The sequence below is a fragment of the Podarcis pityusensis genome (assembly GCF_964106645.2).
Source record: "Podarcis pityusensis genome assembly, chromosome: 6".
NCBI lineage: Eukaryota > Metazoa > Chordata > Lepidosauria > Squamata > Lacertidae > Podarcis > Podarcis pityusensis.
Window position 1 is genome coordinate 4,269,852 of NC_138030.1, and position 141,147 is coordinate 4,410,998.

General features: G+C 46.2%; 5 protein-coding genes across 12 annotated transcripts; 3 read left to right on the forward strand and 2 right to left on the reverse strand.

The window, feature by feature from the left end:
* The first annotated feature begins 1,273 nt into the window (after positions 1–1,273).
* Positions 1,274–44,682, forward strand: CSNK2A1 (casein kinase 2 alpha 1). 2 transcript variants are annotated; one of them, XM_081011455.1, is made up of 14 exons: positions 1,289–1,402; positions 9,622–9,663; positions 24,173–24,383; positions 24,982–25,093; positions 28,392–28,493; positions 30,180–30,230; positions 31,399–31,458; positions 33,563–33,646; positions 34,928–35,038; positions 36,582–36,683; positions 38,608–38,708; positions 39,187–39,335; positions 40,661–40,747; positions 41,672–44,682. In XM_081011455.1, exons 3-14 carry the CDS (start codon positions 24,283–24,285, stop codon positions 41,785–41,787), a joined length of 1,176 nt encoding a protein of 391 aa, XP_080867581.1. In that variant the 5' UTR covers positions 1,289–1,402; positions 9,622–9,663; positions 24,173–24,282; the 3' UTR covers positions 41,788–44,682. The 2 variants fall into 2 exon arrangements, with proteins under 2 accessions (XP_080867580.1, XP_080867581.1); XM_081011454.1 differs by lacking the exon at positions 9,622–9,663 and having other exon boundaries at positions 1,274–1,402.
* Positions 44,683–47,644: 2,962 nt separating this feature from the next.
* LOC308480038 (tigger transposable element-derived protein 1-like) lies at positions 47,645–56,510 on the forward strand. 4 transcript variants are annotated; one of them, XM_081011274.1, is made up of 5 exons: positions 47,645–47,786; positions 50,239–50,349; positions 51,671–51,920; positions 52,023–52,132; positions 53,176–56,510. In XM_081011274.1, exon 5 carries the CDS (start codon positions 54,020–54,022, stop codon positions 55,643–55,645), a length of 1,626 nt encoding a protein of 541 aa, XP_080867400.1. In that variant the 5' UTR covers positions 47,645–47,786; positions 50,239–50,349; positions 51,671–51,920; positions 52,023–52,132; positions 53,176–54,019; the 3' UTR covers positions 55,646–56,510. The 4 variants fall into 4 exon arrangements, with proteins under 4 accessions (XP_080867400.1, XP_080867398.1, XP_080867399.1 ...); XM_081011272.1 differs by lacking the exon at positions 47,645–47,786 and adding an exon at positions 47,971–48,103; XM_081011273.1 differs by lacking the exon at positions 47,645–47,786 and adding an exon at positions 47,971–48,103 and having other exon boundaries at positions 52,023–52,121.
* Positions 56,511–56,946: 436 nt separating this feature from the next.
* On the reverse strand, positions 56,947–71,406 carry LOC308480156 (immunoglobulin kappa light chain-like). 3 transcript variants are annotated; one of them, XM_081011555.1, is made up of 5 exons: positions 71,296–71,406; positions 70,422–70,600; positions 66,976–67,332; positions 65,753–66,076; positions 56,947–59,099 (listed from the first exon to the last, which is right to left on the reverse strand). In XM_081011555.1, exons 2-5 carry the CDS (start codon positions 70,492–70,494, stop codon positions 58,978–58,980), a joined length of 876 nt encoding a protein of 291 aa, XP_080867681.1. In that variant the 5' UTR covers positions 70,495–70,600; positions 71,296–71,406; the 3' UTR covers positions 56,947–58,977. The 3 variants fall into 3 exon arrangements, with proteins under 3 accessions (XP_080867681.1, XP_080867683.1, XP_080867682.1); XM_081011557.1 differs by lacking the exon at positions 71,296–71,406 and having other exon boundaries at positions 66,976–67,278; positions 70,422–70,680; XM_081011556.1 differs by lacking the exons at positions 56,947–59,099; positions 71,296–71,406 and having other exon boundaries at positions 65,548–66,076; positions 70,422–70,766.
* Positions 71,407–84,253: 12,847 nt separating this feature from the next.
* Positions 84,254–109,976, reverse strand: LOC308479501 (signal-regulatory protein beta-1-like). The gene is made up of 8 exons (XM_081010214.1): positions 109,812–109,976; positions 105,821–106,162; positions 103,511–103,583; positions 95,571–95,737; positions 92,341–92,679; positions 90,657–90,971; positions 87,102–87,446; positions 84,254–85,115 (listed from the first exon to the last, which is right to left on the reverse strand). The coding sequence occupies exons 1-8, from the start codon at positions 109,924–109,926 to the stop codon at positions 84,970–84,972; spliced, it is 1,842 nt and encodes a 613-aa protein (XP_080866340.1). The 5' UTR covers positions 109,927–109,976; the 3' UTR covers positions 84,254–84,969.
* A 1,681-nt stretch (positions 109,977–111,657) lies between these two features.
* Positions 111,658–133,965, forward strand: LOC308480182 (tyrosine-protein phosphatase non-receptor type substrate 1-like). Of its 2 annotated transcripts, XM_081011611.1 has the most exons (6): positions 111,658–111,895; positions 122,169–122,513; positions 123,118–123,222; positions 125,645–125,666; positions 128,977–129,019; positions 132,398–133,964. In XM_081011611.1, the coding sequence occupies exons 1-6, from the start codon at positions 111,823–111,825 to the stop codon at positions 132,512–132,514; spliced, it is 705 nt and encodes a 234-aa protein (XP_080867737.1). In that variant the 5' UTR covers positions 111,658–111,822; the 3' UTR covers positions 132,515–133,964. The 2 variants fall into 2 exon arrangements, with proteins under 2 accessions (XP_080867737.1, XP_080867738.1); XM_081011612.1 differs by lacking the exon at positions 123,118–123,222 and having other exon boundaries at positions 132,398–133,965.
* The last annotated feature ends 7,182 nt before the right edge of the window (positions 133,966–141,147 follow it).

Genomic DNA, 141,147 nt, shown 5'->3' on the forward strand with positions numbered 1-141,147 from the left:
GTTGCAGACATGATCCGTTCTGGGGTGCTATTTGCACCCCGAAAAGTCCGCAACTAGAACGGCACTTCTGCACATATGCAAAACTTGCCGAACACTCCTGCGTGTGCGTGCGCAGTGAAACCCGGAAGTATACAGTGAAACCCGAAAAGCTGCAACGTGAAGCAAATGCAACACTGGCATTAGTTCTCCTGTCTTTCCAAGTGATGTGTAAAAATTTTCGGAGACACCACTGATGGAAGTTGGTTTCGAGGAGTTGGAGATGGCCTTTATAAGTAGTCCATGTTTTCACAAGCATACAGTAAGGTTGGTAGTACAATAGCTTTGTAAACAAGCATTTTTGTTTCCCTGCGAACATCCCGGTCCTCAAACACCCTGCACTTTATATACCCAATTTATCACTGTGCTCTGCAAGTGAGGGAGTCCTGCAGATACCATCTTATACCAGGAGGTCTGTCTCATGCAGTATAGGAATCATAGAATTGTAGAGTTGGAAGGGATCCTAAGGGTTATCTAGTCCAACCCCTTGCAATGCAGGAGTCACGTCTACTAATCAAGGGGAGCGAACTTTCTCTGCTGTCTTTGCACAGCCTACTGAAGATCTTTCTCTTCCAAAACGCCTTTCCACTTCTCTCTCAGTCTACATCTGTACTGGACTTATTTTTAAGATATTCTGAATATGTTTTCATCACTTTCTGTTTACTGCCCGGGGCTCCTTTGGGAGGAAGGATGGAAAATAATAATAATAATAATAATAATAATAATAATAATTATAATAATGCTCTTGGAGCACCTAGGAAAAACACTTTTGAGTTTTTGGGTGACTAATTAGCAGGAACACTCAGACTAATGGGTAGTTAGGGAACAGACAAAAGAGGATTAACATTCCTTAGGTCATTAAGGAATCAGAGAGTTTTCCTTAATGGCCTGAGCAAATTCTCCTGCCTTTGGAATGTGAGAGGGACCACAACTCATTGCAAGTTTCCAGCTAAATAGGTAAAATAATAATAATAATGATGATGATGATAATAATAATAATAATAATAATAATGATAATAACAATAATAATAATGATAATAATAATAATAATAATACTCTCCCACCTCTGAACAGTTGCTAGTCAGACTCCCCCAGCTCGGTCCCCAATCCTGCCTCTCAGAGAACTACACCTCTCAGAAGGCAATGCCTGGAAAGCGTCCTGCGCATGCGTCCCCGGCAGTCAGCGCACAGAGAAGCCTCCCGAGTTCTAGAGAGGCCCGAGCGCGCGGCGCGGCAGCGACTTCCGCTTCCGGCCAGCCTCGCTCTGGGCCCTGCGGCTGGCGGCCGAGCCTTGTGCCTCCGCCATATTGTCTGTGTGAGGCCGGCGAGGGAGGCGCGGTGGTGGCTGCTGCCGCCTCCTCCTCAGGTGGGTGGCCGTAGGGGCGCGGGGCGCCTTCCCCGTCCCGAATGGACCCGGTGGGGGGAGGGGGAAGGGCCCAGAGGCGGGAGAAGGGGGAGGGCGGGGCTTCCTCGACTCCCCCTCCCCCCCATTTGGAGCCTCAAGGGAGGGGAGGGGGCGGCGCAGTGGGGGGGGCATATATATAAAATGAGAAAATGAGGGGTCTCTGGTTCGAGAAGTGCGGGTTTTGCTTCGCCCCCCCCTCATGAGGCAGCTGCATAGTATGGCAGCCTCTTGGGGGGGGGGAAGGGGAGGCTCCCCATCCTGGGTGAGGCTGCCAGTGGAGACACCCCTGGCCGTGAAGGGAGCAGACCCCGCCCACCGAACCCCCCCCCCGTGCACCAGTTGATCACTGGGACGTTTCCTTTTGTTGGGGGAGGGGAAAGAAAGATCCCCCCCATCCCCAATTATGTGAGTCTGGGAACGAAGCAGGACAGTCCTTTGAAAGGTGCCCCCCCTCCAATGTGGCCCTTCTTGCACTCTAGCAAAAAAAAAGGTTATCTTCCCTCGCCCCCCCCCCCATGTGTGTTCTGGCATATTCTTTTGCATATGATGTTGGGTGGGGAGGAAGGAGGGGTCCTGCTGAGGGTCTGCAGTGATTCTTTTGGGGGCAGAACGGAGAGGATGTCTCCCTCAAGGGGGGCAGGAAGGGTAGATCATGTTGGATTTGTGTGTGTGAAAGGTTGCTCTTACCAAGGATCTTTTGCCCCTTTCCAAGGCTGCATAGGGGATCTCTTTCTGTGCCAGAGGCTGAAGGGTACCTGTAAATCTCTTTATATGTGAGGTCCGCAAGTGCTTGAGTCTGAGCATCTTTCAGGAGGGGCTGTTGGGCTTGTGGTTCTGGGAGCCTGTTGGACTTGTGGTTCTGGGAGCTTGTTGGATGGTTGAGGATAGCCTAGGGTGGGGTCATTAATACATGCTAATCTGCATTTCAAAAACAGAAACAAAGGTATTATCATTTCCTCGGATTGTTTTCTCTTTGAGTAATTGTGGTAGGGCAGTTTAGAAATCTAGGGTAAATTTGTGAAAATTGCTGGTTCCTTTGCCCTATCATTATGGGGGATATAAGAATTACCTGGTTGGATCAGACCAAGGTCTGTCTAATTTAGCATCCTGTTTCCAGCAGTGGACAACTGGAAGCCTCTAGGCACTACTGAGTAGAGTCATCCCTAGGGAACTTGTAGAGTCCTGACTGAGGTGCTCTTCTCCCAGCTAATTCCCAAGACAAGCCTCTCTGTCTTCTTAGGACTATGGTGGGATGGGAGGTTCTGATTGCCTTGTTCCAGCTAAATGTAGGAACATTTTCTGCACAGTTGAAGAGTGCTCTCCCCAATTACTGTGGTGCTGATACTGTGGGGATTTCTCCCCATCCTGCAACCATCTGTATACAAAGATCAGACTAGATAGTATAGGACAGATATGTGTACCTGAAAACAGTAAGGTGTGGTATTTTAAAATTGACTCTTGATCCTACAAACTTGATTTTTTGCTGTCTGGGCTTCTGAAGTGCTTTCTGCCCTTGCTTTTTGTTTTATTTTAATGATTTGTTGTCTCTCCTTTTCATGGATCATGCCCAAGAAAGCTGTTCCTTCCTTGATACGTGCAGTTGGTGTAAAGAGATGTCTTTTTCCACAGTGATAGACAAAAGGTATTAACTCCACACTAGGAAGTCGAGAAGCTGTACGTAAGTTAATGGGGTTAGAAATAAGAGAATGTGAGGAGCCAAAGAAACATTTCCAGTGAAAGTTTCAGAGCTTCTTACAGTGTTCTAGATTCCAGTCCTCATAGCAGTTGGGGGGATGAATAAAAAATATTAGATGCAGAATATTTTCCCCATTGTTGGGTATGAATATATTTAGCAAGTGCCCATTTTAGTTCTGTTCATCTTCAGCTGAATTGGTTTCCTCCTTATCCCCATGAGAATGTAATATTGCTAGGTAAGAAACACTCTTTCCCCATTACCTGACAAGTTGCATCATCTCAGTTTGGCTATATATTGGAACACTTTCATTTATTCTTGTAGGAATAGCGGGTTGGGAAGTGAGGGATAGCCTGAGAATGTTGCATGCTGCATACTGGAGCTTTTAAATCTTGGGTCTTTAGGGAGGACTTCTCCTTTCTTTACCACTAGAATAGGGAGAGATTCCTTCCCAGATTTTATTGTCAGCCCTTGCAGGAGTATGATCCCACTACCAAGTGTACATCTGCCCTGGCTAAGTGGGCATGAGGGATGCTTCCTCAACCAGCAGCATATGCAAATGTCTGCCTGTAATTTGGTGATGGTGGTCAGGAAACTCCTGGTTCCAATAAGCTGTGGTAGCTGATCTCTTATCTTCTACTGTTTTTCTTCCCCTTGTGAGAAGTTGATCTCTGTTGTTGGCTTGTTAGAGCAACAGGATTCTCTGCACATGCTTACCTGGTAGTTGAGTAGCATTGAACTCAATGAAACTTACTGATCAGTAGACGTGTATAGGATTGCACTGCTAATTGTTAATCAACTAACAATTTTGCTGGTTGATTGCGGAGACACACTTTTAACTGATAAAGGCAAATTTTAATTTGAGGTTGAGGGGCATCCCTGTTAGTGTAAGTCTTTAGGCTAGTTCGAGTTTGTGTTACTGTATGTCAAGAAAAATAAAGATGGCCTTGTTATCAATGAATGGTATTTCACGAGGCTTCCTATATTAAGGATTTAGTGACATACAGACTTATTTAAAATTATAAGCAATACAATGACAGGCTCATCCCCAATACTTCGGCTGGATCTCCATCCTGAAGCTGGTGGCTACTATTTTATTTATTAAAATTGTGTACTGCCGTGGTGGGAAAGGCAGGGTATCAATAAATTCATAATTTAAAAAAATGTATACTGCCTTTTATCCGAAGATCGCAGGGCAGTTCACAACATAAAAGTACAAAGAGAACACAAAATACATCATAAAAAAACAAACCAATAATCCCCTTCCCACAAACACATTTAAAAGGCCATAGAATGTTAATCAGGCAAAGGCCTGCTTGTAGAGAAACATTTTTGCCTGATGCCTAAATATCTATAATAATGGTGCCAGGTGAGCCTCCCTGGAGAGGCTGTCCCACAAACAGGGAACCATCACAGAGAAGACCTTGCGTAGAATCATAGAATCGTAGAGTTGGAAGGTACCATGAGGGTCATCTAGTCCAACCCCCTGCAATGCAGGGGTTTTTTGCCCAGTGTGGGGCTTGAACACACAACCCTGAGATGTAGATCCTTTGAAAACATCTCCATGTAAGTCTTCAGCACCCTAGCTATGGTTAGGAGAAGCAGAATAAATTATGCAAAATAAGCTGATTCAAATGCACTTGGTTCACAGAATTTGGACAACAGAACACTGCAAATCACAAAGTAGTGAGATCTGCAAGTGGTACAGTCAGGGGTTCCTCATCTCTCTTTTTTACCATTTTGATAAGAATGTACCTTTTGGCCTGTGCAACCATGCAAGAAAAAGCTGATTGCCCTGGGGAAAGTATCCTAAGCTGTTTGTACAGTAGAGGTTTATGCCCCGAGGAACACTTTCTTTCTTGCTGCTGATGGAAGCTAGCTTTCAAATTCTTGATTAGAATCATTAGTCGCCGCCAGAATGGAGTTTCACAAAACAATCTCAGCTTTTAAAATCCTCCTGTGCAGACCAAATCAAGCTTGAGCTCCACATAAAGATTGCAGTGCGTTACACCCTGTGTGTGTAATGTAATGGATGACCTGCTAATAAACATGGGAAGCTTTCGTGTTGACCCCGCTCTAAAGTAGTGTTTGGGTGAACATTTCTGTGGCCATTGGGCTGTCGTAGAAGTACACAGAATAGAGCCAGCAGGGCTTGGAAATGTTGCCAGCTCCATATTTTTGCTCCACCCACTTTTCTCAAAAGCCCCACCCTCTGATCCTGGCCAGACTTGGGAGATTTTTTTGTCATTCAGTGCTTGGATCGATGTGTGATACCATGGCATGCACACTGGCTAGAGCTTGTTATCAAAATGTGGGTGTGCCTTTCTTAAATTATTCCAAATGAGAATTGCTCCTTTTGATGAGATGTGGTGCAGATATAGCCCGGCTGACGCTTTGAAATTCAATATGCTTGCCTACCTACCCAATGGAAGAGTGACTTTGCATAAGGGTCTGCCTTTGCTCCCCATCTTTAACATAGTTACACCCTTTTCTTCAACTTAAATGCTCAGGTGTCCTTGCAGAAACACAAATTCATTCTTCCCCACAGAGAGGACCCAGGTGTTTTTCTTTTCTTTTTTTATTATGCTGCCCTTCAGAATACATTTTTCCAGCTTACAAAAACAGAATAAATAAATAAATATGGTAACTTAATGCAAAAATAAAAACTCCAGGCAAGCGTTAAAAGGCCTATTGTGAAAGTTAACCTTTTTGAGTTAGTCACCTGGAAAGAATGGCTAGTCATCCATTACTGGCGAGTAGCTAACTGCAAGGTTACTTGGGTCCATGTGATCTCTGCTCTCAAACTCCAATCTTGCACTTTATGAGTCTGAATTATGTTGCTCAATAAATCATGCAGATTATCTTTGTGCTCACTTAGCTGTGCTTTCTGTCAATATTTAGCATTTCAGCATTGAGGCAGTGGTGGTATTGCAATAGAGGATTGAGGTGGCTGAATGTTGGAAGGCTCTAAAGAGAGAAGGCTAGGACTGGGGATGGGTGTTGCGGATGGGATGGAGACGGAAGGATGCTGGAAAGGTTCATGGAGGTTCTGCAGCTTGCTAAAGCTCAGGTTAGTCAAACCCTGACTGGAACCATTGCCCGTCCTTTCTGAGCTCTGTATTTTCTTCATATGCTGAGATTTGCAAACCCAAATCTGCTGCAAAACCAAAGACTCCTTGCGAAAAGCACACATTAGACTTTGAGACTGGCGGCTGTTTGTCTCATTTCTGTTTTGCTCTGTTCGTGTGATGTTAGTTCTTGCATTTAATTGCAGAAGTGGCATGCTGGGCTCTCAGCAAGTGTGTTTAAATTATTTGCCACTGTGGATCATAAAGTGTGAAAAATAGGGCGAGTGAGAAAATGCCCCATTGAGATGAGTCAGGACAGTTTGCATTCCTCTTAGAGGCACAGTTCACACTCTCTGGGGAGGTGGGTACATGACACCACATCGTCTTTGCATCTGCTTATGGTACAAATTCAGAAGTCCATTCTTGAAGCTATTATGGTAAGCGATGCACTTTCTAAATAAAAATTGTGGTTGAGGTTTTTATTTTTAGTTGGGGTTCTTGCCTCTTCCATCCCAAAGGCAGATAGCTGTACAGACAAATGCCAAATCAGATATTTTAATATTTGAATACTGTTGTTGGAACTTGGTGTGGAAGGAAGGAAGGTGATCTTAAAAGAGTTTATTTTAAGGTAATCCTAATTTTCTGAGCTTCCACTAGTGGGTCAGGACTAATGAGTGGACCACATGAGCAATGCTTACCACCATTAATAAAACAACTTTTGTAAGAAAGGGGGGAGACATCAAAAGATGCAGCAGAATGCACCTTTGCACATTTTACTCCGACTTGCTTCAACTATGAACACTGTTAATAGTTACAAAAAAGAGAGAAACTCATCAGTTATGACTTCTCAGCTTTGCCTGTTAAGATGCAGGGACCACTTCCTTGCTTTTCATCTGGTCATATTAGGTCTTAAGAATGAGGTTATATGTGGTAAGTTAGAAAGTAAGTCCTATTTTGTAGTAAGTGGGGGTTAAGACTGTGTTCTGATTCTGAAAGACATGAGCACTGGATTGAGTTGGTATCTTGCCCTTTGATGCTTAGGAAATACATTGGTTCTCAACCATAGTGGCAGCTGGGAAAGATAGCCTTATCAGCTGGGTGGGGGTAGGCTGTATGCCTGAGCTCCCTTCTACTTCCTGCATGGATCCAACACGGATCCTGGAATAGCGGAAGTAGCTTCCTGGTGAGGTAATGGCCCTTTGTGTATGGGCCATTAAAGTAACAAAGGAAGTGTCTCTGTGCCAGATACCAAATGGGTGGGCTCCCTCCCTCAATGGCTGGTAGTAAGAAAGACGGACGCCAGAGTTGGGAGTTGAGTTATGTGAGCTAGAAGCAAGGCTGCTGGCTGGGCAACTGGGAGACAGAACCATGCTTGATTTCTGCTGGGATCCAAGGCTATGGCTATGGGAGAAGCAATACGTTCTTGGATGTTCATGCTGCAAGCTCAAGTTGTGTGTGTGTGTGTGTGTGTGTGTGTGTGTAAATAAACCATCTATCACAGGGGTCAGCAAACTTTTTCAGCAGGGGGCTGGTCCACTGTCCCTCAGACCTTGTGGGGGAGCCAGACTATATTTCTTTGGGGGGGGGTGAACAAATTCCTATGCCCCACAAATAACCCAGAGATGCATTTTAAATAAAAGGACACATTCTACTCATGTAAAAACACGCCGATTCCCGGACCGTCCGCTGGCCGGATTTAGAACACTGAGGTCCAGCGCCGAGGGCCTTCTGGCGGTTCCCTCACTGTGAGAAGCAAAGTTAAAGGGAACCAGGCAGAGGGCCTTCTTGGTAGTGGCACCCGCCCTACGGAACGCCCTCCCACCAGATGTCAAAGAAAAGAACAACTACCAGACTTTTAGAAGACATCTGAAGGCAGCCCTGTTTAGGGAAGCTTTTAATGTTTAACAGACTACTGTATTTTAATACTTTGTTGGAAGCCGCCCAGAGTGGCTGGGGAAACGCAGCCAGATGGGCGGGGTGTGAATAAATTATTATTATTAAAGGCGATTAGGCTGGATCCGGCCCCCGGGCCTTTGTTTGCCTACCCATGATCTATCATAAAGACACCACAGTCTCTGCTGTCCCTCATTCTGATGAAATCAATTCTTGGGTAAGCACATGGAACCTTCTGGAATCTCACTTGAAGATTGGGGTGGCTCACAACCGTGTGGTCTGAGGGGCACATACCTGGAAATGTGGTTTACGTTCCTAAAAATATGATCTGGCTTGCATGAAATAGTAAGTAACACCCAAGAATGACTATTTAGTTATAGTCGAAAGCAGAAGCATTTTTGGCATTTGGAGTCTTGTCAAGAAAGTACAGAGCACATTTCTCTTAGTAGTAGCTAAGATTTGTACATTGAAAGTAGGGAAATTGGCAGCTGTCCCAGATATTATTCTGTGGTTGAAGAAAAAAGAAAGTATGAGACCTTGGAGCAATCGAGAAATTAAGCATTAGTCAGATAATGAGACAGAAGATTGCATTTGGACAAATGCATTGCAGTGGTTGCACAGTTTTGTCTTCAGGAAACATTGTAAGCATGAACATGGGTTTGTAAAAATAGCCTCAGAGTGTGAGATGTTTGTGTTGGTATTTGAATTTTCAATAATTGGGATATTTTGAGTATTTCAGATTCGTTAGGAGGTTGTGATCTACGTATATATTTGTGTTGCATATCATATTTGACTTTTCCACATTGTTCAGCATTTTATAAGTTAACTGTGTGTGTGTGTGTGTGTGTGTGTGTGTGTGTCTCCATTTCCCCCCCTTTCGGTGTGCAGTTGTGCATGGGAGCTGTGGCTTTCTCCCTGCACCCAAAGTGCTTTCACACCTGTGGGACCCAGACATGCCTTTGCTTTCCCTTCAGGTCTGAACTGTTGTGGTTTAGTTGTGTGTCAAATGAGTGTGCACTGCACCTGGCAGAGGCAGAGCAACTCTCTGCCTTCCCTCTCCAGCTCTAAGCTACTGGGGGAGGAGTGAGGGCTTATTGTCTTCCCCCCTTCATAACTCGAAGCTTGGAAACAGAAAGATGAGCATATATCTCTCTTCCCTCCGCCATATCCCTTCCCATGCTGTGCTTGAGACATAGCACCCTGCCCCTTGGGAAAAGGAGGTTCTGATGCCAAAACCTGTTGAGCTGTGATCCTCAGGGTTTGCGCGACTGCCTTCTACATCACTGCTTTATACATGGTTTGAGACCTGGTTGTCTTGAAGGATCACCCAGTCCAACATAAATTTGCTTGTTGGTTTGAGATGGTCTTTTCAGGCCCTTCTCCTGGCGCCTTGCTGTTTAAAGGCCAGGGCTGTTCATCCCTCCATTCTCCAAGGCTTTTAATGTTCCATAGTCAGTTCTGCTGCTTTAAGATCTTATTAACGATTTTGCTGCCGTTTTTCACAATGCTCTCTCTTGTTCACCTAGGTTTTGTTTGTGAGCCATCCTGAAAATGCCTTAAATTATAAGGTAGGGGAAATTGTTCTTTAAAAAACGAACTTTAGAGTATAGTAGTATTTAGGAACTAGAACTTCTGTGAATCACCTTTGCAATGAGCCATTGAAGAGTTTGACAGACCAGTTGATCCAGCTTAAGTTGTGGGTGGGCTAGTTAGAAGCAGATACAGTGGTGCCCCGCAAGACGAATGCCTCGCAAGACGAAAAACTCGCTAGACGAAAGAGTTTTCCGTTTTTTGAGTCGTTCCGCAAGACGAATTTCCCTATGGGCTTGCTTCGCAAGACGAAACGTCTTGCGAGTTCTTGCAAGTTTGTTTCCTTTTTCTTAAAGCCGCTAAGCCATTAATAGCCGCTAAGCCGTTAATAGCCGCTAAGCTGCTAATAGCCGTTCTTCGCAAGACGAAAAAACTGCAAGATGAAGAAACTCGCGGAACGGATTGATTTCGTCTTGCGAGGCACCACTGTATGTTTTTCAGAGGAATGGGAAGCAGGATTCCAATGCCAGCCAAGGCAATGGATCAGGCTGTTTCTCAACTGATGGAAAGTGAGAAGATTTTTTCCCTTCTCGGATAATACTTTGATCTCTGGGCCTTCCAGTGAAGCTGAATGTTGGACAGAAAATAAAAGACAGATAAAGTAGCGCATAAACTGTGGAATTAGCATCCACAGAAAGTAGCAGTGGCCACCAACCAGTGATAGAAATTGATATATAAACTGGGCACCAAATGGCTCCTTTAACCAGGGTTACAGTCGCCAAAAAGGAATGCCTAGTTGCCATTTGGGGGCCAGAAAGCTTTAGAGTCGTATTTTTCAATATGATTATTTGGTTCCTGAAATTCATTCTGATGTTGCAGATAAAATACTGCATTTACTCGAGTCTAATGCGCCATCAAATTGAATGCACACCTCAATCTTCAGAACCTTGAAACCAAAAAAAGTATTTGCTGGCGAATGTCAAAGTGCCATTGATTCTAATGCACACCTTAATTTTCGCAACGTAATTTGGCCAAAAAAGGTGCACATTAGATTTGAGTAAATATGGTATAACAGAATTCTACGGGATGTGTTGATAGGGTGTGAAAACAGTCAAGATCCAAGGATCCCCAAGCATGCACCTCCAGATGGTAGAGATGTTAGGTGCCATCCTGTAACCCAGGCATCTTCACTTGATCACAAGTGGCCAATAGCCAGGTGCAAAATGCGCCCGCTGATATCCTCCCCTTAGCTGGGTCGTGCCTTTTCTTTTCTATAAAACTTATACGATGCAGTCCACTCATTTCTAGTTCCTGCCAGTGTACCTTGGGGCTTGCCTTTCCAGGCCAGACACAAGAATCAATTCATCGGGTGAGTTTGGGGAGAAAACCCTGCTTTACTGTGCTGCAGGAAGCTTTCCTCAAGTCAGGGCAAAGCCTTGTGTTTAAGCATTAGTCTCACAGCCATGGGCAACAAGGAATTGCATGCATGTTGAGTGAAGGAAAAGCAGGGATCAAGTACTCTGTCCCTCCCCTTAGAAGCACGTGAACTATTAGAGGAGAGAAACTCCCTTGTTTGCAACTGTGTAGGAACGCTGAAGGTTGTTGCAGGAGAATCAGAGCTCTCTGTTTTTGCCTCTGCCAGCCCCCAGCAGGCTAGCACAGATGCTGGCAGGTTAGTAAGTTTTGTGGACTTTTTTTTAAAAAACCAAGGATGCTTTTAGATGGAGCTGTGAGGGAGCGATATTAGGATATCTTCCCAAGGAACAACTTTTCTCTCTTCTCTGTTTGGGAGCACAGCCTTTCTGGGATGTTCCAGGGTCACTTCAGAGCTCAGCAGGTGCTTTCAAATATGGCAATGTTCTACTCTCCAGAGGTTATCCAATTTCTTCAGCACCACCCAGCTCCCAGGCTTCCTGGCAATTGCGGCCTCCCAGGGATCCTACTTGCCAATATGCTAATACTCTGACTTTGTTTCAGGCCTTGGGCTTGTTTGCACTAGCACGGCAGAGAGAGGAGGTTTCCAGATTGTACATTTCACTCTGTTTCTAGCACCAGGCTGCTAAAGCGGTTGTGCTTAATTTTGAAAATGAGCTGATTGAGCACCAGTTTCGCTTTTAAGGACTGGAAAAATCCTGTTTGTTTGGGTGACTAAAACTTTGGTGCTGTTACCTAGGAATTCTGAATAGTTCTTCAGCCTTGGTTTCCTGCTCAGGATATTGGCTCACTCAGGGTAATGCTACAAGATTTAGAATAAAAGGTTCAATGAAGAAATTGCTATATTGCTGGGAAATCACGGGAGAGTTATTTCATCAGCTGAATTTTCCAGCTTAGTACCGTTAGAGCCAAGCCCCTGGCACTGGCTACCAAGGCTGGCACAGTATTTACCAGGAGACTTGTTTTTTTCCTTTCTCCGAGCCAACTTGGGGTTGGGACAAGAGGGTCAAACATAGCATTAAAAGGAACCCCCTGGAGTTCATTCTGAGCCAGAGGGACAAGGAAATTGTTCTTCTTCCGCCCTTCCAATCTGCTTTGGCAGTTGCATGTTAAGGCTGAGGGGAGGAAAAGACCAGGTGTCTGACTGGAAGGAGGAAGATATGGGGATGAGGAGCAGCACAGCAGTGGCTCAGGGCGGAGTTTGAGGAAAGAGAAGCTGTGAAGCCTTGGGTTGCAGTGTTGGCTGCCTTGCTCAGGGCTTGGAGCCGTCTCAGTAAGAGCTCGGCTTGAAAGGCAAATCCTACACAAAAGGACTTAAGAGAACTGGTGATGGTGTATAAAGGAAGGGAAGGATTGGTCAATAGAGAGCTGGAAAGCAAGATAGTCATTCACTGTGATCTCTTAGGGCAGGGGTCAGCAAGGCTTACCAGGCATGGGCTGGATCACTCCCACGGAGATCCTCCGTGGGCTGGGCCAGTGCACCACGACGCTGGAAATCACGCCTGCTCATGTCTGCGGCACTGGAAATCGCTTCTGCACATGCCAAGACACCGGAAATCATGCCTGCGCAGAAGTGATTTTAGGCACTGCGGACATGCGCAGACGCGATTTTCGGCATTTGGGCATGCACAGAAGCGATTTCTGGAACTGCAGAAGAGAGTCCCCGCACTGCGCCGGTTTAGCACAGCGCACGGGGACTCGCCGGGCGGGCAGCTCGGTTCAGGGGTGGCTCATGGGCCAGTTAAGCGACCCTCATGGGCTACTTCCAGCCCATGGGCCTTAGGTTGCCGACCTCTGTCTTAGGAGAATCCTTGTTTTGATTTGGGGGTGCTTGGATATCGTGCTGCACCTCTCCCATAAAACTCCGACTCCACAAATATTAGGCTGGAGGAAACAAGCCTAACAGCTGTATGTTCTAAGAGGAGAAGCTGAAAGGCGAAGATTCTTTTCTGGCTTGAACAGGAGCGGACAGATTCATGGAGGAGAGGGCTATTGAAGGCGGCTAGGCATCATGGCTCTGCTGTGCGTCCACAGTTGGACGCAGCAATACTTCTGAATACCAGTTGCTGGAACCTGCAGGAGGGCTGAGAGCTATTGTGTTCGAATTCTTCTTGTAAGCATCCTGCAGGCATCTGGTTCGTCCACTGTGAGAACAGGATCCTGGACTGGGTGGGCCATTGGCCTGATCCAGCAGGCTTTTATGTTCCCTCCTCCCCTGGCTCAGCTAGAGAAGCCTCATTGACAGCAGTCAGTGAGTAAAAGACTGGCTACGAGGCACAACTCTTCAAGTGCTGTGATGGCGTCAGGAGAGTTGCTAACGGGGCCCAGAAGAGTTTCTTCACTGGGAATGCTTTACTGTGCAGTTTATACAGTCTTATCTCCAGCTATCTCCCTCCTGCAGAGTTTGCCCTGTGTGAGAAGGACCACATTCTCCCTCCCCAACCCCTGCTGTTTCCATGGGTGTAAATATTCAGTATGGATCTGTCCCAAGGTCAGGTGGGGGGGGGATAGCACTTAACTGTTGTCACCATGTAGATACTCCTCAAAAGCTAAGGCAAGCTGTGGCGCATGATGTGCCCTAGCTAGAGTTAATCTGCAAACAAATGGGGAAGGTGTGGTTAGGGTGGGGAACACAGTGAGATCTCCTGGTCCAGAGGATTTCAAGATTTGCCAGTAGCTGTTCTGTCATGAGTGCTTCAGATATGGAGTGGGAGCTGTGAATGCCTCCCTTCTCTTCAGTTTTATGATTTTGCTCCCTTGAAATTAAAAAAAGTAAGGTGGTGGACAAGAAAGGGAATAAACACTTAATTTCTAAATTTGTGGCCAGAGTAAAAAGGAGTAAAAAGGAGGCAATGGGATAATAATAATAAAAAAATAATAATTTATTACTTATACCCTGCCCATCTGGCTGGGTTTCCCCAGCCACTCTGGGCGGCTTCCAACAAAAGATTAAAAATGCATTAAAACATCAGTCATTAAAAACTTCCCTAAACAGGGCTGCCTTCAGTTGTCTTCTAAATGTCAGATAGTTGTTTATTTCCTTGACATCTGATGGGAGGGCGTTCCACAGGGCGGGTACCACCACTGAGAAGGCCCTCTGCCTGGTTCCCTGTAGCTTCACTTCTCACAGTGAGGGAACCGCCAGAAGGCCCTCGGCGCTGGACCTCAGTGTCTTGAACGATGGGCGTGGAGACGCTCCTTCAGGGATGCTTCTCTGTGTGATGACTGTTCTGAGTTTGCAAGACCAGTACGAGTGCTCCATACTGAAAGCTGTGTGAGGTTTGGAAATGGCTAAGCCCCCAGGGCCAACTCTCTTAGCAAAGAATGTGAAGAAACATGGGGAAGGGGTTTTCTTTTCACAAAGGGGGAAGCCCAGCAAATGGCAGGTTGAGGGCGATGACAGCAAAGGAAGAGGCAATTGTTTGCGTTTCAGTGTAACTGAGGCACACTTACCCTTGGCAGCAGGGGAACTTTGGCATTCTGATCTCTCGTTTTAGTCTCCTGTTCTGCACATCACAAAAGTTCTCGGTCTAATAGTTTCGGAACTGGCCTTGACAGCGTGTGGGCAAAGCCTCTGAGCAGGATTTCCATAGAATCAGGGAATTGTAGACTTAGAAGGGACCCCAAGGGCTCAGCACTTCAGTTGCTTGCATTGTTGTTCCCGCCCAGCCTACCTCACAGGGTTATTGGGAAGATAAAAGGGAGGAAGAACCAGCTTTGACCCCCCTTTTAGGCGAAATCTTGACTCATTTATATGTCTGGGCTTTTGGGGCTTAATTGGGCTTAGGCTCCAGAGTGGCATTATTAGCTACTGCTTTTTTAATATTGAGTCAGCATTTTAAATGCTTTTATGAAAACTATTGTTTTATGTTGTCAGCTGCCCTTTGATCCCTTATGGAAGGAAATGGGGGATTTGAAGAAGATGTAATAGATGTGCCCTGACATGAGCAGCTTGGAGGAAGGCGGGGAAGGAGGGATATAATGCAATAAGGATAAATTTTGCAAAATAATCAAACAATTGCAAAATTGCTGAACTTATACTGGTCATAGAATTTGGTTTATCTTGGTTCAGAAGTCATTATTATTTTAGAGAGATGTAGAAGCAGTGCCGAGTGGAATTGGAGTAAATTATATCCAAATGGTGTTGGTGTCAGAAAATTGGGGTTCCCGAGCACTGGAAGGTTTTGACAACCTTTTCAGTCTCTCAGCCATTTTAATATTTACGGAACGTGAGTATTTCATTTCAGCTGCTTAAGTGGAAGCTATTGGGTCCAAAGTTCAGATGGAGTTGGACTGGATTGGAGAGTGTCATGATCTAGAAATGTTTTGATTGCAACTGTAACTTGACGCAGCCCGGGAACTTTTAAGAGAAGATGTGCAGAACAGTTTCTTTCCTTGTTGTATTACAATTTAAATTTTAGCATCTGAAAATACATGGATTGGGTTGTGTCTTTCGTTTTTTGTGTAGTGACTTTTATTGGCCCCAAACTGAAATATATAAGCCTTTCAAGGTTTGCTTTGAATTGATATTATAATATGTTTTGATACATGCTGGAAGCCGCCCAGAGTGGCTGGCAAAACCCAGCCAAATGGGCAGGGTATAAATAATAAAATTATTATTATTATTCATATTATATTCTTTACAGAAAAGGTTTCTGTGCTTCATCTATTCAAAGCCATCCTTTGACAAACATAATGGATTGATTTAAATAAAGGACAGTTTTAAGTCAAGCTCGTACTTGCAGATGCTCAATAAGAAAAGGACATATTTATTGCATGATATCCTTAAAACATTCTTATCGTACCTAGAAGGGCATTAACTATATCATTCAATAAAACACAATATTTTTACTAATTTAAAAAATGGTGCGCAGCACGCTTACTATTGGATAACATAACATTCACTTGCCCATGATTTATGTGAAGCTGTATTAGTGTATCTGATTTGCAGGGGCCTAACTTTGGGCAATGACCTAAGCCAGTGTTTCCAAAACTTTGAGTCTCCAGCTGTTTTTGGACTACAACTCCCACCATCCCTAGCTAGCATGAGTGGCCAGGGATGATGGGAGTTGTAGTCCAGCAACAGTTGGAGACCTAAGTTTGGGAAATCCCTCTAAGCCCTTTGGACTCTTCCCCAGCTGCACTCACTTCTGGGCCCTGTTTTGCATCCTCCTGGTGTGTTTTCATCTACCTGCAATGTGTGCTTGAGCTGCGGTATTGCCTCTTGCTTCCTCGGATGGAGGGCAGAGAGGATACATGTGTCGAAATTGGTCCAGTGTACAAAGGCAAAATTTGCCTTCTTTGCTCCTCCCAGTTTTGCCTCTGGCCCCAGCCTCTGAATGTTGTCCTTCAAGCTGAAAGAGGTTCCCCATCGCTAATCCAACTAGAGAGGTTAATTGCACAAAAAGAGAGAGGGACCTGGTTCACACATTACATTCAAACACAGTGGGCACTATCCAACTAACTTGTTCCACCAGCCCAAATATTTCTACTTGCACTATGGAATGCCCCCCACTTTGCTCCGGAGGGTTTGGAAAACCTGCTCCTTCCCTCAAAACAGATTTTGGGGGCTTACAGGGGGAGGAAGTTCTGTTGCACAAGTGGAAATCCTTACTCTGATGAAACGTGTTAGTTGGGGTACCACCCAGCGAAAACAAACTATGGTTTAGTGTGCATGAGCAGTGTGCTTGTGCAGAAACGGCGGGTTCTTCATTCCTCACTGCCTCACACTTGCGGGGAACAAGTCTGATCCGAACCTGAGCTTATGGTTTGTTTCCTCCAAACAGGCAATAAGCCAAGAACACACTTTGCTTCTGCTCATGCTTTAAACAGTGATGAACAAACCATAAGCCCAGCTTAAGCCAGACAGTGCCTGGTTTCCCTGAAGCAGGAACGGGGAAGAACGAAGAGCCTTTAGTTGCAGCAACCTGCTACTCATTCACATTAAAGCAGGGTTAATAAGCTACAGTTTAATGTGACATTCCAAGCAGGCTGCGCGCACACACACGTATATTGTACCTTTATTTCAAAACATGGATTTCTATTCATCCCTCTCTGGCTATTTACAGAAGCAGAGAAAGGCAATTTGCCGGCCGGCTGAAATGCCCAGGTTCTTGTAGAAACAAGTAGTTAGTAAGCAGAGCAGCGTTTCCCCCATTAAACGGGAAATAAATGTTCATGTTTGGTCATAAATATTTATTATCTGAGTGCTGAACAAATTTCCAAGCTTTTGGTAGAGTCTGCTGCTAATACAAAGAGAGTACATGACTGCAGATGAGCTCAGTGATTCTGGAGAAATAGGTGGTGGCCTCTCCCAAGGCCAGTGATAATTAGTGATTGCAAACTCCATTTGGCCTGACTTGGAATTGGGCTTGGCAAAATATTAGATGGGAAATTACATAGTGGTCTCTCCCCCCGCCCCAACTCAGTTCTACGATCCAGGCCCTGTTGGAGTTCTGATGATACAACCACCCCCTTCCCTTTCCACTCTTGCTAGCAAGGATTGGGATGGAGAGCAGAAATTAACATATATGAGTACAGTTGTGCTGGTAGAGCAATTAATTCAGAGAGAGAGCAAAGGTTCCATGTTCTGTGGAGCTGCTGAGTCATCCAGATGTTTTCCTTGCTGGCAAGAGATGCTCTGCAGGTGTTTCTTAGCTCTTGTGCTGTCTTCAAAGGATGGTCTAAATGCAGCTCCATAACAATCTAGGTTACCCTTGTATTGAGCATAGAGGACAATAATTACAACTCTAGACTATATCCAGTCAAAAAATAGAGGCAGGGCCCTTACCCAGCTGTGTTTGCTGAAACCTTGCAAGTCCTAGACAGATGCCTGGATCATCTTCTTCGGCGATCACTCATAGCTGAGTAAGATTGTCTTCCATAAACACAGCTTTAACAATGAGTCCGTAAGTGACTGTGGAGGCCAATTCTGGATCCATGCATCCTTCCACAGTGGGGACATTGGTTTCTGGGCGGGAGTTGATCACGGTGTGGATTTGTCAAGTGTGCCTTCCTCTTAGCACATTTCTCCCTTGCGCCCTGAGTTTGAGTGTCTTCAAAGCGCATGACACCTTTGGTAAAGGTTGTTCTACAACTGGAGCGCTCACAGGCCATTGTTCCCCAGATATAGTGGTGGGCTGGATGAGGGCCAATAAGTTGAATTAATTCTGATAAGATACAGGTCCTCTGGATGACCACACTGATTGGCGGAATTGGCCGATCTACCATTCTGCATTTGCAAGAACTCGACAGTTCAGTGTGGCAGCGCCTGCACTTTGGAACTCCCTGCCTATGGATATCAGGCAGGGGCCTTCACTGTACTTTTTTTAGCGCTTGCTGGAAACATTCTTGTTTAGACAAGCCTACCCAGATGCTTTGAAAGTTGAGGCAATATTTATCTGTTTCAGTATTTTAACTTTTGTATGTTTTAAAGTATGGCTGTCATGTTTCTTGATTTCCTTGTGTGTGTTTTTTTGTAAACCACTTTGAGGTGGTTTGTTTGTTTGCTTGTTTTGTAATAGAGTGGTGTATAATAATTATGGAACAAATAAATACATGAGTAGTTGCCAGCTGAGAACTGAGTAAATTGCTTATTCTGGGGCTTGGGGGATTGCACTCACTATTAAAGAACAGGTGTATAGTCTGGTGGTGCTCCTAAAACCAGCACTCACCTTGGAGGCTTAAGAGGCTTCTGCTACTAAAAATTTCTTTTATCGGCTGCGAATATTTCTGAGTAATAAGAGCTTTGCCGCTGTGGTGCAAGCACTGGTAACCTGGAATCAGCGTTCAAAATTTGCCAGGCACATTTTGCACCTGACTTATTGGCCACTTGCGACCAAGCGAAGATGCCCAGGTGCCAGGATGGTACCTAACGTCTCCACCATTTGGAGGTGTGTGCCTGGGGATCCTGGATCTTGACTGTTTTCACACATTAGCAACACATCCTGTAGAATTCTAGCCGTTGTATTTTATCTGCACCGTCAGAATGAATTTCAGGAAGCAAAAAGTTGTGTTGAAGAATACGATCTTCGAGCCGTCTGGCACCAAAATGGCAACTAGGTATTTTGTTTTGGCGACTGTAACCTTGGTTTAAGGAGCCATTTGGTGCCTAGCTTATAGTATATATCTGAGTTTCTAACACTGCCTTGAATTGGATTGCTGTAATGCGCTTTATGTGGGGCTGCCCGTGAAACTGGCTTGGAAACCTCAGCTAGCGCAAAACTCTGTAGCTAGGCTGTAGTCAAGAGTGGCCTCATACAAGTATGTAACACCAGTCCTGAAAGAAAAACATTGCCAACAAGCCATCAAAAGCATCCTTCAAAGTACTTGTGTTGGTTTGTAAATCCATATGCAGCTTAAAATTTACAAAATTATATCGAGAAATGAGTTTAGGGTGCTATTTTCTGTTATCATCATTGCAGATTTAAACGATGACTGCGACTCTCTCGCTTTTGGCAAGGAGAAACATTTTCCAATTTATTGGCCTTAATTGGGCGCCCAGGCCATGTTGCTTCTGGAGCTGGGAATTTGTTAAACTTTTAATCATGTTTGGCCTGTTTGTTTTGCTAGAGTAAATAGCAGATGTTTGTCCGCAGGGTTGGTTTGGGATCAAATTGCCCTCAGCCTTTGAGAGAGAGAGAGAGAGAAAGAAAGAAAGAAAGAAAGTAGGAGATAAAGGGCAGAAAATCAAAACAAACACATTACCTCCAGGGGAACACCAGTTAACCTGACACTGGCAGGGAGTCTCGCTGGAGTCGTCTTACTGAGGTTGCTCTCCCTCCTTGGCATCTTGAACATTGCGAGGGAACCCTGAGACGTGTACTGTCCAGGGAGTCTGTTATCCAAACTAACAAACAGGGCACCCTTGGGAGGCAGGGAATGCATTTCTCAGCATTACTGTATGTTCCTGCTTTTGCCAAGTTCAGAGTGCTGGAATGAATTACGATCTGAACCAGGGGAGAACTTTGGAGATGAACGGTGCTCAGATCCTTCCAGGCAGCAATATCTCCCATCCGCAACCACCCTAAAACTGACCCAACTTGCTGTGTTGCTATCAGAATGACAATATAATGCACATGAGGCACACTGAATGATGAAAAGTGTATAAATGCTGCTATTACGCATTTCTTGATTTAGATTGCATCAGCAATTAGAGAAGTTGTTGCTGTTTGTGTGGAGTGTGGCTCTTAATATTGTAATTACAATGGAGAAGTGGGAGGTTCAGATCACGTGTAGCAAACCTAGTGTGATGCTATATTTACAACTTCTAAGGGCAGTTAGGGGTTCCATACTTCAGATTTGTAGTTCAGAGCCAAATGATACATTAAATGTGTATTTGTATGTATGTGCCTTTTGAAAAATTGCCACGGTGGTCTCTAACACAAATCAGGACCACAGGTGTGAGGGGGGAAATTAAAATCACCCGTTCTCTAAAGTGGCTATTTTCCCCTGGAGGGAAGCTGCAATTGCAGTTTTTTGAAGAAGAAAAAACCACACCATGCAAATGCTCATTTAACATAATGTGTAGTTTGGCTCTCAGTCCCATTGCCATTATGCTACATTAACTCTCATAAGGACCATGCAAGAAGAGGATACCACCCCTCAGCTTAAAAGGGGAACGTTGCCTGGGATCATGTGGGGTCAAACCTTTGCAGAATTACATGCTGTCTCCATATGCCTGTGCTAGTGGTTAAATGTGTGTCTTTATCCTCGCATGGGGTAGGGAGTGTTATACTTGGGTGGTTGCCATCGCTGGGAGATACAAAGGAAGGAATGCTCAGCAAACATCTTTGCTTGTGTACCATCTGTCTGCTTTCAGCCACATGACATGACGAAAAAGATTCCACGGTAGAGCTTTCGTTTCTTTCAGTAGCGTGATTCACCCACTTTCTTCCACAGACCAAAATTCTCTCCTCTTTGTAGCCAATATGGATGGAGCTTTAGAATTCTTCTCTGATAGTTAAATATTTTGAGTGTTCATAGTTGAAAAAGAAATCAATATGTCTTTCTCCTCTCCCCACCCCTTCCAGCAAGTCTGTCAGGTGTATCTGGGTATTGTTTTTGTTGGATATTATGGTGTGGTATTTTTAAGTTTTTATATTGTAAACTGCCCTGGGATTTCTGGATGAAGGATGGTATATAAAGTGAAATAATAATTAAAAAAAATACAATAATTTAATGTGGCAATTTCTGGAGTTAAGACCTCGAGTCTAGGAATTTCCTGAAACTTTCACAAGACTTACACTGCAACCCCTTGTGTGTTTGTTTCAGAAGTGGATCTTTACCCTAAGAAACCAGGGGGGAGATTTTTTTTAATGGCAAGGGCTGCCTTTGAATCCATTGAAACGAATGCGTAGGTTTGAAAAGCTGGCCACCAAGCTTCCTTTGGTGACTATGAGTTATGTGCTCACAACCTGCTGCCTGATGAAAGCATGATGTGTGAGATCCCCTCTCCTGAGTTTGTTGTGTGTTGTAGAAATCTCAGAGGGGAAACTTGCTTTTGTCTAGACGGGAGAGTGAACAGCCCTTCTGCTTTCCTGAGTTCCAGAGGTCTTTGGGCAGGATTGGGGTCATCTTCCCTCTGTGCACCAGGATTCGCTACGACTGTTGCAGCAGCAGTTGTCCTTTCGAGCACATTCAGCGTTACCGCTTGAGCCATGCTGTGCTTTGGAGATGCTGAAAAGCGAAGGACACAATACGAATTCTTGCTGCTTTTAAGTGTCTACAGATCCCAGTGCAAAGTGGCCTCCCTTCTCCTTGGGAAGAATTGAGCAAAGTAATTTCACCTGTGCCATGGAAAGAGAAGACCACATGCTGCTGCTTCTAATTCCCTCTAGTAGGATGTGGATCATTAGTAGAGTACCCATCCCAATATGCTAATATTTGGGGGCGGGATTGGTGATGGCACACCAGAAGAGGGATGCTAAGGTCATGGCACATTATTCAGTTTAAGAGGCTGACCCAGTTTTGAAAAAGGCAATTCCATGCTAGGAATCATCAGAAAAAGGAATCGAAAATAAAATTGCCAGCATTGAAGCAGGTTTCTGCAAATCTGTCGGGCACCACACTTTGAATACTCTGTACAGTTCTGGTTGCTGCTAGAAGGATATTGTAGAACTAAGAAAATGGCAGCCCAATGATCACGTGGCTGAAACAACTCCTCTGTTTGGAGCTATTTAGTTTGGGGGGGGGGGGGAGGAGATAAGGGGGACATGCTAGAGTTGTATACAATTAATGCTTGATGTGCAGAAAGTGAACAAGGGAGAAGCTTTTCTCTCACACATATTTCTGGATCCCAGGGCCATCCAGCGAATCTGAATGGTAAGAGATTCAGGGCTGCTGCACCGTGCTGAACACGTGGAAACTCCTTTGCCTCTCTTGGGAGGGATACTTTTGTGTGTTTGGGGAAACATGAAAAGCAGCGTTTGTATGAAATGCTCCAGACACAGTGAACATGTAAATTGCCAGCAGACCGATGTCCATGTAGAATGATCCGCTACCTCTAGAAAACCGATTTGAATGCCATAAATAGTTGTTGTGGAAGGAAGGCTTGGACATTCAGCTAATGCTTATTGCAAGGCTTCCATGGAAGTGTGTCATGTCTGTGAGCAACGTATGTATTATAATCACATTTTTTAGGGTGTTGTTTTTAGGTATGACTCTCTAGACCAGGGGTCGGCAACGTGCGGCCCACGAAGACTGCTTTACCGGCCCACAATCTGCCACTGAACCGAGCCGCCTGCTCGGCTAGTCCCCCGTGCCTTGCATTAAACTGGCACGGCACGGGGACTCACCGAGTGGCGCCGGAAATTGCATCTGTGCACGCGCAGATACTGGAAATCGCGTCTGTGCATGTCCAGACACCAAAAATCGCTTCTGCACAGCCACGATTTTCGGCATCTGGGCATGCGCAGAAGCAATTTCCGGCATCACGCTGCGCCAGTCCGGCCCACAGACGGTCTCCGTGGGAGTGATCCAGCCTATGGCGGGTAAACCTTGCCGACTCCTGTTCTAGACTATGCTTCTATCCAGATACAATATGAAGAGTTGGCATTAGGCTCACCTAAATCGTATTTTATTCTTCCATTAGAACATGTACATGTTATAGGACAAGTCAAAAAATATAATTGGCACGTTAAGGTTTGAAACAAGTAAATTCAGTAATAGGCTTTAATAGCTCTGACACTGAATAACTGTTTTGGTGACTAAAACACAGCTTGATAAATAAAATTATATGCATACATATAAAAAAGAAGCCATTAACATTAAATTTATTATCATTATATGATATTATATTTCAGTATGTCAACCTCTGGTAAGTGGCATCTTGTACCATTGAATGGCACTGTAAAAACCAGTTACTGGCACTAAATAAAGATATAGAAACGTCAACTGTTTAAATCAAAGGCACCTCATGTGCTGTTACACATAATTGTATAGGCCTAGGTACTTTAAAGTGTGTAAAGCATTAAAGCGATTTTTGTAAAAACAACAACACTGTATGGCCAAGGGTATAGAATTGCTTAGAATAAGATTACACAAAAATAGAAAAAAGGCTATTACATACAGTTGAAATACATATGAATTCAAGTGTTCATCAAACTGAATGAATAGCATTTTTAAAGCTTTTAAAAAATATGTTTTCTGTAGCTAACATTTCAGAACTGTCTATGGTGAATGACACAATACCCAGTAATGTAGCTGGATAAAAAAAAAAAACCCCAACAACATTATTCATTACTTACAGTGGCAATATCACAGCTTGACTTATTGTTTACTAGATTTTTTAATGTGGGTCGTAAAACTGGTTCTTACATTAGAATTTACAGTTTGCGGAGAATATTCTCCGGAGAATTTTCTAGCAGAGAATATTCTCATTCTCGAGAATGCTCTCCGGAGAATATTCTCACCTCACATCACTAGTGATAGCATTGATCTCACCCTGAAAAAGAGAAGCGGTTGAGATGCTTGCTGCCAACCAGTTAAAGTGTTACTTGGCATTTGGACCGAATTCACACCTGGGAGAAGCAGCCCAGGGATCCCTGCAAACTACCTTATTAACCGTCTCAATGTGTTGCCTCATTTTAACAATAGTTTGCTTTGTGTCCACAGTTGGAAAATTCTGAGTTCTGCCTGAGGCCCACCACCACGATTTGCACTGAAATTGGAAGCGGCGTGAACACCAGATCCTTAAGCTAGCTCGGCCTGCCAATCTGCCCACAATGTCGGGACCTGTGCCAAGCAGGGCCAGAGTCTACACAGATGTAAATACACACAGACCACGAGAATACTGGGATTACGAGTCGCACGTTGTTGAATGGGGGTAAGTGCCCACATTAGTTTACTGGCCGTGTGCGGCCCATGTTGGGTTTGGGGGATTGGCCCTGGTTCCTTCTGTATTCGCAAAGTGCTGTTTGTTTCAGTAGATGTAACCTAGTGCTATTCCCCACATTTTGTTGTGGGGAGGAGAACTTGGGAATTCTCTTGTTAGGGGAAAAAGGAAATCTGTAGAGAGAGGGGCTACTTAGCTCTTCAAAGGAGAGTCTGTTGCTCAGTGGTGGGGTACAAACTTATCACATTAAGTTCCTGGCATTTTTGTTAAAAGGATAATTGGAGATGAACATCTGCCTGAGACTTTGGAGAATTGTTGAGCAGCTGGTACTGGTCTAGGTTGGCCAGTGCTGTGACTCTGTTCCAAGTTGCTTTGTTGTTAAAATAGCATTTTATTATTCTTGCACCATCAATCTGTATGGAGCAGTGCAGAGTAATATATTCAAATTTGTCCTTACAGGGGAGTGAGGGGGGCGGACCTCTAGAAACATTCTCTAATGTGTCCACCTTTGTGAATAATCTGGCGACACGTTTTGAAATAGTGATTTTGGAGTGGTGCATAATGTCCTTTGTTGGCTTTGTCTTTACAGTAATCAAGATGACTACCAACTAGTCCGGAAATTGGGCCGGGGCAAATACAGTGAAGTCTTCGAAGCCATCAACATCACAAATAATGAAAAAGTAGTTGTTAAAATCCTGAAGGTGAGCCTCTAATGTTTTGGCGGCTGCTGCTGCAAGCAGAAATATTTTTGTGCATTATGTCCAAGTTGGTTCTTGATAATGGGTAGGGGTAAAGGGGACCCCTGACCATTAGGTCCAGTCGTGGCCGACTCTGGGGTTGCGCGCTCATCTCACTTTATTGGCCGAGGGAGCCGGCGTACAGCTTCCGGGTCATGTGGCCAGCATGACTAAGCCGCTTCTGGCGAAACCAGAGCAGCGCACGGAAACACCGTTTACCTTCCCGCCGGAGCGGTACCTATTTATCTACTTGCACTTTGACGTGCTTTCGAACTGCTAGGTTGGCAGGAGCAGGGACCGAGCAACAGGAGCTCAGCCCGTCGCGGGGATTCGAACCACCGACCTTCTGATCGGCAAGCCCTAGGCTCTGTGGTTTAACCCACAGTGCTACCCGCGTCACACATGATAACGAGTAGCCACTTGTAAAGGACGTAGAGTTCATATTTTTGAGGGACGTGTTACAGCCAGTTTGCAAGACCTTGAGTCATTTGACTGTTGAGGGCAGGTTTCTAAATGTTGTATTGTGATGGGTGGGGTGGCACTTTAATGACTGGCCTCTGCCCTGACACATTAGTGTGGGTCGCCATTGGCAGCCCCATATTCCCCAACATTTTCTGCAACTGTCATTTGGATGTACACTGGGTATATGGTGGAATGATTGATGTGATTTTATACTGTAAACCAGCCTGTGATCCTCAGATGAAGGGCAGCATATAAATTTAATAAATAAATTGAAGTGAAGTGATGGGAAAAACCCCTTGCCCAATTGATAAGCTTTTAAAGCTGCTCTACATTTATAGGATATATGAAAGGCATACAGAATTAAGAATATACACATGATATAGAGCATAAAACACTACAACGTACAAGCCAGCAAGAATTAGAATAGCCTAATTCGAGAAGGCATGGGGGAAAGGAATGAAGTACTCCCATGCTTAGGGGTGCAAGCTTTCAAAACTAAGTGGGTGGTTGTGAGAGATTTAAGGGAAATAAGGGGAAGTTGGAATTAATTTGGAAAATGTTCCGAAAATGCTCAGAATAGTTGAGAGAACATAAGCAGCAGATGGGCTTCTGGCAAAGCAAATGTTTCAACTGGACTGAAAATACAACAACACTCTAGTATTTTCAACAGTAGTTGAAAACCCCTCTATCTCCCTTTGGAGAATAACAAGTTGTTAAAGTCTCCGCTCCTTAGGTTGACACCAAATGGCCGTTTAGAGCTGCTTGCATGAAGCCCAGCTTTCTCTTAGAGTAGAGGCAGTAATGAGCTTGCTGAATGTTAATGATTCCCTGGCCTTACTTGTCCTCTGCAAATGTTCACCATCTGGTTTTGAGTGGCTTTCTTAGCAGCAGATGTTGGCTTTCTGTCGCCATTGTTCTCTTTGGCTAGTAGAACTTCGCTGGCAACTTCACACTGGAATTTCCCTACAGTTGGTGGTTTCCAGCGTCTCAGAGAAGTTTTAGACATGATCTGGAAGCTGCTTGAAACATAATCTGGCAAACGGCACAACATCGCCCGCGGTGCAGCTGAATCCTAAAATTCCTCTCCCTGCTCGCAGATTTCAAGTGCTTTCTAGGGTTCCACCTGGAAGGCGGTGTGTTTGTGTGTGTGCTAAATGACTGCGAAGGAGTGGGGAGGGGGAGATGCTGCTCACTGTGTGTGCTGAGAATGGGATAAAAAGCAACAGATTTAAACCTTTAGGAGATGCACGTTAAACCTTAGGATAAAGCAGAGCAGGAAATCTCCTTTTAGATTGCTGGCAATTTATATCCCTATTTGTGTGAGCTTGGTCAATAAAATTGGAGTAGGTAGCGCAAGCTGACTCAAAATAGGCACACAAGCCTAAAATCGCAAAACATTTCAAGCAGCAGCAAATTTTTTGGGGGGGGGGGCTTGAGCCTGGGCAGCCCTGATTGCAGGCAGCCAGTAACCACAATGATGGCTTAGCACAAGAATGGAATAAAGTCGCCTTGCGTATCTCTGATGAAGCTTAGGCTTTGACCAAGGTTAAGGCAGATGGTGAAGCAGGTGGCCTGGCTTAGCTTCTCCCAGACATGACAGCTGCCTCGGCAAGAGGTTCGACGTTCACCACTTGGTGGTCCAAGCCGCTACAAGCACTTATGGTTTACTTGCAGTATCTTGTAAGTGGCTGAGAGGCCTGTTTTAGTGGGAAGGACAGAGCAGAGCTAGACATGAGCAAACAGGGCAGGCAGGTGAGTACCCCATGTTCTTATGCAGAAAGCTTCATGCAAGCTTTCAGTGAACTCTGGACTTTCCAGATGTTTGGGACTCCAAACCCAATGGCTGCGCTGGCTGGGGCTAATGGGAGTTCCTGTCCAAAACATCTGGAGGGCACCAGGCTGGGGAAGCCTTGAACTATTTGGGCTCCTGAGTATTTATTACACGGTTTGTTAATTACAAGTTGGAGGGTAGCAATTAAGTCTTATTCACCAAGATCCAAAGAGTCTCTTTAGATGTTCTCAAGGGCTTGGGGCTTAGTATGTTTTTCTTCATAACCTCAGCTTTCCACACAATATTCCAAACTGTTTTTTAGTTTCCCCTTTATTTAAGAAGTGTTTTGTCATGCAACAGGTGTGTGTGTGTGTGTGTTTTGCAGTTTTGAGAGAAACAAGCCCAAATCCCCTAAGACGTGGTTCTTTGTGGCCCAGCCATTGAAATTAACGGTGGCATTTCTTCTTCACATGCTGCCCAGCTTAGTATATGTGTTCATGCGATGTTGCAATGGCTGCTGGGCCATTCAGAAAGCGTTGGGCAAATACGTGAAAGGTGGCCTTATTTAGGGCTACTAGCTGTGAGAGGTGGAAATGATGGTAATCTCAATACTGAACTTCTGGTGTTGAATGAGATGGTCATCTTATGCTGCTTGTGAACTCCCTGGCTTGCCTCATTCATTCCATTCGGATCAGATGCTAGGAGCTGATTGAAGTATTCATCTGGCCTGGTATAGGGATCCATGGTGTGTGTGCATAAGATAAACACACACACACACACACACACACACACACTTTAACCCACTTTTTCAGGTGTGACACAGGCTTCCAAGTTGCAGTCAACAGTTTAAAATGAAAATTGGGTAGGAACTCACAGCTAGATTGTTCTTTGTAAAATTAAAAAGATCTAATAATAAAAACCAGGTGCAGCAGTACTTTCAAAGCTGCAGTGGGATTCTTTCCTGCACTCTGACTGGCTTCACTTGGGCTTTAAACGTTGCCTTGGGTAAACGGGCATTTCTCTCACCAGCCTGTGAAAAAGAAGAAAATCAAGCGTGAAATCAAAATCTTGGAGAACTTGCGAGGCGGCCCCAACATCATCACCCTTGCAGATATAGTGAAAGACCCTGTGGTGAGTAGCTCTGAGGTTCTGGAGCAGCTCCAGGACTGCGCGGTAAGCGGAGGGGAGAGAGAAAGCTGTGACAGTTGGTTTGTAAAAGGACTGGACAAACTCCGGGGAGAGAGAGCCATCAGTGTTTAGGAGTCATCATAGCAGCCCTGCTCCTGCAGAGAGAGCCTGCCTTTGAGTGTCAGGTGCTGGAGACGAAAAAGAGGTAGCTGCCATTTGTTGGAAAATGAATGCTAGACTGGACTGGGCCTTTGGACGAGAACTAAATTCAAAGTGCTGCTTTTGAGCTATAAAGCCTTAAGCGGCTCAGGACCGCAGTAACTCAGGGACTGCCTCTTATCATATGAGCCTGCCCAGACCCTGCAATGATCATCGGAGGCCTTCCTTTGTGTGCCCCCTCCTCAAGAGGTGTGGAGGGTGGCAACACAAGAACAGGGCTTCTCTGCAGTGGCTCCCCATCTGTGGAATGCTCTCCCTAGGGAAGTTCGCCTGGCGCCTTCATTATACACCTTTAGGCACCAGACAAAAATGTTCTTCTTTAACCAGGGATTTGGTTGTTACATCCTATGCCCTTAAAAAAAAAATGAGGGGGAAGGGGGTTATTAGGTTGTTTTTGCTCTTATTTTTATTATTATTTATTTTGTGTGTTTTTTTACCTTCTATTTTTATGTTGTGAACCGCCCTGAGACCCTTTGTTGTGAACCTTTGGCCCTCCAGAGGTCCATTGGACCTCAACTGTTGAGTCCTAACCAGTTGGGCTAATAGGCAGGGATGATGGAACGTGAGGGCCAGCAGCAATTGGAAGCACCACAAGTTCCTCGCCTCCTTTCCGGCGGGATGCCGAGAAAGGTGTTCATCTTCAGATGCCAGTAGGACAAGGCAGATTGTCAAAGAACAGCTTCTTTGCTTGTGTCTCTGACACCGATGACTTTCTGTGTGTGTGTGTGTCTGGTGCTCAGTGTTGGGAATGCAAGTGTGCAGTCAAGCTGTATATCTCAGCATTTCCGGTTACGCGGTCCTTTTGTGGAAGGGAGGAGAGGTAATGCGCCCCTGCTTGAATAATCTGTCTGCACTCACAGGAAATGTGGGCTGTGAAAGAGCTCTGGGGGGCTGTGCTTTTAGTGGGTAAAAAGCCTGCCGAGTGGGCCAGCTTGTGAATTACAAACCCCCCTCTCCCCGTTTATCCATCTGACTGTGAGAAAGAGGTAGCAAATGCTTCACTCGAATGGGGTAGCAGGTTAAAAAGAGCACAGAATTGTGTACACGTATGAGCTGCTTTTGTCGTCCCAGGTAATGACACAGCAGGAGAACTCCTAGCACTTTATTAAATATAAAACATGTTGGCATTTCAGGCATCTATTGATCATAAGATGCAGCATTACTTCCGCACAGCCCCGCTCCCTGTTTGCTCTCTGGTTTTCCTCTAATCCTATTTTCGAATTGCTTAATCAGATCAGGCCTTTTAATCAGATTAGCTTCTCTCAGAGGAAGCTCCCCCTCCCTGCAGTTCCTTCTAGATTTTGTGGAAATGTGGGCTATTGCATTTGGTGTAACTACAACTAGTCAGATGCTTGAAACCTTCTGCAGAGGATGGCGGAGAAGTGAGGTCATGTATGTGTTGATAAGTATTAGGCCTATAAAGCAAAGAAGGTCCCAACATGACTGACTGTTTTGGTTTCCTCCTCCTAGTCTCGGACCCCAGCCTTGGTTTTCGAACATGTAAACAACACAGACTTTAAGGTATGGTTTGTCACTCAGCCTTTGGGGTTTTAGAATATTTAAGGATGGATGCATGCCTGGTTTTGGGGATGCTGCAATAGTGAATGTCCTATATTGGCAGAGGGTTCAACCCAAATGACCTTTTGAGGTCCCTCCCAATTCTGATTTCAATGAAAAGGAAATTAAAAATGTAAGTCATTTTTGGTAAAGTGCGATGAAGTTACCCAAGGCCAGTTACTTCCACCAGATAAAAGTTTGTTTATTCCAGCAAATAACAGTAGCACCCCCATGTTCAGTCTACAAAAGGCACTTTGAACTTGGCATTTCATTCATTTATTTTATTGTGTGTCTGTCTCTCCCTTCCTGCCAGGTAGCTCAGGGCAGCACAGGTAGTTCTCTCCCTCCTTTCCTCCATTTTTATATTCCCAGCAACCCTGTGAGGTAGGTTAGGAACTCTGTTGTTCATCTAGAGCAGGGATGTCTAACAGGTCGATCACAATCTACTGGTAGATTTCCTTAGCGTTGGTAAAATAGAATTCCCCCACCCCTGCTCCATTGTTGGTCAATCTCCAGCTAAAAAGCTAAACAACTTTGACCTGAACCTCTAAAAAAACAAAACAAAACAGGATTTTCCTCCCTAAAAAAGCTCAACAGTTTTGCCCTGACCCTCCCAAAGGGGTAGATCACTGCCAGTTTTTTATTCTGTGAGTAGATCACAGTCTCTTAGGAGTTGGCCGTCCCTGATCTATAACCAAGAGATGAACACAGCAAGCAGGTAGTTAGTGTGCATGCATGGAGGTACGCATGTGTTACTTACAGGTCCCCTCATTAGGGAGTCACGATTGGCTGCAGCCTTGTCCTGAGTGTACACTTGGTAGCTATCCAGGTTGGTCTCCACCAGTGCCTTTTTTCTAGAATAATAGGTGCCGGTACTCACCATGAAGTTGTTACAGTAAGTGCCACACCTTTTAACAACAACGAAAAGGGGTGCCGGTACTGCGCACCCTTGAATACCCCTTTGAAAAAAAGCACTGGTCTCTGCATAATGTGTGACAGAGCCTCAATAATGTCCCCAAATACCGAATTACCTTCCTCATCACATGCCCCATAATGGATGACAAAAAACAAACCCCTAACCCCCATAATTTGTTGCTTGAAAACTTAATTTTTTAACATTGATGTCTTACAGCAATTATACCAAACGTTAACAGACTACGACATCCGGTTCTACATGTATGAAATCTTGAAGGTGAGTTTGCCTTTCCCCTTCCTGTTTGAGATGGGAGGTAAAGCATGAGGTTGGCTGAGAAATGGCAACCAGCCACCCTGAGGAGTTGAAGGAGTTCTCTCTTCCATTGGTTATTCTGAGGAATCTTTGTGTTCCAGACATAACCTAACATTGCCCAGGCAAATCCTGCTTGCCTCGGAGCCGTCACTTGTTCCATCGATCCATTACCATGATTACCAGAAGTGCTAGTAATGTTTAGCATGGATATTGGCGCCTGTTCTTGATGGCTGTCAGTACTTCGCTCCGAGTGCCATGTGGACTGTCCATGTGATTTATTAGAGCAGGGCTGCAGAGCTTAAGCCCAGGAGCCTTATCAGGCCCTTTGAGGTCTTTGGTGCAGCCTGTGGCATCCTCTTACCATGCACATGGTTGAAATCAGTGTTCGAAATCAGCTAGGCATGTTTTCGACTGGCGTGGGTCCATTTGCGATGACATGGAGATTTCTAGATGCCAGTTTGTTCAGCGGACATCTCCATCTGCCTCTGGCCCTTCCACATTTCTTACGCAGGCAAGCAGAAGAGCTTATTCATTGCATTGACCTCCTACCTTTTCCTCCAAGGAGTGCAAGGTTTACCCCTCCTCCTCAGTTAATCTCTACAACGACCCTGTGAGGTAGGCGAAGAGGCTTCGGCTGACTCCAAGGTCATCCAGTGAGCTTCATGACGGAGTGAGGATTTGAACCCTGATCTCCCAGGTCCTAGTCTGACACTCTTAACCTCTACACCACACTGCCTTCCTAGAGTACTTCTGCTATGGTGCAGCAATATAAATTAAGTAGGCAGATCAATACGGGGAAAGCAAAATGCCACTTAGAGAAGGGTCTGAAATATAATCCTTGAAGGTTGAATTTGTTTTATTCTGGACTGTCTTGATGTTTTAATGTGTGGTAAACCACTTTGAGATTTTTTTCAAGATATAAAGCGGTATAGAAATGAAATTGATGATGATGATAATAATAAACCCCACTGCAGTAAAATAATGCTGCCTAGACATTCCGTTGTGGCGAACATAACCTAGGTTTAAGGTGCCATTTGGCGATGAACTTAAATATCTGGGGTTCTAACGCTGATTGAAATCCCTTCCACTTTTTTCAGGCCCAAGACTCACTTTTAACTCAAGCATGCATTTGAGGACCCAGTTCTTAATCTTCTACCATATATTTGCAGGGTGGTGGTTCTCCTGTAGGCAAAACCTGCCTTGGATCAGGCCATGACCCACTAGCAGGTCCCAATCCCCAGCAGTTGAAGACCAGTGCCTTGGAGCTAGGAAGTTGATGCCTTGCATATAGGGCAATGGGGCAGGCTTGGCAATAGATGCTGCTGAAGCTTTTGGCCTCTCCCAACATTCCCAGTTAATCATGCGTGGGGAACCTGTGCTCATTGACATGTTGTTGGACTCCAACTCCCATAATCCCTGACCATTGCCCATGCATGGTGACTGGGGCTTCCGGCGGTTGTAATTTAACAGTGCTTGGAGGACCACATGTTCCCCACTTCCCCACTCCTGCTTCACAACACAGCTACCTACTGTAGCTTCAAGTAACGTGGCAATCTGAGAGCCTTTCGATAGGAAGGAGGGCTAACTTTCAATGGATCCTGCCTGCCTGCTCCAGTCAGCCTCTGCAGCCTTATTTAGCTTCCCACCTGCATCACAAGCATTTTTGGTTGGAACTTGAGACCTTTTCTGTTTTGTTGTGTTGTAAGTTGTGCAACTCCCTCTTGAGGGAGGTTTAAATAGCTTCCTTCCTTTTCGACCAGCTATTGGGAACTCTTCATCTGACATTCCCTTGTGTGTCTCCCCACTCAACTGGCACTCTTGTCCTTTGATTCCGCTCCTGCGTTTTTGCATTGGGGCGACCTTTGGGAAGGCTCTGTTTAGGGCTGCAAAGCACCATGCGGATTTTCATACAGATAAAGTTAAAACGAGCGAGGTGGGGATCTGATCTCTGATGTCCGCGGGCATCTGGTTGGCCACTGTGAGAGCGGGATTCTGGACTAGGTGGGCCGCTGGCCTGTTCTGATGTTCTTAGGCTCTTGTTCGTGATCAACATGCCTCTTTTCCCCAGGCCCTGGACTATTGCCACAGTATGGGGATAATGCACAGAGACGTCAAACCCCACAACGTCATGATTGACCATGAACACAGAAAGGTAAGGCTTGGGGGTCTTTGTCCTCTGTTTCTAGTCGGGATTTAATTGTGGCGGAAGCAAAATTCCTCTGGTGCACTGCTGCTCTTGCTGCTGCTGCTGCTGTGTGTGTTTGTGGCCTGTTAGTAGCAGGAGTGGAAAAGAGATTTCCAAAAAGAGATTAGTATGGAAGGTAGGAGTGAAATCTTGCACATTTAGCTTCTGCAAAACTCCTGTTGGCATTCAGACGTTTTACCTTCATTGAGTACTTTACCTACCAAAGCTGCTCTGGGTATGTGCTGCAGAACCCTGTCGTGTTGCAAGCGTTCTGGAGCATGTCCCAGAACAGAGTTGGTTCATACAGGATACTGGTCAAGCCTATTGGACTTCACCCCCATTCTTTGTGAACTAAGAGTAAGTTATAAGGTATGTTCCTTGTGGCTACACCTCACAAGGGGAAGCTGGTGATGGTGGTTGGTTTGTCATTCGGGGGGAAACATGACCACTCATTTCAAGGTACAGTGTAAAATGTTAAAGATACTGTTATTTTTATTATTCTCGCTATTTATTAAATTGGCACACTATTCATCTGTAGATCTCAGTTCACAATATATCGGTAAGGAGCACAGATGTTGAACAGCAGGATTCCCCAACGTGGTTCCTCCTGGACATTTTGGACTACAGCTCCCATAGCCTCTGAGAATTGGCTGTCCTGGCTGAGACTGATGGGAGTTGTAGTCCATAACATCGGGGAGGACACCAGGTTGGGCAAAGGCTGGTGCATGGTGTGCCGAGAAGGAAGAAGGATGTTTTCTGCAGCTCCCATTTCAACTCTTCAAGGGTCAAATTGATTTTTTTCAGTTTCTTCCGTTTTGTATTTTTCTCTTCCCCCCAGCCTGCTCGTCTAATTTACCCTTGTGTGAACTTTGAGCCGAAGCTATTCATTGCTGTAATTATTGATCTTTCATCTGAGAAACACTGCTTTTTGGTGGTTTGACTCCTATTTTCCAGGCCTTGGCTACTCATCAGAGCAGAATTATCCTCTGCCCTCCTACTCCTCCCTCTCACTCACAGTTCAATAGTTCGATTGCACTATTTTTGTCCCTGACCACGCCAGATGGTGTCAGTTACGTTTTGCGCTTCCGCTCAATTAAATCTTCGCATCATTTCATAACATTCCATTTATTTCTGATGCTGTTATTTCCTGCAGCAAGCAATCTGCACAGTCACTGGAAGATGCAGGCCAAGGTAAAGAGGTTTCTGCTCCTCCTCCTCCTCAATCTCCTTTCCCTTTTCCCCTTTTAGCTCCGGCTAATAGATTGGGGTTTGGCTGAATTCTATCATCCTGGCCAAGAGTACAATGTCCGAGTGGCTTCTAGATACTTCAAAGGCCCAGAGCTCCTCGTAGATTATCAGGTAACTGTCCCAGCTACGGAAATAATCAGGTTTGTGGAAAAGCAGCACAAACAATTAAAGAACACAAGCACATTCAACCCTAAGGTTAGAAAAATCAGTTGAACGTTTCTCTTTCCCCCTTCCCCTCCAGGTAGAACTGCATTTCCTTCCATTCTCATTTTAGACACCCCTGGTGCTAACTGCATCCTTACCTATTTAGCTTTCAGTTTGGGTGTGGAATTGATGGAGGGTTCATTTCGTTTACTCTGCTCCAAAGAGTGCTGGCTCCTGCCTATCTGGGGCTTGCAGGGGTGTAAGGCAGGAGGCTGTCAGCAGGTGGAGCCAGAGTCATCTAATTCTGGTTTTGCCCGCACCGCGCTCCTCCTCGCTGAGTTCTGCAAGGTCAGCACTGACACTAAAGAGGAAGAAGGTGACGCCCATTGCCCTCCCTCTGGTTGCCAGAAAGCAGGCAGGCAAGTTGGGGTTGGCTTGGATGCAGATTGAGGTTGGTGGGGAAGTGCCCCATTCTTCCCAATGGACCAGTCTCTGGGCCTGAATGGATTGTCCCTGTTTGTAACATGGCAGTGGTCACAGCAGCTCTGTCTCAGCAGATGAATCTGCTTCTCTCTCTTGGGTGTTGTTCCTTGAAAGAACAACAACAACAACACTTTATGATTTATACCCCACCCATCTGGCTGGGTTTCCCCAGCCACTCTGGATGGCTCCCAACAGAATATTAAAAATACGATAAAGCATCAAACATTAAAAACTTCCCTAAACAGAGCTCCTTTCAGATGATGATGATGATGATAATAATAATGTATACCCCACAATCTGGCTGGGTTTCCCCAACCACTCTGAGCTGCTTCCAGCAAAATATTAAAATACAATAATGTCTTCTAAAAGTCGGATAGTTGTTTACAGTGGTACCTTGGGTTAAGAACTTAATTCGTTCTGGAGGTCTGTTCTTAACCTGAAACTGTTCTTAACCTGGGGTACCACTTTAGCTAGTGGGGCCTCGCGCTGCTGCCACACGATTTTTGTTCTCATTCTGAAGCAAAGTTCTTAACTCGAGGTACTATTTCTGGGTTAGCGGAGTCTGTAACCTGAAGCGCCTCTAACCTGAAGCATCTGTAACCTGAGGTACCACTGTACTGCCTTGATATCTGATGGGAGGGCGTTCCACAGGGTGGGCACCACTAACGAGAAGGCTCTCTGCCTGGTTCCACTAACACAGAATCGTAGAATTGGAAGGGTCCAACCCTCTGCAATGCAGGACTCTCAACTAAAGCATCCACAACAGGTGGCCATCCAGCCATAAAAACCTCCAATGAAGGAGTGTCCAATCCTTCCAATGAGCACTCAGATTTGAATAACCCCTGAGGAACTACAGGGACTCCTCACCCTGAGGTGTGTATTTTCTTTGTGCCAAGCTGGTTGCTGTCAACTTGTCGTGGGGATTTGTTTTCACTCACAACAGGGCTTGGTTTGCGGTGTTCCTTTTGCCCCTTTTACGCCTGTTAAGTGCACCAGACCGATGGGCCTGCTTTTGCTTCCTTTGCAGATGTACGACTACAGTTTGGACATGTGGAGCTTGGGTTGCATGCTCGCCAGCATGATCTTCCGAAAGGAGCCCTTCTTCCATGGTCATGATAACTATGATCAGGTGAGAGAAAGAGTGAAAGAGATATGATGGTGATGTTCAGGCACAGGGCTTTCTCTTCCTCCGTGACTTCTGCATGTTCTCAGCTTCCCAAGGGTTGGAAAAATCAAGAATTCACTGGATTGGCTCACATGTACGTTTCTCATTTGATCACTGCCAACTCCAGTTAGGACCTGCACGTATGAATGGTGCTACCATGGGTCACAGATATAAATTTCAGTTTCTCTTTCAGTCTGGTTTCCAGTAGATTTTAGCTAGCACGTATTGGCTGCAAGCTGACATGAAGCAATGTACATGGGTGGTATTCGGCTAAGCCAGACTCAAGATTTATACTTCACTGGGTGTGCTCTGAATATGGCAGTCTGATGCCAGCCCATGTTCATCCAAAGCTACCTGCTCCCTTGCCCAACAGATCTCTTGACCAGAGGCGTAGCAAGCCCAGGTGGTACCCGGTGTGGAATTTTTTTTTGTCACCCTCTTCCCCCCCCCCCCCACGACAGCTCAGGGAAAGCTTGGAAGTCACGGGTGGGCGACAAATGTCTGCCCCCCCTTCCTCTGCACCCCCACGCCCGCGACTCCCAAGTACCCTGAGCTGTCGGGGGAAAGGGGGGAGCTATGCCGCTTTGCTGGGGCACTGGCAAAGCTGCGCAGCTCGTCCTCTTGGGAGCCACAGGTCCCGTCCATCCTCCTCCCTCCCTCCCCAGCTCGCTGTAAAGCAGCAAAGTGGGAACCGCTTACAGCAAGCAAGGGAGAAGGGATCCCACCGCCGTCCGTATGGCACTCCAGCGGCGCTGGTGGCAAACCGCTACGCACAGCGCATGCATGCGACACTGCACATGCGTTGTATCTAGCAGTTTGCCACCGGCGCCGCCTGAGAGCTGTATGGACGGTGGTGGGATCCTCTGCTCGCGGCTGCAGCCGCGAATGGAGGATCCTCCACATGCGATGGCGCGATGGCTGCTTGCGCTGCCGCACTCGGGAAAGCACCCCACGGGGTGCCTTCTTGTCACCCTCCCAGACGTGGAACCTGGGGTGCACCGCCCCCACCTTGCGACACCACTGCTCTTGACTTGCCCTGCAAATACTCTCGACGGGGGAATGAAGAGCAGCTGCCAGGGATTGTCGGGCGGATGACAGTGATCATATCCTGTTTTCTAATATCTCACAACTGCCCCGAGAAGCTCGTGTTTCTGCCATGGGGGAAGTTAACCTCCTGGTTTCTGAAGTGGCTGTGATCACCGTTTTCCAGCTGAAGTTGCTTATTTGGGGAAATCACATTTCACCAAAGTCAAGATTGGTGTTCCCATGTAAGGTTTTTTAATGGCACTTGGTGTCACATGGGCCTGTTCTGTGGCTGACACAGGGAGGTTCTTTGTGTGAATTTAGAGAACTCGCTCTTTAATGAAGTGCATTTTGCCCTGTCTCTCTATAGTTCAAGCACATCTTTTTCAGCAGGCATTTGGAAAAGGAGAAACCTGATGGCTGCTGCTATTAGCAGCTGTTCCTTATTGATTTGCTACTTGTTTTTTTTTTTAAAGCATTAGTTGCTTTATGGATTTTTTAAAAAAATCCCATTTGCTTGTTGTCAACCATCCTGTGGCTTGTACACAGGGCGGTACATAAATATCTCAAAATATAAAGATGAGCTGTCATTATAATTAACACTCATATAGTGCTTTCAAGGGTTTAGAGCTCTTGGCCTTTATTACCTAGCTGTGATCCTTACAGTGACCCTGTAAGGGAACTCCGTAATGTTGTTCCCAGTATTGGCGGGCTGGTGGGTGGACTGAGGCCGAGAGGGAAGAGTGCCTTGCCCAAAGCGAGATCGTATCCAGAGGCAAGACTTGAACTGGAGGCCTCCCCGATTCGTTGCTCCGTCTCCCAGCCACTGCGCTTCCACATGCTGGCTTACGCCTTCTGTTCACAGTTGGTGAGAATAGCTAAGGTGCTCGGGACAGAAGACCTGTACGACTACATTGACAAATACAACATTGAGCTTGACCCCCGTTTCAACGACATCTTGGGCAGGTAAGATGAGATTTATTTAACACAGTGGTTCCCAAACTTTTTGGGGCCATCCCCTCTCCAGTTCCATAAACCAATAATATAATAATAATAGTTGGCTGCCCAACTGACTAGGTTGCCCCAGTCATTCTGGGCGGCTTCCAACTAAGAACACAATAAAGCATGAAACATTAAAAACTTGCCTAGACAGGGCTGCCTTGAGATGTCTTCTCTCGCTGTCTATTTAGTGGTCTGGAAGGGACATGTCCTTTTCGCTTCCTTCCACTTGCATCTCCAAACCATGCAGTGCCAAAACTGCTTTGTAAGGCGCTACAGAAACGGCAGGCGACTTGACTTCAAGTTACTTGTGTGCGTTCCTCTTTCCATTCTTAAGAGCCGCTGACAACGTGCAGAAATACTTGTATGCTGGTAGGGTTAACAGAGGCTGTCCAAGGGGGACTCATCCATTCACTCTGTGTTCTCCCCCCCGCCTGGCTCATAGGCATTCCCGCAAGCGATGGGAGCGCTTCGTCCACAGCGAGAATCAGCATTTGGTCAGCCCCGAGGCCCTGGATTTCTTGGATAAGTTGCTGCGATACGACCACCAATCCCGTCTGACGGCGAGAGAAGCCATGGAGCACCCTTACTTCTGTGAGTCTAGCCCTCCATGGGCCCAGCTTTTCAGACTTTCAAAGGGGCAACGGTCAGGGAGGAGGGAGAGGTGCACCAGAAAGGGCATTCTGAGCCTGTTTCTCCTTCCTAGAAAAGCCATGTTGGCGGTGGCACACAAAATAATCTGTGAGCTGCATATGGCAAAATCTCATCGGAGCCGAGCTTGATTTGGGGCGGTAAAAGGAGGTGGGGGAAAGTAAGCTGCCCGTTCCCTCCCATCCCTGAGCTTCCGAAACAACCCATCTGAATCCTGCAGTTCTTGTGAAAATATTCCACATTCATGAAGAATCTGCCTCTTGACTGTCAGGCAATTTTGCAGCCGAAGATGCTGCTTTGTGTCTCAATATTACAGGGTGAGTCTTTTAAAAGAGGCCCCATGGAACGTGTGTATTCTTTTAAAGGACTCGCCCTGTATATGTCCTGTTGTCACAAGGACTTGTGGGAATAAAAGTGTTTGGGGATTTTGCTTTCCCCTTTCCCATCCCCACCAGTGGGAAGCTCTCTTAGGTATAGTGAAACCTGTTTAGATCGCACTGGTCCCAAATCACACTCCACAATTGATCTACCAGTGAGTTGCCATCCTGATGAGGGATGTTTTTAAGAGGAGGCAGACAGTTTGCCTTGCCTTCTTTTCCTCCATCCGGATAACCTCCAGCTCAGGGATGAGATATCTCTGCGCTGCAGCAGCCCTGGCTTTTCGCACCTACCAACAAAACCTGGGTTCTGCAACTTATGTGAACTATAGCTGTTAGGAAACGGAGAGTAATTCAGCAGTTGTCATGCCAAATCCAAACCACCAAGCTGCATCTCCAGCAATACTTGCCTTCCCAAAATGCAAGGCTGCATGTGTGACATGGGATTCTTGCCAGTCCTTCCCATCCATATTCCAGCTTCTCTTCACAGCCTCTGTGGCTGGAGACTTCCCTGCTTAAATAAATGAAACCTGTGATCACCAGCTGTAGGGCTGGGTGATACCTGGTTTTCAACATTGTGATATACCAGCAGCTAAATACCACAGTGTGCTGATATATCGTGATGTATGGACTGTTTTTCAGCTGCTTCTTCCTCCCCACCATCTGCAGGCAATTTGGGCAGGGAATACATCGTGGCTTCCCGGCCACCGCAATGCATTTCCAGCTCATAATGTCTGAAACCGGTATTGCCATACTGGTTTCAGACAATTTACCAATATATCACCCAGATCTAATCAGTTGAATGGCATGCAATATGTGTGATTCAAAAATAACGGGAGTGCATCCACCCCCTGTTCTAATCAAGATGCCTGGTTTGTTTGTGTTTTGCAGACCCCATAGTGAAGGACCAGGCTCGGATGAGCTCAACCAACATGCCGGGCAGCAGCACCCCCGTCAGCAGCGCCAGTATGTTGTCAGGTGGGTCCACAATCGGCCACGCTCGTGTCTGCACGGGCTACTGGGCCTCTGCCGGGCAAGCCTCATCCCACAGCCAGAGGTGGTACAGCCTGGGAAATGCTTTAAACCCCACTGTTCCAGCTGTTTGCATGAGTTTGGTTGATTGATTTGAGTTTATGCTGCTTTCCCACAACAAACTGTGGCCAAATCAGTTTCCAGAAAGCATTCGGAACACAGATACACAAAAGACAGAGCCCAAGTGTCAGTGCCATTTTCCCCACTTGCTTTCAAAGTGCCAGGACTCCCAAAGGGGCTGGCCGGCACATGGCTCGCTTATCACTTGATAGCTTAATCGTCAGGTGGTGGTACATGTGAAAGAACCATCGCAGATTGATTTTTTATTTTTTAAAGCATTGCTTTGATGCTTTCTATGGGATGCGGGTGGCACTGTGGGTTAAACCACTGAGCCTTGGGCTCTCTGATCAGAAGGTCAGCGGTTCGAATCCCTGCAACGGGGTGAGCTCCCGTTGCTCGGTCCCAGCTCCTGCCAACCTAGCAGATTGAAAGCACTCCAAAAAAGTGCAAGTAGATAAATAGGTACCGCTCCGGTGGGAAGGTAAATGGCGTTTCCGTGTGCTGCTCTGGTTCACCAGAAGCGGCTTAGTCATGCTGGCCACATCACCCGGAAGCTGTACGCCAGCTCCCTCGGCCAATAAAGCGAGATGAGCGCCTCAACCCCAGAGTCGTCCGCGACTGGACCTAATGGTCAGGGGTCCCTTTACCTTGATGCTTTCTCTGTGTGGCTGGCTTATGTGTTCAGCAGTGAGTTAGCAAGCATTTCTGCAGTGGCCCAAAGGTGCTGGGCTCTGACAGGGCCACTGGCCCCACACTCTGACGCGAAACTGCCCCCTCTGTGGCCCTAACACTCTTCTCCTTCCCATCTAGGGCTTTCGTCAGTGCCAACGTCTTCACCCCTGGGACCTCTAGCGGGCTCGCCTGTGATAGCTGCTGCCAACACCCTAGGTATGCCAGTTCCAGCTGCCGCGGGAGCCCAGCAGTAGAGGAGGACACCCCGTCTCCCAGATGCCTGACCGGAGCCGGGTTGGGGCCGAGGTCGTTCCTCCACCCCCTTCCCCAGGACAACAGCAGCCGCTTGTGGCCGGCGTTGTGGGGAGGGAGAAGGGAGGGGATGGAATGCTTTGGAGGAGTTATGTCTGAACAGTTGCTTGTGGATTTATAGTAGTTCAGTCATAAAAAAAAGAAAAATATATAGGCCGATTTTTCCCCTTTTTTTACTTGAACTTTTCGTATCTCAGGGGGTTCCCTGACAAAATCTGCAGATGGAGTATTTCGTGGACAATTCTCCCCGCCCCCAACACTTTCCCTGTTCCTTTTATTATTTGTAAGATCCAAGGCCATACGCCTGTGTATCTCGAGGGTCTCGGTTCTTGCCGGAAAGCTCTCCCTCTTTCCCCGTTCCTTCCTGCTGGCTGATGCCGTGTCAGGGATGGGGTGAGGGGTGAGACTTGCAAGGACCTTTCGCTTTCTCCCCCTTTTGGGAATTCCTGCGTTGTGCTCCTCAAAAGGCAGCCGGGACGGACGAAGGTCTTTAATCAGCGGTTGCGCCGTTTTTGCCTCTTTGCGATTGACAGCTAGAGTGGGAGGAGTTTCCGCTACCAAAAAATAAATATTCTAAGTTGCAGCAAAAGGTTTGTGGGACGGCAGCTTCCGTGTAGGAAGGGGGTCTTCTCCTGTGAGCCCCCGTGGCTCACCGGCAGCACCTCCCCCCTTGCACGTGTCCTCGTTCGGAAGTTTTCATGTTTCTGATCCAAGTCAGAAGGAAGCTGCCTTGTCCCCTTGAAAGGAGTCTTGGCATCTTCCCATAAGTCGCTCTCTCTTCCCCGCTGCCCCCTGGCAAGATCCATCAATGTCTTCTTGGTTTGGTATTTTGGAAATGCATTTGCCAGTGGGTATCTCTCTCTAAAAGCAACTCAAGCTTCTGGTTGGCTGGTTGGTTCCGCCCAAACTGGACCATGCAAACTGACAGTGGGACAATTCACCTACTCACCTTCCTCTCACGTGCCATGTGGCGAGAGATGCCGCTGAATGCTGGGGTTTTGTTTTTTGCTTTTCCTTTTATTTTTAACCTAACTCGTGGTCTTGTAAATAGAAAGCGGAGGGGTGGGGGAGGTATGAACAGCCTCGAGACTGACAGAGAAAGGAAAAGAGAGCAAAGAACAAGATGGTAGACCTGTCAGAAACCCTAGCCGTGGAGAGCATCTGCTTCCCCCTGTGAGCGTGTGTGTATATAACTCTTGTTCTTCCTATGCTGAAAGATCCAGTGTTGGAATTCCTTGATGTAAATAAAACTGTTGGGGTTGTTGTTTTTTTTTAATTTATCAAAAGGTTAGGTTTTACGTTTCCTGTGCAGAGGTTCTCCCTGAGCCAGCGCCACGCTTGTTAAAACTCAGCTTGCGGCCCTCCGATCCACGAAGCGGGGGGCTTGGGGGGGTAGGTGGGTAGGCAGGGTCAGGCCGCTTCTCCTTCACTGTCTATTTTGCACCGTGCACAGATTTGGTTCTAGTAGCAAACAGCGCTAAGAAGCCTTACCAGAAGCGTCTCACAAGCCAAAGCATCGCCTGGACCCTCGGCATACGTTTTTCCTTTTGCACCTCGGCAGTGCTGGAGTTTAGAGGGGTGGCTCTCTGCGTGCTGCTGTTCAGCGCCTGATTCAAACCACTGATGGGGGAGACTTGGAGGCACAGCAGCCCCTCCCCGTTTCCTCCAGAGTTGCCTCCTCGTTCGACAACCACTTCAAGAGGCGGTTTGCCTCCGGGGGAGCACCGATCACTTGATTTTTCAATAATATATGCAACTTTTGGGGGTCGGAGTTAGGTAACCACGTATTTCTTCCTGTTTTTATTAACTTTGCTTTCCCCCCCGTTTTTGTTCTTCTGGGTTGTGACACTTTGAGGGTGTGGTCGAAGCATGAGTGAATTGCATAGCGAAGAACATGAGACCCTGAGCTGCGTTCTCCGTTGCCTCCCCACCACCGCCTTGGAAAGTTAGTTCGGACTTAAAACTTCACGCAGCAGTAGCTTATTGGAAACACTGGTGGGAAATTGTAGTGGTTCATGGCCTCCTGCGGATGTGGAAGCTAGGCCCATGCTAGACAACCTCTTCTTGGCAACAGCCGGTGACTGAAAGATTCAGCATTCAGAAATGTTGTGTCCATCTTTGCACGGCATGGAGAGACCTACAAAAAACCTCTTCAAGCAGGCGATAATTTTCCCTCCTGTCACCTCCTTGGCAAATGGGGCTAAAGGGTATCCTAACGTTGCAGACCAGTTGAGCGGAGAGCCCACCCAGGGTGCAGATTTCAGTAAGCATCCAACCTTAAATCATGAGAAGGTGAGGGGAGAGCAGGAGGTTTCTGATTCAGGGAGCGATGCAAACAAATTTCCTTCTCCGTGCTTAATGCCAGTTTTGCTGCCCACCCAAGCAGCAGTCTTGAAAGGAGCGCGAGGAAACTGCAGATTGTTAACAGCATCTGTGTTGTAAATTACCTCATCTGTATACCTTGTATCAGAACACATTTTTTAAAAGGATTTCTCAGCACTTCCTGGTTTCACCGCGCGCGTCCCCTGCATTGTGTTAGATGGCAGGAAAATCAATTGCCAATACAGATAGTCTTGTTGGCAACTTAACTTTAAAAAAGGTTTTTTTAAAAAGAAGAAAAGAAAAAGTTTTTTTTTTTAATCTTGTTTGAAGTGATCCTTTTTATTTTTATCTGTTGAAATTTAGATAATTATTATTATTTTGTTGTTTTCCTTTTGAATTTATTGGTTGTAATTGTATTGTACTTGTTCAGAACTAACCCTTAACTGTGCTGGGAAGAAGTTGTGCCATGGAGGTCTTTAATTTTTTTAAAATAAAATAATTGAAACTAAACTACACCCCAGCCCAGTAGTCGCTCCATTTTAAAAGCAGGCAGTAGTGGGGAATCCTCAGGGATTTTGTGGTTTCCGCACGTGTGGTAGAGGGAAGTGAGGGGCAGGTGGAGCTCGTCCACCTGGGAACAAAGCCCATCTAGGAGAAGGAACTCTCTGACCCTAAACCTCTGCAGCCTTGCAAGATATCCTCAGGAGAAGAAAAGGCTCGGGAGTAAACCTCACACAGATCTGGAGTGGAGTCCCTAAGGTGGTTGGATTGCCCCTTGTATGCTTCATCCTGGCAACTCCTGCAGCCAAGCTGGTGCCAAACTCATTGTCCTGCTTTTCTGTGGATCCCATCAGTGAGGCCGAGAGAGAGGTCTTGTCATCTGGGCATCCCAGGACCTCCATACATACTGCCCAGGCTTGCACCCTGGGGAGGTCTTTTCGGTGCTGCAAACAGCCAAAACAATGCAGGAGGAAGTTATGAGTTACCGGTCTCTGCAGCCACATCAGGCTCTGATTATCCAGTGGTTTGACTTAACCTCTGGAGGTGCCCTCCACTGGCTCTCGAGACAGGCTGATGCCACACAAAAAGAAAGCTCTCGCATCCAAGATTTGCAGAGGTATTGACCAGGCCAAGTCCCAGCCAATTGGTTGTGTTCTTTCTGTGTCCTGCTAATCAAAGAATGGAATGGCGATGTTGTGCCTTCTTTCTTTGGACCAGGCTGGCCAGCAGAGGGTGATGAAGCTCCATCTGCTTTTTTTTCTTTTGCTGTAACTTTGTAAAATTTATTTGGTGTCTCCCAGCTGTTTGTCTGGAGCTATAAAGAGTCCTTTCTGGGTGCTCCTATATGACTAATGTGACCCAATCTGAGTGGTTTATCATCTTCACTTTTCCACCCTGTCCATCTTCAAAAAGAGGATGGGATAGAAATTATTTTTTAATTGTTCAGTCACTCCTGCCTTCCCTTCATTTTAATTTTGGTTGGAACCCTTCTGCTATTTCAAACATACACCCAGTTACCGCTTTCCAAACATAATATGCTCTCAATGAATTGTTTGGCGAGTATTTGCATGATGAGTTGACGATTTCCATTAATTCCCGTGAGGAAATCTCAAATCTGTTCTTGACCACAGAATTTTGACCTCCAAATGACGGGAAAGAAACCAGGGAAACCCTCTGAAACCTTGCAAACATGGAAGGGAAAAAAATGCTCTCTTACATGTCCGACCTCTCTCCACCATAATTTCAGGCAAAATGACTGCCGCAGACCAGCAAAACAAAAAATAAGGCTCACTTAAGCCTGCTTATTTTTTTTACAGCACAACACAAAGGTTCAGCAGAATGGACATTGAATCTGCTCCGTGTGTAGTGAGGTTTGGGTACTGATTCCTTGTGTTTGGATAAGTAAATTTTCATATAATGAACGTTTGGGTAACAGGGCCTCCGCTTATAAGCAACTTCTCGAGGCTTCTTGTTGTTTAGTCGTTTAGTCGTGTCCGACTCTTCGTGACCCCATGGACCAGAGCACGCCAGGCACTCCTGTCTTCCACTGCCTCCCGCAGTTGGGTCAAACTCATGCTGGTAGCTTCAAGAACACTGTCCAACCATCTCGTCCTCTGTCATCCCCTTCTCCTTGTGCCCTCCATCTTTCCCAACATCAGGGACTTTTGCAGGGAGTCTTCTCTTCTCATGAGGTGGCCAAAGTATTGGAGCCTCAGCTTCAGGACCTGTTCTTCCAGTGAGCACTCAGGGCTGATTTCCTTCAGAATGGAGAGGTTGGATCTTCTTGCAGTCCATGGGACTCTCAAGAGTCTCCTCCAGCACCATAATTCAAAAGCATCAGTTTTTGTCCATGGAGTTTTCTTGGCAGGGATACTGGAGTGGCTTGCCGGTTCCTCCTCCAGGTGGATCACGTTTGGTCAAAACTCTCCACTATGACCTGTCCATCTTGGATGCCCTGCTCGGCATAGTTCATAGCTTCTCTGAGTTATTCAAGCCCCTTCGTCACGGCAAGGCAGTGATCCATGAAGGGGTTCTCAAGGCTATTTACGGTAAAATTGAAGTAAGACATCAACTTGAAAACCGAGACCTTGCCCGCGTCTCCATCTAGTTGGCATTTGCTCTCACATGAGGTAGCATTGGCCGCAGACATGGATGGCTTTAAGAGAGAATTGGGACAAATTCACAGGGAAGAAAAGGGCTTTCAATCGCTACTAGCCACCACAGGCTTTGCTCTGTTTCCTTCGTGCAGAGGCTTCTGAATGCCAGTTGCTGGTGATATCGCCCTTGTTGGGGGGCTGCTCTGTGGTGGCCCCACCTGGGACTGCCCACACACCTTCCTCTCTGCTCAGTAGCTCCAGGAGGAGCAGCAGACAGAAAAGGGGGATTTTGCGCTCCCTCCTTGAGTCTTTTTGTCTGGCTGGGCAATGGGTGGAGGATAGAGAGGGTTGCACAAGCCTTTGTAGGATTGAGGCTACTGCACCCAAAGGGAAATGTTGCTTTGGTTACCCTGCCCATTTTTGCCTCTGGCCCTGCCCACCAATGACAATGAGGCCCCCGAAAGCTTGCCCAGGAGGCAGTTTGGCCCTCGGCCTGAATAAGGCCCCTGGACTTAAAAGATGCGCAGAATTGGCCAGAACTTGACCATTTTATGTTGCAAACTGCCCTGTGATGAAGTATAAATTATATATATCTATAGGGATATAGATATATATAATTAATGTAATAAGCTGATACATTAATTTATCAAACAATTTTAATAAATTGTATATACTTGGACGGAAATAAGACTTTAGCAGCCACGTGGGCCATGTGTGGAGAACCTTAATCCCCTCAGATGTTGCTGAACTACACTTCCCATCATCCCCTGCCATTAGTCTTCCTTGCTGGGGCTGATGGGAATTGAAGTCCAGCATCGACGTGCGGGGCCAAAGGTCCCCGGAGCCCCCGCCCCTTGGCTGCGTTGCCTAGCGCCAAGCTCCGCCCCCTCCCTCTAACGTCCGCTTCCGGTTGATCGGGGCGCAGGTCGAAGACAAGAAAGGCTCGAGCCCTAGAGATAGAAAAAGGGAAGAGCTGCGCGCGCAGCTTTGCTCTGTAAGCCTGCGGAGAGGCCATTTCTGAGGTAACCGAGGCCAGGAAAACGGGGGAGAGACCTGGAGGTATGGAAGAGAGGGAGCTCGGCCCTTATTCTGAATTTCTATTTTGGGGAGGGGCAGCGGGGTGAGCAGAAAGGGAAAAACGCCCTCCACAAAGATGGCGCCAGCGGTTTCCTCCCCGCGAGCCAATGGCAGTCGAGGGCCAGCGGGAGCGCTCCCCCGTCGCAGGGGAAGTGACGCGCCAGCCCGCGCGACTTCCCTTTCCTGTTCCTCCTTTTGCCCTTAGGCGCACGTGTGCGAAGCGGGGAAAGGAATGAGGGGCCGCCGGGAAAGACGGAAAGAGGTTAGTCCAGGTTCCCGGATCTTGGGGAGGTTGATTTCAATTTATTGTCTTAAATTTATTTCGTATAAACTGAAGGGCCGGGAAAGGGCGAAGGGAAAACCAGCTGGGCGGGATTGGGGCCGTCCCGCTTTGTCCTTGGCGCGGGGCCACCTCGCCAGACCACCAGCCCCCCCCCCCGACCCCTTCTTTTGCCTTGCTGCAAAGGGGCCACCGGGAGGAGGACCCACAAACCTCTTTCCGGATTTCTGTGTAAAGCACCACCAAAATCCGTTTCGGGGGCCTAATCCAGCCTTCCGGTTTAATCTGGCCCTGTGGCACTCTGTCTCTTGCGGTAAAACCCTAAAAAAAGCTCAACAACTTCAATCCTAAAAAAACTTCAACAACAGGCATAGGCAGACTCGGCCCTCCTGGTGTTTTTGGGACTACAACTCCCATCATCCCTAGCTCTCAGAACCAGTGGTCAGGGATGATGGAAGTTGTAGTCTCAAAAACATCGAGCAGGCATACACAAACTCGGCCCTCCTGATGTTTTGGGGATTACAACTCCCATCATCCCTAGCTAACAGGACTAGTGGTCAGGGATGATGGGAGTTGTAGTCACCCAAAACACCTGGAGGGCCAAGTTTGCCTATGCCTGCTCAAAACTTTAATCCTAAATAAAGTTTAACAACTTTGGGGTAAAATAATAATAAAAGAAGATCAACAAGCTCAATCCAAAAAAAATGTCAACATCTGCATGCTCACTTCATCAAATCCAGCCCTCTTTGAAAAAAGTTTGGGCACCCCTGGTGTAAAGGACCAGATGTGAGTGGGAGAGCAGCTTCCTGGTGCCCCGTGACCCCTGCAAAGGACGTCGGCTTGTGAATCATGGAATAGTAGAGTTGGAAGGGTCTTTGAGGGTCATCTAGTCCAGTGTTTTTCAACCTTTTTTGGGCAAAGGCACACTTGTTTCATGAAAAAAATCACGAGGCACACCACCATTAGAAAATGTTAAAAAAATTAACTCTGTGCCTATATTGACTATATATAAAGTAATTCTCTTGAATAGGAATCAAATAAACACAAATCAAATAAACACAAACACTTAACATCGGCGGTGGGATTCAAAAATTTTAGTAACCAGTTCCGACATTCAAGCATGGTTTAATATTTTTTTCTTTAATGGCAAACAAAAACGTTGCGGACCGTTCTCTGCTCAGCGGGGATCGATCCGCTGATCCCCGCTGAGCCGGCAGATGACAGCTCCGTCTCCGCACTGTGTGCGGAGAGGGAGATGTCAGAGCCCCGCTGCTCTCTATGGGGAATCGGTCCGCTCTCATCCGATCTGATCCCCACACAGGACAGATAGAAAATAGGGTGGACACAGTCCGGCGCCCGCCTAGTGGGCGAAAGTTTGACATTTTTTTTTATAAAAAAAAAAATCTTTCGAATTTTTCCCACGGCACACCAGGCAACATCTAATGTGCCGCGGAACAGTGGTTGAAAAACACTGATCTAGTCCAGCCGCCTGCCATGCAGGAAACTCCACTAAAGCATCCATGAAAGAAGGCCATCCAACCTCTGCTTTAAAATCTCCAAGAAAGGAGAGCCCACCACCTCTTGTGGGAGACCGTTCCACTGTCCAACAGCTCTTAATGGCAGAAAGTTCTTCCGTTTGTTTGGTCAAAATCTCCTTTCTTGTAACTTGAAGCAGTCCGTTACAACAATCGATACGGCTCCTGCCTCTCTCCTCCTCTCCACCAGGGACCTTGGTGCAGCCTCCAGCGCTAAAGTTGGGATGGTGCAGGATAAAAGCTATTTATTTCACATGTTTTTATTACATTTGACTAGTTACTTTTATCTTGCCCAGGGCAAACCAGTGACTTAAAAACAAACAGAAAGGTGTTAATTACCTTACAAACACAGTTCTGTTGTGCAATGAGGTTAATATGCTTCTTCTTATATTATTTGTGTAATTTCACACATGCAACTTGATTCTCTCTATCACAGAACTGGGAATAAGGTATATTTCTTTGGCATAAACGTTTTTAAAGAAATAAAAGGGTTTTCTGTTAGTAACCTCAGCTATCTTTCTAAGCACCGTGGTAATCCTCTGTATAGATGTTTAAAAACTAAACTGTCTTCATCTTTCTCAGGCTTGGAGTGCACAATGATGGGAGACCAGAGCAAGCTCCTGCGTGACACAGCAAATAAGAAAGATGTGTTTTGATCCTTATGCCTAAAGTGGGATGATCTGGAAGAGCGAGGTGAGAATTTGTACAATGCAACACAAGCTGGATTTGAATAAGGATCATTTAGCCTACAAAGTGTCCCAGAATTCAGAACATGCTCATTTTAGGATCTGCTTCCAGTTTGTCCTATTTTTCTTTTGCTTGTTGTGGTGACCAAAGCCTAATAGTACACAGCTGCTCCTCTTAGCAAGTGACTCTGCCTTCTGCAGCTGTGTCAAATTCATTGCCCGCCTTTTCTGTGGTGGGGAGTGGTCCAAGCAGCTGCCACAGCAACAATCTGCCGTCCATGGGCTTCAGAACCCTTTGTGGGCTCTGGGGACAGTTTTTCTGCAGACACTGGTGCCAGACTCTCCTGCCCCTCCAACCCTTTAGTGTTTGCCTCCCCTGACCCGACCCTCCCCCAAAAAGCCCCTGAGTGGAGCCGTGTTACTGGAGAGATTTGGGACGGTCTGGATCTCTGATTAGCTCATTCACACAAATGATTCTGGTGCAGTTGATTTGGAGCAGGCTCATACTCTAGGGATGCTGCTGGGTCCATCTCTGGACTTGGGTTATCTCATTGGCTAAGACTGTCTTGTATCTGTTTTGGTTGGTAAGATAGCTAGGTCAGTTTTTGGGCCAGGAGAGCCTGACCACTGTAACCCATTTGCTTGTTACCTCCGGGTTGGACAGTTTCTATTTTTTAAAAAAATTAATTCATTTTTCATTTTCGTTCATTACATACATCTCAAATGCTTAACGTTTACTATATATTCTTCCCTCCCTCCCCTCCAAGACTTCCCCCAATTGTGTTTCTGGCTTGTTCCTATTTTCACCCGGTTTACAATCTCTCAGCAGAAAAAGTTATTAATGACATAATATGAAACCTTAAAAGCATAAAAATAAAATTAAATACATCATCTTATTTCACTATCTTTCAAACATTTTCTGATGCTAATAATGTGGATGTTTATTTAAATCCTGCCATCAAGTCTATTGCCTTTCTTTGTTTCTGCAAATATAATATGAATGGTTCCCAATCTTTTAGTCTTTGTCATTTTTTTCCAGTTCTGCATAGTTCAACTACTTCTCTTGCCATTGTTCTTTAGTTCAGGTTGGGCAGTTTCATTGCGAGATGTAAACTGATTCAAACTGGATTTAAAGGAGGATCAAATTGGTTTATAAGGTTTCCCAAAGGGAGGTGATGAGTTGGTATCCTACAGGTACCATCTCATCAGAGGGCATATCTCTTTGGCATAAACCTTTCTTTTAACTTCATGATTAGTAATCTTAGCTGCCTGAGCACTGAGATCTCTTTATCTGTCTCTTTAAAATTTCCCTGTCTTCTTGTGCCCAGATTTCTCGTGTCTGGAATGCTGCCCTTTGGTTAACCTTCTGAAGGACCTTCATTTAGACACAAAGAATTCTAGAGTTGGAAGGGACCTTCATGATCATCCAGTCTAACCCCCTGCAGTACAGGAATATGCAGCTGTCCTATAACAGGGATCAAACCTGCAACCTTGGTATTATCAGCCCTACGCTCTAACCAAGTGAGCTATCCAGGATGACAATTTGATGGCAAATAGAGCAGAGCAGGAGGTGTGCTGGTGAGTAGAGCACTTGACTTCCAAGGTACTTCCTAGAGATGTGCAGGCCATGAAGAAAAAAAATGACAATGTCATCACCCCAATTTTGCTTCTTCCCACTAGGCCTTCCCTGGCTAAACACACAGCTGCCAGCACCATGGATATATACCAAATGCATGGTGATGCTTCTGCCTAAAGAGGAGGCTTTCTCTAGCAGTTGAGGTGAGAACCATGTGAGAACTGGTACAGTCCAGCAGTTAAACTGGATTTTATAGGAGGCTCAAACTGTGGCACGTGGGTGGCGCTGTGGGTTAAACCACAGAGCCTAGGACTTGCCGATCAAAAGGTTGGCGGTTTGAATCCCCGCAACTGGGTGAGCTCCTGTTGCTCAGTCCCTGCTTCTGCCAACCTAGCAGTTCGAAAGCACGCCAAAAGTGCAAATAGATAAATAGGTACTGCTACGGCAGGAAGGTAAACGGCGTTTCCGTGCGCTGCTCTGGTTCGCCAGAAGCGGCTTAGCCATGCTGGCCACATGACCTGGAAGCTGTACGCCGGCTACCTTGGCCAATAAAGCGAGATGAGCGCTGCAACCCCGGAGTCGGCTACGACTGGACCTAATGGTCAGGGGTCCCTTTACCTTTTACAAACTGATCTACATGGGGGATTGCTGTTGCAGATCATGCTTGTTTTAATGTCCCCTTCCAGTTTGTCCTGTTTTTGCTCTGCTCATTGAGGTAACCAGAGCTTTTTCGACCTACACAAATTCTCTTCTTCCTGGCTCAACCCATGAAGCTCTTTGCAGCTGTGTCAAATTCATTGCCCGCCTTTCCTGTGGCAGGGAGTGGTCCAAGCAGCTGCCACAGCAACAATCTGCCGTCCATGGGCTTCAGAACCCTTTGTGGGCTCTGAGGACAGTTTTTCTGCAGACACTGGTACCAGACTTTCCTGCCTCTCCGAATATGAGGGCATGCACCCACCCCCAGCTATAAATAACAATGTATTTATGTGTTTATATGTCACCTATCTGACTGGGTCGCCACAGCCACTCTGGGCAAATTCCAACAAATTAAAACATGTTTACTGATTCCACACTTTGAAATGTCATTGAGCGTTTGGCCTTTAAACACTGCAGATTTTATAAAAAGAATTTAAAATAAAATAAACACTGCAGATTTCGATTAGGAATTCCCCAAGGGACTGCTTTACTTTGCCTATCCCAGTCTTTTGAAACGGATGCGGAATGTACAGCATTAACATTTCTTTCTTTTTGTAATAGGTTCAGAAGATTTCATGTTTAGATTTGGAATTCTCAGTATTTCAAAGCTTCATGAAAGCACAGAACTGTTGAGTGAGTGAGCGATGCACGGCCTCTTATGAATATACCCTGCTGGCAAATAATCGTTTTCTTGTCAGACTACCTGCAAGGAAGAACAAAGTCAGAACACATCTGGCAGCTTTAATTGGATTTCAGCAGTCAGACTGGGGAGTGTGGCTTGTTCATATTTCCTCAACACCATCTCATTACAGTGGTACCTCTGGTTACGAATTTTCAGGTTGCGAACACTTTTAACCCGGAACTGAGTGTTCCTGCTTGTGAATTTATTTTGGCATGCGAACGAGGCCTCGGTAGGCCCAGCTGTGGCCCAGACCTAGGACCTGGCACCTACCGAGGCCTCTGCTACTGGATTCTGGCCACGGGAGGTCTCAGGGGGCCTTGCCGCGGCCCAGAGCTAGGCCTCCACTACTAGGCTCCGGCTGCAGGAGGCCCAGCAGGTTTCGCCCCAGCCCCAAACATTAGGTAAGGAACACTACCTAAGAGTGAAATCCAGCGGTGAACATAGTGAGCCTGGGCCAGAAAACACCAGCCCTTTACTGGCCCTTGCCCTGCCCCCCAAGCTGGTAGCAAGGTGGGTGGCACCTGGCCAGGTAAACCCACCCACCCTGTGGGAGGTGGGAGTTGAAAATTTTGCAAGGGATTTTGGGATTTGTTTATGTGAGTCTGCCTTGTGCCTTTGTCTCTGCCTTGCTCCTTCCTTTTGGGGGACTGCCTTCTTCCATTGTTTTGGGGATTGTGTGGAACCCAGTTCAGCTTCTTACTGATTGACTGGGGGGCTGCAGACATGGATAAAAGTAGCAAAGGCAAGAGAACCGTGATAACGGTGGAGGTAAAGAAGCAAATCATTTCCAAGCATGAAAGTGGGGTCCGTGTAAGTGATCTGGCAATGCAGTTTGGTATGGCCAAATCGACAATTTGTAGCATGTTAAAAAACAAGGATGCCATTAAGGGGGCCAGCGTTGCGAAGGGTGTTAAAACACTCAAGCAGCGAACACAGACGATGGAAGAAATGGAAAAATTGCTTTTAATATGGATAACCGAAAAGCAGTTGGCGGGCGAACGCATTACTGAGAGCATAATTTGCGAAAAAGCTTTACATTTGCATGCCCAACTCGTCGCTAACACTCCTGGCGCAAGTGCTGAGATTGAGAGTTTCAAGGCGAGCAGAGGGTGGTTTGAAAAATTTAAGAAGAGAAGTGGGATCCACGGTAAACATGCTGAAGCCGCCAGCGCCAACAAATTAGGTGCTGACCAATTTGTTTTGGAATTTAAAGATTACGTTGTGTCGCTGGGCTTCGTTCCCCAGCAAGTTTTCAACTGTCATGAGACAGGCCTCTTTTGGAAGAGAATGCCAAGGAATACGTACATCACAAAGGACGAGAAAGCGTTGCCAGGACACAAGCCCATGAAAGACAGGCTGACCCTTTTATTATGTGCGAATGCAAGTGGAGATTTCAAGTCGAAGCCTTTGCTAGTCTACCATTCTGAGAACCCCAGGATATTTAAGAAGAACAATGTCATAAAAAGCAAGTTGCATGTGATGTGGAGGGCAAACAGCAAAGCTCGGGTAACCAGGCAATTTTTTATCGAGTGGGTTCATGAAGTATTTGGGCCGAGCGTGAAAAAATACCTCCAGGACAAAAATCTTCCAATGAAGTGCCTGCTTCTTATGGATGATGCTCTAAGTGACCCTCCAGGCTTGCAGGACGAGTTGATGGAAGAGTTTGCGTTCATCAGTGTAAAGTTTTTGCCTCCCAACACAGCTTCTCTCATCCAGCCCATGGACCAGCAGGTCATATCTAATTTTAAGAAGCTTTACACCAAAGCAGTCTTCCAAAGGTGCTTTGAGGTGACCTCAGACACAGAGCTAACCCTGAAAGAGTTCTGGAAGAATCATTTTAATATCCTCCATTGCTTACATATGATAGACAAAGCATGGAGGGATGTGACTCAGAAAACTCTGCAGGCAGCATGGAAGAAATTGTGGCCAGATGTTGTCCCAGAACATGCAACAGAGGCTGTTGAAGAGGATGTGCCTCTTGTTGAGGATATTGTGTTTCTGGGAAATTCCATGGGCTTGGAGATGAGTGGTGCTGATGTGGAGGAGTTAGTGGAGGAGCACGGCGCTGAGCTCACCGCCGAAGAGCTTCAAAACATTCTGCTGGAGCAGCAAAAGGCGGCAGCTGAGGAAATGTCTTCGGAGGAGGAGGAGAGCAGAGAAAGTGTACCTACAGCAAAAATCAAAGAGATGTTTGCAAAATGGGCTGAAATGCAAGCTTTTGTTGAAAAATACCACCCTGATAAAGCTGCTGTAAGTCATGCCACAAACACTTTCAATGATTTCGCTATGTCTCACTTTAGACAAATCTTAAAACTTCGGCAAAAGTCTCAAGTGAAACTCTTTTGGTAAGGAAGAGATCTAGTGAGTCTGAACCAGGTAGCGGTGGTGTAGGTGGCAGTGGTGTAAAAAAAAAAGAGGAATGGCAGGAGAGGAATCACCGATTGTGAATCTTGAAGAAGACCCCAACCCCCCTATCCAAGCAATGACTATCATGAGTGTAGGTAAGAAAAAAACCACGTTTTCATTTTTAAAAAATCAGTACTGTTTTATTGATTTTACAGTACAGTACATTTTTATTGCTTTCATTTGATGGATCAGTGGTCTCATTAGATCAGGAGTCAGCAAAGTTTTTGTGGCTTGGGCCGGTTCACGGTCCTGTAGAAGCCGCGGTGGGCTGGAGTGCACGCACGCATGCACAAACACTATTTCCAGTGTTCCTTCTGGCACGGAGGAGGCGTGCGCAGCTTCCCATTGGCTGCAGGAGCTTCCTGCAGCCAATGGGAAGCTGGCCAGCATCACGGAAGGCGGTTTCCGCTCTGCTCTGTGCTGGTTTAGCACAGTGCACAGGAGTCGACCAAGTGGGCGGCGGGGGTCCATGGACCGGTTAAATGACCCCGCAGGTTGCCGACCCCTGCATTAGATAGTAAAACTCATGTTAACTTTTTGTTTTACAGGTTGTTTTGCATTGTCTGGAATGGATCAATCCATTTTCCATTACTTTCTGTGGGAAAGCACGCCTCGGGTTAAAAACGCTTCGGGTTAGGAACAGACTTCCAGAATGAATTAAGTTCGTAACCTGAGGTACCACCGTATTTCAAAATGGATATAGATATGACACGGAGAGAGGCAGATCAATAAGCACACACACGTTTGAGGCTTACATTTGTTAATGCATTAAAGTTGATAATTTAAAAATAAAAATTATTTCAGATTTCTTGCTGGGTTTTCATATTTTATTGTTTATTAACGAGGGGTTTATCAGAGTAGGCAGTGTGCTGCTTGATCCACCATTCGGCTGCGGTTGCAGACTTTTCCAAACACCTGAAAGAGGCGTTCCATCCACAGAGGGGGCTTTGTGTCAGCTGTTTTTGCCACTGCTCACTTCCCCATGTCTCATGAAAATCTGCTTTGGGAGGTTGGAGCAGCACAGAGGACAGTGCAAGAGGGGGAAGCATCTCTTTCCGTAAGTAGAAGCATCTGCTAAATCATGGTGCCTTCAGGGAACATAAGGAGCACCTCTTCCATCAGTGGAAGCTACGTTGGGACAGAAGTAATAGAAACATTTGGATCACTTGTGAAGTTCATTGGCTGATAATGTTAGAGGCGGTTTTTCTTCTGGTGGCAGACGACAGGACTACGAGACCAGTGTAAAAATTCAAACAAAGGTTTTATTACAGCTATACAAAAACAACAAACACAAAGCATGTGGGTGTTTTCTCTCTGCAGGAAAAATTCAAACTGTGACTTCTTTTCTTTTATACACATCATCAGTCTAGAAAACCACACCCAGAACTCACAGAAAAGGTTCTTAAACTTGCAATCATCTTTTCTGTTTCTTTGCAGAATGACTCCTAACAGATAACTGCTGTATATAACACACCTTACAGAATAACTTATTGAGGTATGCATAAGAATAAAAAAATGTCCCTAACAGCAAAACAGGAACCTGACTCAAAAGGCAAATTGTGTCTTTGGAACAGCAGCTGCCCCATAATGAGATCTAAGTGTTTCTGCAGACAGTGGCTAGACTTTGCCCGTCTTTGCAGTGTGGTGAATTGACTGCAGCACTGAAGTGGCGTCAGGGCACAAAGCTGGGCAGTGTGTATGGAGCTCCTGGGCTGCACGGGCAGGAAAAAAACCCCTCTCTCTTTCTCGGTGACGTTCAAATTTGCTCCAAGAATTTATGAGCAGGGCAAGGCATGAACTTCTTTGCAAAATACTTGCCAAGTGCATCAGTGTTGAAGGTGCAGTGCAGTCCAAACAAACCAAGGCTAAGCACAGTGAACCGGTCTAGGTTCAAAATGTGATCCAGAGGCAAACTCTGCAAAAGTCCAACAGTCAATGTTGCAGGGAGTTCAGGGAAGGGTGCTAGACTCAGGAGCCAAAAATCTGTTTCCAGCATTTGTAAGGCTCAAGAAGTAGATCCTATCTGCTTCCTAGATCACAGCTGCTGGTAATAAAGGGAGTTTCTGGGCTTTCTTAAGTGGAGACCCCTTTCACAAAAGTCACACATTGACTATGGGTCCATAGATGCATGTCATGTCTTGCTTCAGCCTGGACCCAGACCATTTGGCACCAGTGTTTCTGAAGATGGGTTGCTCCACAGCTGGCGGGTTTCTTCAGCAGGTCTCTCTAGGCCAGCCCCTTAAGAAGATCCTCGACCTTGGCTCCAGAGGATCCTACCAACAACTTAAGGGCCTAGACCTATGGAGTGTTTGATTCATCCTCCAAGGGGTCTGTGTTGGTTCTCAGCCTTGTGGGGCAATCTTCTCCAGCTCACCAGAAAAGGACGCTGTAGTGTCACCTAACTCTGTGCTCTGTGGCTGGCTATCAGATTCTTTTCAACAGCACTTTCCATAGTTATTTGAGCAATAGTCAACATGGTTATGTGTTTGTGGGTGCTAGACATCCTAAATTCTTGGGTCTAGTAAGTGTTAGAATTTAATCAAGCCAAACCTTAAAATATAAGCCAGGCCACTCTCCTGACCAGGAAATCGCCTGGGGTGATGGGCCATTAGGAGGACAAAAGGAATGTGATGAGCCCTCAGATTAGAGTGAGTTAGAAGAACCAAAGCCAGGGTTTGTGACCTGGAGGGAAAAGGTTGCACTCTGGTAGATGCGGCTAGCTGGAGAAAGGCTCAGAGATCTGGCTGATGCCTGTCTGAATTAGCTTGGCATGTTAATGCTGTGAGCTCCTCCAACATAGGCTCAAGTCATATATATGTGTAAGTAAACCCCCTATAATAAAGGCACTGTAGTATCTACTGTCTCTACCTCATTTCCAAAATAAAACACCAACCCCAGGTAAGTGCCTAGAACCACTGGAATCTTGCAGTGCTCTGAAGGGGGGGTGCATGCAACAATATTCTGTCAAGTTAAGTTGAAAAGCTGCATATTCACATCCTATTTTGTCTTTCCTGTAACCAATTTTTTTTTTTTTTGCCTTGCCTTGCAGATCCCTCTTCCCCAAGTTTCATTTATGTATAATGTGCTGTTGAGCTCCCTGTAACATCACACTTACAAATTGTCACAAACAGAAATGCATTCAATAGCTTTCCACTAACATAGCTCTTTTTAAGTTTGCAAACTGATTTCAGCTGCTTCTTGTGTGTTGGTTACAACCTTCTCATCCGCTGCAGCAAATAAAGGCCTGGTGTTTTCATTCACTCCCATAATGTTTGTTAGGGGTTTCTCTTGCGATGCTGTTTTCTCAGGAAAAGACATAGGAGCAAGAAAGCAGCTATGACCTTATTTACGATAAATCCAATCCAGAAAGCAGAACTGGAGAATAGATGTCCTTCGCCTGTTAAGAAAGAACGGCAGATCAGCTCTTGTTTGTTATTCACAATTATAGGTTTCTTTTCCAGGAAACATTTTAAAAAAACCCTCCCTCCCAGCACCAACACTGCTTGGGATGCAAAAACTGAAATAAAATAATATTCATTGGAACCCTACAAAAAGTACTTTGGAGAAAGGAGCCCCTTTATTCTGGGATTGTGGGGCTATCAAAAGGGTGATGATTAATTGCACGTTTATTCAAAATCCAGTGAAAACTACTGTATTTTTTGCTCTATAAGACACACTTTTCCCCTCCTAAAAAGTAAGGGAAAATGTGTGTGTGTGCCTTATGGAGCGAATGCAGGCGGGAGGCTCTGCTCAGCGCTGCCTTTAAAGAGCCGCGTGGAACGTGTGTGCGGGTCTTGGGGGCTTTTCCCCGAGGAGGGAAAATGGAAATGGAAGCTATTTATCTGCCCTTTTCCCCTCCTCTCTTCTTTGCTCAGTCATTCCATTTCCCACTCTTTGAATCTTCCTTTCAAAACAACCTTGCCTGTTTTGAGAAATCTTCACAGATTTAGGAACCGGAGCGCAATCATTTGATCTCTTTGCTGTTCCTCCATACTCCAAACACTTCTCATTTGCACAGCCCTGGTTTCTCTCCCTGACTATTACCGTTCTTGATGAATAACAGTAAAATGCTCAGATTTTAGTTTACGTGACCGCTGCCAATACTGACTTCCCAGTGATAATGAAAACAGCTACATTGTAATGGAATGTCTATCCTTTCCCCATTCTCTTCATTATATACCGTGGCTCGCTTTAAAGCAGCAAAGCGGGCAGGAGCCAGCCGCTTTGTTGTTTTAAACAGTTTAGTACAACATTTGAGTCAGAATTCCCCCCCCCCTTGTTTTCCTGCTCTAAAAACTAGGTGCGTCTTATGGTCAGGTGCGTCTTGTGGGGCGAAAAATACGGTAGATTTCCATGTTGGCACTTTGCGATAAATAAGTGGGCTTTGGGTTGCAGTTTGGGCACTCGGTCTCTAAAAGGTTCGCCATCACTGCCCTAGATAATCCCACTGTCCTCCAGGGGATGATCCTGACCAATTGGGGAAGCGTGACAAGTCTTTAATTCACTTTAAAGTTCACACCTAAAGATATGGCCTGTGCTCATATTCTTCCTGCAAAATCATGACGGTCTGGAGGCCCCCAATCAGGTCCACCGTGGTACGGCTGGCTGGTGGCAGGGAGAGCTGATACATTTATTTGAACCCCAAATCCAAGCAAAGCCAAAGAGGGTAGAGGAGGAAAAGTCTGCAGTGTTGCAGCTATAGGACAATAAGGTCAGAAAAGCAGCATGTGGGCAGACAAGGGCATCTTCTGCGTGGAGGCGAGCTGCTAGTTCTAGCAGGCAAAAGAGGCCGCGGTTGTGTTGCTCTTCACAGTTTTGAAAGTTGGCATGAAGTGTTAGGAACTGGCAGGCTTTCTTATCTGATTTCTCCGCTGATGGTCCTCTATGGAAAGATTCTACTTACATGTGTTATTCTTAATTGCCGTGCTAGCGCAGGGGTCGCCAGTGTGATCTCTGTGGGAGCCAGTGTGCCCACCAGTAGAATTGTAGAGTTGGAAGGGAGCCCCAAGGTCAATCTAGTCCAGCCCCCTGCAATGCAGGAATCTCAGCTAAAGCATCCCTGACAGATGGCCATCCAACCTCTGCTTAAAAACCTCCAAGGAAGGAGAGTCCACCACCTCTCAAGGAAGTCCATTCCACTAAACAGCTCTTACTGTCAGAAAGTTCTTCCTGATTTCAGTCAGAATCTCCTTTCTTGTAACTTGAAGCCATTGGTTTGAATCCTACCCTCCGGAGCAAGAGAGAACAAGCTTGCGCTCTCTTCCATGTGACAGCCCTTGTGTCAGGTGTGCGTGCAGGAGCCAGGCCCTGTGACCAATAGGACTCTGCAGGACTGGGGCCTTCCTAAGTTTGTTCTGAAGAGGCAAGGTGAGGCAGATTGGTAACTCACAGCACCTGGTGGCAAGAGCCGGGAATGGTTATAAGGTCAGCATTTCCCTTCAGCTTTTTGCCACAGCAACACCTTTCCTGCCTTGCTGCGTTTGGCTTCTTGCTTCCTGATCCTCTGACCCTTGAATTCTTGACTCCTTGCTTTTTGATCCTTGGGCCCTTGGCTTCGTGACTCCTGGCTCTCTGACCCTCGGACTCTGGGCTTCCTGACCCCTGGCTTCTGGACCCCCGTTCCTGCTCCCACCCCACCATCTTGCCCCCGGTCCTGACGTCCCCTGCTGGGACTTCGATCGCCCGTGAACCGACCGTGACAGAATCTCCTTTCTAGTAACTTGAAGCCATTGGTTTGAGTCCTACCCTTCGGAGCAAGAGAGAACAAGTTTGCTCCATCATTCATGTGACAGCCCTTGAGATCTTTGAAGGTGGCTATCGCATCTCCTCTCAGTCTCCTCTTTTCCAGGCTAAACATTCCCAGCTCCCTCAACCGTTCCTCATAAGGCTTGTTTTCCAGACCCTTGGCCATCTCAATCGCCCTTCTCTGCATACCTTCCAGCTTGTCAACATCTTTAAATTGTGGTGCCCAGAATTGGACACAGTACAGTGGAACCTCGGGTTACGTGCTGTCGTCCTTACAAACGCGTCGGGTAATGAGCTCCACTAACCCAGAAGTAGGTCTCCTGGTAACGAACTTTGCCCTGGGATGCAAGCAGAAGTCACGCACCAGCGGCACGACAGCAGCGGGAGGCCCCGTTTGTGAAAGCTTGCCTCAGGTTAAGAACAGTTTGGGGTTAAGAACGGGCCTCCAGAATGAATTAAGTTCATAATCGGATGTACCACTGTATTCCAGGTGTGGTCTGATCAAGGCTGAATAGAGTGGTACTGCAACTTTCCTGATATGCAGATGACACAACCTTGATGGCAGAAAGTGAGGAGGAATTAAAGAACCTTTTAATGAGGGTGAAAGAGGAGAGCACAAAATATGGTCTGAAGCTCAACATCAAAAAAACAAAGATCATGGCCACTGGTCCCATCACCTCCTGGCAAATAGAAGGGGAAGAAATGGAGGCAGTGAGAGATTTTACTTTCTTGGGCTCCATGATCACTGCAGATGGTGACAGCAGCCACAAAATTAAAAGATGCCTACTTCTTGGGAGAAACGCAATGACAAGCCTAGACAGCATCTTAAAAAGCAGAGACATCACCTTACCCACAAAGGTCCGTATAGTTAAAGCTATGGTTTTCCCAGTATGATGTATGCAAGTGTGAGCTGGACCATGAAGAAGGCTGATCGCCAAAGAATGGATGCTTTTGAATTCTGGTGCTGGAAGAGACTCTTGAGAGTCCCATGGACTTCAAGAAGATCAAACCTATCCATTCTGAAGGAAATCAGCCCTGAGTGCTCACTGGAAGGACAGATCCTGAAGCTGAGACTCCAATACTTTGGACACCTCAGGAGAAGACAAGACTCCCTGGAAAAGACCCTGATGTTGGAAAAGATGGAGGGCACAAGGAGAAGGGGACGACAGAGGACGAGATGGTGGGACAGTGTTCTCGAAGCTACCAGCATGAGTTTGACCAAACTGCGGGAGGCAGTGGAAGACAGGAGTGCCTGGCGTGCTCTGGTCCAGGGGGTCACGAAGAGTCAGACACAACTAAACAACTAAACAACAACAACACTATACTTCTATTGATGCAGCCCAGAACAGCAGCAACTCTCATGGCACCTGCAAAAGTCCTCAGTAAATATCCACAATGCACGAAAGATGGTTTGCTGAAACCTTTCCATCTCCCTCTCCTTCAGATATAAGACGGGAGAAGGGCTGAAGCGCTGGCCATGTGCTTGGAGAGACTTGGTGTGCTGCTGCAGGTGGTTGCCGTTCGCCAATGGGACTGCACAGAGCTCTCCGTCAACACTCCGCGGAAATTGGGATTGTGCCAAAAAAGTTGCCTATGGAGACGGTTGCCTTGGCGACATGTTACTTTGCTGGAAAGTGTTGGTGTTGGCAACAGAAGACACTTTCCATGAACCCTTGTGTTCACCATGAGTCACTTACATTGGGCAACCTTCAAGGAGTTTCCACAGAGAAGGAGCCACCACACACTTTGCTTTCAGAAGGTCACAAGTTCGGCAGTGGTGACTGGTGCCCTTTTGGATTGGTGGCGTGGAAGGCAGGGGCACCAGGGCCAATGATGGACAGAGCCAACTCATTCTCTTCCCCTCTGAGTTCAACCAACGGGCAATGCTGAGCTTAAGAAGGAGGAAGCTGAGAGACAAGGCCAAACCCTGCATTGGTTGTAAGGAAAAAGGTAAACAGATAGTGGCTGGCTGAGCTCAGCTCAGATTCAGGGGTGGTCTGAAAGTGCCGCATTCTTCCCAATAGACCAGCCTCCACTGGCTCAGTTCAAGCATAAGAGCATCTCTAGTAGCCAGCTTAAAGCCAAAACCTGGAAAGTCCCCACAAGTCAGATGTCACAGGCCAGTCAGTAATCACCCAGTTCAAAGTTGGAGTTGACTTTTTACCAGCTAAAACAGGACCTCCATAGACCTGGCTGAGTGTCAGAGCAGTGTATTCCAAGTGGCCTTTCTCCTTTAAAATTAGTTGCTGAGACTGAAAGTCTCTGCTTCCCTACAGTTGTCTAAGTTCTCTCCAGGGCTTTTTCTAAGCAATCAGAGACTGCGCCAGCATGCAAAGAACCACCCTTTTCATGCCTCTTCTGGTTCTGGGGAACAAGTGAAAAGGGGAGCTTGTCACAGCAGAAGGAAGAGACAGCTTCTTCAACAGCTGGACTCATCTCTGTCTCTTGGCTTCAATTCCCTTCTGCTTCAGCTTCTGCCTCTGATTCTGGCCTCCTCTCCACCACAGACACCTGGCTTGAGAGCAGTACATGTGAAAAGGATCTAGGAGTCTTGGTTGACCACAAACTTGACATGAGCCAACAGTGTGACGCGGCAGCTAAAAAAGCCAATGCAATTCTGGGCTGCATCAATAGGAGTATAGCATCTAGATCAAGGGAAGTAATAGTGCCACTGTATTCTGCTCTGGTCAGACCTCACCTGGAGTACTGTGTCCACTTCTGGGCAGCACAGTTCAAGAAGGACACTGACAAACTGGAACGTGTCCAGAGGAGGGCAACCAAAATGGTCAAAGGCCTGGAAACAATGCCTTATGAGGAACGGCTAAGGGAGCTGGGCATGTTTAGCCTGGAGAAGAGGAGGTTAAGGGGTGATATGATAGCCATGTTCAAATATATAAAAGGATGTCACATAGAGGAGGGAGAAAGGTTGTTTTCTGCTGCTCCAGAGAAGCGGACACGGAGCAATGGATCCAAACTACAAGAAAGAAGATTCCACCTAAACATTAGGAGGAACTTCCTGACAGTAAGAGCTGTTCGACAGTGGAATTTGCTGCCAAGGAGTGTGGTGGAGTCTCCTTCTTTGGAGGTCTTTAAGCAGAGGCTTGACAACCATATGTCAGGAGTGCTCTGATGATGTTTCCTGCTTGGCAGGGGGTTGGACTCGATGGCCCTTGTGGTCTCTTCCAACTCTATGATTCTATGACTCTCCCAGCTCACTAAGCCCTGTTACCTCTTCAGCTTCTGACACTTCCCCTTCTCTGTCTTCTCCCTTTGACATTGTCCCACCACCAATCCTTGGACTCTGAGTCTTCTTCCCTTGTTGGTTCCCCAGCTGGTTCCTCCCACCATTCCTCTGTGCCCAACCAGTCCATGACATCAGAAAGACAAAGTAGCTTCGTTCCAAAGCAATCTGCAATTTGGGGGAAGGCCCCAAGCCACACTGGAAGAGTACATGTGTTGCATTAAGATGGTCCCAGGTTGTATATATGGGGTTTTAAATGGTTTTAATTTTGGTTCCTCTGTTTTGTTTTTGTTGGGTTGGGGTTGGTTAAATGTAGATTGGGGTTGGTGGTTATTTTAATTTGGGTATAACTGTAAACATTATTATTATCATTATTAGCCCCAAGATGTGGTGAGGACCACTGGCTTAGATGATTTTAAAAGGGGAGAAGACAAATTGAGGGAAGTGGAGATAGCTACGTGGGTCCATGTTTAGGGAAGCTTTTAATGTTTGGTGTATTACGGTATTGCAATATTTTGTTGAAAGCTGCCCAGAGTGGCTGGGGAAGCCCAGCCAGATGGGCGGGTTATAAATAATAAATTATTATGATGATGATGTCAAGAGGAAGCACGCCACAGAATACCAGCAGCTAGGAAGCATCAACAGGAGAGGACTATTAGCCACCTTGCTCTGCCAGTATGTGTCTCAAAAGCATCTGTTCTGCACTGTGGGGGAAAGGGAATGGGACTAAATCAGCCTTTGCCAACGTGGTGCCCTCCAGATGTTTTGGACTACAACTCCCATCAGCCCTGGCCAGCACAGTTTGGCTGCCTGCGGCTGGTGGGAGTTGCACTCCAGAGCACCTTCTTTGAAGGTGAAGGATGGAGGAGATGAACATTTGATACAATACAGCAGGGCTCTTCTTACTAATGTCTTTGTTACTGGCGGTCCAGTAGCAGGACTGGGAAGCCATGGAGATCTTCAGCGTCACTAGGCAATGCTGAGCAAGCTATTGGTTTGATTTGGTAGAAAGCAGCCTTCACATATATCCAGATACTTCTGGGGGAAATGGGGTTCAGGCTTACCTGGTTCAGATGTGCTGCTTAAGACTTTTAGCACCACAGATTTGCTAATGGGCGGCTGGGAGTTGTGCACAACCCGGCAAGTGAACACAGAAGAGCTGTTCCGCTTAGTTGCTGTCACTTCCAGGGAACTCCGAAGGGAGAAGGTCCCATCCTGATTCAGGATTTCGAAAACTGGCGCCTCCAGCGGGGTTTCCTCCCGGTCCTTCAGCCAGTTAAAAAGGATGTATCTGGGATAAAAGCCTTCCACGTAGCAGGTGACTGTCACAGTGTCATTCACCTGGACAGGTGAGGGAGGGTCCATTTTCAGCCACACTTTGGGCGGAACTGAGCAGACAAAGCCAATTGTTAAAATGTGGACTTTTTGTGCTCTGAGCTTTTAAGGAAAGATCAATATTAATTAATTAATTAATTCATAGGACTTATATCCCAAAGCGATGTTCATATAATTTTTTTTAAAAATGCAGTAACTAGCAATGACTTCAATCTGAAAAGTTACAACACAAATGGAAAAAGGGAAGGGAAGAAGAAATCAACCAAAGTTGCGTCACCAGAGTCTCCTTTTGACTGACAGGGTGCTGACGGGGATGGAAACAGACAGCTTATAGTTGTAAAAATAAGCCTTGCTGGTCCCTTGAGAAATAGCCTGGTGACCCCACCTTCCCTGAGGTATCCTCCTGGGGGAGAATTGCAGAATCGGTCCCTTCCAAACTACAATTCTATGATTTTATGTGCTCGCTGTGGGTTACACCAGAGTCTAGGACTTGCTGTTCAGAAGGTCGGCGGTTCGAATCCCCGTGACGGGGTGAGCTCCCGTTGCTTGGTTCCTGCTCCTGCCAACCTAGCAGTTCGAAAGCACGTCAAAGTGCAAGTAGATAAATAAGTACCGCTCTGGCGGGAAGGTAAACGGCATTTCTGTGTGCTGCTCTGGTTTGCCAGAAGCGGCTTAGTCATGCTGGCCACATGACCCGGAAGCTGTACGCTGGCTCCCTCAGCCAGTAAAGCGAGATGAGCGCTGCAACCCCTGAGTCAGTCACGACTGGACCTAATGGTTAGGAGTCCCTTTACCTTTATATGTGTAAATAAAGACCCAACAGTCCCTGCTGATCTTCATTCGAAGGAAATGAAATTCTGGAAAAACACAGGAAGGCAGCCCTGGAGGCTCTCACTGCTTGGAGATAATGTTCTTCCCCACCCATGTTAAGAACAATTTGTCAGTCACTTACCAACCACAGAAACCACACTGCCTTTCCCCTTCCGCTTCATTCCAAAGATTTCCTTCATACAATAATAGGTCCCAGCATCCTGGAGTTCTATGTTGAGGATGAGGATGGAGAAGTCTGTTTGCGAGTCAGGATGGAGTCTTCTCACCCGGGAATCGGTTCCTGTGTCAAGAGCTTGGGACTCCTTGTACCATTTCACGGTAGTGTGGACAATTGCCCGGGTCAGTTGGCAGTGCAGGGTGATGCTCTCTCCAGGGGATGCAGATAGAAATTTCGGTTCCTGCTTGACCTTTACAAGGGTGGCACCTGAAAGAACATCATAGAGTTCTGGTTCCTCTCCAGATTCTGCTTCTACCACCCCTGTTTGATTGAAAACATTTTAATCACTCTGGAGCCAGCCTTTGACCTCCAGTTCAAAACCATGCAAGAACAACCCCAACCCCACTCTTTTTGGGAGAAGAAAAGGACCACTGGTATGAAGTTTACGGCATGCAATGTCTTAAAAGAGAATTTAATGAAAATGATTTATAGGTGGTACATAACACCAGTCAAGCTTGCAAAAATTTATCATTTGCCCGATAACAAATGTTGGAAATGTAATGAAACTGAAGGTACATTCTTTCACCTTTGGTGGACATGCCCAAAGATTAAGGCATTATGGGATATGATCTATAATGAAATTAAAAAGGTATTTAAATATACCTTCCTGAAGAAACCAGAGGCCTTTCTCCTGGGCATGGTCATCCAATTGGTGATGAAGAAGGATAGAACTTTCTTTATGTATGCTACAACAGCAGCAAGAATACTTATCGCAAAGTATTGGAAGACACAAGATTTACCCACCCGGGAAGAATGGCAGATGAAGCTGATGGACTACATGGAACTGGCGGAAATGACTGGCAGAATCCGAGACCAGGGAGAAGAGTTGGTGGAAGAAGATTGGAAAAAATTTAAAGTGTATTTACAAAAACATTGCAAAATTAATGTTAGAAAGATGTTGGAATGAAGCTATATGGTTTTAACAGAAATGTAATAAAGATTTAAGTAAAAGTTGATTGATAATGGGTAAAAATGGAAAAATTAAAGGTTAGACTGTTAAGATAAATTATAGAATAAAAATTGAGAAAAATGGAAAAAATTTGCTGAAATAGTTAACTGAACTAGAATACAAAAAGGGAGGTGTGAGGAGGTCGATGAAACAGGTAAATGAAAGGTAAAGATAAGGAATATTGGATGTGTTTTTGCATGTCTTTTGTTTTTAAATGTTTTTGTTTTTTTGTTTTTATTGTTGTGCTGTATTGTTTTCTTTTTTAATCTGGTTTTTATTTTCTTTTGATGTAATGTATTGTAATGTTTTACTGTTTTCTTTTTTTCACTTTTTCTGTAATTGTTAAACTTTTAATAAATATCTTAAGAAAAGAAAAGAAAAGAAAAGAAAAGAAAAGGCTGAGGAGTAAACCCTACAAAAATCCAGAGTCGAATCCCTAAGGTGGTTGGATGGCTCCTTGTCCGCCTCATTTCAGCAACTCCTTTAGCCAAGCTGGAGCCAAACGCCTTGCTCTGCTTTCCTTTGGACCACATCAGTGAGGCCAAGAGGGTCTTGTCATCTGGGCAGCCTAGGACCTCTATACACACTGCCCAGGCTTGCACCCCGGGGAGGTCACTTGGGTGCTGCTAGTGCAGCAGAAATAACTGTGGGGATACATCCATAGCAATCACCAGAGGACAAATGACCGCTGGGAGGAGCGCAGAGAAGAAACGTCCTGGTGCATCTGCGTCGGCGCAACCGGACGCCTTCATCTGCCCCAGCTGCAACAAAACATGTCTCTCCCCTATTGGTCTCTATGGGCACAGGAGGTGGTGCAAACTTCCAACAGTTTGGCTTCGCCCTTAAAGGCACACTCCTCCACTGTCTCCCAAGACAGATAGATGCCAATGGTTTTCAGGGGCATGCTCCCTCACCGGTCACCAGCAACTAATGTATTGAAAGAATTATTTGTTGACGGCCACCAACTTTGCAGGCTTTTAAAGAGGGTTAGACAATTTCTTGCAGGATAAGACGACCAGTGGCTACTAGCCCTGATGTCCTTTCCTCCATTCTTGGAGGCACATGTCTGAATACCAGTTGCTGGAACCTGCAGGAGGGGAGAGGGTCTTGTGTTCGAATCCTGCTTGCAGGCTCTTTCCCCCTAAGCATCTGGCCGGCTGCTGTGAGAACAGGATGCTGGACTAGATGGGTCACTGGTCTGATCCAGTAGGCTGTTTTATAATAATAATATAATAATAATTTATTATTTATACCCCGCCCATCTGGCTGAGTTTCCCCAGCCACTCTGGGCGGCTTCCAATCGAGTGTTAAAAACAATACAGCATCAGACATTAAAAACTTCCCTAAACAGGGCCGCCTTCAGTTGTCTTTTAAAAGTAAAATAGTTGTTTATTGCCTTGACGTCTGGTGGGAGGGGGTTCCACAGGGCAGGCGCCACTACCTCTGCCTGGTTCCCTGTAACCTCACTTCTCGCAGCAAGGGAACCGCCAGAAGGCCCTCGGAGCTGGACCTCAGTGTCTGGGCTGAACGATGGGGGTGGAGACGCTCCTTCAGGTATACAGGACAGAGGTCGTTTAGGGCTTTAAAGGTCAGCACCAACACTTTGAATTGTGCTCGGAAACGTACTGGGAGCCAATGAAGATCTCTCAGGACCAGTGTTATGTGGTGTTGGCGGCCACTCCCAGTCACCAGTCTAACTGCCGCATTCTGGATTAGTTGTAGTTTCCGGGTCACCTTCAAAGGCAGCCCCACGTAGAGAGCATTGCAGTAGTCCAAGCAGGAGATAACCAGAGCATGCACCACTCTGGGGAGACAGTCTGTGGGCAGGTAGGGTCTCAGTCTGCATACCAGATGGAGCTGATAAACAGCCGCCCTGGAACACAGAATTGACCTTGACCTCCATGGACAGCTGTGTGTCCAAAATGACTCCCAGGCTGCGAACCTGGTCCTTCAGGGGCACAGTTACCCCATTCAGGACCAGGGAGTCCCCCATACCCATCCGCCCCTTGTCCCCCCAAAACAGTACTTCTGTCTTGTCAGGATTCAACCTCAATGCACATGTGTTAATGTAGTCAACATGACCAGTAGCCCTTGAGAAATTGCTCCTTCTAGCATCTACCCCTATGGAGGCCCTAATTGCCACCCTCTGAGTCTCAGGTCCTAATCTTCTGGAGACCCGGTGGCAACTCTATCAATAAACTATTGAACCCAACTCTGGAAGGATCAGTAATGAACCACAATGAAGAGACCTGAAAGGTCCTCTTCATCTGGGTTTCTACTGCACGCAAGCAGCGTGAAGCCACAAATCACTTCCCTCCCTAGAGAGCGTGTTTCACTAAGCTCAGAAAGCAGGTCCTAGTCGATTTAACGGCATTTACGAGTTTGTTTGTTCCAGACTCACCAGGGGTTTGCAGGAAGAGGTGGAGCTGTAGGAAGAGACGGATCAGCCACAGCGAAGAGTTGAAAGCAGCCATCAAAGTGGCAGGAAAACCCACATTCCCGTCTGCGTTGTGTCTTGGGAACTCTTGTTTCAGTTGCAGAAGAAAGGCTTTTCTTTTCTTTTGGCTGTGACACTTCCTTCTGCAATTAATAGAAGCCAGTTCCACTTCCCCAAATTTGGAAAGCCTATTTTGCTTTCAGGCTCCCCTGCACAGAATGATATCCACACACCCACATACTAGGGGCTGCAACGCCTGCTTGCCTCACTTGCCAACTCCACTGTTGGACTGTAAACAACAAAAACAACAAACATGAAGTCATTTTACAAAAAAAAAGTCTCAATAATAATTAATTTACCCTGTTGTAAATAAAAAATGCCCTTTTCCCTTATGGGGTATCCAAGAGCCCATATAGAGTCCTTACATAGGTTCCGTATTGGTAGGAGAAAATAACAGAGGCCAACCAGAGAATATTGAGAAACAAAGCAGCTAGTAAGCTTGATCTTTATTGATCTGTTGCAACAGGGTGCTCCCCTCACATGCAGGAAAGGAGGAGGACCTAGAAAAATGGTGTGCAAGGCCTTATAAAGACTTTTGAAATTCCCATCCTGTAGATCAAGACCACCCCCAGAAACATCATACATACATCACAGAAGGGGTGTAACCTAAGACCATCCCTCAGATACATCATACCTACATCACAGAAAAAGGCGGTCTAAACAGAAATTTGCATGTTGTTTTTCTCTTGTCCTTGTTTATCTCCTGTCTGGCAGGTTACTTGATTGGATTGCCTGGGGCCAGGTCACAGGCTCACACCCTATTCAAACACAGACATACCCTTAAGACAGGATTTGTGAAGGAAAAGACAATGGAGAGGCTTTTCCACTTTGACCTTGCAGAGAAAACATTTGCTCAGTTTAGGAATCAAAATGGCTTCAGGTCGGTCTTCCTGGGCTGATCTATGTACTGTGTACTGTAGCCTTATGAGGCTTTGCCCTCGGGTGGGAAAAATATTGCGCCTGGGAAAGGGAAGTGGGAGTAAACAGACACTCAAGGAATAGTTCGGAGAAAAGGCTTTTATTTCTACCATCCATGAACTGGTAGAAGGAGCAAGTGTGATAAGTCACAAAAAGCATGCACGAAGTTCACAGTCATGTGCACAAGCATATATACCCCTTTCCAGTTCCCTCCTCCTTTCTCCTCCCTCAGGAGTTCCTCTGAGCATGAACAGAAAGCTGTCTTGGGACTATTGTGGACTCTTGGCAGGAAAGGGGGTGAAGGGGTTTCAGTGTGTTCCAGTTGTTTCATTCTTGTGCTTTGGCATGGTTCCCGGAGAGAAAGCAAGTTGCAATGTGGTTCTGAGAAAGGCCTGAGAAGACAATGGGCTCTGTTCTCTACCTTGTTGCAATCTTTTTAGTTACAGCAAGCGGAATGTTTCTGATGCTTAGCTGCTGAGAAAATGATTTTGAAAAGCTTGGAGAAGCTTTGAGCCTGCTTGGGGGGGGGGTGACTTCGGGCCTAGGTGAGGTCACCTGTCCTCACCTTCCTTCAGTACGTGCAGTTATGAACATTACCATATATCTAAGACCATAATATTCCTATCACAATCCCCTTGCCCGTCCTCACACCTGACCAACCCCTCTCCCTTTGCACTTCACCCACCCCCTCGCCTATCTCCCCAAAGTTTGCCCCAAGCCCCTCCCCTCTTAACTAAAGCCCCTCCCCTCTCACTCCGTCCCACCTATTTTAAAAGGGAGGAGGGGCTTCACCCAGCTAAACTGCTGAGCGAAGGGCCTTCCCCCTCCGTTCATCCTCACTGCAGACATCATTATCATCATCATTTATTTGTACCCCACCCATCTGGCTGGGTTTTCCCAGCCACTCTGGGCACCTTCCAACAAAAGATTAAAAATACATTAAAATACCAGACATTAAAAACTTCCCTAAACAGGGCTGCCATCAGATGTCTTCTCAACGTCAGATAGTTGTTTATCTCTTTGATATCTGATGTGAGGGCGTTCCACAGGGAGGGAACCTCCCGAAGGCCCTCGGAGCTGGACCTCAGTGTCCGGGCTGAACGATGGGGGTGGAGATGCTCCTTCAGGTATAATGGACCAAGGCCGTTTCGGACTTTAAAGGTCAGCACCAGCACTTTGAATTGTGCTTGGAAACGTACTGGGAGCCAATGTCGGTCTTTCAAGACTGGTGTTATGTGGTCCCAGCGGCCACTCCCAGTCACCAGTCTAGCTGCCACATTCTGGATTAGTTGCAGTTTCTGGGTCACCTTCAAAGGTAGCCCCACGTAGAGCGCATTGCAGTAGTCCAAGCGGGAGATAACCAGAGCATGCACCACTCTGGGGAGACAGTCTGCGGGCAGGGAGGGTCTCATCCTGCATACCAGATGGAGCTGGTAAACAGCTGCACTGGACGCAGAATTGACCTGTGCCTCCATGGACAGCTGTGAGTCCAAAATGACTCCCAGGCTGCGCACCTGGTCCTTCAGGGGCACAGTTACCCCACTCAGGACCAGGGAGTCCTCCACACCTGCCCTCCTCCTGTCCCCCCAAAACAGTACTTCTGTCTTGTCAGGATTCAACCACAATCCTGGCAATGCCCCCACCAGCAGCTGGTGGGCACGCGCACCTCCCGAGGCGCCCGATCGGGTGCTCCACCGCTGCGTTCATTCATAGTATTTCTCTCCATTTCCCTTGGTTTCTCATTTTTCTAATCTTAAATAAAGTCCACCAAATTCCTTTGTCCACTAGCAGATTTGTTTCTTTTTTTTTAAGTACAGTGGTACCTCAGGTTACAGACGCTTCAGGTTACAGACTCCGCTAACACAGAAATAGTACCTCGGGTTAAGAACTTTGCTTCAGGAGGAGAACAGAAATCGCTCATTGGCGGCACAGCAGCAGCAGGAGGCATCATTGGCTAAAGTGGTGCTTCAGGTTAAGAACAGTTTTAGGTTAAGAACGGACCTCCAGAACGAGCTAAGTTCTTAACCCGAGGTACCACTGTATTGATGACAATTAATCAGCTGCTTAGGGCACATTTTCCCCAACAGTTACCCCCTTGTAGGCATGTTTTGCCTAATAGGCACATTTTTGCTAATTTCCTTAATATACAGTGGTACCTCGGGTTACATATGCTTCAGGTTACATACGCTTCAGGTTACAGACTCCGCTAACCCAGAAATAGGACCTTGGGTTAAGAACTTTGCTTCAGGATAAGAACAGAAATCGTGCTCCAGCAGTGAGACGGCAGCAGGAGGCCCCATTAGCTAAAGCGGTGCTTCAGGTTAAGAACAGTTTCAGGTTAAGAACGGAACTCTGGAACGAATTAAGTACTTAACCCGAGGTACCACTGTAATCCATTTTATTCTGTCATTTTCCACCAACATTATATTTTTATAATTATATTTTCATAACTGTTGTTTTTTTTTACTTGTAAAGTGCTTAGAAGCCATTCTGGAAAGCAAGCAGTATTTAAATTAAATACTACCTCTACCACTACTACTAATAATAATGCATTTTGAAGCCTATTGTCTCCTAATATATACATTTTTTAATACAATGTTATTGTACAAATAATTATCCTCCCCTCCCTTTTGGGTGGGATAATATTTATGAAATTTTTAAAGCTATATATTTTAGTTGTGTTGTTTCCTGATGTTGTATCTTGCTGTTTTGACATTTTCTATATGATTTGCATTTTGCATTTATTTTGCTTACAGATATTTATTTGTCTTATATGCTAATGTATGTTGTTCTGACATATCCTTGTTTCGTCATGTCGCTTAAAATGTGGCTTTTTAAATATTAGTGTTATTAGCAGTCGCATTGAATGTGGAATGTGTGTTTTTGTTGAGATGTGCAAACCACTTTGAGAGTTCTGCTGGAATGTAAAGCAGGGTGCAAGTTGGTTAGATCAATAAATAAACATTATGGCAAAAGCTCCTAAGGACACACCTGAAATGGCCTCATAACATAGTAACCAAGGAACCACCACCTAGGGTTGTCATATTTTTAAAAGTACAAACCAGGACACCCCAAATGTTGTTGAGCTTTCTTTAGAAAGACCCCAAGATCTCCAGATTACATTTTGCCTTGCTGCTTCATCAAAGCTGAGTTTTAAAATGAGCAATTTGTTGTGTCCGGCTGCTAAAAATAACATGACCAGCGGCCTCTGCTGTGCCCCTTTCCAGAAGGGTATTATCTGAGGTGAATCATGCACAGTTGCTTAAGAAGCAGTTATTTAACCAGCAGAACTTCCCCAAGTGGGGTTTATTGTTCAATGGAAGCTGCAACGCGGAAAGCAATTGCCCAGATTTAGAAAGTTGCACAGGCCTGCTGAACACTGTGTTGTTTTGCCACAGCGTAAGTCTGTTTCACACAGGTTACGTGATGATTTCCTTTGGGGTGTGTTCTCATGCACTATTGCTGTAATATATGGAACTGTTATATCAACAGGTTGCACTGAAGAAGAAGAAGAAGAAGAAGAGTTTGGATTTGATATCCCGCCTTTCACTCCCCTTCAGGAGTCTCAAAGCGGCTAACATTCTCCTTTCCCTTCCTCCCCCACAACAAATACTCTGTGAGGTGAGTGGGGCTGAGAGACTTCAAAGAAGTGTGACTGGCCCAAGGTCACCCAGCAGCTGCATGTGGAGGAGCGAAGACGCGAACCCGGTTCCCCAGATTACGAGACTACCGCTCTTAACCACTACACCACACTGGCTCTCACACTGATGGCCTTTTATACCGTTTCCCAAAACCTTTTTAGGCCAACACCCCTTTAGTTCCATAAGCTCAAGCCCAGTGCCCTCTACCCTGTAGACAACATTATTCAGAAGAGTGGTTTGCACAACCTGGATAGCTCAGTTGGTCAGAGCATGGTGCTGATAGTGCTAAGGTCACAGGTTTGATCCCCGTATGGGTCAGCTGCATATTCCTGCATTGCAGGGGGTTGGACTAGATGATCCTCAGGGTCCCATCCAACTCTACAATTCTATTATTCTATGACCCACTTAAGAAGCTAATGGAGTTTTCTTGGCAGGGATACTGGAGATTACAAAATTAAAAGACGCCTGCTTCTTGGGAGAAAAGCAATGACAAACCTAGACAGCATCTTCAAAAGCAGAGACATCACCTTGCCGACAAAGGTCCACATAGTTCAAGCTATGGTTTTCCCAGTAGTGATGTATGGAAGTGAGAGCTGGACCATAAAGAAGGCTGATCGCCAAAGAATTGATGCTTTTGAATTCTGGGGCTGGAGGAGACTCTTGAGAGTCCCATGGACTGCAAGAAGATCAAACCTCTCCATTCTGAAGGAAATCAGCCCTGAGTGCTCACTGGAAGGACAGATCCTGAAGCTGAGGCTGCAAGGCTTTGGCCTCCTCATGAGAAGAGAAGACTCCCTGGAAAAGACCCTGATGTTGGGAAAGATGGAGGGCACCAGGAAAAGGGGGCGACAGAAGAAGAGATGGGTGGACAGTGTTCTCGAAGCTACCAGCATGAGTTTGACCAAACTGCGGGAGGCAGTGGAAGACAGGAGTGCCTGGCGTGCTCTGGTCCAGGGGGTCACAAAGAATCGGACACGACTAAATGACTAAACAACAACAAAAGAAGATAATAACACAATAAAGTTCAAAACAGCAACTATTTGTTCAAAATCCAGTTCAAACTATTTAGTTGCATTAATACAACAACGTGGATGAACTTGATCCAGGGCTTCCAGCTATTACCAGTAACTAGAAATCTTGTGATTTCCATAAGTACAGTGGAACCTCAGTTGTTGAACGTAATCTGTTCCGGAAGATCGTTTGACTTCTGAAACGTTCAACAACCAAGGCTCAATGGATGGTTGGCAAAGTCCATTGAGAAAATGGAGAAACGGGCCTCGGAAGCCGTTCGACTTCCAAGAGGTGTTGAAAAATGGAAGCAATACTTCCGGGTTTTTGATGTTCGAAAACCGAATTGTTCGGCTTCTGAGACACTAAAAAACTGAGGTTCCACTGTACAAACAAGAGTGAGCAGAGGAAATAACTTTGAAAGCAATAAGAGCAGTAAAACTTTACAGTGGTACCTCGGGTTAAGAACTTAATTCGTTCTGGAGGTCCGTTCTTAACCTGAGATACCACTTTAGCTAATGGGGCCTCCCGCTGCCACAGCCGCGCGATTTCTGTTCTCATCCTGAAGCAAAGTTCTTAACCCGAGGTACTATTTCTGGGTTAGCGGAGTCTGTAACCTGAAGCGTCTGTAACCTGAAGCGTCTGTAACCCGAGGTACAACTGTATTTATAAGGACACTGGACATCAATGGGCCCAGGACAGAACCCTGCAACACCCCACTTGTCACTTTTTTCCAGGACGATGAGGAACCATTAGTGAGCACTCTTTGGGTTTGGTCAGTCAGTGTCCTGAAACCCAGTGTCAACCTAAAGCACGATGAGTCGCAACTTCCATTCCCTGTCCAGCTTTCAGTGCTTTTTGAATATCTATACTGGGTTCTGTCAATAAGCATCACATGAGCATATATCAGCAATATCTGGAGGACCACAAGTTCTGGGTTCTGAATTCTGGGTTAGCGGAGTCTGTAACCTGAAGCGTCTGTAACCCGAGGTACCACTGTAAAAACAAAGCGAGAAAGGTGTTGTGGCGATCACACAGGGTCCCCAGACATTTCACCGTCTATTGATCCCTGTTCCACCACTTTATTTCTCGCTGCCGCCACCCAGGCCCTACCTGGTACAATACTGAGTCCAGTCAGGGTTAAATTGGAACATAAACTTCTGTTTATTTATTGCAGTTTAACAAGCGTGTGGTTTCATAAACTGTATCGGTCAATTACAATCATGGGGTGCCTATCCATACCTATAACTTCCGCTACCTGCTCTCACTCACTAAACCAGCTCTCAGATATTTACTTGTCTTCCTAGCTCCTAACTGTTCCTGACTCAGCTTATTTCACTACACTAACTCAACCTCCCCACAGACTCTATCCCAATTCACTCCCACTCCAACCAACCACCCAATGAACTCCTCCCTTCGCCCCTCCCAGAGCTGGTTTTATAGTCCCTCTGACTCCACCCCCCGGGTTCTGATTGGGTAACCTGTTTAACTATTTCACCTCCAGCACTCTCATATGTTAACGTCACAGGTGTTTCGCTCTAGCCTGGTCAATCATTGATAAGAGATGAATGCATCCAGAAGGGTCCATCTCCAGCGCCCCCCTGCTGCCTCCTGCCTCTTAGCACCCCTTAGGCAATCCCACCCACTTGGGGATTGACTGTTTTATATGTTCCACAGATCTCACTGACTTTGCCTGTGACTTTAAATGCCTTTCTGGGCTCCAATCAGGATTACCCAGTTTCCACAACAGCCCCTACAAGTGTCCCTGTTTTCCAGGGACGTCCCTGATTTAGAGAAGTCATCCCGGTTTCTGATTCAATCCTGGAATGTCCCACTTTTCCTAAGTATGTCCCTATTTTCATTGGAGAAATGTTGGAGGGTATGGGGAGTTATCTGACCCCCCAGCCGTCTGAAGGCAATGCTGTATAGGAATTTAAATAATAATAATAATTAATGTTTTATTACATTTTTATATACAGTCATACCTTGGTTTCTGAACAGCTTAGTTCTCGAATGTTTTGACTCACAAACGCTGCAAACCCAGAAGTGACTGTTCTGGTTTGCAAACTATTTTTAGAAGCCAAATGTCCGATGGGGCTTCCGTGGCTTCTGATTGGCTGCAGGAGCTTCCTGCAGCCAATCAGAAGCCGTGTTTTGGTTTCCGAATGTTTTGGAAGTCGAACGGACTTCCGGAATGGATTCTGTTCGAATTCCAAGGTACGACTGTATGTTGGAAGCTGCCCAGAGTGGTTAGGGCATGGGTAGGCAAACTAAGGCCCGGGGGCCGGATCTGGCCCAATCGCCTTCTCAGTCCGGCCCACAGATGGTCCAGGAATCGGCGTGTTTTTACATGAGTAGAATGTGTCCTTTTATTTAAAATGCATCTGTGTGTTATTTGTGGAGCATAGGAATTTGTTCATTCCCCTCCCCCCAAATATAGTCCAGCCCCCCACAAGGTCTGAGGGACAGTGGACCAGCCCCCTGCTGAAAAAGTTTACTGACCCCTGGCAACCCAGTAAGATGTGTGGTGTAAAAATAGTAAAATTATCATTATGGAATGGGACGTCCTATTTTCATTGGAGAAATGTTGGAAGCTATGCCACTGTCAAGGCAAGCAAAGAGTTCTGCATTTCCCTGAATGTGTACTCAGGGTGAAAGTCTGTTGGTGGAGAAGGACTTAAACTCCATTGGTGAGAAGTGGAGAGTGTGTCTGGATTGCAGTGATGATGCAGCAGGGAGATGGAACTTTTCACCTGATGTGTCAGACAACCACAATGCCTGGGGACAGACGGTCAGGTTGTGTTTCCACAGCAGTGACCAGAGGAGGAATGACAGCTGGGAGCAGTGCAGAGAGAAGAAATACCAGGGTTCATCTGCAGCAGCACCACCAGATGCCTTCACCTGCCCCAGCTGCAACAAAACATCTCTCTCCCCTATCAGTCTCTACAGCCACAGCAGGCGCTGTAACTCTCCAGTGATTTGACTTCACCCCCAAAGACACAATCCTCCACGCTTGTCTCTTGGGGCAGATGGATGCCAACTCTGAACTTAAAAATGGAATGCGTGATGCTGGTGGTCAACAAAAGAGGTTCAAAGACTTTGCGTGGACAGGCGGAGTCCCCCGAACCCTGGGCAGCCCCCCGTGTGGAATAACGACTCAAGACCATGTGCTATGGGATTAAAATTGGCCACAACTTTATTATATTTCAGATGTGGGTAGACCTTGGCTCAGACATTGGGCGTTTATCCCTCCCAGTCCCCCGCCGGGGATCTGGGGAACATCAGGATTATCCAGTGTGTGTGGTGGGATGGGCTGGCTCTGGAGAACATATGTTCAAGTAGAGAGAGCCTGCCCCTGTTATGCCGCCGTCGCAGGGGAGAGCAATGACGACCTCTAGGCGTATGGCCAAAGCCTCCCCTCAAACAACCCCTTTAACGGGGAACCCTGGTATCGCCGCTGCAAAGAGGAGGGGGCGTGGGTCACCGCTGCACACCTCCCCCCATTCAGGAAAGATAGACTAAAGGATTCCGCCCAAGGCCTGATACCGCCAAAGTTGTGACGTTTTGCTACGGGAAAGGCAAACCTGCTAATACAGGGGAATTCCTTTCCAGCCCTTCAACAGTGACCCTGATGTAGCAGCACCCACGTACCTGTGGAGAAAAGGTTAACCTGCAAAAGAAGTCTTAACTGAGGGTGGGGAGGGTGGGAGAAGCTCTGGAGCCAACTGAAGATTCCCAGGTAAGATCCTCCCTCTATTGTGTGGGCAGGTGGTCCCTCCCCCTACCTGGCCTGATCACCTTGGCAACGCTTCCCCAGGCAGGATTGGGCAACTGGCTGAGGTAGACGGAGACCTCCAGGTATACCACCTGGGGGAAGGCAAAGCCAAGCTTGTGCTAATGGTGCCACATAGGGTCCCGGGGGCTGCGTACGACCCCACAAAGGGCGCCCCACCATTCAATGTGGGGAGCTGTCACTCACAAGGCAAATAAAAAAAAAGTAGTATAAACATCGACAACTGGGAGGCCTGTGAGCGCTCCAGTTGGAGAACAGCCTTTACCAAAGGTGTCGTGGGCTTTGAAAACACTCAAACTCAGGACGCAAGGGAGAAATGAGCTAAGACTTGGCAAATCCACACCGTGATCAGCTCCTGCCCAGAAACCAATGTCCCCACTGTGGAAGGATGTGTGGGTCCAGAATTGGCCTCCACAGTCACTTACAGACTCACTATTAAAATCTTGTTTATGGAAGACCAAAGAAGAAAGATTAGTTGCTGAGTGTTCAAGTGTTTTATTGAAGTTGATAAAGCAATATGGTTGGTGCAAAGTGTGTTTGGGGAAGACAGCAGGGCTCCTGAACTGTATCTTTACATGTGAGGGTGTTTTGCAATATTTATGAGGTATATATATAAAACGTTGTACTCCAACGCTTAACTTGATGTATTTATTTTTCTAATATCATTCTCTCTTGTTTATTTTACTTAAGTACTCGGGTGCATTTGTGCAGAGAGATGTATTGCTTAATTATCCAACTTAAAATATGGACTCTTATTATTAGCAGCTGTGGCTGTATTCAGTGTGGTGTCTTTATGTAATAAATGTTGATTTTTGTTGAGATGTAGGCTGCTTAGGAATTTCATGAAATGCACCCGTTCCATTAGCAGTAGGGTTTATGATTGTGCAGCAGATTTTCCCCTTTCTCCCCCCCCCATGTGTGTCCCACACCCTCTTCAAATCTTCTCTAGATGGTGGACAGCAGCAAAAAAAGGGGGGGTTCATCCAGCGGGTGAGGAATGCTGCGGCAAGACTCCTTACGGGGTCCTTGCCGCAGGATCACATTCACCCGGTGCTATACCAGCTGCACTGGCTCCCGGTGGAGTACAGGATCAGGTTTAAGGTGCTGGTTTTAACCTTTAAAGCCCTATACGGCCTAGGACCCTCGTACCTATGGGACCGCCTCTCCTGGTATGTCCCACAGAGGAACTTAGGGTCTTCAAACAAAAGCATCTTGGAGGTCCCGGGCCACAGGGAGGTTAGGCTGGCCTTGACCAGAGCCAGGGCTTTTTTGGTTGTGGACCCCAATCTGGTGGAACGCTCTGTCACAAGAGACCAGGACCTTGCGGGACTTGACATCTTTCCACAGGGCCTGCAAGACGGAGCTGTTCCACTAGGCCTTTGGTCAGGGCACAGTCTGACCCCCTCTCTCCTTCGGTAATCCTCATAGAACTCTAGCCCAATGGTTGCCATTAATTTGATTCTGAATTGATTTTAGAATGTATTTTAATTAATTGACTGTGTGATTTTATGTATACTGTGCTATTTTTACTTGTTCTTAGCCGCTCTGAGCTCGGCTTTGGCTGGGGAGGGTGGAATATAAATAAATTGTTATTATTATTATTATTATTATTATTATTATTATGCAAGTCATGAATCCTTGCGCTAACACAATTTACACAGCAGTGCATTTGATTCAACCCATAATCCACAAGTTTATTTCATACACACACACACACACACACACACACACACACACAATGTATATATGGCCTGGGTCCAGTATACCTGAAGGAGTGTCTCCACCCCCATCATTCTGCCTGGACACTGAGGTCCAGCACTGAGTGCCTTATGGTGGTTCCCTCACTGTGAGAAGCCAAGTTACAGGGAACCAGGCAGAGGGCCTTCTCGGTGGTGGCGCCGACCCTGTGGAACACCCTCCCACCAGATGTCAAAGAGAAAAAAAACTACCAGACTTTTAGAAGACATCTGAAGGCAGCCCTGTTTAGGGAAGCTTTTAATGTTTGATGCATTACTGTATTTTAATATTTTGTTGGAAGCCGCCCAGAGTGGCTGGGGAAGCCCAGCCAGATGGGTGGGGTATAAATAATGAATTATTATAATATTATTATTATGCTCCGGGGCATTGCATGAACCGTGTGCACCCAGCACGCCGATGGGTTGGGGCTGATGAAGCTCGTTTCTCCACGCTGCATATAGACACTCATATCTGTGACTGACATTGTCACAGCCTCGATATCTTGGCCAAATATGGGTCGTGATTTGAAGGAACAAATTGGAGAAGAGGAGTCTGTGAGCCATCTTCAAATATCTGAAGAGCTGTCACATACCGGTAGCTTCTTTCCTGCTGCTCCAGAGTGTGGAAACCAAGCCAAAGGGTTCAAGTTACAAGAAAGGCGATTTCGACTAAACAATAGGAATATTCTTTCTGATTGTAAGAGCTGATTGACAGTGGAGTGGTCTCCCTCGGGAGGTGGTTGGACTCTCCTTCCTTGGAGGTTTCTAAGCAGAGGTTGGGTGGCCGTCTGTCAGGGATGCTTTAGCTGAGATTCCTGTATTGCAGGGAGTTGCGCTAGATGACCTTTGGGGTCCCTTCCAACTGTACAATTCTATGATTTTACTGGTGGGTACATTGGCACTCACAGATATCACGCTGGCGACCCCTGCGCTAGCATGGCAATTAAGAATAACACACGTAAGTAGAATCTGTGCATAGAGGATAATCAGAGGAGAAATCAGATGATAAGGCCTGTCAGTTCATGTACCATTTTGTACCATATCTCCTTATTCAAAAAGTGAATAAGCAGTGGGCTATTTTTAAGGAATGCATCGAAATTTATGTGGAAAAAGTAGAATTTCTGACAGATACTGCGTGAATCCAGAAAATGATTAGAGTGAAAGGAGAGTAAAGAGAAAAGAAGAGATTAAAGAAATAATGAAATGCGTTTAAGCTAGTTGGAAAAATAAAGTAGCGTAACAAGAACAGCTGGAAGTCAAGTCACTTTGTGGCTGTCCGTGTGGGGTAGGTGTGTAGGTATGTTGATATGTATAGTACAGGTAGATATTATATAGAGTAATGTAGGTATCACCTTGAGAGACATCACCTTGTAGAGACATCACCTTGCCAACAAAGGTCCGTATACTAAAAGCTATGGTTTTCCCAGTAGTGATGTATGGAAGTGAGAGCTGGACCATGAAGAAGGCTGATTGCCGAAGAATTGATGCTTTTGAATTCTGGTGCTGGAGGAGACTCTTGAGAGTCCCATGGACTGCAAGAAGATCAAACCAATCCATTCTGAATGAAATCAGGCCTGAGTGCTCACTGGAAGGACAGATCCTGAAGCTGAGGCTCCAAGACTTTGGCCACCTCATGAGAAGAGAAGACTCACTGGAAAAGTCCCTGATGTTGGGAAAGATGGAGGGCACAAGGAGAAGGGGACGACAGAGGACAAGATGGTTGGATAGTGTTCTTGAAGCTACTAGCATGAGTTTGACCAAACTGTGGGAGGCAGTGGAAGACAGGAGTGCCTGGCGTGCTCTGGTCCAGGGGGTCACAAAGAGTCGGACACGACTAAACAACAACAACAACACAATGTAGGTATGTTTTATGTTATGAAAATTAGGTAGTGTGTTGTGTACGTGTATTGTGCTAATGTATATATATGTGTTTTATATGTTAATAAAAGAAAAAGAAAAGAAAAAAGAAAGCCTGCCAGTTCCTAACACTTCATGCCAACTTTCGAAACTGTGAAGAGCAACACAACTGTGGCCTCTTTTGCCTGCTAGAACCAGCAGCTTGCCTCCACGCAGAAGATGCCCTTGTCTGCCCACATGCTGCCTTTCTGACCTTATTGTCCTAATAGCTGCAACACTGCAGACATGCAGACTTTTCCTCCTCTTCCTGATGCCTAAAGATAAAGAGGGTGCCAGCTGAGCCTCCTTGCATCTCCCAAGTGTGGAGGCACCACTGAAAAGGACGGTTCTCCTGTTACCCCCTCCTGGCACTCCCACAGAGGGGAGCACACAGAGAAGGGCTTTAGACGGCAGTCGCAGGGTCCCTGTAGTCTCTCACCAGGCCATGGCTCACTAACCTGGTGCCCTCCAAGTATGACATCCATCAGCCCCAGCCAGCTGCTGGGAGTCAGATATTTGAAGATGGCTATCCCATCTCCTCTCAGTCTATTCTTTTCCTGGCTGAACATACTCCACTCCTTCAACCGCTCCTCATCAGGCTTGGTTTCCAGACCCTTGGTCCTCTTGGTTGCTCGCCTAGTATCCTGTTCAAAGAGAGTGTGACAAAGAACTCACATGGTGGAACTTCATGATGTTTGCAAACACACCAGTAAATGAGAGATCTGTCCCAAACGTTCACGCCAATTTGTATAACAAACAATTCTTTTTATTTGCTTCTTGCTATCATATAATGCTGTAAGAGAATAGCTAGGTTCACATGGTAGTTTCTCCAGGAACAAAGTTAATACAGTTGATTAGGCATGAATAATTTATGTTGCTCTAGCAACAGGTTCTGAAATTCTGTTGCTCTGACACCAAGTTCTGAAATGCTGGGAAAGAACAGTTAAGAACGTTTAAAAAATAATAATAATGAAAAATATATTTGAAAACGATTTCTAACCCAATGGACATACAGAGCAGGGTAAAACTCTCCAGGGAAAAGGCTTGTTGAAAAAAGAATGTATTCAACAGGACTGGGAAAGGCACTAGGGAGGGAGTTTCAAAAGGAAGATGGCACTGTTCCTATGTTGTACAAAATGGACCTCATGAGATGGTATCTGCAGGAATTCCTCTCTGGCAGAGGAAAATGACAGACTGGGATATAAGAGATATAAGCAGTGAGATGATCTCCTACGTATCTCAGCTACTTAGGGCTTAGGGTAGGCTTCCTCAAACTTGGCCTTCCAGGTGTTTTTGGCCTACAACTCCCATGATCCCTAGCTAGAAGGACCAGTGGTCAGGGATGATGGGAACTATAGTCTCAAAACATCAGGAGGGCCAACTTTGAGGAAGCCTGGCTTAGGGCCACCAACTTGAAAGGTAGACAATTTCTAGGCTGGTCTGTCCACCGGCTCCTGTCTCTAGGTGCTCACAGGTGTGTTTCTCAAGTTCACCTTGCCATGTCCTTTTTTGAGGAAGAGGTATAAGAGGAAAGGAGCGACAACAAGGAGTTTGCTGGCCAGAATAAGTCCGATACAGGGACCGAAGGGGGACAGCTGAAAAGGACCTGCAAGGGAGAAGACAGGAGATTTAACACCAAGCACAAGAGTTTGTCCGAAGACTCTGACAAGGTAATCTTCAGAGAACTTACAGTAGAAAGGCAATAAAAAGCAAGCTGCTCATCTTAACACTTCACTGTGATTGGAGAGTGTTGGCTGAGATGCTAGCCCTGAATTGGACGCCTGAGCTATCAATCCAGCTCCCCACTTTCTGGTGTTCTCCTTATATGGTGTCATTCTGCAAGACTTTGGTGGCAGGCTGTCTGGCTTTCTTAGAGAGTGTTTTGAGCCCCAGATTGGTCTGAACTGCCCTGGATTGACCCATCTGCTTCAGATCAATCCAGAAATGCACTGAACTGAGGCCAGCATCAAAATGTCACCTTGAACTCTGATAATGACTCCTGCTTTCCTGGATGGGGGTTAGAGTTGGGTATGTGAATGTGTAGAGAAAGTATTATATTTTACAAAGGCTAATTTGTTGCTCCACAAACATTTGCCTCAGGCCCCTCCTGCCAATGGCATGTGGCCCTCATAAAGTTTCCTGGAAACCAATTCCACCAAGGGCACCCCAAACATTTTTGGTTCCAAGGCCAGATTTGGAAAGCTAAGAATGTGTGCTGCAGGCAACAAAAGAATCTCAACGCATTTCACAAAAGGAAAACTGGTGGTGCTCAGGACCGCCCTCCAAAATGAGAAGAGGCAAGTGAGTCTTATTGGGCATCAAGGTGGGCATACCATGAAGCACTATGTAGGGATCCTTTGATCTATACCAAGCAGGAAGCACCTTTGGCCCTCCAAACATTGCTGAATTTCAACTCCCATCACCCCCCACCATTAGTTATGTTCGCAGGGGCTGATGGGAGCTGTAGTTCAGCAAGCTCTGGAGGACCAACCAGCGCCCATATCTGGTCTACACTAACTAGCAGGGCCTCTCCAGGGTCTTGGGCAGAAGCCTTTTTCCTGGGAACTATTGCATGGAACAAAGGGACGCGGGTGGCGCTGTGGTTTAAACCATGGAGTCAAGGACTTGTCGATCAGAAGGTCGGCGGTTCAAATCCCCGCGATGGGGTGAGCTCCCGTTGCTCGGTCCCTGCTCCTGCCAACCTAGCAGTTCGAAAGCACGTCAAAGTGCAAGTAGATAAATAGGTACCACTCCGGCGGGAAGGTAAACGGCGTTTCCGTGCGCTGCTCTAGTTCGCCAGAAGCGGCTTAGTCATGCTGGCCACATGACCTGGAAGCTGTATGCCGGCTCCCTCGGCCAATAAAGCGAGATGAGCGCCGCAACCCCAGAGTCGCTCACAACTGGACCTAATGGTCAGGGGTCCCTTTACCTTACTGCATGGAACTGTTACCATAAAGCATCAATGCTGCAGCAAGCAAAGGCTCCAGCAGCTCAGCCAGCTGCTTGTGGCTGGAAAGCCAGACAGGATGTTTGTGACTGTTGCCATGGGAACAAAGGGGCAGTCCATTCTGTACTGAGCACCGGATGTTAGCTCAGTGTGTGTGTGTCATATGACCCGTACTGGAAGTACTTGGGAGGAGTTTTTCTTCTTGCTGTTGTTGAGTGCAGACATGATTCTCTGTACTGATGTAAGAGGCAGAAATAAATGATGTAAATAGTTTTCTGTCTGCTTCTTTCCCCTCCCTGGGGACACCAAAGGGGAGAGAGGAAGAACGGTGTGTTCCTCTCATACATCTGAGAAGAATCGCCGGACCTCGCCTGCTTATCAGCAGAGGTTGGGAGACGCAGGGAGGTCGACAGGAATATCTGCCGGTGCCTACGCTTGTGGCACATTCCTCTGACCCAGGCAGAATTCCAACAGGAACATGGTTGCTCTTCCGATGAGCTGTAGATCCTCACCTTTAGGTGTGAAGTGGTCTGAAGATAAGAAGACCAGCACACAGACAGACATACATGTTGACACAAAAGCAAACATGGATTGAGGGGTGGGGGCCAAAAACCACGAAAATATGGTGTCAGGACCCACATTTACCTGGCTCCATAGTGACGCTTTCACTTCCTTCAGTCAGCACCCTGATGTTCAGCACTGACGTTTCAGTCGCTACAGGCTGAGAGTTTTGTGTAACCAGGCAAGTAAGTGCAGACTGGTTCCTGTCTTCCGTGGCATTCAGCTTCAGGGAGCTCCTGAGGGTGAATGTCCCATCCCCGTTCTGGGCCATGGGCTCAGTCGTTCCTGTTTCACTCAGGCTGCCATTCAGAGTCAAGGCCAAGGTTGTGTCTTCTGGGTAAAACCCTTCCGCGCTGCAGCTGAAGGTCACCGATTCGTTCAGCGGGACGGGGTTGGCTGGGTTGGCTTCCAGCTTCACTCTGGGTGGAACTGTGTGGACAAAGGCAAAGAAATCTGCATCAGGACCGTGCTGTTCCTGAGAGGGAATAGCTCCTGGAATCTCAAGTGCGCTGGAATTGCATTCCTCCTGACAGAGGTATATAAGATTATGCACAGGGTGGAAAAAATGTAGGATTGGGCTTCTCATGCCTGCTACACAGCTTAAGCAAATGTGGCCTCACCCCCTCCTTGAGATCAAGACTCTTAGACATGGGCGTAGCCAGGATTTTTGTTGGGGGGGGGGCAGAACCTCAGTTAGCTATATATTTTTATTTATTTTTATTTAGGGAGCAGCTGCCCTTCCCTGCCCCCCTTGGCTATGCCCATGCCTCTAGAGGTCGTGGACATTGAAATATACTCGGAGTCAAGAGTGGATTTCATGCTCTTTACTCAGCTCATAGTGGTGAGGAGGAATGGAAGTTCCCCCAGAATGTCTGCTTTATAGACATTATTTACACAATGGGCCCCACGTGATTGGCTAATTCCGGGATTGTCCTGTAGGCCAATCAGGTTGCAGATTCACTTCCACCTGGAGCTGGATTGGGTGGCTCCTGTGGACCAATCAGACTGCTGCATTCTGGATCCTATTGTTCTAGGGCCAATCAGACTGCTGCATTTTGGATCCTATTCAACTCAGTACCTAACAGACATCAAGAGCTGTGCTGGCTGGGGCAGATGGGAATTATAGTTCAAAATGTCTGGAAGATACCAGGTTGGCAAATGGGTGATCTATGGAGGCCATTAAGATATCAATATCAGGTGGTCTTGGTTGGATGCTACTGTCCATGTCTACAGTGGAGTCTGGGCAGGCATCAGTCAAACATCTAATCTCCTTCAGAATTGGTGTTTGCCTGAGCCTTGGCCTCTGTCTTAGTAGCAGGAATCGCATTTCCCTTCAGTGAACATATCTAAGGACCAAAGTGGATGCTGCATACATAACAGTGGCTCTTTTTGCTTAGTCCTTTGTGAGGAGCGATTGAGAGTGAAGAAGCAGCATGGTAGAGGCAGAAGGGGCACCTGACCCCTTGCCCTGCCACTTGACTTTGTGGGGTGTAATCCACTGGGAGCAGTCAAGTACAACATTCCTTGTTTTCCTAGAGTGGACATACAAGGGAATGTTTGGTCCAGCCAGTCGAAACTTCCTGTTCCTCCTGGGCTGGAGCATCCTTCCTCTTGCATGTGACTAGTGGGTGGGCGTGACCTTTCCAGACCTGGTAAAAGGCCAAGATGTGCTGCCACTCTCCCTCTTTTCCATCTTCCTTTCGTCCTGCGAACTTCCTGGAATGAACTGCTGGACTGCTAGTTTGCAGTCACTAGGTAAATCTCCCTTATGGGGTAAACCTGTTAGTATAAGTTTGTAACTTTAAGCCTTAAGCCTGCCTTCAGGGATCACACTGTGCTGTGCCTGATCGTGAGTAAACTTTCTTTTTATTGCTTATCAATAAGACTGTGGTGTCTTTATTCTTTTAGGAGAGATTCAAGGGGTCTTACCAGGAAAACTCACATGAGTTTCTTAAGTTTTCTGCTGTGTAAAGGGGAATGCACTCTGTTAAGTAAAGGAACTTGCTAATGCAAGTTAGGAAGGATATTAATAAACAATATATCCTCTCCTGCCACCCTGAACATTCCCACAGACTTTTCCCATGTCCCCCCCATCCAATGAAGCTTCTCCAGCAAGGGGACTAGTAAGGGGCCTTCATGTAATGTGTCACTTGACCCAAAATTCCCACCTATACTTTAGAGAAAAGGTTCATCTGTGCATAATGAAGACATGGAGAATGTTCTTTGCCAATAATGTACACTGAGGTCCCCAGGTCTCCTGGCCAATCACTCCAGTCAACTCACTGGGATCAAGCAAGAATTATTGGCAAGCCAGGTGAACCGGTTTATAATTACAGAAATCCCCCAAGTTAGGCATGAATTGTCAGTCTTACCAAGAAGTGTCAGGGAAATATTGTGGTTCAGTACCCAATACCCCGTGGATTCAGCTTGGACAGCCAATGAAATCCACACTCCAGAGTTCAGCAAAACAGGACATTTACTTAGGTGTTGCAAGGCCAGTGTGACACAACAACCATCAAGGAGTGAGGGCTAGCACACAGGATATGAAAACGGCACAAACATTTATACACTTACAAGCAAGAGGAAGCAAACAAGCATATCCACATATGGCAATACAGTCATACCTTGGGTTACAGATGCTTCAGGTTGCGTGTTTTCGGGTTGCGCACCACGCCAAACCCAGAAGTACCAGAATTGTTTACTTCTGGATTTTGGCGCTCGCACATGCGCGAAAGCACTAAATCACGACCCACGCGTGTGCAGACACGGCAATGCGGGTTGCGAACGCTGCGGGTTGCAAACGCACCCCCTGCACGGATCACTTTCGCAACCTTAGCCTCCACTGTACTTCCTTCTGCTAGCTTCTACTAGTTCAATCTTCCCCTACAACAGTTCCTAATAACAAGGTCTGGCTATCACCCTCCTTTGTCCTTCTCTCATAGTTTCCTTGCAAACACAGCCTTCAGATTCCAGCCTCCACTCGCTCAGCCCTTCTCACACGTATTTCAATTTTCACTCCATAGTTCCTGTAGTTTCAGTAATTTCTCTGACGGAAGGAAAGCAAATCAAGCCACACAGTCCAGATGAGAAGCAGGATCTGAGCCTTCGTGCTATCCCATTTTCATACCAAATCTTGCTCAAAGTCCTAGTAGACTGTTCCTGATTCTTATAGAGTATAGTGGTACCTCGGGTTAAGTACTTAATTCGTTCCGGAGGTCCGTACTTAACCTGAAACTGTTCTTAACCTGAAGAACCACTTTAGCTAATGGGGCCTCCTGCTGCTGCCGCGCCGCCAGAGCACGATTTCTGTTCTTATCCTGAAGCAAAGTTCTTAACCTGAAGCACTATTTCTAGGTTAGCAGAGTGTGTAACCTGAAGCGTATGTAACCCGAGGTACCACTGTACAAGGATTACCTTTTTGGATCAACCTGACTCTAGCCAGATACTCTTGGGAAGCTACAGAATGCATAATGGAGATAGATTTATGTATTGAATTTATACTCTACCCTTCCTCCCAAAGGACCCTGGAGCACCAGCCTGCTCATCTCTCGTTCCCTCTGGCATCCAAGACCCACAGCTTCTTGCCCTTCCTTGCAATGATCTGCCACCCGACAGCCAGACCCCCACCAGTCTCTGTACCTCGTAGGATATCTCCAAGTTTGAAAAACTCCCGCAGGGGACTCCGCAAGGTCTCGTGTTCCATCTGGCAGATGAGCTGGGACTTCACATCGTCTCTTGTGAGTGGCACCTGCGTGGTGCTCAGCACTTGGTAGGAGATGCTGTCTCCTTCTGGCAGAACGGTGGGCTCTGGGGACACGATCCTGGTGTTGTCCTTCAGCCAAGTGACTTTGATGGCTCGGGGGGAGAATCCATCCGACGTGCAGCTGAAAGTCACCGAGGTCCCAGATAACACTCTGCTCGCGGGACCCTTGATGGATGGCTGGGATGGCGTGGCTGTGGGAGGAAGCATCGACACATCACCTGTCATTCCCTGCGGGATACGGCCCACCCCAATCCAATGGGAAATCCTTTGGGGTGCCAGGGGGCCATTTTGGAATTTTGAGATTGTGCTGCGGGCACCAGTCACAAAATGGCTGCCTGGGTGCAGGGAGGGAAGGAGGCACAACACAGAATGTCTGTCACATCTAAAAGCAGAAAAAGAGGGAAGACAACAAAATGATGTGGGCATAGAATTGGAAGGGACCCCGAGGGTCATCTAGTCCAACCCCCTGCAATGCAGGAATATGAGCTGTCCCCTATAGGAAGTGAACCTGTAACCTTGACATTAGCAGCACCATGCTCCAACCAACTGAGCTGTCCAGTGTGACAATGGTTCTATCAATAGTAAAAAAGGTCCTTTCATTGGCCACCACTGTGCTTCATCAGAGAGCGATGCTCTTTGCCCCTCTCCCTCTTCCCTCAAATGCCCAAATTATTAACAGATCAATTAGGAAATCAGACCAGGCTGGGGGGTGGAGTCTTTATTCCCACGGAGAGCAGGAGTCCTGAGAGCAGGACTTGCTAGAGGGGAAACATGACTACCTGGCCCCTGGGACTCCCTCAGGCCACACCCCTTCTTCCCAGGCCATGCCCTCATTGGTCCTGATTTGCTGGCCTGGTAAAATTTCACATTGGTCACTCTCCCACTTTTTGACTCTATCCCATCCACTGGCATGACCAATTCAGCCAGCTAGCCCTGGGGAGTATCTAATTGATTTTTGAACTTTATTGTTATTCATGTTTTTATACTGTATTTTATGCTGCTTTTATAATTAAGTGTTTTAAACTGTTTTAAATTTGTTGTTGGCTGCCCCGAGCCCGGTTTTTGAACCGGGAAGGGCGGGGTATAAATACATTATTATTATTATTATTATTATTATTATTATTATTATTAGTGCCCCTTTGAAATTGACCAGTAGGGAATAGAGTCCTTAGGATGAAAAAGCTTGTCATCTCCACCCCCCACCCGCCCTACAACAGGCTCTCCATTGGGCTGTGGTTCTGTACCAGTTAAATTTACGTTGCATGCAAATGCTTATAAGTGTAGATTTTCAAAGAATGAAAAGCAGCTTTGGGACCCTTGGGGAAGGGGAAGGAAATAGATTTTTGTGCAGAAAACCCCCCAGCAGGGAAGGAGTGATGTGCCCTTTCTCCTCTCATCACTGCTTCACTCAAACATGCCGCCCACCAAGGCTATTTTTCACTTTTTAAAAAGGTCTGAGCCTCATTCGATGCCTTTGCTTTTCTACATAATGTGGAGCTTCTGGGGCGAGGGGGGCAGATAGTCTTCCTTGGAAACAAGGAGAAATTGAGGGATACTTACCAATCACGGAAACCTCAGTGCCCACTCCCGATTTCAATTCTGTTTCTTGGGATCCTGCCCTGTACTTGACACAGTAATAGGTCCCGGCATCCTCAGGTCGGATGTTGCTGATGCGGATGCTGAAGTCTGTTTCTGATACAGGAACAACCCTGGTCACGCGGGAAGGATATTGTCCTCTTTCACTGTAAATGGACCGTTTTCTGTCCGACCCCTTGTGCCATTTCACGCCTCCTGGTGGACCATTTGCACTTACTGTACACGTCAGAGTGAGGGTCTCTCCTGCTGACACAGATAAGGGTCCTGGGGGCTGCAGAACTTCCAAATCTTGGCCTTTGGCACCTGCAGCAAAATGAGTAGCACGTAACCTCCTACATTTCTCTGATGAAAAGAGGGACTTCCTATTCCTTAATAATGATTTTACTATTTATACCCCACCCAACTGACTGGGTTGCCCCAGATACTCTGGGCAGCTTCCAACATATATAAAAACATAATAAAACATTAAACATAAAAAAATACCTTCCCCATACAGGCCTGCCTTCAGACAGCTCGGGGGTTGGAGAACTCCATCCCCTCCAACATTTATCCAATGGAAATAGGGACGTCCTAAGGAAAAGCGGATGGGACGCGGGTGGCGCTGTGGGTTAAACCACAGAGCCTAGGACTTGCAGATCAGAAGGTTGGTGGTTCGAATCCCTGCCATGGGGTGAGCTCCTGTTGCTCAGTCCCAGCTCCTGCCAACCTAGCAGTTCGAAAGCACTTCAAAGTGCAAGTGGATAAATAGGTACCGCTCCGGCGGGAAGGTAAACAGCGTTTCTGTTCGCTGCTCTGGTTCACCAGAAGCGGCTTAGTCATGCTGGCCACATGACCCGGGAGCTGTACGCCGGCTCCCTCGGCCAGTAAAGCAAGATGAGTGCCACAACCCTAGAGTCGGTCATGACTGGACCCAATGGTCAGGGGTCCCTTTACCTTTAAGGAAAAGCAGGACATTCTGTGATCAAATTAGAAACCAAGATGGCTTCTGTAAATGCGGGACTGTCCTTGGGAAACAGGGACACTTGGAGGGTCTGATAACAGCATCTTCTTCTTTTTCTCCAGACTTTGGGTTGTATTAAACATTGTTTGTGTGTGAGTGAAACAGTACCGTATTGAACCCTGTGGAGGCCCCTAGGCAGTCAAAAAAAATTTTGGGGGGGGAGGGCTCAGAAATTATCTCCTAATAATACTTGATTGTAATTTTCTTTCAAGATCAAATCAATATTGTTTGATCACTTGTCATGGGGCCCCTAAAAGAAGTGGGGCCCATAGGTCAGTTCCTGGCTATTTGGAGTTGAACTGTCTTTCACCCATGGGGCAGAGATTCGTTTTCTGCTTCTCCCCCTAGTACCCCCCCCCCCGAGTGCACCTTGAAATCTGCTTCAGAGGGTTAGAGCAGAATTTGGGAGTCCATAAGGGGCGGCAGAAATGGAGGCAGTGAGAGATTTTACTTTCTTGGGCTCCATGATCACTGCAGATGGTGACAGCAGCCAGGAAATTAAAAGACGCCTGCTTCTTGGGAGAAAAGCAATGACAAACCTAGACAGCATCTTAAAAAGCAGAGACATCACCTTGCCGACACAGGTCTGTATAGTTAAAGCTACGGTTTTTCCAGTATGTATGTATGTATGGAAGTGAGAGCTGGATAATAAAGAAGGCTGATCGCCGAAGAATGGATGCTTTTGAATTCTGGTGCTGGAGGAGACTCTTGAGAGTCCCATGGACTGCAAGAAGATCAAACCTCTCCATTCTGAAGGAAATCAGCCCTGAGTGCTCACTGGAAGGACAGATCCTGAAGCTGAGGCTCCAATACTTTGGCCCCCACATGAGAAGAGAAGACTCTCTGGAAAAGACCCTGATGTTGGGAAAGATGGAGGGCACAAGGAGAAGGGGATGACAGAGGACGAGATGGTTGGACAGTGTTCTCGAAGCTACGAACATGAGTTTGACCAAACTGCGGGAGGCAGTGGAAGACAGGAGTGCCTGGCGTGCTCTGGTCCAGGGGGTCACGAAGAGTCGGACACGACTAAACAACAACAACAACAACGATTGTTCTGGGTCCCTCCTGCGTGTGGTGAGTGAGCACCCTGTTGCAACAGTTAATAAAGATCAGGCTTACTAGCTGCCTTGCTTCTCAATATACTCCAGTTGGCCTCTGTTATTTTCTCCCACCGATAGGGGACCCACTTAAGGACTCTATACGGGCTCTTGGATACCCCATAAGGGGAAAGAAGCAGTTTTTTCTTATGTAAACATTAAATCTGTTCAGAGAGAATAATTGATGGATAATTGGGGTGGGGAATGGTTTCCACTCTAACCACAGTCCTCTAACCTGAATATTTTGTTTGAAAAGCTACAAAGCCGTGATTTAAAAAAGAAGAACAAAGACAAATCTTGCCTCGTGTTTTATTACTTTATTACACTGAAAGCAGGAATGGGGAACCTATGGGGAAGATCTGAAAATGGGGCGTTCACTGTTGCAAAATTGGGGAATCATTGCAATTCATCTTCAGAAACAACAGAATCAATGTCCTATGAGAGAACTTGCTAAGACCTGACTTTTTAATGAAATATACAAGTTCAATATAATGCAAACTCTGGAGACTTTGAGATATGCTTATGAAAACTGAAAGGACTGGTTCCTCCAAATTTGCCACCTTTGGTCACGTCCACCACAAGTGCCTATAGCATTATTCTGTATTATTATTACTTCACTAAAGTTACCCAAAGCTACTTACAAGCACTATCTAAACACTAAAGCCAATTGTGAGAAACACAAGCATTAAAAATCTAGAAAACACATCTCTACAAATGCAAGTTGGGTCTAACAGATCCTGCAGCACCAAAAAAAAAAAAAAAAGACCACAAGTACTTGAAACCTTCTACTTCAGGGCTAAAAAGCTCAGGTAAAAAGGGAGAGCATTCCACAAATGGGGAGCCACCACTGAAAAGGCCCCTTATAACACAGGCACTCCCGTAATAGAGGCACACAGAGAAGGACCTTGGATGACTGCTGCAGACTCCCTATATTTTCTTGCTACACTGAGGCTCACCAACCTGGTGCCCTCCAATTCCCAAATATATTGCGGGCACCAGAGTGGCAATTTCTGGAAAGTTGTAGCTCATACTGGACTTCACCATACCTAGAAATCTGTGCAAGCCTGCAAGTTCAATGTCTACCTTTCAACACTCACCCAGCATTTGCAGGAGAAGGAGCAGCAGCAGAAATGAGTGAGGAGATGCAGAGAAGGAGCGCAAAACAGCCATCGGGGTGACAGAAAGGAAACCCTTCTGTGCTGTGTCTGAGCTCAACCTTTTTACATCAGATGTTGCCTCCGCAGAGAGGAAGAGGAAACGGTTGCTTCATCTAGTTCCCAGCAATCCTGTTTAGATTATTTAAAAGCCCCCAAAATTGCACAAGAGATGGAGGTTGCAGGTCACAGAATCACAGAAGTGCAGAGTTGAAAGGGACCCCGCGGTTCATCTAGTCCCGGGGTCAGCAACCTTTTCCTGCAGGGGGCTGGTCCACTGTCCCTCAGACCATGTGGTGGGCCAGACCATAGCTGTCAACTTACAGATTTGAAAATAAGGGACCAGCAGCCTCGAAAATAAGGGACCAGCAGCCAGAATAAGGGATTTTGCTTAGCTTATACAGAAATCCGGCACTGATGGAGCCAGGCTGCTTTTGCTGCCACTGACTGTGTTTTGCAGGGGGTTCGACTAGATGATCCTAAGGGTCTACAACTCCCACCAAAAAGAGGGGCAGACAAAACTGATGAACGACGTCCAGATGGCAAAGCTTACAGGCAGAATTAGAAACCAGGAAGAGGACCTCTTTAATAAAGAATGGGGAAAGTTTATAATTTAGTTGAAAAGCTATTGTAAAGAGTTACAGTGGTGCCCCGCAAGACAAATGCCTCGCAAGACGAAAAACTCGCTAGATGAAAGAGTTTTCCGTTTTTTGAGTCGTTCCGCAAGACGAATTTCCCTATGGGCTTGCTTCGCAAGACGAAATGTCTTGCGAGTTTGTTTCCTTTTTCTTAAAGCCGCTAAGCCGCTAAGCCGTTAATAGCCGCTAAGCCGCTAATAGCCGTGCTTCGCAAGACGAAAAAACCGCAAGATGAAGAGACTCGCGGAATGGATTAATTTCGTCTTGCGAGGCACCACTGTACGTACATTGGTAGGATTGACAGAAAACTTGTAGTAAAAATTTGAACTATGGATGGACAAATGATTTATAAAAAAAGAGTTATGAAAAGGATGCAGAGTCGGAAATCACTACATTAAGATGCTGCACTGGTTGGAGGGTATGCTAAGCAGCACGTCGGGGCTGCTGTCGTCCTGGCGCGAGGAGTTCCATCGGAACCTTCCCTGCCCGAGAGGGGGGGCGGGAGAGAGACTCGAGCCCTCGAGCCCGGCATGAGGCAGTTGCGGCATGGCCACAGCCGCTGAAGTGCCGCCCTTCTGCGTCCCTCCCCATCCCCTCCTCTTCCTCCTCTCTCAGGCTGCCTCCTCAGCCGCCGCTGCCGCCTCCGGCTTCCCCTGGCAGCGTGGCGAAGTCTTGCAAGAGAGGGGCTGCCTGCCCGTGCGCCGCCACCTGTCTCCCCACAACGCGCCTCTGAGGGGGAAAAGGGAGAGACAGAGACACGGCAGCTCATGCGCATGCTCTCTCTCGCGGTGGAGGACCCCGAGCTGCTGCTTCCCTCCCGAGCCGGGCGAGCATGAAAACCGGGAAATTTAAGGGACATCATCAATAAGGGACAGCAGCGGGAACCAGCACTGGGATAAGGGAGTTTCCTGCCAAATGAGGAACGGTTGACAGCTATGGGCCAGACTATTTTTTTTTGGGGGGGGGGGAATGAACGAATTCTTATGCCCCACAAATAACCCAGAGATGCATTTTAAATGAAAGGACACATTCTACTCATGTAAAAACTGTTAGGATATAGTTCCGTTCCACCTTAAAAGGGTACAGGCATGACAGTTGTGTGTCACATGCTTGTTTACTTCCAGCACTTGCTGGGAACTTCCGTTTCTATATTGCTTTTGCTTTTAGCTGCTGTTTTGCTGGACACGAAGGGAAGCAGACAGGTTTTTTCCTTTGTTCCTGAACTATGCTAAAGAAATGCTGCAAATATGATTACATATTTCTCTGTCCACCACTTCTGCTGTGAGAATATTTACTGTATTTTTCGCTCCATAAGACGCAGCTGACCATAAGATGCACCTAGTTTTTAGAGGAGGAGAACAAGAAAAAAAATATTCTGAACAAGACAATGGATGTATGATTTTTGTGGCTCATGCTGTGGCCACAGACATGTGATCTGATGGTGAATTTGGGGTGACCCAATGCAAAAATCCTGAGGACCCATGTGGATCTGTGCTTTGCAACCACGTTTTTGCACCATTGCGGCCCCACACAACAGTGGGTGCGTTATTCTTTAGGTGCAGGCTGTAGCCATGGACATGCTATGTGATCTGATGGTGAATTTGGGATGACTCAATGTAAAAATCCTGTGGATCCATGGGCTTTTACCTCCCCCCCCCGGCAGCCTCCGCTAGCGTCCCTTATCTCCCTCCTGATCGCTTACTGATCAGCTGCTTCCTTTCAACACTCCCTTCCCTCTTATTTGCCTTAGTGTCTTTTCCTTAGCTGGATCAGTTTTTTGCTCCTCCTTTTCTTCTAATTTATCTCCTTATTGCTTTAGTCTTCCTGTTTCCCCCCTTTGCAAGTTTGCTGTCTTTACCTCCCTCCTCCCAGGCAGCCTCCTTTATCTCTAGCGTTCCTTATCTCTCTTCCCGATCGGCAAATGATCAGCGGCTTTGTTTCAACACCCACTTCCCTCTTTCAAAAAAAAGAGAACATGATCTGCTTTTTGCCCCTGGGCAATTCGGCTCCAGGGACCACACATTCGCTCCATAAGATGCACAGACATTTCCCCTTACTTTTTAGGAAGAAAAAAGTGCGTCTTATGGAGCAAAAAATACGGTATTCACTCTGCTGATAGAGTATGCATGGGTCTCTAAACGTATCTGAGGCTCATGTCGCTGATTGATGCTGTTCCAAGGGAGACCGGTGATCATCCGGCTGCTGGCCAGTGGCTGGAGCCAGCTGGAGGCCTGCCTGATGCCCCCGTCTCCCCGGAAGTATCCCAACAAAAACATGCTGATTCCCGGACTGTCCGTGGGCCGGATTGGGCCGCATCTGGCCCCCGGGCCTTAGGTTGTCTACCCCGATCTAGTCCAACTGCCAGCAATGCAGGAATCTCAGCTAAAGCATCCATGACAGATGGCCATCCAACCTCTGCTTAAAAACCTCCAAAGAATGAGAGTCCACAACTTCTTGAGGGAAACTGATCCACTGTTAAACAACTCTTGCTGTCAGTAAGGTCTTCCTGGTGTTTAATCAGAATCTCCTTTTGTAAATTGAAGCCACTGGTTCGAGTCCTACCTTCCAGAGCAGGAGAAAAAACTGTCAGTTTGCATTTCTTAGTGCAGAAAGTATTGATCTGATGTGTAGAGATCTTTCCTATTCTAATTAATTCAAGAGGGTTCTGGAAGCTTCTGGAAGCTTCTCTGTGTGAAAGGAACAAGCAGAAGGTTCCTGATGTTTGGGTTGTTCCTTCGGAGAAGCTGAGTATAGCTGGTGTAAACTGATTCTGTTATCTGTTCTGTCAAGGTCATGCTGACTATAATAAGAGGCCAGAAGGAGCCTAGGTTTCACTTTCTCTTTCTATCTCTTTTACTCCTGGTGTGGTATTCTGTATACAGTGGTACCTCTGGATACAAACCGGATCCGTTCCAGAGCCCCATTCGCATCCTGAAGCGAACGCAACCGGCATCTGCGCGTGTGCGGGTCGTGTTTTGCCGCTTCCGCGCATGCGCGTGACGTCATTTTGTCCGTCTGCACATGTGCAAGCTGTGAAACCCGGAAGTAACGCATTCTGTTACTTCCGGGTCACTGCGGAGCGCAACTCGAAAGCGCTCAACCTGAAGCAACTTCAACCTGAGGTATGACTGTATAGTGTTAAGTATTAGTCTTATTATAATTCATTACAGTGGTACCTCGGGTTAAGAACTTAATTCGTTCTTGAGGTCCGTTCTTAACCTGAAACTATTCTTAACCTGAAGCACCACTTTAGCTAATGGGGCCTCCCACTGCTGCTGTGCTGCCGGAGCACAATTTCTGTTCTCATCCTGAAGCAAAGTTCTTAACCTGAGGTAATATTTCTGGCTTAGTGGAGTCTGTAACCTGAAGCGCCTGTAACCTGAAGTGTATGTAACCTGAGGTACCACTGTATAAGTTTAAGTTAAGTCTGCTGCAACTGGATTTCTTATGGACAGGGCCAATCCTGAATGTATTGGATTTGTGACCATTATGCTCATTTGCCTTCAGTAGCAGCAAAGGATGAAATATTAATTGCCTCTGGTCTATTTTGGGGGGAATCCTGCAACGTGTTTAAGTTGTTACTCTGCTAACTATACATTGGAATCTACGCTTGATCAATATTGAGTAGAATTTCAATGACAAAAACCAGCTTGTGCCATCTTCCATGTGGCAGCCCTTTAGATGATAGCTATCTTCAATCATATCTCCTCTCAGTCTCCTCTTTTCCAGGCTAAACATACCCAACTCCTTCAACTGTTCCTCATAAGGCTTGGTTTCTAGACCCTTGGTCATCTTGTCGTGCACCTTTGGATTTAAGAGCCACTGAGCATGTCTATCTGAGCGTTCAATGAAGATGGAGAGCTTCAATGAAAGAGGTGAATGCCATGCTAGGGGTCATTAGGAAAGGGATGGAAAACAACTGTACCAATATCTTAATGCTGTTGCAGGAAATCTATGGTGACATGGCAAATACCATGCTAGGGATGGAAAATAAAACTGCCAATATTGTCATGCCGTTGTACAAATCTATGATGACATACTGTATTTTTTGCACCATAACACTCACTTTTTTCCTCCTAAAAAGTAAGGGGAAATGTCTGTGAGTGTTATGGAGGGAATGCCTACGGGTGGCATGCCTACGGATTTTCCTCCTCTAAAAACTACGTGCGTGTTATGGTCGGGTGCGTGTTATAGAGCAAAAAATACTCAAGTCATGGTCACAAAGACAGCAGGGCATTTATTGTTTGCTTGTATTTAAAATTTCTATCCTGCACTTCTTCCCAACTAAGCCCAGAGTGGCAAACAGCAAAATGTTAAAACAGTATAATTAAAAAAAAAAAAAGTAAAACCAACTTTAAAACATGGGAGGGAAATTGAGAACATCTAAAAGCAACCACACACCTTCACATTATTAATATCACTTTTGCCATGACTCATATTTATTTGCCATCAAATGCCCAGGTAAAATGGAACATTATTACATTTATCCTGAATAAGAGAGATTTACCTCACCAGGAGTGCTTTCTGCACATGGATCCCAAGTCCGAAAAGGCCCTGTCCCAGGTCAGCACTAACCATGCATTATGAACTGTTAGCATGAAACATTTTAAAGAATTAACAATTAAAATAAATGAATAAACAATAGGGGGTTTGAAGCACTGATAAGGGAAATGGAAAATACAGTGGTACCTTGGGTTAAGAACTTAATTCGATCTGGAGGTCTGTTCTTAACCTGAAACTGTTCTTAACCTGAAGCACCACTTTGGCTAATGGGGCTCCCACTGCCGCCACGCCATCGCCATGCGATTTCTGTTCTCATCCTGAAGCAAAGTTCTTAACCCGAGGTAATATTTCTGGGTTAGCGGAGTCTGTAACCTGAAGTGTATGTAACCTGAAGCGTATGTAACCTGAGGTACCACTGTAATAATAATACAGTTGCGCTGGTGCGACAGAGGCAACAGGGATAGCTACAGGCACATGTGGTCGACCCGCCCAAAGGTGGCAGCTGTGGGAGAAAATTCATTTCTGAGGGATCAATACAGAGGCTCAAACCAGATTATCAGACTTTTACTGAGTAATGCATTACAGGACAGAGTTCAAAAGAGTCTGTGAGAGCATTCCATCATCTTGGCTGTTTCATCCTCTAGCCAGCTATCTCCTGCCCTTTCTGCCACCCCAGCAGCTCACCACCACTTCACCCAAACATAGTCTTTTCAAACACTTATTCAACCCAAGCAGTCAGTTAGGCTCCCTCTAAACTGGCCCACCCCCCGGTTTAGTGGTCAGACTGCAATCTTAACATACACAAGCATAGCCTTAATGATCATGAGATTTGTCGAATTTCTGCCTCGCGACATTTTGGAACCAGGCAATGAGTCAAATAGATAAGAACCAAACTCTGGAGGTAGCCTTATTGAATTTTCATACAAATGAAACTGAAGAGCTGGTGAACAAACATTTAACTGGAATTGTGTTGATGGGAGCATGTGTGGCTAAGGCCAAGTTCTGGAAAGACCTTGTTACGGTAAAATCTGGGTGCGAGGCTGCTCTGCCACCCAGCTTGTTGGACTAAGTCCGTGGGTCCCTGCGGAGGAAAATGAGCTCAGCCGGAGACAGGAGCAAGCTGCAGAAGATCCAAGTTTATTGCGCAACAGGTTCAAGGCGAGATTGAACAGCGAGAAAGGGGTGACATGAACTTTTGAAACTTCCCTCCATGTCCCAGAATACAGTGCAAAATACATCCCAGTTACATCATGAATACATTAAGAAGAGGTTGGGTTACACAGATTACATCATGAATACATTAAGAAGAGGTTGGGTCACACAGGATTAACATATGGAGGAGGGAGGGGGGAATATGCAGAGCTGGAGATATGCGCAGGTAAGCACATCCTGAGTACTGGTGATGAGAAGACAATGGTCCATGTATACATAGTCTGCCACCTGGCCTTGCCCAGAGGAAAGGCTTGGCAGAGTGATTTGACAGGATTAGGGTCTTGACACCTTGCTTGAGGGATTATGGAGGACAGGGGAGGTGTCATGGAGTCCTAGAGAAATTGAGCAAATTGGCACGTTGATTTTCTATGAATTTTATAGATTTTAGTCCCTTTTGACATTGACAATTGGAAATAAATGGATATATTGTAGCGAAGAAGAAGGTGAAGAAGACATGCCCCCCCCTTCCGTATCAACCTCAAGGGAGCTCCTGTAGCACCGTCCTCCCAGAGAGCGTGGCAAATAACCCTCGTGGAGAAATAAACACAAAACCTGAAACTATTCACAGGAATGAAACACAAGGGGGCATTCACCAGAGAATGGTGGAACTTCATTGTATTCACAAATACACCGGAAGATGAAAGGCGTATGCCCGTTTGTGGGATAGTGTAACAAACAACTATATTTATTTGCTTCTTGCTATAATACAACTTGCTTCTACTGCAAGTGAATAACTAGGTTTGCATGGTGGTGTCTCCAGGAAAAACCCCCTGAAAGAGTTGATTAGGTGTTAATAATTTCTGTTGTTCCAGTATAAGGGGCATCAACTTCTGAAATGGTGGGAAATCACAATAAAGTACCGTACAAGTGGGGGTGGGGAATGAAAAATATCCCTGAAAACAGTTTCTATTCCAATGCAGATACACAACAGGATAAACATCTCAGGGATAAGACTTGTTGAGAAAAGGAGGACTTCAGCGGGCGCAGAAATGGCACCAGAGAGGGTATCTTTATGAGACATGATGGAAGGAAGTTTCAAAAGGTAGCTGGCACCATTCCCACATTGTGCAGAGAGTATTCCAAGGTATCCTGGCCCCAGCTGCATAGGTCTTTGTAGACAAGTTCTAGGAAGGTCTCCACCAGCTCCTGTCCCTCTGTTTCTCAGGTTTCTCTTGCCACGTTATTTTTTGAGGAAACGGTATAAGAGGAAAGGGATAAGAACAATAAGCTTGTTGGCCAGAATAAGTCCAATAAAAAGATTGAAGGACAGCAGAGAATGATCTGCAAGGGAAAAGACAGGAGATTAACCACCAAGAAAAGCTTTGGCCCAACAGCAAGGGGAGCCTCTGTCCGAAGACTCTGGCAAGGTAATATTCAGAGAATATACAAATCAACTTGTAAGAATCTACATATAGAAATTCATAGCTGCCTTGCTCATTTCCATGTTCAAAAATACTTTGTGTGTCATTATTCCTATTAACAGTGCATTTTTTTAAAAAAGAAAACCACTGTAATATTCAGAGAACTTACAAAATGTCAAAGGCAGTAAGAGCAAGCTGCTCGTTCATAGGGCTGCTAGACGTCTGAGTTTTCCTGGTCATATCTGGGATTCATCCTTTTAAAACAGTGCTTAGTGGGAAAACTGTCTGGGAAAACTGGGACGTGTGGCAACCCATGTCAAAAGGGAAGATTTTTTGGCAAATTTCCTTTAAAAAAGCTTAAAAACTTAGCTTTTATAAAAAAAGCTCAACAATTTTTAGCTCAACAACAACTGATTGGAGAGTGTTGGGTGACTGGAAGCTCCTCCCTTCCTGGTGTCCTCCTTATATGGCGTTTTTCTGCAACACTTTGGAGGCTGGCTTTTTGTGAGCCTGAGGTTAGCCTGAACTGCTTTGAATTGATCCAGCTGCTTCAAGACCAGTCCAAAACTACCTTGAACCTGCAACCTTGGCATTACCAGCACCCTGCTCTAACCAGGGGTCAGCAAACTTTTTCAGCAGGGGGCCACTGTCCCTCAGACCTTGTGGGGGCCCCCGACTATATTGGGGGGGGGGGGAATGAAAGAATTCCTATGCCCCATAAATAACCCAGAGATGCATTTTTCATTTTTTTATTATTATTAAAGGTTTTCTTGATTTACAAAAGTGTGTGCAATGTCTCTCTCTCGTATTTTTTCCATGTAACATTTTTACAAATCAGTTTCATTTGTTGAGACATTAGGAAGAAAAGCGGGAAAGAGATGGAGAGGGGGGGAAGAGGGGTGGGGGTGGGGTTGGGTGGCGATGTTTCTTTTTTACTTAATATATGTAGGGTTTGGTGTCAGCGTTGCTTGTGCAGGTTCTTTGCTGTTCGCTTGTGTTCCTTTGGTGGTGAGAGAGGTTGGGGTTGGCCAAGGGTGTGGTTGTTCATTTGTGGTTGGCTGTGGTGGTCTTTGTTTTCGTGTGTGAGTGGGGTGGGTGGGTGTTTTGGATCAGGTTAGCCAGATTGATTCGTATGCTGTTGGTGGATTTTTATCGTTGTCTTGTTGGGCTTTGTGTGAAGAGATGCATTTTAAATAAAAGCACACATTCTACTCTTGTAAAAACATGCTGATTCCCGGACCGTCTGCGGGCCGGATAGAGAAGGCGATTGGGCTGAATCCGGTCCTCGGCCCCCAGTTTGCCTACCCATGCTCTAACCAACTCGATCCAGGCTGACAATCTGGCCGGGTATATTTCAAATTTTTATTATTTTTATTATTACTTTATTTATTTGCATTTTTCAAAAGTTATTAGATTTATATACCGCCCGTCATCAAAATATCTCAGTTTGGATCCCAAGTTTAAAATACAAGATAAAAGGACAAATACATAGTTAAACCAGAAGCGACAAAATAATAACCATCCCCCCACCAAAATAAACATTTAAAAGGGTTAGAATATTAATCAGAGGAACGTTTTGTGGCTCCATCCACTGTTCTTTCTTTTTTAAGTCTGACCTTCATCAAAGACCTTTGCTCGCAATATGGAACTTTACTGAGGGGGCATTTTTCCCCTCCTTCCAGGCAAAGATAATTTTAGCGGGGGACTTAAAAATCACGGAAACCTCAGTGCCCACTCCCGATTTAAATTATATGTCTTGGGCTCCTGGTGAATTTTGCTGGCCTGGTAAAATTTCACATTCATCACTCCCACTTTTTGACTCTATCCCATCCCCTGGCATGACCAATTCAGCCAGCTAGCCCTGGGGATTATCTAATTGATTTTTGAACTTTATTGTTATTCATGTTTTTATACTGTATTTTATGCTGCTTTTATAATTAAGTGTTTTAAATTTGTTGTTAGCCACCCTGAGCCTGGTTTTTGAACCGGGAAGTGCGGGGTATAAATAAAATATTATTATTATTATTATTATTATTATTATTATTATTATTATTTGCCCCTTTGAAGTTGACCAGTACGGAATACAGTCCTTAGGATGAAAAAGGTTGTCATCTCCACCCCCCGCCCCCAAACAGGCTCTCCATTGGGCTGTGGTTCTGTACCGGTTAAATTTACGTTGCATGCAGATGCTTATAAGCGTAGATTTTCAAAGAATGAAAAGCAGCTTTGGGACCCTTGGGGAAGGGGAAGGAAATAGATTTTTGTGCAGAAAACCCCCCAGCAGGGAAGGAGTGATGTGCCCTTTCTCCTCTCATCACTGCTTCACTCAAACATGCCGCCCACCAAGGCTATTTTTCACTTTTTTAAAAAGGTCCCAGCCTCATTCGATGCCTTTGCTTTTCTACATAATGTGGAGCTTCTGGGGCGAGGGGGGCAGATAGTCCTCCTCGGAAACAAGGAGAAATTGAGGGATACTTACCAATCACGGAAACCTCAGTGCCCACTCCCGATTTCAATTCTGTTTCTTGGGCTCCTGCCCTGTACTTGACACAGTAATAGGTCCCGGCATCCTCAGGTCGGATGTTGCTGATGCGGATGCTGAAGTCTGTTTCTGATCCAGGAACAGCCCTGGTCACGCGGGAGGGATATGGTGCTCTTTCACTGTAAATGGTGGGCTGGTTTCTGCCCAAGCCCTTGTGCCATTTCACGCCTCCTGGTGGACCAGTTCCACTTACTGTACACGTCAGAGTGAGGGTCTCTCCTACTGACACACACAAGGGTCCTGGGGGCTGCAGAACTTCAAAATCTTGGCATTGGGCACCTACAACAAAATGAATGGCTTGTATCCAACACTGTGTGCGAGTGAAACTGACTTCCACCCATGTGGCGGTGGTTCATTTTCTCCTCTTCTCCTTGCCGCCCCTGAGTGCCCTCAAAATCTGTTCCGGGGGTTAGAGCAGGATTTAAGGGTCCACGAGGGGCTGCAGTGGAAGAAGAGGAAAGCGAAATCCCACTGCATGAGCAGATGTCCTCTCACATTTGTTTGTTTGTTTGTTTGTTTTCCAATATACCCCCAGTAACAGACAAATCAAAACAATAACAATTAATTCCCAAACTATACAATTATCAAAATGCCAATCAACTTCCTATTAATACATTTTAGTTAAAGTGGCCCCCTGCACGTTGGTTTGGGTGCATTTCCGATCTTATATCACTGCGTTCCATCATCTTAATTAATGTCAGTTACATTTCAATTATAATAATAGTCCCTTAGTCAACAGCTACATAATTAATGATTTCTATTCGTGATGTTGCAATATACACGGAACTCAAACTATTATCTTTATTCTGCCCTGCATGTGAAACTGTTAGGTCCATGGAGATACCTTCTGTCCATTTACAGTGTTTGTTGTTTTTGAACGGAGGTGAGGCAGGAATTACTCTGTCTTTCCAACACAGTCTTGAGCTTCCCCTCCCCCTTCTTTCTTCATTTCAGATCACGCGCAGTTTCCATTTTTGTCTGTCAATATCAATATTACTCCAACGTCCCTTCCTCACTTGTAAATATATTTTTATCTTATATCTTATATTCTGGAGAGGGTTGCCGAATCATAAATATAAAAAATAAGTAAATCATGGGCTTCCCTCTCTCCAAAAGACTCTCACACCGAAGAAAATCTTATCTCAGTTCAAACCTTTGATCCATGTAGCTGGTATATTCCGCAGTATGTTGTTGCAACCCTTTCCCATCATGCGTTGGTACTTTAAAGCCAATTAAAAGGCAAATTAAATAGAGAACCTCTGCTTCTTAATGGCAGCATCAGAGGGTTTTCGCCAGGCGAAGTGTTTTTGCACTCAGTGCCTCCCTGCCTCTCGCATACCATGCTGGAGCGGGAGCCAGGTACCAAGAAGAACTGTGAGTGAAGCAAATTCCTTGGGGGAGAATTTGCAAGGATGATTTATCCTCAGTCATCCTTGTTTTTAGCTTGCTGACTATCGTCCACTGTTGTGGGGGCTGCCTCCATTAAGGCAGTCAGGACCGGAAGCCCACAATGATGCATTTAATCCAGGGAATGGAAATGGGGAAACAGAGGCAAGATGAAGGACAACACAGCCCTGCTCACCTCAGTTCTTCTCAAAAGCATTTCACTAGAGGTGCATGATTTATGCAATTATTTCATCTCCAATACACATGGCACTCCTGTTTCAGATTAGCTGGTAACAATAATTTTTTACTCCCCTTTTTCTGTTTTTTAAAATCTCTCTCATTTTAGCAGCTGTTACCAAGTACTGCCAAATACTACTTGCTACTGCATCCCTTCTTTCTCCCAAATAGTGTTCCTTATATTGAGGGAGGTGATAAATACTGCAAATATATTGATGTGAAATGTTCAGGAAATAATTGAATATTCAGATAATAAATCAGCATGAAACCTGTTCATAGAGGATAATTGATTTTTTGGGAGAATCGGGGGGGGGGGGTAGGGAATGGTTTCAACTCTAATCACAGTCCTCTAGCGTGGATATTTTGTTTGAAAAGCTGGAAGTCAGTGACAAAAAAACAACAGAACAAAGACAAAGATATAAATTCTCCCCGATACTGCCTTGTGTTTTATTATTTGTTACATTTAAAGCAATAATGGGGAACCTGGGAGGAACATTTGGAAATGGGGCATTCAAACCAATTAAATGAGCTTTTCAGGCACAGTAGGAGATAAAAAAATCTGACTTGCAAAATGCAGGAAGTGTTACAATTCTTCTTCAAAAAGAGGCAGAAGAGAGAATCAATGTCCTGTGAGCCCCCAAGTTCTGATTTTCATGGAAATGCAAATTCAATAATGCAAACTCTGGAGACTTTGTAATAAGCAAAGTAACTTTAGGTAAAGGTAAAGGGACCCCTGACCATTAGGTCCAGTCGCGGCCGACTCTGGGGTTGCGGCGCTCATCTCGCTTTATTGGCCAAGGGAGCCGGCGTACAGCTTCCAGGTCATGTGGCCAGCATGACTAAGCCGCTTCTGGCGAACCAGGGCAGCACACGGAAACGCTGTTGACCTTCCCGCCAGAGTGGTACCTATTTATCTACTTGCACTTTGACGTGCTTTTGAACTGCTAGGTGGGCAGGAGCAGGGACCGAGCAACGGGAGCTCACCCCGTCACGGGGATTCGAACCTCCGACCTTCTGATCGGCAAGTCCTAGGCTCTGTGGTTTAACCCCCAGCGCCACCTGCGTCCCTTACGTCATTAAACACTGGTTTCCCCAAATTTGCCACCTTTGGGCGTGTCCACCACAAGTGCCTTTAGCTGCCCCCTCTCTCCAGCACATAGATGGAGTATGCTTCGAAAACATGTTGCAGAAACACCCTCCCACACACAATAAAACAGTAGCCTGGAGGGCCCTTTAACAAGGAGGAAACAAATAGCACTGTGGATATGAGGAACACATTGGTGCAAAGCAAGACAGAACCCATGTCAGAAGACCAAGTAGGTGGTCACGGGAAAGTCACCCTGCCTGAGATGGTGCTGTTCATCTGGGACAAGCCAGTTTCTAATGTCTCTAAGAGAATTTAAATCAAGCATATAATAAAGGACCATGGCTTTTAAAGGAGGCAAGGTCTATTTATGCCGGCTCTCACATCAGGCTCAGCAGCGTTAGGAACCTGCAGGGGTGTCTGCTGTCGGACCCCAGGGCAGCCTTGCCCTTGTGCGCTATGTCCTTGCTTGGCCACTTGCCCTCTTGGACCAAGAAAGGAGGGGCAAGAGTCATTCCCTGTCCAATTTTCAGTGCTTTTTGAATATCTATACTGGGTTCTGTCAATAAGCATCACATGAGCATATATCAGCAATATCTGGAGGACCACAAGTTCCCCATCCCTGGAGGATAGAAGTCCAAAGGAAAGCTCATTTGCTAGGATTTAGGAGGAGGAACTAACAGCTTTGCCCTTCCTTCTACAGAGCATCCCTTACTTTGCCTCACACTATTCTCTATTATTATTATTATTAAGTCACAAATGTGACCCAAAGCTACATAGAAACACTCTCTAATCGCTCAGATCAATTACGAGAAACACAACCATCAAAAATATCTACAAATACAAGGTGGGTCTTACAGATCCTGTTCCACTAAAAAAAAGTCTGCAAGTACTTGAAACCTTACAACTTCAAGGCCAAAAGCCCGGGTCACAAAGGAGAGCATTCCACAAATGGGGAGCCACCACTGAAAAGGCCCCTTATAACATAGGCGCTCCCGTAATAGAGGCGCACAGAGAAGGACCTTGGATGACTGCTGCAGGCTCCCTATATTTTCTTGCTACACTGAGGCTCACCAACCTGGTGCCGTCCATAGCCAATTCCCATATATCTTGGGGGCACCAGAGTGGCAGATTCTGGAAAGCTATGGGTTATACTGGACTTTACTGTAGCTAAAACCCTGAGCAAGCCTGCAAGTTCAGTGTCTACCTTTAAACACTCACCCAGCATTTGCAGGAGAAGGAGCAGCAGAAATGAACAAGGAGGCCCAGAGATCGATCTTGAGGCAGTCATCAGGAGGGCAGAAAAGAACCCCTTCAGTGCTGTGTCTGGCATCATCTCCTTTCCCGTCAGATGTTGCCTCTGTAGAAGTAAGGGCAAAGCTGTTAGTTCCTCCTAAATCTTAGCAAATGGACTTTCCTTTGGACTCCTATCCTCCAGGCATGGGGAACTTGTGGTCCAGATATTGCTAATATATGCTCATGTGATGCTTATTGACAGAACCCAGTATAGATATTCAAAAAGCACTGAAAGCTGGACAGGGAATGGAAGTTGCGACTCATCGTGCTTTAGGTTGACACTGGGTTTCAGGACATTGACTGACCAAACCCAAAGAGGGCTCAGTAATGGTTCCTCGTCGTCCTGGGAAAAAGCGACAAGTGGGGTGTTGCAGGGTTCTGTTCTGGGCCCATTGTTGTCCAGTGTCTTTATAAATAACATGGATGAAGGAATTGGGGGGATGCTTATCAAATTTGCAGGTGACAGCAAACAGGGAGGGGTAGCTAATGCCGCAGAAGACAGAATCAAGATGGCCTGAAGCTTAGACCTTCATGGGGGCCCCTTGACAACCAGAAACAAGATCTGGGTAAAGTAAAGGTAAAGGTAAAGGACCCCTGACAGTTCCCATAAGTCCAGTAGCAGACGGCTCTGGAGTTGCGGCGCTCATCTCACTTTACAGGCAAAGGGAACCGGCGTTTGTCTCCAGACAGTTTTCCGGGTCATGTAGAACAGCATGACTAAGCCGCTTCTGGCGCAACAGAATACCGAAACCAGACCAGCGCAAGGAAACACTGTTTACCTTCCCGCCAGAGCGGTACCTATTTATCTACTTGCACTGGTGTGCTTTCGAACTGCTAGGTTGGTAGGGGCTGGGGCCGAGCGACGGGAGCTCACCCCGTCACGGGGATTCGAACCACTGACCTTCTGATTGGCAGCTCAAGAGGCTCAGGGGTTTAGACCACAGCCAATCAGAAGTTCAGCAGTTTGTATCTCCGCGACAGGGTGAGCTCCTATTGCTCCTGCCAACCTAGCAGTTCAAAAGCATACCCCAAAAGTGCAAGTAGATAAATAGGTACCGCTCCGGCAGGAAGGTAAACGGCGTTTCTGTGCGCTGCTCTGGTTTCAGTGTTGCGTTGCGCCAGAAGCGGCTTAGTCATGCTGGCCACATGACCCGGAAAAACTGTCTAAGGACAAACGCCGGCTCCCTTGGCCTGTAAAACGAGATGAGCGCCACAACCCCAGAAAGGTCTGGGTAACCACAGTTATTTTCTTCAGTGGGGTTGTTTTACGACAGTTTGCCACAAATCTTCCATGAATTTGCAGTTTTGGTATCCGCAAGTATTTTTGTGAACTCAGTGTTATTCTTCTAGGGTCTTGACGTCTGTTAAAAGGGGGGGGGGGATTACATTGGTCACAGCAGAGCAGCCAACTTAACATGACTCACCTCATTTATGTGCTAGTGACTCTCAAACTTTGGGATTGTTGAAATATATCAACAGCCCCCCCCCAAAAAAAATTAAGGGCCTTGAAGCCAAAGCTTCATTAGTTTCAATCTTCCAGCAGATTTCAGTGGGGAAACTCAATTAAATGATCCCCAAATCAAAACACTTTCTGAATATTGTCCCAGTGCCTCCTATGTCCTTTGTCTACCATGGAAAACCAACCCTTTGTCTACATTAATCGCAGTGCACTGTCTGTGAGCTGGCTGCTCCCCACCACTGCCATGTGACTGTAGCGCAGCAAACACTGATTGAACCACATTCTGAATCCAGCGAGACTCGGTTTCCTGCTGCCACTTCCTGTTTGTGCTTTGTGGGCTGAAGCCGGAGGCCGCAAGGCAGTGGAATTGCCCAAAGTGGAGCCTGGTGATCTGTCAGCAGCAGCCTCTTCCATGCCACATTCGAGTGCCCAGCGCTGAAGGTGCCCTTTCTCCTTTCAAAGCAACCAGCGTCTCAGATGGCTTTCAAGGGCTCCCTTGGGTGCCTGTTTTTCAGTGCGCTGATGAGCCAGTTTTCAAAAGGAATGGAAGGTGAGTACACGGCCACAGTGTGAACTTCATAGGAAAGTTATACTGAAGAAGTGAGACCAGCAACGCTGTTCCTTGTCTGAGTTACAGCCAGCCAGACATGCCCTTTAGTGAGAAACTCCATTCCATTCCTTTCCCCCTGGTTTTCAGACAGCTTGCTGTGACCACTGAGGCTGCTCCATCCTAATAGGGTTGGTTTTTTGGGTGTGTGGGTGTGTGTTACCTTCTTAGTGTGGTGTAGGGGTTCGAGTGTCAGACTAGGACCTGGGAGACCAGGGGTTGAATCCTTTTTCCTTGGAGGTTTTTAAGCAGAGGCTGGGTGGCCATCGGTCAGGGATGCTTTAGCTGAGATTTCTGCATTGAAGGGGTGGGACTAGATGACCCCTGGAGGTCCCTTCCAACTCTCTAATTCTGATTCCATGATCAAAAACCATTCTACCTTTCTTTCAAATCAGAACCAGTGAAGGCAGTGAAGGTCCTGTGTGAGTGTCTGGAGGCGGTTGGAGGATGGATGGCGGCTAACAGATTGAGGTTGAATCCTGACAAGACAGAAGTACTGTTCTTGGGGAACAGGGGACAGGCAGGTGTAGAAGACTCCCTGGTCCTGAATGGGGTCACTGTGTCCCTGAAGGACCAGGTGCGCAGCCTGGGAGTCATTCTGGACTCACAGCTGTCCATGGAGGCTCAGGTCAATTCTGTGTCCAGGGCGGCTGTCTACCAGCTCCATCTGGTATGCAGACTGAGACCCTACCTGCCCGCACACTGTCTTGCCAGAGTGGTGCATGCTCTGGTTATCTCCCGCTTGGACTACTGCAATGCATTCTATGTGGGGCTACCTTTGAAGGTGACTCGGAAACTACAGCTAATCAGAATGCAGCAGCTAGACTGGTGACTGGGAGCGGCCGCTGAGACCACATAACACCGGTCTTGAAAGACCTACACTGGCTCCCAGTACGTTTCCGAGCACAATTCAAAGTATTGGTGCTGACCTTTAAAGCCTTAAATGGCCTCGGTCCAGTATACCTGAAGGAGCGTCTCCACCCCCATCGTTCAGCCTGGACACTGAGGTCCAGCTCCGAGGGCCTTCTGGCCAGACACTCGCTGCGAGAAGCCAAGTTACAGGGAACCAGGCAGAGGGCCTTCTCGGTAGTGGCACCCGCCCTGTGGAACGCCCTCCCATCAGATGTCAAAGAAAAAAACAACTACCAGACCTTTAGAAGACATCTGAAAGCAGCCCTGTTTAGGGAAGCTATTAATGTTTAATAGGTTATTGTATTTTAGTGTTCTGTTGGAAGCCACCCAGAGTGGCTGGGGAAAGCCAGCCAGATGGGCAGGGTAAGGTAAAGGTAAAGGTACCCCTGCCCTACGGGCCAGTCTTGACAGACTCTAGGGTTGTGCGCTCATCTCACTCTATAGGCCGGGAGCCAGCGGTGTCCGCAGAGACTTCCGGGTCACGTGGCCAGCGTGACAAGCTGCATCTGGCGAGCCAGCGCAGCACACAGAACGCCGTTTACCTTCCCGCTATAAAGCGGTCCCTATTTATCTACTTGCACCCGGGGGTGCTTTCGAACTGCTAGGTTGGCAGGCGCTGGGACCGAACGATGGGAGCGCACCCCGCCGCGGGGATTCGAACCGCCGACCATGCGATTGGCAAGTCCTAGGCGCTGAGGTTTCACCCACAGCGCCACCCGCGTCCCTGATGGGCAGGGTATAAAAAATTATTATTATTATTATTATTATTATTATTATTATTATTATTATTCTCCCACTCAGTCCAATCTCCTTTAGCCCTTCCTGCTTGTTTAGTTTAATATATTAACATCAATGGACCGAGCAATTCCCATTATTTAAATAACCATAACTTCTTAACCCTCTATTACATTTTGCAGAGCATTTTAGTGGCATCTTCTACTACTACTACTACTACTACTAATAATAATAATAATAATAATACTACAGGTGATATCAAACATAAGTCACACTCTGAGTAGACGCACTGATGTCACCTGACTTTAATAACTTGAGCCTATACTGATTACAGTGGGTCTGCTCCATGTCTTAGTTGACTCTCTCTCTTACACTTCTGTGAATGATTCCTTAAGAGTCTCAATCACTGCAAATCCTCCTATGTTATGCTTTAAATCTATTCGTTGTTGTTATTGTTTATGGCTTAAGTACCTGAAAGAATGCTGGAGTGCTTGCGGAAGATAAGTGTGCAGCAGGATAATGGGTAGATAAAAGAAGCAATTATTTTCTCTCAGAGAGGAACTAATTTCGGTGGCGATTCCGGCAGGATTAAGAGCTGAAGTCCTAAACTCCACATTACAAAGACGCAAAGGCCTCTCCATTTGTCTTTTGCCTCTCGATTAGCAGCTCGAGATAAGAGGACTCCAGAAAGCTGCCTTAGATCATCTGGTCTTAGGTCCTCTAGTCTATCTAGCCCAGTAATGTCTACACTGACTGTCAGCTGCTCTCCAGAGGAAGAACATGTGAAGAGTCTGCTGGACCAGGTTTGTGGTCCATCTGGTCCAGTATTCAGTGATGAGAGAGCTATTGATGGCTTATTACCTTTAAAGCCCTAAACAGCCTCAGTCCAGTATACCTGAAGGAGCGTCTCCACCTCCATTGTTCTGCCCGGACACTGAGGTCCAGCGCCGAGGGCCTTCTGGCAGTTCCCTCATTGCGAGAAACCAAGTTACAGGGAACCAGGCAGAGGGCCTTCTCGGTGGTGGCGCCCGCCCTGTGGAACGCCCTCCCATCAGATGTCAAAGAGAAAAACAACTACCAGACTTTTAGAAGACATCTGAACGCAGCCCTGTTTAGGGAAGCTTTTAATGTTTAATAGGTTATTGTATTTTAGTGTTCTGTTGGAAGCTGCCCAGTTGGAAACCCAGCCAGATGGGCAGGGTATAAATAAATTATTATTATTATTATTATTATTACCCTGATGCTCCAGCAGTCTCTTCTTATCCTGTTCTGACAATGACCAACCAGATACTCCTGGGAAAGTTAGAGGAGACCCATAAGCCATGTCTTCCCTGGGACTTGGATTGCCAAATTCTTATTGACCCCTACAACCTGACAGACAGAAATTTAACAGGTGAAGCTCTTTCAAGCCATGGAGATAAGTGGTGGAAAACACTTATCACCTGATTGTTGTTGTTGATGTTGATGTTGATATAATTTACCATATTTTTCCGTGTATTAGACAAGGTTTTTTGACTCAAAAATTGTGTGAAAAAACGGGGGTCGTCCAATACATGGATAGTGGCATGGGGGGGGGGGGAGAAGCGGCATGCCCACCAGCCAGCCGGTTGGCAGGAGTGCAACTTCCTCTGATGCGTGTGGGAAACGATCTAGGGAGTGTTTCCTGCCCGCAGCTGCGTGGAGGGAGAAGCTCAACAACTTTGGGCCATCTCCCCTCATTTTCTTAAAATCAAGTCCCCCAAAATAGGGGGGGGGGGTCTTATACATGAGGGGGACGCGGGTGGTACTGTGGGTTAAACCACAGAGCCTAGGACTTGCCGATCAGAAGGTTGGCGGTTCGCATCCCCACGACGGAGTGAGCTCCCGTTGCTCGGTCCCTGCTCCTGTCAACCTAGCAGTTTGAAAGCACGTCAAAGTGCAGGTAGATAAATAGGTACCTCTCCAGTGGGAAGGTAAACGTTGTTTCCATGCACTGCTCTGGTTCGCCAGAAGCGGCTTAGTCATGCTGGCCACATGACCCAGAAGCTGTACGCCGGCTCCCTTGGCCAGTAAAGCGAGATGAGCACCGCAACCCCAGAGTCAGCCACGACTGGACCTAATGGTCAGGGGTCCCTTTACCTTTACCTTTATACACGAGGGCGTCTTATAAATGGAAAAATACGGTATATGCCACCCATCTGACTGGGTTGCTCCGGCCACTCTGGGCGGCTCCCAACAAAATATTAATAGTACAAGGCACTGGAAAAAGTTTTTTAAAGGAAGAATGTGGATTGGGGTTCCATGTTTGTCAAGAACTTACTATTAGATGAACTCTACAGGTTTGTGGCTGCCAGCTGAATGTGTGACCTCCTGGCTCCATTGAAAAACACGACTCAGATGATTTGTGGCGGTGCCTCAGTTGTGTCTGCGTGGGCTTGACCTCTGATGGCTCATCCACAGATGAAAGCGACCACTTGACACGGTACAGTCATCAGAGATGACCGTTCTATGTGCAGAAACAGGCCGCCAAGACTGAGTTTCTGAAATAGACGCCCACACGGTTTGTGCTGGGCTTTTCTCTCTTACGTACGTTTCCCTAAGATGTTCTATATCCTCACTAACCACTTGATACAGCTGGAATGGACAACCTGTGGCCCTCCAGATGTTGCTGAACCCCAGCTCCCCTCAGCTCTGGCCATTGGCATTGTAAACGGAGAAATCTGAGGGCTCCCTTGGACAAAAAAAACAAGGATACCAGCCAGGAATACCAGAGCAAAACAGCAGCCGGTAGGCTTGGTCTTTATTGAAGACTGTTGGGACAGGACTCCCACCTGCCACAAGGTGGAACAAGATGGAAGCCCCAAACAAAGAGAACCCAAACTTTTATTAGCTGCTAACCCCCATGTTACACCCCCCCCCAAATTACATCATTAATACATCATGGTTACATCATGAAAGGGGAGGTCTGGTGGCAGTAATCTGAGCATCCTGGACCCTGCCCCATGGTTCTCCTTGCCCTCCACCAAACCCCCATCAAGAGTAACAAAAAAGATATTTACATTTCCCTGTTTCCCAGCCAAGTTAATCACACCCTTTTGTTTTCATCTGGGTTTGTTATTTATGGAATGGCTACCTGTCTGGCACTCAGGTATCAGGATGCCAGGAATTATTACTCAGGCAGAGGGGCTGCTGAGCAGCTGAGCTCACACGTCTATATGAATTTCTGAAGTTTTCCCAGTGAGCCAGTACAGAGATACATTTATCAGTGAATTCTTACATTTGGTATTCTGCTGCAGAGGCCCTTTGAATAGATAGGAAGAAACTGTGATGAAGTGTTTTGTGGGGACAAATCACAAAAGTCACAAAAGCGATTGCGCTGATTTTGGTAGTGGGCTGCATGTGCTTGATATCTGCTGGAGGGGCAAACCCCACCCCCAACCTATACAAAAATTCCTGCAACAGCATTGCTGGCTAAGGCTAGTGGAAGTTATAGTCAGGGCTTTTTTTCAGCAGGAACTTGCCAGAACTCATTTCCAGCACCTGTCAGGTGGGCGCCTTTACCATTACAGTGGTACCTCAGGTTACATACGCTTCAGGTTACATACGCTTCAGGTTACAGACTCCGCTAACCCAGAAATAATGCTTCAGGATGAGAACAGAAATCGTGCTCCGGCGGCGTGGCGGCAGCGGGAGGCCCCATTAGCTAAAGTGGTGCTTCAGGTTAAGAAGTTTCAGGTTAAGAACGGACCTCCGGAACGAATTAAGTACTTAACCAGAGGTACCACCGTATAAGAGAACAAAGGACGCACTCACAGTGAGTTCCAGCACCTCTTTTTCTAGAAAAATAGCACTGGATATAGTTCATCAACATCTGGAGGGCCAAAGATTCCTCAGTCTTGTGCTACAGGCAAAGAAATCTGAGACCAGGGAGAAGAGTTGGTGAAAGAAGACTGGAAGAAATTTAAAGACTATTTACAGAAATATTGTAAAATTAAGGAATTTTAGAAGGATGTTGGATAGAAACTAAGTGGTTTCCAGCTGTAATGCTTTAAGAGATATGAAAAAAGGTTTTATAAATGGGTAAAAGCTTAATGGTAAGGACTTGCTGAAGTAACAAACTGAACTGGAATACAAAAAAAGGGAGGTATGAGGAGGTCCGGGGAAATAAGTGAAAGGAGGATATGTTATGGAAAACTAACGATGTGTTTTTAATTGTTTTTATTTTGTATGTTTCCTTTTATTTTTCTCTTTTTTGCTATATTTTAAAAACTTTATCCTTTTTTCTGTATTTTGTATTTTTTCTGTTTTTATTTTCTGTTTTTGTATTTTTTGAAACCTTAATAAATATCATAAAAAAAAGAAAAGAAATTTGCACGCCTGATGCAGCATGACTCTGACGAAGGCCGAGTTCCTTATTTCACCCACAAACTCAGACATGTGCGCCTCCAAAAGAGGAATCATCAACACATCAGCTGCAGTCATTTTCATTGGAAGCGGCTTTGCCCAAGCAGAAAGGTTAAATGCAAGAAGGAAAGAACAGATGTAAGGGAGCTGCTCCCTGCTAGCCTGGATCACGGGTCTTCAAAGGATGGGGAATCTAGAGTCTATTTTTAAAAGAAAACAATTACAGTGGTACCTTGGGTTAAGTACTTAATTCGTTCTGGAGGTCCGTTCTTAACCTTAAACTGTTCTTAACCTGAAGCACCACTTTAGCTAATGGGGCCTCCTGCTGCCACCGCGCCGCCGGAGCATGATTTCTGTTCTCATCCTGAAGCAAAGTTCTTAACCCGAGGTACTATTTCTGGGTTAGCGGAGTCTGTAACCTGAAGCGTCTGTAACCTGAAGCGTATGTAACCTGAGGTACCACTGTAAATCGTATTATAGCTTCCTAGTTTTTATAGCGGGTTCTTCTACGACATCCGCAAGGCCTGCAGATTTCGGTTTGCATTAAGCAGGTGGCCGGATTGCTAGTGATGGTACTAAATTTACTGTATTTTTCGCTCTATAAGATGCACCTGACCATAAGACGCACATAGTTTTTATAGGAGGGAAAAAAGAAAAAAAATATTCTGAACCAAATGTTGTTGAAGAGGCTTTGCACGGATATCCCTGAAGCCAGAAATCCCTCTTGCTGTTCTGGCTTCGGCGATAGCTACGCAGCCTGCATTCGCTCCATAAGACGCACACACATTTCCCCTTACTTTTTAGGAGGGAAAAATTGCGTCTTATAGAGCGAAAAATACGGTAATTCTAGTAGCCAGTAGGGAAAGCCCCTTCTTGAGACCCTCCTTTGTGTGCCCCCCTCCTTGAGAGTTGCAGAGGGTAGCAACACGAGAACGAGGCCTTCTCTGCAGCGGCTACCCATCTGTGGAATGCTTTCCCAGAGAAGTTTGCCTGGCGCCTTCATTATACCTTTAGGCTCCAAGCAAAAACATTCCTTTTTAACCAGGCCTTTGGTTGATCTGATTGTATACCCTTTTAAAATATGGCTCTTTTGGTGTGTGTGTGTGTGTTATTGTTTTTATTTTGATTATATATTTTGTGGTTTTATATTTTGATTTTGTTCTGAGATCTGCAGGTATAGGGCGGTATATAAATTCAATAAATAATAATAATAATCCACCATGGGGAAAAATCATTCCCTCCATTTCTGATGTTCAAGCTATGACGGTGCCCGTGTAGCCAAAATGCTAACACCCAAGCACAATGGGGAGGGCTCTGGGACTGTGGAATGGAGCAAGGGACTGGAAAACTGGGTGGAAAGCAGAACTTTGTGCTGTAACAATTTGTCGCAGCCCCCACTTAGGATGGAATTCTCTCCCGCAGGAGGCAGTGATGACCTGTGGTTGTTGTTTAGTCGTTTAGTCGTGTCCGACTCTTCGTGACCCCATGGACCAGAGCACGCCAGGCACTCCTGTCTTCTACTGCCTCCCGCAGTTTGGTCAAACTCATGCTGGTAGCTTCGAGAACACCGTCCAACCATCTTGTCCTCTGTCATCCCCTTCTCCTTGTGCCCTCCATCTTTCCCAACCTCAGGGTCTTTTCCAGGGAGTCTTCTCTTCTCATGAGGTGGCCAAAGTTTTGGAGCCTCAGCTTTAGGCTCTGTCCTTCCAGTGAGCACTCAGGGCTGATTTCCTTCAGAATGGAGAGGTTTGATCTTCTTGCAGTCCACGGGACTCTCAAGAGTCTCCTCCAGAACCATTATTCAAAAGCATCCATTCTTCGGCGATCAGCCTTCTTCATGGCCCAGCTCTCACTTCCATACATCATACTGGGAAAACCATAGCTTTTACTATACGGACCTTTGTTGGCAAGGTGATGTCCCTGCCTTTTAAGATGCTGTCTAGGTTTGTCATTGCTTTTCTCCCAAGAAGCAGGCATCTTTTAATTTCGTGGCTGCTGTCACCATCTGCAGTGATCATGGAGCCCAAGAAAGTAAAATCTCTCACTGCCTCCATTTCTTCCCCTTCTATTTGCCAGGTGGTGATGACCTAGATGGCTTTAAAAGAAAAGTGGACAAATTCCTGGAGGAGAGGGCTATCAATGGCTGTTAGGCACAATGGCTGCACTCTGCTTCCACAGCTGAAGGCCAGAGGCATAACCAGGCTCCCTTGTGCCCTTGAGCCGTATTGGTGCCCTGTGTCCCTTGTGCTTCTCTGCTGAGGTTCCTAGCGTTGAGATGCTTCCAAGGAAATGGGGTCAATTTTCAGGCCCCCAGCTGGCTCCAGCCCACCAGCCGGTAGCTGGGCGATCTCTGGTCCTTGGCACACCATGAAACAGCAACCCACAACCTCAGAACTCTTCAGAAGCTGGAGCCCGCTCTAATCAGCAGAGTAAATAACTCTTCGCAACGGAAGGGCAGAAAGAGGCATATGTAAAGCGTATTTACAAGCAGTTTATTCAGGACAAAGGAAAAACATGACTTCTCCCTTTCATGTCCAAGCAAGCAGCCTAAAGCAAAAACCATACATGAAACGGAAGTTCCCAGCAAGCAGTGCTGGACTGTAAATAGGCATGTGACACACAACAATCATGCTTGTTCATTTTAAGGTGGAACGGAATATCTTAACACCCAGAGCATCCTATGCGCCTTGTCCAGGGACTCGGCAGCTTCCATCCTGACAAGTCTTTGTCACAATCAGCGCTGCTTCTATTCTGCTGCAGTTCAGTTTCCACCAAACACAATGTTCTTCATCTCACAGTCCACTATTTAATGTAATGTGCATAAACATTTACGTCATACAGTGGTACCTCGGGTTACAGACACTTCATGTTACAGACTCCACTAACCCAGAAATATTACCTCGGGTTAAGAACTTTGCTTCAGGATGAGAACAGAAATTGTGTGGCGGCAGCAGGAGGCCCCATTAGCTAAAGTGGTGCTTCAGGTTAAGAACAGTTTCAGGTTAAGAGTGGACCTCTAGAACAAATTAAGTTCTTAACCCAATGTACCACTGTCTATGCAAGTTACGAAGTTAACACAATTACAGTGGTGCCTTGGTTCTCAAACTTCGAAACCCCAAAAGTAAGTGTTCTGAATTTCAAATGTCTGATGCGGTTGTCGGCTATTGTTTCTGGGGCATCTGCACCAATCAGAAGCTGCGCCTTGGTTTTCAAACGTTTTGAAAGTCAAACGGACTTCTGGAACAAATTAAGTTTGGCGCTTTTGTTTTTGAGGCTTTTTTCAGTTAATTTGTATTTGTGACTGTGTGAAACCCAGTTCAGCTACCGATTGATTGATTGACCGATTGATTGTGTGACTGTGGAAATGGATAAAAGCCCCCCACCCAAACAATAACTATCATGAGTGCAGGTAAGAAAAAATAATGATTTTAATTTTCATCTTTACAATACTGTCTTATTTATTTTATAGTACAGTACATTGATTATTGCTTTCATTTTGTAGATCAATGGTCTCTTTAGATAGTAAAATTCATGTTAAATTGCTGTTTTAGGGGTTGTTTTTAAAAGTCTGGAATGGGTTTATCCGTTTTGCATTACTTTCTATGGGAAAGCGCGCCTTGGTTTTGGAACGCTTTGGTTTTGGAATGGACTTCCGGAACGGATTGAGAACCAAGGTACCACTGTAATAATAATTATACCTGTTATTTCCACACCATTCATTTCAGCATAAAGGAAACACTTATTTACATGTCAAGAGGATGTCATCAGTTATGTAATAATTTGCAGCCTGAAAAAAGCAGGATACTTGCTGGATTGATTTCTATTCCAGACATGGGAAAACGCCAGAAATTTTCACTTCTGCTGCAGCAAATTGAGTGGGAGGAATTAGTAGCTTTTGGGATTCTCTGCGTCACTGAGACATTTGTGGGTTAAGGCACTTCTTATTCCGGGTCTTCAGAACACCAGCACCAAGGGGAAGAAAGCAGTGCCTGAATTTAACATTGGCCAGCCTTTTCCTTCCTTGGTTATTTTCAACGTGGTCTCATTCCAGGGAATGTCCACCACAGAGCACCAGTGGTTGTTGACCACAGCTGAAGAACAATTGCTCTCACAAAATCAAAAGTGTCAAAAAGGTTGTCTGGGGAACGAGCTGTCACAACAGACTGCTGTGTGTCTTTCTTTTCAGGTGTTGCGAAGGAGCCGCAGTTACAGGTGTACCAGCCAAAGAATGCTATCTCAGTACAAATAGGAGATAATCTCACACTGGAATGCTGGGTGACTGGGGAAGGCCCACCAGGACCTGTGAGGTGGTTCCTGGGTGAAGGTCCCACAAAGAAGGTTATCTATGCAGGTGCTGGAAGTTTTGAGAGAATAACAAGAAATAATGAAAAATCCAACGAAGATTTCACTATTGTCATCCATAATGTTACCTGGGAGGATGCTGGTATTTATTACTGTGGAAAGATAAAGTCACACCATCGAAAAGAAGACGTCATACTACGTGGGGGTGGAACTGAGGTGGTTGTGACAGGTGAGTGGTGGAAAACTAATGGAATTTCTTTTTAAAAAATTTCAAGTCCTAGTTGGTTTCATTGGCTAAAGCCTCTATAATAACTGTTCTGGTATTTCCCCCTTATTCCCTCATAAAAGACACGACACGACACAGTCTTCTATAAAAGTACAAAAAGGTTTACTCACATATCATTCTGTTCACAATAGGATCCCAGAAGGCAGACTTAGCTTAGAAAAGTAACATATACCTAGAAACTATCTCATAAGAAGACAGTCCCTTTGTCCTCAAAGAGCATCTTTGGCTAAGCAGATGTTGCTTCTTCGATGCATGTAGTCGAGAGAGAGAGATGGCTGCCCTGCCCTGTTCTTTTGTTGTTACCTGCACAGGTGAGGCCACGCTCACCTCTAGCCACATGCAGAGGAAGTCTGTCCCAGCCTAGAAGGAAACAGGAAGTTTACCTGCTGGCTGGACAAACATGCCTCCCCATGTGTAAACATTTTCACTCTAGGAATGTTGTACTTGACTGCTCTTGTGTTTCACATCCCACACAAGGAAGTTCGGTTTTCAGTGTCAATTATTTTCTGGTCCTAACTTTCTGTCTTACACCACCACGTTCATCTAGATTCACCACCTCCCAATACCGCCCCAGTGGTTGCTGGGGTGAGTGTCCTCCTCCTCACTGTCTTGCTCCTCGTGGCAGTTTACATCTACTTAAAGAAGAGGAAAGGTGAGTTTGGCACCTATGTTTGGAAGCAACTGACCCCTCCTCTCCCTCGAGTCAGCGGAGCAGAAGAAATCATTTCCATATAGTCTTTGAGGGCCCTATATTTCCACCGCACCCCAAATTTCTGAAAAATGTGGCACCCAAATGTCGGACTGGTCACTTCTGCTCAGACTAGCCTACCTTGCGGGATTAGGCTAGGGCGCCATCTGCATGATACATTTGAAGCAGCGTCATACCACTTTAAACAACCAGGGTCCCCCTGCAAAAGAATTCTGGGAAATGTGGTTTCTTATGGGTGCTGAGAGTTGTTTGGCGGCTCCTAGTCCCCTCGCAGAGCTGTAAAGCCGGGGTGGCCCAGCCCGTTTTATGGCAAACTCAGCGACTGCCCCGGGCAGCAAAAGCCTTAGCTATGCCACTGACTGTAAGTATCTCTTTTTTCCTTCTTTTAATAATTTCAATTTGGGGGGTGGGTGACAAGAAATTTTCTGCACCGGGTACCATCTGACCTTGCTACACCACTGGTTTCACTGCCTGAAGCAAAGTGGGAAGGTGCCACGGCCCCTCTCTACTGAAACTGGCAAGGTTGCGAGAGTTCCATGAGATCTTTTTTTTTTAATGATATTTATTAAAGTTTCCAATTTTTAGCAAACAAAAAGAAAAAACCAACATAAAAATATTAAAAACATAAATTTCACAACTTATTTTCTTGTAACTTGTTTCCCCGACCTCCTCGTACCTCCCCTTCTTGTATACCCAGTTTGAATTGTTTATACAGCAAATCCTTATCTCAACCTCTTAAATTATTGTAGCTTTAAATTCTTACTTACAAAAAGAAAATCATTTTATCATAATTACAGCTTGAAACCCCTTAAGATCAATCCAACATCATTCAACATTCCTTAATTTTATGATATTTTTGTAGATAGTCCTTAAATTTTTTCCAATCTTCTTCTGCCGACTCTTCTCCCTGGTCACGGATTCTGCCAGTCATTTCTGTCAGTCCCGAGAGTTCCATGAGATCTTGACGGAAGCCGTTGTGTGACCTTTTGGGGTGGCACCCCATGGGATTTTGCAGCCCAAGGCATCTGCTTCAGTTTGCCTCATGTATAGTCAATTTGAAACTGATTTTCTGGATTTTTTCCTCTCCTCTGCATTAAATCCATTCACATCCAAGATCCGCTGGTGAATCTGGTAAAAGCACAATTGTCAAAACAAATGCGGATCTTGCATGTGAATGGATTTAATGCAGAGGAGAAAAAAATGAAAATTCAGGATATTAAAAACAATATTAAAGAAGCTATAGAGACAAGAGTGACAGCAATGGGAAACATCCCACCTCCAGTTGAACTAGCCAATCCAAAGAATCAGTTTCAGTTTGCCTCATGGGCAGGCTGGCCCTGATTCTCAGATTGTTTTAACAAACTACAATTCCCAGGATTCCTTGGGAGAAACCATGTCCATTTGAAGGGCTATGACACTGCTTTCAATGTATAGTGCAGATGCTGTTGGCATGTGATGCGCTCATCATGTGTTTAAATGTGCTTGACTGATGCATACAGAGTGGTTTTATGCTGGTGTTTAGTTTCTGGTGTTTGCTCTGAATTAAAAATGAAACACCAGCCTAGCCAGGTTGCTTTTATTCTGAAGAGAAGGGAAAGCGTCACGGTGTGGCCCTGATCCAGAACTTGCCTCAGATCCGGGTTGTGGCCAAACTCTGAAAACTGCTCCATGGCTGCTTTTTGCCTTCGAAAGTGCTCAGAACCCCTTTGGGGATTGTGGAGGAGAAAGGAAGGGATCGTTTTCAGCAGGAAACTGGTTCAGAGACCAGAGGCCACAACTGCTTTTTCTCAAGAATAAGAAGCAGCCCAACAGAGAGTGCTTATTTTAAACACAGAACTGGCACCACGTGCAGTTTGTGTTGGGATGCTGTCGGGGAGGCGGGGGCAATTGGCAGGCCCCCAGCTGGCTCCAGCCCACCAGCCGGCAGCCGGGCGATCTCTGGTTCTCAGAACAGCATCGAAAGTGTGACTCAAGCCTCAGAAACCTTTCAAGACTTAAGCACGCAACCCAGCAGAGATAAGAACTCTTTGCAACGGAAGAGGCGGAACAGAGACATGTGTAAGCATATTTACAGCATTTATTCAGCAGCAGGACAAAGGAAAAACATGTCTGCTTCCCTTCGTGTCCAAGCAAAACAGCAGCACAGCAAAAGCAATACACAACGGAAGTTCCCAGCAGACTGTGCTGGAAGTAAACAGACATGTGACATACAACAACTCCACATATCTGTTCCTCTTAAGGCAGAACAGAACATCAATATCCTAACATCCTCCCCGTTTCCATGTAGCGCTTAGTACCTGTGGTTAGCATTTAATGTTTGAAAGCCAATTTACTGTCTCTTCTCTTCTCCCTTGTATGTATCTAGGCAGAAACCAAGAGACGTCAAGGTCTGTATATATATTTTTTAAAATGCAATTTCATTAACTTTTCCTAGTGTTTGGGGAGATGAGTATTTAAGTCACATAAATTTGGTCAACGGTGGCAGAAGTGTGTCCGTCTGTCTGTAAGTACAGAAGTGTGGACTGATTGAGAGAGATTCACAGATGTGGCTCCCCATATATACATGCCAAGATCCATTGGTGGCAAGGTTCCCCAATAAGCAGCTTCTAAAATTACAAATTGGATGGGTAAACATGTTGTTATGAGTTTGTTGGTGTCAGGAGTTTTTTTTTAGGGAGAGGGGGAGTAGGCTGTATGCAAGACCGTTCTAATTCCTGGATCCAGCACGGATTCAATTGCTGGAATAGCCAGGCCAGCCGGAGTGATGAGCCATTAAGAAAACCAAAGGAAAATCAATGGGCCAATAAGAGAACAAAGGAAAGGGGGCTCTGTGCCAGAAGACAAATGGGTGGGGCCCCTCCTCCAGTTCTTCTCAGGACAAAGCAGGAGTTTGAGAACACAGTTTGCTGTTATCTTATGTGAGCAAGAAGCTGGGGTGGGGGGACGGAGAAGCAGCAAGCAGAGTGTCAGAGAGCAATGGCTGATTTCTGTTTGAAGCCAAGTCTGCAGTTATGGGGAAAGCAATGCCCTTTTGGGGTGTTGATGCTGTGAAACCCTCCACTGCAAGCCCAGGTTATACAGGTGAAACTCAAAAAATTAGAACATCGTGGAAAAGTTCCTTTATTTCACTAATTCAACTTGAAAGGTGAAACTAATATATGAGATAGACTCATGACATGCAAAGCGAGATATGTCAAGCCTTGATTTGTTCTGTATATACAGTGGAACCTTGGTTTTTGAGCATCTTGGAAGATGAATGTTTCGGAACTCGAACGCTGAAAACCCGGAAGTGAATGCTTCTGTTTTCAAATGCGCTCTGGAAGTCAAATAATAATAATAATAATAATAATAATAATAATAATAATAATAATTTATTTGTACCCCACCCATCTGGCTGGGTTTCCCCAGCCACTCTGGGCGGCTTCCAACAAAGATTAAAAATACATTAAAATGTCACACATTAAAAACTTCCCTAAACAGGGCTGCCTTCAGATGTCTTCTAAAAGTCTGGTAGTTGTTTTTCTCTTTGACATCTGGTGGGAGGGCATTCCACAGGGCAGGTGCCACCACCGAGAAGGCCCTCTGCCTGGTTCCCTGTAGCTTTGCTTCCCACAATGAGGGAACCACCAGAAAGCCCTCGGAGCTGGACCTCAGTGTCCGGGCAGAATGATGGGGGTGGAGATGCTCCTACAGGTATACTGGCTTCCACTGCGTGTTTTTCCATTTTCTCAATGGAAATTGCCAACAGTCCTTTGTGCCTCGGTTTTCGGATGTTTCAGAAGTCGAACGGTCTTCTGGAACAGATCACGTTGGAAAACTGAGGTTCCACTGCATATGTAAATAAACGATATATCATAAAGACTCCACAGTCTCCGCTGTGCCTCATTCTGAGGAACTCCTGGAATCATGCACCACTGAGAGATTGGGATGGCAGGAAACAAATCCAAATTTTAAGAGCGCTCTCTCTCTCTCTCTCTTTCTCTCCCTCGCACACACATTTTTCCAATTAGCCCCAAACTAGACACTTTAAAAGGTTCGAAAGTGCTTTGAAAAATGCAAATGCCTTCAGGCTTAATAAATCTTAGCCCAAGTGCCTATTAAGAGGCAGCAATGGAGAAATCAAATAGAGTCATGTCCACTACGTTAATAATGGATAAAATGCAGCTCATTTGCCACCATTATTTTCATTGCGTAAAACTCCAGGCTATAATTCTAGCGGGCTGTTTAGTGTGTTTGAGGTTTATTTAAAGATCAACTCTGACATGGGCTTCACTAAGTGAAAGACAGCAGCTCCCACCTGTTGGGGGTTTTTTTTGGTTTTTGGTTTGCTATGCTCATTTCACAGAATCCCACGTGGATCTTGTGCGCAGATATAGAAGCTGAGTTCCAGAATTTAGGAAGCAAGTTCTCCCTGTCCTCCTAGAGGTGGAGATATATTGCAACAGAGGGTCCTCAAAGGACTCTGACATTTCGGACAGGCGTGGCAAACCACCAGTGCCCATTTTTCCTCCATGTGGCATTCCACCCCCCCCCGGTGGCAGCAGCAGGATCTGTGGCAGACAACATTACAGTGGTGGGCTGGGTGGAGGGGATGGCAGAGGGCAGTTGCGCCTGTCAGGAGATCAGCCTACACTCGAGTAGGACCCTGGAAGAGACACATGCCCGACTGGCATGTTCTCTCCCTCCTGGTTGATCGTTCGGGAGCTTCAAAAGCTTTCTTCAGCCCAAACATCACAGCGACCGATGCCAACCGACACCAGCACACTTAGGGATCCGCAGAGTTTGTGCATCATGTGTAACAGACCTCAGCAACTCAGCGTTTTGGCTAATCTACTTTATTTACATATAAACACACACGGAGCACTGCAACGTGGCTCCCTCTCTCTCTACCATCAGACAGCAAAGAGGAAAAGAACAAAGGACAATAGTCCCACTTCACAGAACATGGTAACACAAACATCCTGTCTCTGTCACTTCCCACTCTGTGGAGTCAAAACATACACTGTCATGTGAAAGACAGAGCAGAGATGGCGCTGTTAGAATTCCTGCTATGCAGATATGCCCACCTGGGCTAAGTGCAGAAGTTCAAAGTGTTAAGTTGTGGGTGAACATATCAGACGACACAGTGATTCTTCAAACAGCTCTTGTTTATTCATAGGCCAGAACAGAACTGAACTGAAGGGTTCAGCCAGCCTGCTTATATAGAGCTCCAGTACAACGTAACTGTAACAACTTTCTGTAACTATCCAATCATTGAACGTCACTTTCGATCCCTTACTTGCATATGTGGACCTGAGTGAAAACTATCTACAGTATCCCCCTGCTGGCCCAGGGTGAGAACTTCAGTACATAACACAAAGGATGGGGAGGAAAACACCTGCTGCTATGCCACACCTGAATATAAGAAGAGCCTCGCTGCTACGTCAGGTCCGTGGCCCATCTGGTCCAGAATCCTGTTCTCACAGTGGCCAACCAACAGGAAAACCAGCCAGCAGGACCTGAGGCCTTGCCTCTCCTGTGGTTTCCAGCGATGGCTTTTCAGAGACATGCTGCGTCTGATAGTGAAGGGGCAACATAGCCCTCGTGGCTAGAATGGACCAGTTGAGGAATAGGCTCGACTTTTGTGTCTGTCTCCATATATAATCAAGAATTCCCCTTGCTGATGATTTTTGCTCGGTGTTCTTTTTCCCTCCCCAGGCCTGAAGCTCCCACCCAAGAGAACACAAGCTTTCCTAAACAGGTATGAAGAATAATATTGGTATGCACTCTCCTCCCCCTTCCCTAAAGAACCAGGAAGTCACTGGGACAGCTTTTTCAGGATGAGTTCCCTTGAGAGGGAAGAGGGCTGAAAACATTGGCGTGTTTGTGTAATGTCAGTTTATTTGCAAACTGCAAGATGAGAAGGAGGGGAAAGACCATGTTTATTTGAATAAGCATCAGAGTACCCAAAAGCAAACAGAAGGTCTTTTCTTCTCCCCAGGGTTTTTTGCCTGTGGGCTGCAAAAACTCCAAGCATCTCTCTCTCTCTCTCTCTCTCTCTCTCTCTCTCTCTCTCTCTCGGCTAAGTTCAAACTGACAGGCTGTGTCGTTGAGCAGGTGTGTGTGTGTGGGGGGGGGGTTCCTATGGCACCCACCCCAGGGCCTCTGAGCATCCTCCAGCTCTCACAGACCCATAAGCAAGCCCGCTGAGTTACTGAATATACACAAAGCCCATTGCATGTTGTGAAGAAGCAATGGAGGCTCCACAGACATGTTGGATAGCTCAGTTGGTTTGAGCAGGGTGCTGATAATGCCAAGGTTGCAAGTTCAATCCCCGTACGGGACAGCTGCATATTCCTGCACCACAGGGGGGTTGGACTGGATGACCCTCAGGGTCCCTTCCAACTTTACAATTCTATGATTCTACATTGTTTGCTTGGGGGTGGGGAGAACTGGTGCAACTTTATAAATGTCTCATTTGTTTAGATGTCTCTTCTCTACTGTAATTACAGTAGTAATTCTCTACAGCCTAGGACCCTTGTACCTACAGGACCGCCTCTCCCGGTATGCCCTGCAGAGGACCTTAAGGTCCATAAATAGCAGCACCCTGTCCAAGGCCCTAAGGAAGTCAGATTAGCCTCAACCAGAGTCAGGGCCTTTTCAACACTGGCTCCAGCCTGGTGGAACGCTCTGTCTCATGAGACCAGGGCCCTGCGGGATCTGATTTCTTTCTGCAGGGCCTGTATGTAAGACAGAATTGTTCTGCCTGGCCTTTGGCTTGGAATCAACTTGATCCCCTTCCTCTCTTTCCTTTTTCCTTTCTCCTCCTGTGATGGAACTCCTATTTGGGGACTTCCCTGGCTTTTTTCTGGCCCACGCAGGACCAGTCTGGATAGTTGGCCTTGGTGAAGATTTGATGTTTTCATCCCCCAAAAGTTTTTGATTTGAGTTTCTACTGAAATGAGTCTGCATTTTAATGTTGTATTTTAATCTCGTTTTTAAGTTGTATTTCAATCAATTGTTTTTATACCTGGTGTTAGCTGCCCTGAGCCTGGTCTTGGCTGGGGAGGGCGGTGTATAAATAAAATTTAATTATTATTATTATTATTATTATTATTATTATTCTCTCCCAGCTGGCTGCCCTCTGCAAATTTCATTCACAAGTCCCTGGAGCAGCTCAGGGGTCACAACGCAGGGTTCCAGCTCCCAGTAGCAACAGCTTCATATGAATGCAGCCATAGGTCTTCTTTAAAGCACACCTTCACTATTCTAACAGTCTTGGCTTCCCCCAAAGAACCCTTGGAACATATGGCTGCTGGGAATAGTAGTCTAACAACCCTTGGCTCCTTATAAAAATTACAGCTCCCAGAATTCTTTAGAGGAAGTGTTAAAGTGGTGAAAGGGTGAAAGGGTGCTTCAGAGGCATGCTGTGGATGTGACCTTAGCTTAACTGGGGCTGCGTGCTCAGGAATTCTGAAATCCTGCTGCAAGAAAAGCCTGAGCATATGCATATTCTTATTCCCTCTGATTTTAATAACTTATTCTATCATGTTCCTGTGGGGTACAATGCTGGTTCTCCTAGTTTTCAGGAGGGGCGAGACACCTAAACTAAGGTTACCAGATTTTTTTCAATGAATCCGGGGACGCTTTTCAACTTCAATGGATTTTGTATGGGGACTGATTTGTAAATCTGGGGACTGTCCCCGGGAAACGGGGACTTCTGGTAACCTTAACCTAAACCAAATTCCTGGAGAGTTTATTCAGCTCCCAGTCTGGCTTTCAGGTCCTATCACTTTGAAACATCTATTTTTTGTTGGCTTGAGAATATGTTTTATTCCTCCACCCCCCACACATAATGAACATAATTAAAACTACAATAAACAACAACAGCCATAGCTGTCAACTTTTCCCTTTTCTTGCGAGGAATCCTATTTGGAATAAGGGAATTTCCCTTTAAAAAAGGGAAACGTTGACAGCTATGGCAACAGCTAGCCTCAGGGGGAGAAGCATAACAACATCTTAGAATCGGAGCCTTTATTTTATGATGCACGTGAAGTCTTTAATACAATAAATCTCTGCAGATGTTTCCATGGGTCTGGGGATGTTGTTTGGACTGACCATCTTGTCTTGCACAGGAGATGAATGGATGTCAGGTGTTGCAAAAGGATAAAGAACTTGTCTTGGCCTCCGACCTTGCTGATTTGGCAGGTCACGTTCTTGGCCAGAACAACAGACCACACCTGAGCATACCATGAAGCGCCTGTTGCAGAACATCCACATTTAGCAATTCCTAAACGATCTACAATCTTAAGGGCTGGAAAAACCATCCTTTTTAAAAAAAAGAAGAAGCCAGAACTTTTAGGAAGCCTCATCCAGGATTATATCTTGCTCTTGGAGTGCACTGCAGCCTATGTTGTCCTGCCTCAAATGTTCTGAAGAGAAAAAATCACACTTTTCTTTTCTTTCTTTTCTTTTCTTTTCTTTTTCTATAATTTTGTTATTAGTTTTTCAACATATCATTTTCAACAATAATTAAACATACTTTCATATCTTATACCATTTGTTGACTTCCATCAATCACATCTGAAAATTTTCCAATCTACGCACTTAATATACATTTCTTACTTCCACTATTACATTTAAATCTCATAACTAATATCTCTATTCTTTCTCTACTTTGCAATGTTTCACACATTTCTCCTTACAAAACTTCTTGTAGTCCTACTAGCATAATTTGTTGATTACAGTTGCTCTTCAAATAGTTCGTATATTTCTTCCAATCGTCAGTAAATCTCTGGTCCCGCAGGTTTCGAATCCTTCCTGTCATTTTATCTAATTCTGCGTAGTCCATTAATTTTATTTGCCATTTTTCTTTCGTCAGAATTTCTTCTTGCTTCCATTTCTGGGCTAAGAATACTCTTGCTGCTGTTGTTGCATATTAAAACAATTTAACATCTTGCCTCTTAATATCCTCACCTATAATACCAAGTAAAAATGCTTCTGGTTTTTTAAAAAATGGATATTTCAACATCTTTTTCATCTCATTATATATCATTTCCCAGAAGTTTTTCTTTCTTACATTCCCACCACATATGATAAAATGTCCCTTCTTTTTCTCTTTTCTTTTCTTTTCATCCAGGGTGTTGTCAATAAAGAGATTGTCTATGCAGACCTGAAGGATCCCAGCAGCCTGCGAAGACCTAAGCAAAGGAAGACAGAGGAGCATTCAGAATACGCCAGTGTCCGTGTAGCTTAGTCTGTGGCTGCGAGAGGAACACTTTCCTGCCGGGACTCAAAAACCATCGACCAGAGATGAAACTCCATCAAACAGACCCTACCATGCAAATTAAAGAAATCTGGGTGTGCTGCATGGATTCAGGCTCAGAGAGGCGTGGCTCACCCTTCCTATTTGGTCTGGCTGTTTTTGCAAGAAGTTTGAAAGGAAAGGCTGTTTCTTTTTTCATTTGTGCAGGGAGACTAGTGACCGGCATCACTCTCCGGACATTGCACAGCTCATGCACACTGGAAATGGATTTATACGGAGTCAGTCCACTGGTCCATTTAGCCCAGTAGTGTCCACACTGACTGGTAGCATCAGCTCTCCAGGATTCAGACGGAGCCAACTGGAGATGTGATGGGGAATTGAACCAGAGCTGTCAACTTTTCCCTTTTCTTGCGAGGACTCCTATTCGGAATAAGGGAATTTCCCTTAAAGAAAGGAAAACGTTGACAGCTATGAATTGAAGCAGGGTCCTTCTCTACCGCGAAGCTAAAATCCTTCCACCCTTGCTGAGGGAAAGCAGATCCTTGGATTATTCTTAACAGAAAAACAGAGCACTGCAACTAAACCCACTAGGCTTGGCCCATCCATTAATAGTTAACTAATTTGATTACCAGGCAAGCAAAGACGCGGGTGTGCTGGGGGTTGTTTCCTTAGGAGGCTGATGGAGAGACACGTGTTTTCTGATGCGCGCAGGAAGACGCACCACTGCAGAGAGCGAGGGGAGGCGGAGCAAAGGCGATTTCGAATTCTTTTCTCTTTTGCAGCCAAGCGCAACCCTCGCCCCGCGCAGGGAACCTGTCAGCGGCAACTGCAACCATCTAAACTCCTCGCTCCGCTTCCCTTTAATACACTGGCAAATGTTTCCTGCAGAACAGATTCCATTAAAATGTACCGACAACGCCGCCTCCAAGCCCGTTTTTGCTAACCAGCTGAGTGGCAGGACGGCAGCAAAAGAGGGAGCCGGGCGCGCTGGTCGGATTGAACTTGCGGCGCTGTTTCAAGAGCTATTTAAATAAAATAATAACAACAATAATAAATCTTTTTGTTACGTGACACTTGCGACCCCAGGGCAGCTGCGGCTTCCTTAGCCTTCGAGCGACCCCTGCAGTTCAGAGCGCGCAATCTCCAGCTCCTCCGCTATCCTCCTGCCTGCGTTCAGGGGCGGTGGCTTCCTCGCATCTTAAGCGCCTTGAAACTGTCTCCAGATAACACGGCCTTCCTTGTAAGCTGCCTTTCTCTCCCCCCACCGCCCCCGGGAGCTTCTCCTCGCACCCTAAGCGGCCCGGATCCCCCTCCGTTTGCGATCTGCTTGGCATTCAGGGCAGCAGATGGCGAAGGAGGGCTGTGCGCTTTTTAGTTCGCAAAAGGGAGTTGGTGAGGATCACGAAGGGCCATCTGCGCCACCCAACGACCCCCGCCGAAAAGGCAGAGCCACGCAGACCTTTGGTCCATCCAAGGCAGACCTTTGGTCCATCCAAACCATTATTGTCTGCACTGACTGGCAGCTGCTGTCCAGGGCTAGAGGCACGGGTCTCGCCCAGCCCTACCCAGAGATGCCCAGCGCACTAGACTCGGCTATCTGGGTTGGTGGCCATCACTGCCTCATGTGGAAGTGAGTTCTCCAGTTCAACTGTGCATTGTGTGAATAAGGATTTTCTTCTATGTCCTATACAGTTCCTTCCAGTAGCACCTTAAAAAGAAAAGGGACCCCTGACCATTAGGGCCAGTTGTGGCCGACTCTGGGGTTGCGGCACTCATCTCGCTTTACTGGCCGAGGGAGCCAGCGTACAGCTTCCGGGTCATGTGGCCAGCATGACTAAGCTGCTTCTGGCGAACCAGAGCAGCGCACGGAAATGCCGTTTACCTTCCCGCCGGATTGGTACCTATTTATCTACTTGCACTTTGACGTGCTTTCGAACTGCTAGGTTGGCAGGAGCAGGGACTGAGCAACAGGAGCTCACCCCGTCACGGGGATTCGAACCGCCGACCTTCTGATTGGCAAGTCCTAGGCTCTGTGGTTTAACCCACAGCGCCACCCACATCCCTTGCATTACTCTTTGGTTTATTTAGCCTAAAACATGTATGCATGCTCAAGTAGTTCTTTGTAGTTAAAAGGATTCCTCTGATCTGACTTTGTCCCATGTGGGGATTTTTTGAAATGCTCAGAGGAAATCTGATTGGTTCTTACAAACGCTGTGTTAAAAGTTCTTTTGTTAATAAAAGGGAGCTGGGCCAGGGTGTGGCATATTACTATTTCGCACTTCCTCTCAGAGTCTTGCTGGTCAAGCTCGTATCTATTTTATTAATCAGGGTCCAGTCCTTTCCTTTGCCTTCAGAACGCAGCATTGTCAACTTTCTCCATGCCACGAATAGTTTTTAAAACTTCCATCTTTGCTGTCTCCTACTCGCCTTTTCTGTAAACCAAAAAGTCCAAAAAGCTGCATCCTTTCTCTGTGTATATATACGGGAGTTCCAGTGATTATTTGGGGCTTCAGGGCCTACTAACCTAAATTGGAGTCCGGGGATACACAAACTTGTGTTTTTTAGTGCTTTGAAATCTTGAGCAAAGAAGGAACTGGGAGCTAGCAAGTAACTTCAGCGTCATAAGATGCCGGGGTCTGAAGCAGAGACTTTTCTCATGCAAATCAGTTGCTTCGCCACTGAGCCCCAGCCCATGCAACATGCATGGCGGTACATTTTTGCAACAGCAGATCCAGGAACACAGGGGGGGAGTCCCGCTGAGCTCCACCGCCTATGTACTCCGAAAAACAACATGATATGGAACAAGAAAGGAGTCAGAACAGCGCAAGCAGAACCATTAGCTTGTTAATTTTAAAGATTTAAACCCTGCCTTTCAATCAAATGGTCCCTACGCTGCCTTGCTCCAGATTTTAAAAAGTCAATACAGGAATATCAAGATAACTTGTGCGTGTGCGTGTGTGTGTGTGTGTGGACACACCTGCTAGCCTCCAAATCTATGTTGATTATATAAGAGTTGTATACACTTAATAGCCGGAATCCCTAAGCAGGTTACAGTAAAATATGAAAATCAGATTTAAAATGCATATGTCACACGAGACAATATTATTTTTTGATTTTATTAATCTGTGGATTGCCTTCCAGATGAGTCTCCAAGGTGACCAACAGCAAAAGAAATAAAAACAGCTTTAAAAGCACTACAGAATATGACAACCACAGATCTGCCTTGATGTTTTTTGTTTTTGTTTTAAAAAGCCTAAGGCAGATACTAAAAGCCTTGTGCAGCAAGCTTCTGGTATTTTTGAGAATTTAATGCTCCTGAAGAAGGCAGTGACCTACTGTGTGTATAAAGGATAATTATTATCGTTATTATAATTAATTACGGTAAATTTGTCTACCGCCTTATACCCGCAGGTCTCAGGGCAGTTCACAACATAAAATCACAACGTAAATTCACAAAATACGTAATAAAAATAAAAACAACCCAATAAACCGCCATCTCCCTGACATATTTTAAAAGGGCATTGGATGTCAATCACCCAAAGACCTGGTTAAAGGGGAACATTTTTGCCTGGTGCCTAAAGGTGTATAATGAAGGCGCCAGGTGAGCCTCCCTGGGGAGAGAGCATTGCACAAATGGGGAGCCACCGCAGAAAAGGCCCCGTTCTTGTGTTGCCATCCTCCAGACCTCTCACAGAGGAGGCGCATGAAGAAGGGCCTCAGAAGATGATCTCAGGGTCCAGGGCAGTTCATATGGGTAGAGATGGTCCGTGAGGGATTGCGGTCTTGTGCCGTTTAAGGCTTTATAGGTCAAAACCAGCACTTTGAATTGGGCCCGGAAACTAATTGGTAGCCAGTGCAGTGGGACCAGGATCAAACCGGTGAGCAACTTGGCCACTGAATTCTGCCCTAACTGAAGTTTCCGAACTACCGTATTTTTCCGTCTATAAGACATCCCAATGTATAAGACGCCTCCTATTTTGGGGGACTCTGATTTAAGGAAATGGAGGGAGATGGCCCCCGTCTATAAGATGCCCCCAAATTTTGGACATTATTTTTTTGAGGGGGGAAACCTAGTCTTATACACGGAAAAATACAGTATCTTCCAAGGCAGCCCTACATATAACGCATTGCAGTAATCTAATCTCAAGGTCACCAGAGCACAGACAACAGTACAGTGGACGCTCAGGTTGTGAACGTGATCCATGCGGGAAGCACATTCGCAACCCGCAGCGTTTGCAACCTGCAGTGCCACGTCTGCGCATGTGCGGTTGCAATACGGCACTTCTGCGCATGCACAAAGCGTGATTTAGCACTTTTGCACATACGTAAGCGCCGAAACCCGGAAGTATCCTGTTCCAGTACTTCCGGGTTCGGCATGGTGCGCAACCCAAAATCGCGCAACCCAAAGCGTCTGTAACCCGAGGTATGACTGTATAAGGATACGGCCGTCTCTCAAGTACCCTGGTCCTGGGCTGTACAGGGCCTTACATGTTTGCACCGACACCTTGAGCATGTCCTGGTAGCAAATTGGCAGCTCGTGGAAATCCTGCCGTAGCTGAATCCTGTGGCTCAGCTTCAAGGGTCGCCCCACAAACAGCGCATTGCAGTAATCCAGTCCTGAGGTTCCCAATGCATGGGCAATTGTGGTCAAGGAATGGCTGCTGTTGTCTTACCAGTTAATTCTCATAAGAGGACTGGTAACCACTGAAGACACTTGCACCTCCAGTGACAGAGATGGGTCGAGGAAAACTCCTCTAGACCACAGAGCTGTTCCTTTGGGGAGAGTGTGGCCCCATAGATCCAGAAATAGATTGATTTCCCAGACCTGGGAATCACTCACCCACAGAGCCTCCCGTCTTGCTACGATTCTTCTCCAGAACCTGCATGCATCTCCTCCGGCCTCCTTGCTGCTCAACTGCCCCAGATCTCTCCCGAGCGAACCCCATCTGATATGGGGCCTCCTTGACCTGATCTGCCAGCCCTATAGGCTTCCAACGCTCATCATTCTTGATCGTTTCCTCTGCTGGCTGGAGCTGACGGGAGTTGGACTCCCAAGAACATTCAGAGGGTTAAAAGGCTCCCCATCCCTGTTCTCGTCTAGTGAGCTTCATGAGAGCTTCAGAGAGACAGTGTGGTGTAGTGGTTAGAGCGTTGGACTAGGACCTGGGAAACAAGGGCTCAGAGTTCCGTTTGGCCCTGAAGCTCGCTATTTCTGTCCTAGGGGTCAGTCCACTTCCTCTCAGCCTAACCTACCTCACAGGGTTGTTGTGGGGACTAAATGAGGAGGGGGAGAATTATGTACAGCACTTCGTGGTCCTTGGAGAACACGGTGGGATTTAAATGCAATGAATAAATAAATTAGGGTTGGACCAGATGACCCCGACTGGTTTGCCCAGTCTACGAGGACTTTAAATCTTTCCACTGAGAGATCGGCTGGGTAACATTTTATTAGGGAGCAAGTTCCCTTACTCTTCCAGACTTTTAGAAGACATCTGAAGGCAACCCTGTTTAGGGTAGCTTTTAATGTTTAAGGGGTTATTGTATTTTAATATTCTAATATACCCCAGACAGATGGGCGGGGTATAAATAAATAACAACAACAATAATAATAATAATACTTCCAGAAATGTGGCCTGTGTTGGTTTTAGAGCGACAAATTTTAGGAATGAAACTTTGTGGGCATGATAAGATAAATTCTTCAGGGGAGCGAGCTCTTAAATGCCTGTTATTAATCATTTCAACTATGTAATGCATTTTATTTTGTTCCATGTCTCTTGGGGATTTTTTTTGTAATGGCTCCGACTACGTAAATAAATACTCAACAGTTAAATAATATTTGACTGCTTGGCTCTTGGGAGCCCCCTCCAATTCCCCAATTCAATTATTCTGTAGCTGAGCACGGATTTGAACCCATGTTTCTCTCCAGCCCCGGCCTGACAACTTAACTACTATGATGGCTCAGTCTCTATCCTCCCAGCTCCAGACAAATTCCTTGACCTTTTAAAATACTGCATTGATTCTTCCTTGCTTTTATGCTTTTTCACTCTGCTGCTGCCATGTTTTTATTGCAAGGCCCTTTTAATATGTCCCCCCTTTCCCCCTCAACAGCTAGCTTATTTTGATTGTTTTCCGCGTTTTCCTGCGCTGCCCCAGGGAGCACTGACAGTAAAGGGTGGGTGGGATGCGATATGTCAAGCTGCGAAACGTGCGAGCTATTCGTGGCCCAATTTGCTCGTCTCTCGGCTTCTTTAATGCTTCCTTCTGGTCATCTGGCCAAAGACCTCCGTCGGCGCCACCTTTTGTGCACGGACACACCCTGCGCATCCCCAGGAGGCCGCTGCGCTTTCGAAGCAAGTTTTCAGCACCAAAACTTTCTCCACGTCGATCGCGACCCCCGAAAGCAATTTTACCTCGCTCGGTTGTTATTTCCCACGTGGGTTCCCGCAAAACAGTTCGGGCAAAAGAATTGCAATTGCTACTGTACATCCTGACACTCTTGCTCTGGCCAGCAGGTTTCTGTTTGGAAACCTACGCTAGAGAAAATACCATCTCCTCCTCCTCCGCTACAAATGAGAAACACACTATTCTCCTCCATTTGTCTGTTGCTTTGTGTAGTTCCAGCACTGCCGGAAACATTGAATGGGAAAAACTGGTGTGCATTGAGGCCCACAAAAGACACCCAGAGAGCTTTGTATTGTTGATTTTTGGGGAGGGCAGGATAACATTAGTTTTCTTCCTCCATGGGGAAAAACGGTTCATTTCCCACATTTCTGCAGACTTTTTTTAAAAATCACCATCATTGTTGTCTGTTTTCCCACTATAGGCACAGCGTGGTATAGTGGGTGGAGCTGGGCTGGGAGAATCTGACAGCTCCCAATCAAGCCACACAGTTCACTGAGTGACATAATAATAATAATAATAATAATAATAATAATAATAATTTATTATCTGTACCCCAGCCATCTGGCTGGGTTTCCCCAGCCACTCTGGGCGGCTTCCAAGAAAGATTAAAAATACATTAAAATGTCACACATTAAAAACTTCCCTAAACAGGGCTGCTTTCAGATGTCTTCTAAATGTTAGGTAGTTGTTTATCTCTTTGATATCTGATGGGAGGGCGTTCCACAGGGTGGGCGCCACCACCGAGAAGGCCCTCTGCCTGGTTCCCTGTAGCTTTGCTTCTCAGCTTCGCCTACCTCACAAGGTTGTTGTGAAGAATGTGTGCCAACCTAAGCTCCTCGGAGGAACGGTGGTGGGATAAGGGAGCTGGTGTTGTGGTGTTGTGGTTTAGAGTGCCAGACTAGGACTTGGGAGGCCAAGGTTCGAATCACTGGGCAGTGGCAAAGCATATGCCCGCACTGCCCAGGGTGGGCACACTCCTGAGGGGGCGGGGTGTAGTGGGTGCCCTCCCAGGCACAGGATAGCTACTCAGGTGCACAGAGCGGCGCGCGCACCCTGCAGCCAGGGGCAGAGCAAGACACCCACAGGGGTGGAGTGAGCCACTGATGGCAGACATTCGGCAGACCGCCCACCCACGACTCCCAATAATAATAATAAATTTTTATTTATATCCCGCCCTCTCCAGCCAAAGCTGGGCTCAGAGCGGCTAACAACAATAAAAGCAACACAGTTTACAAAAAATAACAATCAATTAATTGAAATGCATTCTAAAATCAATTCATTCTAAAATCAATTCAAAATCAAATCAATGGCAACCACTGGGCTAGAGTTCTGTGAGGATTACCAGAGGCCAAAGGCCTGGTGGAACAGCTCTGTCTTGCAGGCCCTGCGGAAAGATGTCAAGTCCCGCAGGGCCCTAGTCTCTTGTGACAAAGTGTTCCACCAGATCGGGGCCACGGCCGAAAAAACCCTGGCTCTGTTTGAGGCCAGCCTAACCTCCCTGTGGCCCGGGACCTCCAAGATGTTTTTATTTGCAGACCATAAGGTCTCCCGTGGGACATACCAGGAGAGGCGGTCCCGTAGGTACGAGGGTCCTAGGCTTTAAAGGTTAAAACCAGCACCTTAAACCTGATCCTGTACTCCACCAGGAGCCAGTGCAGCTGGTATAGCACTGGGTGAATGTGATCCCGCAGTGAGGACCCCATGAGGAGTCTCGCTGTAGCATTCTGCACCCATTGGAGTTTCTGGGTCAGTCTCAAGGCCAGCCCCACGTAGGGCGAGTTACAATAATCCAGTCTGGAGGTGACCGTCATGTGGATCACAGTGGCGAGATCAGGGCAAGAGAGGTAAGGAGCCAACTGCTTAGCTTGGCGGAGATGAAAAAATGCCGCCTTTGTTATAGCTGCAATCTGCGCCTCCATGGAAAGGGAGGTGTCAAAGATTACACCCAAACTCTTAACGGACAGTGCTGGCACTAATTGCGCCCCCGCAAGAGATGGGAATTGCCCCCCCAATCCCATATCGTCCCAACCCAGCCAAAGGACCTCTGTCTTCAAAGGATTTAACTTCAACCGGCTCCCAAGTAACCATCCAGCCACGGCTTCCAAACATCTGATCAGTGTGTCTGGGGCCGAGTCAGGATGGCCATCCATCAACAGATAGAGTTGGGTGTCATCAGCATACATGATATAAAGGACAATTTTGAAAGCCATGAGGCAGGAGGG

Bases quoted from the DNA above. Each gene is read 5' to 3' on its own strand.
- CSNK2A1 (XM_081011454.1), top strand. From the start codon at position 24,283: ATGTCGGGACCTGTGCCAAGCAGGGCCAGAGTCTACACAGATGTAAAT. The intron at 28,494-30,179 runs GTGAGTAGCTCT...TCCTCCTCCTAG, and splicing joins ATATAGTGAAAGACCCTGTG to TCTCGGACCCCAGCCTTGGT. The intron at 35,039-36,581 runs GTAACTGTCCCA...CTTCCTTTGCAG, and splicing joins AGCTCCTCGTAGATTATCAG to ATGTACGACTACAGTTTGGA.
- LOC308480038 (XM_081011274.1), top strand. From the start codon at position 54,020: ATGGATAAAAGTAGCAAAGGCAAGAGAACCGTGATAACGGTGGAGGTA.
- LOC308480156 (XM_081011555.1), bottom strand. From the start codon at position 70,494: ATGGCTGCTTTCAACTCTTCGCTGTGGCTGATCCGTCTCTTCCTACAG. The intron at 67,333-70,421 runs GTGAGTCTGGAA...TCAATCAAACAG, and splicing joins CCTCTTCCTGCAAACCCCTG to GGGTGGTAGAAGCAGAATCT. The intron at 59,100-65,752 runs GTAAGCCTGAAC...CTTTCTTAACAG, and splicing joins AAGCAGCACATCTGAACCAG to GCGAAGGACATCTATTCTCC.
- LOC308479501 (XM_081010214.1), bottom strand. From the start codon at position 109,926: ATGATGCCAGACACAGCACTGAAGGGGTTCTTTTCTGCCCTCCTGATG. The intron at 95,738-103,510 runs GTAAGTTCTCTG...AACTAGATGAAG, and splicing joins CTTACTGCCTTTGACATTTT to CAACCGTTTCCTCTTCCTCT. The intron at 92,680-95,570 runs GTGAGTGTTGAA...ATTTTGCTGCAG, and splicing joins CCTTCTCCTGCAAATGCTGG to GTGCCAAAGGCCAAGATTTG.
- LOC308480182 (XM_081011611.1), top strand. From the start codon at position 111,823: ATGGCTTTCAAGGGCTCCCTTGGGTGCCTGTTTTTCAGTGCGCTGATG. The intron at 111,896-122,168 runs GTGAGTACACGG...CTTTCTTTTCAG, and splicing joins GTTTTCAAAAGGAATGGAAG to GTGTTGCGAAGGAGCCGCAG. The intron at 123,223-125,644 runs GTGAGTTTGGCA...GTATGTATCTAG, and splicing joins CTACTTAAAGAAGAGGAAAG to GCAGAAACCAAGAGACGTCA.